At 42.5% G+C, this 126,502-nt stretch overlaps 1 protein-coding gene and 1 long non-coding RNA gene across 3 annotated transcripts; one reads left to right on the forward strand and one right to left on the reverse strand.

The window, feature by feature from the left end:
- Positions 1-56,640: 56,640 nt before the first annotated feature.
- On the reverse strand, positions 56,641-115,311 carry TMEM38B (transmembrane protein 38B). Of its 2 annotated transcripts, none has more exons than XM_066367517.1 (6): positions 114,868-115,311; positions 88,236-88,392; positions 76,930-77,126; positions 76,035-76,122; positions 69,710-69,827; positions 56,641-58,873 (listed from the first exon to the last, which is right to left on the reverse strand). In XM_066367517.1, the coding sequence occupies exons 1-6, from the start codon at positions 114,977-114,979 to the stop codon at positions 58,658-58,660; spliced, it is 888 nt and encodes a 295-aa protein (XP_066223614.1). In that variant the 5' UTR covers positions 114,980-115,311; the 3' UTR covers positions 56,641-58,657. The 2 variants fall into 2 exon arrangements, with proteins under 2 accessions (XP_066223614.1, XP_066223615.1); XM_066367518.1 differs by having other exon boundaries at positions 76,942-77,126; positions 114,868-115,307.
- On the forward strand, positions 114,390-118,719 carry LOC136394405 (uncharacterized). Its single transcript, XR_010749192.1, has 3 exons — positions 114,390-114,901; positions 118,325-118,470; positions 118,579-118,719. It is a non-coding gene; the product is annotated as an uncharacterized lncRNA (long non-coding RNA).
- Positions 118,720-126,502: the final 7,783 nt, after the last annotated feature.

Here is a 126,502-nt window from a genome sequence, read left to right on the forward strand (position 1 = left end):
GAGCTAAGATCAGAATGATGACAAAGAACTAGCCCAGCAAAGGCAAGAGCCCGAGACACAATAGGAGAAGAATAATGAATAATGAAGAAGGAGAAGAAAGATGAGATTGGAGAAAAGGTCAACAATATCGTTTAGGCTTTGAGCTTCAGCCTGCAGATGAAAAGTTTGGGAAGCCGCTAGGATATCCAGCAAGGGGGTTACCATTTTTCAAAGACCAGTCTGGCTGCTAGGTGAAGAAGGCATTGTGGGAAATTATAATGAAAGGATGGAGAGCACTTAGGGGGTGCTGGCCAGATGCACCCACAGCTCAGACTGGGTTGTTGTCAGAGAAGAGTGAGAAGTGTCCAGCTATGGGGCACATTCCAGAGGTGCAGCCTATAGGACTTGCCAGTAGATTGGACCTGGGGTCTGACAGCAAAGAAAACATCAAGGATGTCTCCACGCCCTGGGGCCTGAATAACTGGTGAGATATTGGTGTGATTTTCTAAGACAGAATAACCTGGGGGAAGAAAGTTTAACAGAGAAAGTCCGGAGTCCATTTTGGATTTCGGTTTAAATGTCCTATGAGACAGGCAAGTAGAGATAAAGTTGGAAATTAACATATGTATTTGCAAATGCACAGAGAAAAATCTGAGAGGTTATCCACCAAACTGATAAAAGGCTTCTCTCCAGGAAGTGGAGTTGGGGGTCGGGGGAGGGAATATGAAGAGGAAAGAAGCTACTTCGACATTTGATTTTATATACATTAATAAGGTTTGAAATTGTTACAATGAATATGTATGACCTTTGAAATTTAAATAAATGAATATAAATAAAAGAAGACTGAGTGATTTTCAAATTTTTCCACGGAGCTCTTTTTTCAAATAAAATCTTATCCAAAATACTCTTCCCACTGTCATCATTCAGGCCTCTACTCAGATGTCACCTCCTCAGAGAGGCCATCGTACCCACAGGGTCTCGAGTGGCTCCCGTTTCCCTCCCACAAGTCACCCTAGGGCATGACATGTTTTATGGTGTTTCTATCACTTATAACCCAAAACTGGCTTCTCTATTTATTTGTTTCGTGTCTTCCCTCCTAGAACATGATGGTCAAGAAAGCCAGAATGTTGTATGTCCTGTTCTCCAAGTGCCTTTAGAATCCACAACCATTAAGTAAGCACTCAATAATTATCCTGATTAAAAATAAACTGCAATTGTCCACAAGTTAAAAAGCTGTGCTGCTTCAATGGAATTGATGTCAGGGGTCCAGAGTCTTGCCCTACCTCCCTCCAGCCTCTCCCCACCTCCACAAGGTGCGCTGAGGTAGGTCCATGGGACCCCCATGGACCCTGCAGGAAACAGTATAAAAACTACAGGATTGCCTTTTGAATCAGGTATGTTTCAGTTCAGACAGTTTACAAAGATCTGACCTGATCCCTCCTTCTCAGGAACCCACCACCCTCGGGGTTCCACCACCACCAGAGCACGTCTGGTCCAGACCCGACTTTATGCTCCACCCACCCATCTCTTTCCACCTCCCCTCCACCGTCCCAACTGCCCTTACCCAGGCGCCCCTCCTACCAGGCACTCAGACCGTGCCCACTACCCCTATTTTGCTTCTGTTCGTGCAGTCACCAGCAACTGCCAGGCCTAGCTTCAGCCCTGCAGTGGGCATAGTGCATCCGGAGACAAGCAGACCAGGGCCCTGTTCTGCAGGAGCTGATCCACCCTGCATGCGGGAGACAACCCAGGCCAGGGCCAATTACAGCAGAGGCCCCAGCATTCCGGTGGTTCTCACGGGCATGTGGTCAAATCCAGCTGGGTCCCGGTGTCTTTCTCAGGCTTTCCTGATTATGTTGGGGCCATACACTTGGCATTGAATAAAGACTGCCTGTCTTTGTGCACTCGGTCACTGACTTTAGGAGATATGGATGATGGCACCCCACACCTCCAAGAAAGGGAAAGGCCGTCTGTCCAGTTTGCTTGGCCTCACTGCCACTTCAAGGAGGGGTTAGCAGCATCCCTGGACACTGTCTTCCGCCCCTTCTGTGGTCCAGAGGGAGCAGCCCTCACCTTCAGACTGCATTCTCCCCGGCCTTACACCAGGCTGGGGGCGTGCCTATGGGCACACTGCCCTCCTTGCTCCAGAGCCAGCATCTCTCTGCAAGACCCAGCACAGAGGCAGGAACATCACAGGGTTCAGCAACCCCACATAAAGCCCCTGCCACTCTCAGGACCTTGCCACAGGTCAGCATCATCGTGCGTATGCCCAGTGTTTCCCCTGGCCACTGGATGTGCCTCTGCGACTATGTGAGCTGAGGGTGGGCCTCAGGGTAGGCAGGAGCTCAGCGGGAAAGCCCGGAGAGACCAGAGCAGCGAGGAGGGCCCCTGCAGGCCTCGGGGCCCCTGCAGTCCTCGGGGCCCGGATTCTGAGGAGGGAGAGGGGTGAAAGAACACTGCTGGCCCCCTTCCCCAGAGCCCAGCAGATGGTGTTCAGGGGCCACCTGCTGGCAGCCAGGGGCATGTGTGACTCTGGGGGCGGGGCTGCTTAGACCCAGGGCTCCTGCAGGGACACACTCACTAGCATACAAACATACATCCCACATGCCCAAGCATGCATGTGTTTACGCAGAGAGCCATGCACACACACCCATGCACGTTCAGACATGAGCCCAAGCATGCAAACATCAGATGTGAATAATACAATCACACGTGTGCTAATAAGCATGCGCCTGTACATTCCCATGGGCGCACAGATACACACACACACACACAAGTGCGTGTACACGTGAGTGTGACCCCTGACTGAGCCCTTGCTCCCCCTGTGGGCCCTTTGCAGCTGCCTTCCTCCAGCCAGCACCTAGGGAAAGACAAGTCCGGGTGGCCCCTGTCCCTCTACTCTTCTGCTCTCAGGAGCCGGCAGTAGGCCCTCAACGACTCAGGTTACAGCAGCCCTCACAGGACCTCAGCTCCACCCTGGCACAGGGTTCGCCTGCCCGCACACAGCTTCTCACCTGCGACCTGTGTGTCTGGACAGCAAGTACACGGTGACAGTGACAGAGGTGTGCTTCAGGACAGAGGCTGGAGGGCTTCAGTTGACAGTGATCGCAATATGGAAAGCACTCTCTAGACCAGGGGTCCCCAAACTTTTTACACAGGGGGCCAGTTCACTGTCCCTCAGACCACTGGAGGGCCGGACTATAAAAAAACTATGAACAAATCCCTGTGCACACTGCACATATTTTATTTTAAAGTAAAAAAACAAAACGGGAACAAATACAATATTTAAAAAAAAGAACAAGTAAATTTAAATCAACAAATTGACCAGTATTTCAATGGGAACTATGCTCCTCTCACCAACCACCAATGAAAGAGGTGCCCCTTCCAGAAGTGCGGTGGGGGCCGGATAAATGGCCTCAGGGGGCCGCATGCGGCCTGTGGGCCGTAGTTTGGGGACCCCTGCTCTAGACTCACAAAAGCAGACAGAATAGAACTCCAAAGCCCACCCTGTCGAGGTTCATTTGCGTGCTCTCTGGGTTTTCATTCCGCAGGTACCCGCAGCTGGCAAGGGACCGAACCACTCCTTCAAAGAAGCGGCTAATAGTATAGACAGATGGAGGCTTGGGCTCTGCCTAACCAGCAGGCTGGTGCAACATTGAGCCCACCCACCTGGGAGGAGGAGAGGTCCCTGCCTCCGATGCCCAGCCCTGTCTCAGTGGGGATGGTGTGGGACAGGGACAGAGAGGTGAGCACCTGTAGAGTGACATCAGTACATCAGCCGGAAACTGACAAAGGGAAAATGACCCACCTGGAGAAACCTGGGTGGTCAGGGACTTCCTCGAGCACTGGAATTTTCTTTTTTTTTTCTTTTTTGTTTTTAATTTTATTTAGAAAATTAAATTTAATGGGGTGACATTGATCAATAAATGTACATAGGTACTACTGATTCTATGTACTATTGATTGCATTGTGTGCCCATCACCCAAAGTCAAATTATTTTCTGTCCCTGTATATCTGTCCCTCTTAACTCCCCTCCCACAACCCTCTTCCCCAAAACCCCCCTCCCCTGGGTAACCACTTCACTTTTATCTATGTCCATGAGTTTCAGTTTTATATCCCACCTCTGTGGGAAATCATATAGTCCTTAGCTTTTTCTGACTTCCTTATTTCACTCAGTATAATGTTCTCAAGTTCCATCCATGTTGTCATAAATGGCAATATTTCATCATTTCTTATGGCTGAGTAGTATTCCATTGTATATATGAACCACATCTTCTTTACCCAGTCCTCCATGGAAGGACACTTTGGTTGTTTCCATGTCTTTGCCACTGTGATGATATTTATAAACAACAGCTCCAATAATGGGTAAATATCCAAAATACATAAAGAACTCACTAAACTCAGCAACAAACAAGCAAACAATCCAATTAAAAAATGGGGAGAGGACTTGAACAGACACTTCTCCAAGAAGACATACAAATGGCCAACAGATATAGGAAAAGATGCTCATCTTCACTAGCTATTCAAGAAATGCAAATCAAAACTACAATGAGATACCACCTCACACCTGTTAGATTAGCTATTATCAACAAGACAGGTAATAACAAGTGTTGGAGAGGCTGTGGAGAAAAAGGAACCCTCATTCCCTGCTGGTGGGAATATAAACTGGTCCAGCCATTATGGAAAAAAGTAAGGTGGGTCCTTAAAAAAGTAAGAATAGTCTGCCGTATGACCCAGCAATCCTTCTATTGAGTATCTACCAAAAAACTTGAAAACATTTGTATATAAAGACACATGAACCCTCATGTTTATCATAGCATTATTCACAGTGGTCAAGCACTGGAATTTTAAAGTCCCAAAACCAAAAGCACACGGTGAGTTTGGAATGCCACCTCCTGACTCCCCTGGGCCTGCTGTTCTCTCATTAAAGGCCCCCTCTGGTCTCTAGTGTGTCCCCTTAGCAGGGAGCATGCATGAGAAAATCAAAGGTGAGAAAGGAGAAGATGGGGGGGGTAGCTGGCTGGGCACTGCTCATCACAGAGGAGAAACTCAATTTCTGTTCTTCCTCGAGTGTTTTCCTACCGAGGTATTATCTTTTCTAGAAACCTGTGATGGTTTCTAAACTGAAACGATGTCCAAATAACTAGAGGGCAAACAGGCAGACTTGTGTAAAAAAGATCATTGAATCTTGATCTTGGAAGAGCCATGGCCTCTCTGCACCTCAGTGTTCAGCTTTGAAGAATGGGTGTATAAGAATAAAAACTGGCCCTGGCCAGTGGCTCAGTGGATAGAGCATGGGCCTGGGGTATAGATGTCCTGGGTTTGATTCCCAGTCAGGGCACACAAGAAAAGCACCATCTGCTTCTCCACCCTCCTCCCTCTCCCCCTTCTCTCTCTCTTCCCCTCTCACAGCCAGTGGCTCCATTCCTGGCCCTGGGTACTAAGGACTGCTCCATAGGAGCACATTGGCCTCAGGCATTAAAAATAGCTCAGTACTCAAGCATCTGCCCCTGTTAGAGTTGCCAGGTGGATCCCAGGTTGAGGTATATGCAGAAGTCTGCTTCACTATCTCCCCTCCTCTCACCTAAAAATAATAATAATAATAAAAACCTAGCACACAGAGCTAATGTGAGGGTTGAAGAAGTTCATGATTCGATTCGCACATGTGTGTACATTAGTAAATACAGTTACATACACACTGAACCACAAGGTAGAGAAACCTGGGGGCCCACTCAGTCAGGCCCTATACCTCCCTCCCTGATGACTGAGTGTCCCCTGCAGTAAACCCATGAAGTTATCACCCCGAGTACCTGTCACCACGGACAAGGACTCCAACAAGAACAACAATGTCTGGCGTTTACAGAGCACTCACTGTACCTGGCGCTAGGCTAAGTGCTTCTCCTGCGTGGTGGCATTTCACCTTCCAAATCAGTCAGTGAGGTAATGACGGTTGTGCAAGTCTGTGAAAATTCTAAGAACCATGGAACTGTACGCTTTACAGAGGTGAACTGTGTGGTATGGGAATTACATCTTAATAAAGCTGTTATTAAAAGAAAATTGAAAAACTCAGTGGGAGGGGCACTGCTATGATCCCCATTTTACAGACGGGAGTGGCTAAGGCTGAGACAGGTGTGCGAACTTGCCAGCTTCACACAGTTCGCGGGGAGCAGGGCCAAGACACCCAACTCCCGGCCGAACGTGCACTCGCCGCGCCCTCCTCAGCGAGTGCGGCTCCCACGCACTTCGGCGGGGCTTGTTCGTGGGAGTCGTGGGAGCCGTGGGAGCCATGGGAGTCGTGGGAACCGTGGGAGCGGTGGGAGTGGCGAGCATCGTTGCGCAGAGCCGCACCGCACCGCACCGGCAGCCTGCTCCTGGGCGGGCGGGATAACGCGGGTGTGTGCGGGGCGAGGCACTGCTGAGCCACACCTGCCTGCATGGAGTGTCCGCCCGTGGTGCGGGCTCCGTGCCTGGAGCCCCGCACAGCGAGGATGCCCCTCACCCCTCAGGGTTCCCAAATCGGCCCGGGATTCCGGCCCAGCCGCCCCAGGGCCGCAGCTCGGACAATCCCAGTTCCCCGGAGAGCCCCACTCAGGGGCGCTGAGCCGCAGGGTGTAACCGGCTCACGCATCTCCTCCACGAAGCGCGGAGTCCTCGCTCTAAGCTTCTTTGCCACAAGCATTTTGCCACATTTTTGTCGCATAACTAATTTGGCCGGAAAACAATTTGGCTGCAAAAATGATAAAATCACCACAAATAAAAGAGAGACATTAAAAAGGACATAATGACACATGGAAAAAAATGAATAACAAAATTAAAAAGGCTTGATTTAAAATGTGGATAAGGTTCACGGCAGACTGCACAAATTTGATTTTGTTGATGGTACCTGATCACTTGTCTCCTTTCTACGGGAAACGAGGGTTCAGCTCTGCTGGGTCCAGGAGGGCCCTGGGCCTCTCCACTCCCGGGTAGTCTACTGCAATGGGGCTACGGTGCATGTACCTCACTTGTCTCCCTTCTATGGGAAACGAGGGTTCAGCTCTGCTGGGTCCAGGAGGGCCCTGGGCCTCTCCACTCCCGGGTAGTCTACTGCAATGGGGCTACGGTGCATGTACCCAGAAGCGAACCTCGCAGCCATAGCCTCGCCGGCTCAGCTCTAGACAACCCCACTGCAGAGTTGAGGATTCCCAGTCAAGTATCCGCCATGAGATCACAGGTGACAACGCCAAAGTCAAAGACAAAATATATCCTCCAGACCAGAAGAGCTGCTCCGATTCAGCAATTTGAATCCTAAAATCTGTTTTTTTAAATGCAATCAAAACAACGTAGGGCATTTTACAGCCATTGATTTTAAGGCTGATAACACCCAACTCTGATCAGGTTTCACTGCAGTGGGTTCACGGGCACATTGCTTGTAATAATATCAATAGATATAATACTTTGCGAACCAGTGCAGCACGATAACTCAAGTGCGTCGGCTGCGTCCTTTCCGGAGGGCCTACTTTCAGCCAGGCGCTGTGTCCGGTGTGGGAGATACAGGCATGAATGAGACTTGCTCACTGACTTCAATGGACTCACTACACACCGCACAAGGCAGAGAAATACACAGTCATTGCAATATGGAAGGTACTTGGTAAGCACTGGGTGTCACGAAACCATCTAAGAAGGTCCTCTTGGCCCTATTGGGAGATTCAGAAAAAGAACTAAAAAGGTTGGTTAACAATCGAGCTGAAGCTGGAAGGACTAGCAGGAGGTAACCAGGTGAAGAAGGCTGGGAAGAAGGCAGAGGAAACAGTCTGAGCAAATGCTTGGAAGCTTCAGGAAGCTCGCAGCCCGCTGGAGACCAGAGAGAAGCCAGGGCTGTGGGTGCTCACAGGCAGGTGTGTGCCCACCGCAGAGCCTCCAGGGCTCGGCTAGGCTATGACCTATAGGTTCTAAGGAGGTATTGAAGGGGATTTAGGCAAGAGAAAGACATGAGCACATGAGAGCTTTAGAATGGTCCCTCAGGCTGTGGTGTGGAGGAGGACAGGAGAGGGACCAGAGCAGACAGGGAAGCCAGTGAGGAGGATGCGGCCACGTCCAAGCAGGGAAGAGATGATGATGGCCTCACAGAGCAATGACGGGGGAGGAAAGGAAGAGACAGATGGGAGAGAAGGAAGGGCAGGCGCCCTTCAGCATATTCTAATTGCCCAGTCATCAGAATTTAGTAATTCTTCGTGGAGCTTTAAGGGGGAAAGAAAAGTTGAAAATAATCTCAGAGGAAAAGCTGGAAACTGACCTCGCCAGGGGTCAGTGGTACCCTGAGTGTAGCTCAAAGGAGGTGGCCCAAAGGAAGGAAAGACAGGCCACCTGCATCAACATCCCAGGCTGTGACCCAGGAAGAGGGGACTCCCACCTGCATCAACATCCCAGGCTGTGACCCAGGAAGAGGGGACTCCCACCTGCATCAACATCCCAGGCTGTGACCCAGGAAGAGGGGACTCCCACCTGCATCAACATCCCAGGCTGTGACCCAGGAAGAGGGGACTCCCACCTGCAGCAGCATCCCAGGCCGTGACCCAGGAAGAGGGGACTCCCACCTGCATCAACATCCCAGGCCATGACCCAGGAAGAGGGGACTCCCACCTACAGCAGCATCCCAGGCTGTGACCCAGGAAGAGGGGACTCCCACCTGCAGCAGCATCCCAGGCCGTGACCCAGGAAGAGGGGACTCCCACCTACAGCAGCATCCCAGGCCGTGACCCAGGAAGAGGGGACTCCCACCTGCATCAACACCCCAGGCTGTGACCCAGGAAGAGGGGACTCCCACCTGCATCAACATCCCAGGCCGTGACCCAGGAAGAGGGGACTCCCACCTGCAGCAGCATCCCAGGCCGTGACCCAGGAAGAGGGGACTCCCACCTGCAGCAGCATCCCAGGTCGTGACCCAGGAAGAGGGGACTCCCACCTGCAGCAGCATCCCAGGCCGTGACCCAGGAAGAGGGGACTCCCACCTACAGCAGCATCCCAGGCCGTGACCCAGGAAGAGGGGACTCCCACCTGCAGCAGCATCCCAGGCCGTGACCCAGGAAGAGGGGACTCCCACCTGCATCAACATCCCAGGCCGTGACTCAGGAAGAGGGGACTCCCACCTGCATCAACATCCCAGGCCGTGACCCAGGAGGAGGGGACTCCCACCTGCATCAACATCCCAGGCCATGACCCAGGAAGAGGGGCCTCCCACCTGCATCAACATCCCAGGCCGTGACCCAGGAAGAGGGGACTCCCACCTGCATCAACATCCCAGGCCGTGACCCAGGAAGAGGGGACTCCCACCTGCAGCAGCATCCCAGGTCGTGACCCAGGAAGAGGGGACTCCCACCTGCAGCAGCATCCCAGGCCGTGACCCAGGAAGAGGGGACTCCCACCTGCAGCAGCATCCCAGGCCGTGACCCAGGAAGAGGGGACTCCCACCTGCAGCAGCATCCCAGGTCGTGACCCAGGAAGAGGGGACTCCCGACCCAGGAAGAGGGGACTCCCACCTACAGCAGCATCCCAGGCCGTGACCCAGGAAGAGGGGACTCCCACCTGCATCAACATCCCAGGCCGTGACCCAGGAAGAGGGGACTCCCACCTGCATCAACATCCCAGGCCGTGACCCAGGAAGAGGGGCCTCCCACCTGCATCAACATCCCAGGCCGTGACCCAGGAAGAGGGGACTCCCACCTGCAGCAGCATCCCAGGCCGTGACCCAGGAAGAGGGGACTCCCACCTACAGCAGCATCCCAGGCCGTGACCCAGGAAGAGGGGACTCCCACCTGCATCAACATCCCAGGTCGTGACCCAGGAAGAGGGGACTCCCACCTACAGCAGCATCCCAGGCCATGACCCAGGAAGAGGGGACTCCCACCTGCATCAACATCCCAGGCCGTGACCCAGGAAGAGGGGACTCCCACCTACAGCAGCATCCCAGGCCGTGACCAAGGAAGAGGGGACTCCCACCTGCATCAACATCCCAGGCCATGACCCAGGAAGAGGGGACTCCCACCTGCATCAACATCCCAGGCCGTGACCCAGGAAGAGGGGACTCCCACCTGCAGCAGCATCCCAGGCCGTGACCCAGGAAGAGGGGACTCCCACCTGCAGCAGCATCCCAGGCCGTGACCCAGAAAGAGGGGACTCCCACCTACAGCAGCATCCCAGGCCGTGACCCAGGAAGAGGGGACTCCCACCTGCAGCAGCATCCCAGGCCGTGACCCAGAAAGAGGGGACTCCCACCTGCAGCAGCATCCCAGGCCGTGACCCAGGAAGAGGGGACTCCCACCTGCAGCAGCATCCCAGGCCGTGACCCAGGAAGAGGGGACTCCCACCTGCATCAACATCCCAGGCCGTGACCCAGGAAGAGGGGACTCCCACCTGCATCAACATCCCAGGCTGTGACTCAGGAAGAGGGGACTCCCACCTACAGCAGCATCCCAGGCTGTGACTCAGGAAGAGGGGACTCCCACCTACAGCAGCATCCCAGGCCGTGACCCAGGAAGAGGGGACTCCCACCTGCAGCAGCATCCCAGGCCGTGACCCAGGAAGAGGGGACTCCCACCTGCATCAACATCCCAGGACATGACCCAGGAAGAGGGGACTCCCACCTGCATCAACATCCCAGGCCGTGACCCAGGAAGAGGGGACTCCCACCTGCATCAACATCCCAGGTCGTGACTCAGGAAGAGGGGACTCCCACCTGCAGCAGCATCCCAGGCCGTGGGCTAGCTCCTGTTGGGAAAGTTCTAAGCAGTAGGGACTAAGAAGGTGACACAGGTTGGGTTTCCCAGGAAGATGACTCTAAGATAGAGATTAGCATAAAGAGAGGTTTCTTGGGTGTGTTCTTAGAATCAACACCTGGGGGGCGGGGGGCAAGCAGCAGTAGACAGAGGAGGAATCGGCTGTGACATAGCCCAGACGGATGCTGGGGTGGCCCTTCAGAGTCGCCCCAGGTAGCAGAGAGAGGGCTTGGCCTTTATATTGCTGCATCAGTCATGGGGTGGCCCAGGAAAGTGGTCATGGCCTTGGCGAGGCAGCTGTGTTCAATGGAGGCCCTCCCTGGAGGGCTGTGGCAGGTAATGCCCCAGGCAGCTAAGGAATACATCCTGCATGTAAAGAGGGATCTGGGTGGCCACCATAATGTCCACCCAGATACAGAGGGTGTCGGAGCTAACCGTGAGGGCAGGGTCCACCTCTCAATGAGAGAATTGGAAACCAGAACTAAAGCCCAGGCAGAAGGTGAAGACTTTAGGTGAGGGTTTTCTGAGCATGAAGTACCCGAGCCTTTCTCAAGCTCTGTGAGTACCAGTGCAAGGGTACCGGGACTCTTCTCAGACCCACTGGCGCGTTCAAGCTTCATAGACTACTGCCCTGAGACACGGCAGACCCAGTCCAAGCCAGGGCAATGGGGAGGGTTGGCATTCAGTTGCCCTAAATCCACAATAATCACCAATAACTTAGAACCTACCTATCCAACATTTGGGAATATATAATTAAATGATCAGGCTTCCACTCTAAGAACCATTAAAATAATTCAGGCAAATTTTTTAAATTAACTAAATTTATTGGGCTGACACTGGTTAACAAGATTATAGAGGTCTGAAGTATACATTTCCATGACACGTGATCTCTATATTGCACTGTTCGCCCACCACCCAAAGTCAAATCATCTTCCGTCACCATATATTTGGCTCCCTTTACAGGCAACTTTTATGCGATGTGACAAATAGAATTCATTCAGCAGAGAGAAGTACAACATGAAATATCCACCTTGTCAGTGTAACTATAAAAAAAAAAAAAAGCTGTGCATATGGACAGACGTTGGCAGCAAACACACAAAAAAATAAAACCATTGATTTTTATGACTGAGGGAGCAGGGAAAGTTTTTAATTCATGTTTTCATAGTTTGTAATCCATACATTTTCCAGCCCTGAGTCTCTCCCACCAGAGGAAGCTGTGGATGCGTGTATAGTGGCATGCGGTTGGCACACGCTATCTTCCGTGTCCCGTTCACAGGGACAGCTGTGCCCAGCCCACACTGTAGGCAGTCCTCCAAGCTGCTAAGAGATTGCTCAGGGGCAGCCATTAGCTATGTCTCTGAGCAAAGGGGGTTCAAATGTTAGCAATGAGTAAAATATTTTGGGGAGGGGAGAAAAGAGGGTTTGATGCCTCCCATCCCCAGCACCTAGTAGGATGTTAAAGGAAACAGAGTTTAGATAAATATTTAAGGAAAGTGCTTTTTATAACAATGGATGAGCTATTTCCAGCGTAGTGACCAATAGATGCAAGCAGATGCTAAAAGATCATTGCTCAAGAATGCTGTGTGCCTGACCTGTGGTGGCGCAGTGGATAAAGCGTCAACCTGGAAATGCTGAGGTTGCCGGTTTGAAACCCTGGGCTTGCCTGGTCAAGGCACATATGGGAGTTGATGTTTCCTGCTCCTCTCTCTCTCTCTCTCTCTCTCTCTCTCTCTCTCTCTGTCTTTCTCTCTTTCCTCTCTAAAATGAATAAATTAAAAAAATTAAAATTAAAAAAAAAAAGGATGCTGTGGTAGAGTTCAAGGCATCGACGACCCTACTTGATTTGTTGTATACATGGTGGTTAAAATACTTCAAAATTTAAGTCAAGGAAGGTTGGGTAGGGACCAGCCAGCTGAGCCAGATCTTCATGGGTTCCTGGAGGAACAAGTGAGGTGGCCCAGGAGGCCGTGGAGAAAGGGATTGAGAGCTGTCTCTGCGATCCTGCTCCCTCTTGCGGTGATCTGCTAATCTGCACCTGGGCAGCCAAACAAACCCGGCTTTCCAAGCTGAGTCACTCAAGAAGCCACAAACATTCCACATTCCTGTCTTCCTCAGGCTCAAAAGAGTTTCTACAAGAAAATTTAAAAAAAAACAACAGGATAACCAAGTAGCCCCTAGTCCAATCCTTTTCCCCTAAAAGTATTTTTTATTTTTACATCGAATTGAACATTGTAGCCAACGGCCCTTGTATCCAGGCTTGCAACAAACTTACATTACAAATTGCCGAGTAGCCCAAAACACCATTTAGCAGCACAGCAAGTGGGCTATGAGTCTGCACACATCCTCCAAGACGTTCCTTTGGACCTTTCCTGAAGCCATCAGCAAACATCTAGTACATTCACTGTGACCCAGAGATGAACTAGGTCAGGAGCCACAAAGTGAGAGAAGAGCTGAAAAGGAAGCGCAGAGCCTCACCCAGGGGATTCTCAATCCTTCCATACTGATCCCTTGGGGAGAGGTGCGATCACATCTGGCAAGGGAAAGTTTGCAGAATTTCTCTAGATGGGGAAATTGGCACAGGATGTGACAGAAGTTGATATTTGAAGGGAAAGACGAAAAGGGTGAGTTTTCCAACGTGGCAGTAGCTCAAGGTACAAAGAGTAGGTCACCTGGGGAGGTGAGAAGGGTTCCGAGCCTGAAAGATTTTGCCTGGCAAGCGTAGGAGTCTGGACTTTATCCTGAGAGTCCTGGGGAGTCATGGAGGTCCTCAAGCAAGGAGTCAGCAGAATTCATGGAGTCTTTATTATTATTATTATTATTATTATTATTATTTTAATCTTTCCGGGGCAGTGAAAGAATAGGCCAGAGAAAAGCAGAATAGGAAATGATAACTGTTATAACTTAATCTGTCTCATTTAATCCTGATAGTGTCGCCATGATTACGTGTCCTTCCCTGACAGGTAGTCCACAGTGATGTAGCCCTGATTCTGTACTGGAACGATCCCACGGGGCAGTTGGAAGAGCGCAAGGTCTGAAAATACGAGTTCAGGTTAGAATATGGCCCCTTTACTGACTAGCTGGCTAACCTTGGAAAGGCCACCACTTAATCTCTCTGATTCCTAGCTCTCTCAACTACAAAGAAAGAACAGCGGTCTCCCAGGGATGGCACGGAGATCCTGAGACTTGGATGTGAAAGCTCTTGGGAAATCACAGAGCTCTGTGAAAATGCAAATTGCATTGTCCTCTTGCTACGCTGGGACAAACAGGGGTTATCATTCTCTCCTCCCCCGTGCGAACTTGGCCATGAGGAGGTCCACCCAGATTTGGATTCCATTTTTGCACTGTATCATGAGTGTCTCAAGAATGTGTTTTCAGACAAAATTGTACTACATAAAAGAGAAAGTGCCCATCTTTCTGTACTGCGTTCCCAAACAATTGAATTTGTGCCAACCGCACTCTGCCACTGGAGGGAGCTCATCTTCAGCATCAAAATGTCATTGCAACTCAAACTCTCAAAATAAGTGTCATCCGTTAAGAGAGACAGAAAGTTGGGGAGGATTGGTTTGGTGGGGAGGGTGGCGGTGACGGCGGTGTGTGTGTGAGAGAGAAAGAGGGAGAAGATTCTCAGCATTATTCATCATAGTACAAGAGAAAAATCTCTACAGTTAGGCTAGAGTTCAATCCCAGTGCCGCTATTTCCTAGTATATGAACTTGGAGAAGTGACTTCACTTTTCTGCACCTAAGTTCCTGCATTGTGCCTACTGATGCTGATGGTTATCTAAGATATTAGACAGAGTGTCCAGCGAGTACTTAGTACAGAACAGAAACTCCATAAATCTTAGCGTCCTTAACCTACTTTGTTACAAAGAACAAACATGATTGAGAAATACATTCAAGTGAAATTAAAAGACAAACCGGAGAAAGCAGCGTGGAATGAGGCCCAAAGGGATGGTGAGCGGGTTGGTGTGAGGCGTGGGCACTCCTCACCCTCACATCTGCTGAGTGAAGGCATCCGTGGACTGTGTGGATACTGTTTTACGAGCCCCCTGGCTAGAACAGGCAGTCCCGAACAGATGGGCAGCCAGGAGTAACTGCAAAACGAAGCGGGCATATGGTGGCAAACTATGGCTCCCTCTCCTTCTGTGGGAGCCATTCCCCTCAATTTTGGAGTCATTACCCTGAGCTGGGAGGGGAAAATGTTATTTAATCGACTTCATGTCAGCCTATCCTATATTTCTAAAATCACCGTATCAATCCTGCCTTGCATTTCCGCAGAGCCTTCCTCTCTTAGTATTCTAGCAAGGGGCTCAGACTGAGGCTACACCAAAACCATGCCAACACAGCTATTGGGAAAAGAAGATTCGAGTCAAACAACCAGGTTCCCTTGACCAAATTCCAAATATCAGATGGGGTGATTTTTGCCTCTCTGAATTAACCCCCTTTTTTTCTTTTTTTCTTTTTTACTAAACCAACAGTCAGCTGGATCTTTTGATTTCTCTTAGACAAAGGGAAGAGGAAATTCACATTTGTTAAGTGCCCGTTGTGTAACAGGCTCTTTGCCAGGCACTCTACTAACACTCTCATGTAATAGGCACAACAGCATAGCGAGAGATGCTTGTCTCTACTTTACTCACCGTCAAGTGCCTGAGGCTCAGAGAGGTTGAGTAACTTGCCTGAGGTCAGACAGCAAAATGTGTGGGAACTCTTAGGTGCTAGACACCAAAGTCTGAGTTTTCTAAGTACACGCTAAACACAATAAAAGTCTCTCTGAAAGCTTCCTCATTAAAGTGTTCCTGTGTGACCTGCCCACCTCTGGGTTTTGTTTCGTTTGCTTGTTTTTGTTTTTGTTTTTGGGGAGGGGGTCTTAGCTATCTCAATTTCTAAGTCTTTCTTGAGTTTTCCTTGTTTTAAAACTGTTCCCATTTAATCAACCCTCAAAGAACCTTACCCTTTGTATTCATTGGATCAATGTCCCAAAAAATATAAAAACAACCTGTTTTACAAGCAAAGAAGCTGTGGCACTGGGAGTGACTTAACCATCTAAGGACACTCATTTGGCAAGTGAGGGTCCTGGACATAGAAGACGACTTTCTCTCACGCATAAACTGCCTTTGGACGGAGCTAGATGTGTTACACAGAACCCAGGAGTCCACCTGTCCTTAACTCTCATCTCAGTACTGGCTAAACACATCCTAAACTAGTCACCGCATCTCTGTCTCCGCTGCGGATGCTCCAGGTCGGGCATTCCCTGGTTCTAAGCTGGATTCCCACAAATATCAGTCATCTGCTGATCCAAGCTCCAGTCCTGCCTCATTAACCCAAGTCCTCACTGTCAACAGGGCTCTTTTCAAAAAAAATAATAATTCCATCAAATCACGTACCTAATGAAAATATTACTATAAATCCTTCTTCACCCAAAGGAAGCTCGAACCATTTAATCTGCAAAACACCCTCCTTTATTAGACCCAGGCTGACTGTCTAATTTCATCTGTCCCACCAAAGACCACCCCCTTCCTCACTCCATTACTTACTGAGACAAAATAGACTGTGTCTATAGCTCAGGCTAAGCCAGTCTCCACTTTTTCCTTATGGCAATGAAACCCTTCAGTTTTAGCTGAGCACAAGGACTCCCCTGCAGCTCAGTGGGACCTGGTGACTAGGATCTAGACAATGCGATGTCAGACAGAGTGATGCGTGCTACTTCTGGGTATGTCATTGAAAGGAAGCTTCTTGCTCTCCACTTCCTGTTCATTCTCAGGACTGAGAAAATGAACATGTTGGTAATAAGCCAGCCTTGACCACGACGCATGTGAGGACAGCACCTTGAAGGATGATACAGCAACAAGGTAAAGGAACTTGGGTCCCTGAGGGTTTGCAGAATACATCACTGTTGTGCTTGGTTTGGGTTTCCTTAGAGATAAGTAGTTGCGCATGTTTATCTTAGAGGTGATTCCAGGAAACACAGGTAGAGAGTGGGAAAGTGAAACAGAGAAGTGTAAACTATCAAGCTATTACCACCATGGGCAACTGGAGTTCAATCACAATGAGGGAGAGTGTAAACACAACCCAGAGTCATCCTTCCCAACCAGCAAGGGACCTGGGGGACTAATATTGATAAACAACACCTGCAGAAGTTGATACGGATTTTGGAGGGAGGGGCATTCATTCCCCGGCACCTTAAACCCCCTTCGCCCCAGGCAGAGAGCGTCCTAGGGGCAGAGAGAGCTAGGGACAGATAAGCTAGAAGGAGGATGGTCTGAGTGCATAAAAATGATGAGCATGGAGGGGGTTGGCCACATTACAGCAGTGGTCTCCAACTTTTTTGGGGCCACAGACTGGTTTAATTTCAGAAAATATTTTCACGGACCGGCCTTCAGGGTGGGACGGATAAATGTATCTTGTGACCAAGACAAGCGTCAAGAGTGAGTCTTAGACGGATGTAACAGGGAATCTGGTCATTTTTTTTAAAATAAAACATCGTTCAGACTTAAATATAAATAAAATAGAAATAATGTAAGTTATTTATTCTTTCTCTGCAGACTGGTACCAAGTGGCCCACAGACTGGTACCGGTCCACGGCCCGGGGGTTGGGGACCACTGCCTTACAGTACAGACGTGTCTGCTACACTCACCCACCTTTTCTTCACTTATTCTAGCTTGGAGGAAAATAAACCTTCCATTTTCTTAAGTCGCCATTACTTAGTCTCTGTGAATATTTCTGTTAACCAACAATCATATGAGGCTGCCTGCATGCAAAGCCCATTTCTACCACTTAGGACAGTGGTTCTCAAACTTTTTGAAGTCGGGGTGCATTTAAAATCCTACAAATAATTGTAAGCGCACTATATACAAATTTCTGAGAAATATATTATAATAATTAAGTCAAATATTAAAGAAAAATATAAAGTCTAAGCATGCTTTTATGGCAATTAAACAAAATAAATATGACAAAACTAAATTTATTCTGACATTAAAAAACATTTTTATGTTATAATTTTTGAGTTATGCTTTTTAGAATTTGTAAAAAAGAGGGCTTAAAAATTTTTTAAATGACAAAAAGTTATCTTTTTATATATATAGATACATTTTTAGTAAGATTAGTAAATTCGCCAGGTCCTGTCTCAAATGTGTTAAGTTTTTTCATTCTTGTGTTTATGAGAAACATGAGCCTGATGTGTCTTAGCGATTTCTTCAATGTTTGGGTGTATATTTGAAAGGCAAACTCTCATTTTCTTGTTGATATATTGAAGAATTCCTCTCTTTTACTCTTAATTGTGTTGAGTGCAGAAACCCCCACCATACATATTATCTTAACTTTACACCAAACAAAGGATAGAAGAAACTTACCTCCAGTCTTTCTGGGGAACATGGGGGGTAGTGTAAACAATCCAGCACCACAGCTTCACAGCCTTTTGCAACCTAATCAGGCAAGTGAGGTGGGGGTTGGGCAGACTGTCAGCTTACAGCCAATTCCCCACAACCTCTGTACCCCCAAAATCTAAACTCCAAAAACTCTGTTGGTTTTTTGGTCCCCAACAGGCACATATTTCTCTGGAATACCACAGGGCGCACCTGGAAATCTTCTAGGGCACACACTCTGAGAACCACTGACTTACTAGATCCTAGGAACTGAACCTCTTTGACCCTCAGTTTCTTTTTCTGGAAAATAGGTCTGCTTCCTTATAGGGCTCTTTTTTAAGGGCACCTGGGATGATACATGCAAAGCACCCAGCACATTGCCTGGCACAGAGCAAGCCATCTGCTCCTGTTTACCTTCTAGGAGTCCTTTTGAAAAGCTGCTCTTCAGGTTGGCTCGATAGGCCGTGTCACCTCCAGAGCTGGTCTCTACCCAGGCGGAACTCGACAGGCAGTCCCAGAGCAGGGGGGTTGTTAGCAAAGTCTCAGTCTGCAGAGGTGCTGCTACCCCAGAGTAAAAAAGAAACTAGGAACTGTAGCCAGGGCCAAAGATCAAAGCCAACCCTAAAAAGGAAATGACGGGAAATGAGAGCAGAGCAGAGGGAAGCCAGGAGAAGAGGGAGGAGACGCAGCGCCTCTAGAGCGTTCTGCATAGGTTCCCCAGGCCGCTGAGCTGCTCTGGTTCAGGCATCCGGCAGGCAGCGGGAGCCAGTGCCACATTACCTGTGAATGAGCAGGACGGTTGCCCTGGCTGGGGCCTGGCTCGGCTCGCAGCTCTGCCCAGTTAATAACGCAGGGGAACGCTCCACCCCCTACATGCACCCGGGATGTCTGCAGACAGTTCACCCTCACCCTCGCCATTTCTCCTCCCCATTCTCCCAGCAACCCTGGGGGCAGAGAGCATATACCTCCTGGGCCTGGGAGTGGCAACTCCCACCTTTCAAAGACTGGCCAGTAGGAACAGGAATCGTTAACAATCAAAGGGTTGCCCAAAAATATCTGTGGACCCCTAATGGGGTCAAGAGAGCAATGACTGAGAGCAAGCGTTCAGTCATTAAGATTCGTTGAAGCTGAACCCAGGGGGTTGGTATTTTAACTGTCGCTCTCCACGGTGCTATTGCACACGCAGAACTAGCCGTTAATAGTAATTATTCAGTCCGCTTCTGTAGATCACTTTCCTGAGCCAGGCTCTGGGTCAGCCCGGGATGTGAGTGACTAGGGGACAGGCTCCATGACTTTGGTTAAATCATGCCAAGCTCGGAGCCATGGAGCAACCACCTAACTTTCAGTACGTGATCAGCCGGTGATTTTTCAACATTGACTGATAGGAATTACCTGAACCTGTACGTTTGCAGCTTCCCTGGCCACAGGCCCAGCATCTTAACCCAGGCAGGATTCTTTTTTCTTTTTGGACTTCATTTTTTTTAGAGCAGTTTTACATTTACAGAAAAATTGAGAAAATAGTACAGAGAGTTCCCATATACCTTCTTACTCAGTTTACTCTATTAGTAATATCTTACATTTGCACAGTACATTTATTAAAATTTATGACCCAATATTTTCCACGTTTATTGAGGCATAATTGAAACCAATATCCATGAACATTAATAATGGGCTAATGCCTACCAAGGATTGATTTTTAAACGCATGGTCATGAAGGCCTCTCGGAAGAGATTGATTCTTGAGCAAAGTTTGGAATGAAATGGCAAATCTTCAGAAAACAGGGGAAACCATGTTCCAGCCCAGGAGAACAGCCAGTGCAAAGGTCTGGAAGCTGCGTGTGCCCGACATGCTGAAGATCAGCAAAGCTATCGGAGGGGCAGGATGGTGCACAGGTCAGAAGCCTCACTCGGAGGACATTTAATCTAGGTCTTAGAGGATGGATAGGAGTTTGTCAGACTTAAAGGGAGCCACTGTTCCAGACAGAAGTCCCAGCAGGCACAATGATGACACGGGAACAAGATGAGATTACATAGTCGGAAGTAGTTTATAAAGCATAAAGGGCTCCATCCACACTAGCTGTCGTTATGACCCAATAAAAGAGCATACAGGAGAGCGGGTAGAGATCCTAGAACAAACAGTGAAGGAAGTTGAAGAAGCTGGGAGGGAGCTTTGTTCAGATAAAAATAAACTTTGTGAGAGATTAAAGGAAGTCAGTGACAAAGCGTTGGCATTAAGAACAGGTGCAGCCTTCACCTGACAAGTCCTCTTGGTGTTCTGGGAGCACTAGGTAAAGTTGTAGAAACAGTAAGGACTTGATCGAAACCATTTTCTTTTTGCTTCTGCTGCCATCATTGTTGCTGCCACTTAGGAAAGCCACAAGAAAATGTGAAGAAAGTCATGATAGGAGCTTAAGCATCATACTAGCCTGATTAGGTATGTATTATTTGGGGTTCGCCAGAGACGTGGAACCAATAGGAGATCAGATGATAGGTAGGGGGGTAGGTAATGAGGAATTAGCTCATGTGATTATGGAAGCTGAGAAGTCCCACAGTCTGTCATCTGTAAGCTGGAGACCAACCCAGAAGAGCTGGTGCTGTGATTCCACTCTGAGGCCAAAGGTCTGAGAACCTGGAGCACCAATGGTACAAATCCCAGCCTGGGGGTAAAATACTGATGTCCCAGCTCAAACAGCCAGGCAAAGAGAGAGCATTTCCCCCTTTCCTCCACTTTTTCATTCCATCCAGGCCCTCGTGGATTGGATGGTGCCCATCCACACTGGGGAGAAGAGTCTGCTTTACCAGGTCCCCCGATTCTAATGCTAACAGCATCCAGAAACACTTGTATGGAAATTAATGGGCAATCTGGGCATCCCACAAGCCAGTCAAGTTAATGCATAAAATTAACTCTCAAAGAGGCCAGTTCCCAAAGAAAGACACACCCAAGGAGACCCATTCTTCAACACCCAAGTTGACAGTCCTGGGCTCGGGAAAACCAGAGAACCTATGTTGCCCCTCCCAGGACTCACCCTTTCAAATTTGGAAACACTGGCAAGTGGTTATCTTTATGGAGGTAATAGAATATGGTGCTTAAGAACATGCAGAAATGTTTCATGTCTTCTCTACCATTTACTATAGATGTATCCATAGACAATCACTTCCCTCTCTCAGTCTGCTTCCTCATCTATGAATTGAAAATGATAATAGTAATATCTTTCTCAAAAAGTTATGTTAAGAGTTCAAGAAGAAAATTCATGTAAAATACATAATGTTAGTTATTATGCGTACATTTAAATATTGTCATTGAGAATTCTATTACAGTTTGGAAAGGGTTGGTGGAAGCTTGAGAAGAACATGTATAATGACAGGGTTAAGTGGTAGATATTCAAATTGTGACCAAAGGGAGAAAAGGAGAATTCAACTATATGAAGCATCAGCCATGTGACAGACACTCTTAGACCCTTTAAATCCTTAGTCTCATTCACTCCTTACAGCTCTTTCCAAAGGGTGAATTGGGCATCATTCTCTTCATTTTTCAGACTAAGTTTCAAAACTTCAGTAATTTGCACAAGGTCACATAACTCCTAAGTGGTATTCTCCTTACTGACTGAAAAAACCTGTTCTGTTTCCATTACAGCAAAAATGTTCCTGCATGTTACCAAAATTCTTGCTGTTATTCTCAATGCTAAGGTTAATCATTAGTCTCTCAAAAAAGCACATCCAATATCAACTCTCCAGTCAACAGCAATCCATTTCAGCAATAAGGGTGATTCTTGTTAATGAGGTTTTCAAGAAAGTTCCGGCACTCACTAGCAATGTAACTTGGTGTGAATTCCCTCATTCTGAGCTTTTATTTGCTTCTCTACAAAATAGTCATCATAATACCTTGCAAAAATGCTATTTTTTTATGAAATGAGATTATACGTGGGAAAACACCTAGTGTAGTGTGTGATTTTTAATCTGAGTCTTCAAATCGGTCTTACTGAAAGTCCCCTACTGTCAGAAGCCATTGAAGAAATGATAATCTTTTTTTTCTTTTTTCTTTCTTTCTTTCTTTTTTTTTCTTTTTCTTTTCTTTTTTTTTTTTTCTTTTTTTTTTTTTTTTTTTTTTTTTTGAGAGAGAGGGGAGGTGGGGGAGAGGAAGGGAATGGGGAGGGAGGGGCATCAACTTGCTGTTCCACTTAGTGGTACCATTTATTCTCCTATGTGCCCTGACGGGGGCTCGAACCAGCAACCTCAGCACTCCGAGACAGTGCTCCATCCACTGCTGCACCAGCTAGGGCTAACGTAACCTCTAGTAGCCATGTTAGATGTAAAGAAATATTTAACAAAATTGTAGGCGCTATTGAAAAAGCAAGGAAGTTCATCTTTCTTTTTCTAGCTTAAGCATAAACAGGAAAACAGGAGAAATTGATAACTTCATAACCATATATGATAACTTTCTTACTTTTACCTACCAGGAAATATGCTTTACTTTCACAGTGTATGTGAGGTGATATGCAAAAAATGTATACACTGGGTTTGTTAAAATAACATGTATGTTGAGCTGTTCACTTTTAAAATTGACTGTTATTTGGGATTAATCCTAATCCAGGTATCAGGAATTTCTCCCAGAGGCTTAAGAGCAGTGCATTCCCAACCTGTCTGATGATAAGACTCTCCGGAGTGCTGATCCACTGGCCCTGGCGTGGGGGCAAGACTTCTGCACTCACACGAGCACTCCAAGTTCTCCTGAAGCCCAGGCTAATTAGGAAAATACTATTTGGCCTCAACCTGCACGTTTCAAGATGTTATGCCTCCCCATGAGTCTACTAATTTTGGCCTCAAGTATTTTTGGCCAACGCAACTACCAAATCATTAAACAATTCCCTAATGTGACTAACAATGAACATGAGTAATGTACTGCTATAATTAATTTCAGAAAAGAAAATGCAAAATGAAACGTGTCAGTCTGTCTGAATGGTGAAGAAAATATTCCAATTGCATTGGAAGGGAGAAAGCCATCCTGAGTAGAGAAGAGAAAGTGACCCAACCCACCAAGTCTCTTTGACCAAGTGATTTAAGACAGGTGTTACCTGTCATCCAGGTAGGTGTTTGGGGCATTAATAACTCCTGTCCTCAAGCATTTACCACAGAGCCAGAAAGGGGGCATCTCTCAAGAGCAGGGCAGAAGGAGATTTGTTGAAGGTGAAGAAATTGTTAATAACTGAACTAAGAGAAGTTAATAGACACGATGCCACTGGGTTTTCAGAGCCCTTTGACAAACTCCTTTTCACTGAACGTTTAGAACAACTCTGCTGCAGAGTGGCAATCTGAACTCAAGTAGGTCTGGCTCCAAACCTGTGCTTTGAACATTAATCTGTTTCATCCGAAGAACAGAGTTTCATCAGCTCTGCTTCTGTGACCAAAGGGTTCCCGCCTCCTTCCCTCCCTCCACCTAATTCCATCCCATCTACTCCATTCCAGGCACTACCTTCTCCAGCTCTGGAGACTGTAACGATGAAGTGGACATCAATCATCATTGCCGAATTTCCAGTCTACAGGGATCCATTAACCATGGTAACCACCCTAAAATCTCAAAGGTGCCTTGCGCAGGGCTCTCAGTCCCCTGCAGGTCTGGGAGGTTTCGCTCACACTGAGTCGGGGATCTGGGTTCTGCCATCACGTACTTCCACCCTGTCGGAGCCCGCCACCCCCAGTGGCTCAGACTCGGGAAGGCCAGCCAAGAACCCCGCAGGGGAATGGTCACGGCAGGCCTGGGTCCGGCAAACATCGTTACTCCCCTAGAATTCCCAGCACGTACAACCACAACCGGCCAGGATGTGCTAGAGAAGTAACCAGAAAACAGAGAAGGGGTCCTGACCCCACAGAGGTGAGTAAAGTGTGATGATACAAGGTGTGAGGAGGGCCGGTTCCCTCCAGCCCAGCTGTCCAGGAGAGGGCGTCGTGGCGTTCCTGTCCACGACGGTCAGTCCCTGCCTCCCGGAGCAGCGAAGTCAGTTCGCACCGCCCAGGGCAAAGGAAGGTAGACGAGCTTCCCCTGCGTCCAGCAGAAGCCGCCTGGCCCAGGGGCTCCCGCCCCGCATCCAGCCCCTCCCCCGGAGGCGGGAGCCCGCACGACGGCCGAAGAACTCCGGCCCCGCATCCAGCCCCTCCCCCAGAGGCGGGAGCCCGCACGACAGCTGAAAAACTTCGGCCCCGCATCCAGCCCCTCCCCCGGAGGCGGGAGCCCGCTCGACGGCCGAAGAACTCCGGCCCCGCATGCAGCCCCTCCCCCGGAGGCGGGAGCCCGCACGACGGCCTAAGAACTCCCGCCCCGCATCCAGCCCCTCCCCCGGAGGCGGGAGCCCGCACGACGGCCGAAGAACTCCCGCCCCGCATCCAGCCCCTCCCCCGGCGGCGGGAGCCCGCGCGACGGCCGAAGAACTCCCGCCCCGCATCCAGCCCCTCCCCCGGAGGCGGGAGCCCGCTCGACGGCCGAAGAACTCCGGCCCCGCATCCAGCCCCTCCCCCGGAGACGGGAGCCCGCGCGACGGCCGAAGAACTCCCGCCCCGCACTCAGCCCCTCCCCCGGAGGCGGGAGCCCGAGCGACGGCCGAAGAACTCCCGCCCCGCATCCAGCCCCTCCCCCGGAGGCGGGAGCCCGCGCGACGGCCGAAGAACTCCCGCCCCGCATCCAGCCCCTCCCCCGGCGGCGGGAGCCCGCGCGACGGCCGAAGGGGACGGCTGGCTCCGCGTGTCCTTCCTCGCCTGCACGCTTGCAGGGCCCTGGGCTTCCAACCGCCGGGGCAACTGCAGCGATGACGATCGGGGTTGTCGATCTTCATGGTGAGAACGACAGGGAGAAGGGCAGCCTTGGTGCCAGGGTCCCGACTCGGACCCACAGCCCGGACCGACGACACTAACTAGAACGCCTGAGACTTAAGGCTTTGCGCCCACCTTTCTTAACGTCCTGAATGCCTCTCTTTTCCAGATTCCCAGCTCCCGCGTACGACGCACCACCGCAGATCCGCGTCGTGTCTGTTCCTTCTCCCCACTCGCCCGAAGCAGCGGCGACCGCCAAGGAGCCGCAGAAGCTGGGACGCGAGGTCAAAGGACAGCCCACAACTCCGCTCTCCCGGGCTTGGGGCTGAGCGCAGTTCACCCTGAGCCGGCACTCGAGCACAGAGTTAGAATTGGGTAAAAGAGTAAAATTTTAATTTGAATCCAATTGAACTTTATAATACTCCAAAAATTAGTCTGTTCTGACACCTGAAATGGCCCGAAAAGCTACTATCTCTATTTGACATATTATCTAGGAATAGGAAACCGGTTCCCAGCAGAGCTGGTTTAAAGAGCAGTGGTTGGCAGAAACATAAATTATTTTTGGATGTCACCCTACCAAGTTCAGCCCATTCGACACATAGGTAAGTTAGACTTGTAATTCAGATAAGGTTAAGGCATGCGAGGATCTTGGGGGAGATGGGTGGGGTGATAAATGTGGATTCTGAGCTGGAGGGAGAAGCCAGAAGGTGGCGCCCCAGAGAGGGGGTCTGGGGAAGCTAACCTGGCCCAGGCGGAGGTTGCGAGGCCCTGTATGTGAGCCCTGGCCCAGCTCCCCAAGTTCTCCACACACCTGGGTTGGACGCTCCGACCCCTCAGGAACGTGATGCAGCCACGGGGGTCTACATCTCAGAGATCACTCAGGAGCCAAGAGAGGGCAGACCTGGGTCTGGGGGGTCTCAGACAGCGGACAGGGGACCAGGCATATTCCGTCACCAGGAGGAAAGGAATGTGCCAAAGGGAGTTAAGCAGGTACCTGGGTTCCAGCCAGAGTCACTGAAGTTCAGAGAGGGACTTCTAGCCAAAGGTGGGACTGAAGAGTCAGAAAGTACAGCTAGGAAAGTGCTTTACTGAAGGCAGACACCAGGCCCAGGGATGCAGTCAGGTGGGCTCATGTAGCAGAGGCGCAGTGCCGTGAGTTTGCTCCCCCACGGCCATCCTCCTCTCCGCCCAGCTCCCTGTGCGGTCAGATCCCCTCTTTGTTTGCCTAGTACTCTGTGCTTCCCTGTCATTTTAGTTCTTGTTGTACTGTGGTGTCATTGTCCCCTTACTGTTCCATCTCCTCATCAGGGCCCCGGGGAGAACCTATCTGAGAGTGGGATTCAGTCAGTGTTCCAGGAGTGAATGAGTGAAGGACAGGACGGAAGGAGGGGAAGAGGGAGGAAGAAAAGGGGAAGGAAGGAAGGGAGGGAGGGAGGGAGGAAGGGAGGAAGGAAGGAAGGAAGGAGGAGGAGGGGAGGGAGGGGGGAGGGGGGAGGGAGGGAGGGAGGAACTGGCTACACAGGTACCTTCAACTAGCTCCTGGTGGTTAGCAGCAAACAAACTTTAACATGTGGGGTGAGGGGTGGGTCAGAAGGAGTCCATGAGTGACGCTCGCTGGTGGAGCCTGGATCTGGGGTGGATACTGCACTCCTTTTGTTAAAGTACAGGAGCTTTCTCAGTCATAATGAGTTCAGGACTTGAGGAAGGAGATATCCTGTAGGTAGAAGATGTCAGCTTCCAGAGGGAAGTTGCTAAGGAAGGCAGAGCTCAGTCAGGGAAACGAGATGGCAGCTGACACTTTGGTCTGTCTACAGTGTTTCACAAGTGACCCTGGAGTGCCTGCAGCACAGAGGCCATAACAAAGCAAGAACGTCTTCTGCAGTGAATAACTCAAGGACACCATTCATCAGTAGTGCCGGCACTGTGGCACTACAACGTGTAGTAGGCAGAGAAATCACATCCAAGGGGCAATGATCCAGCTCCTACTGACTCTAGCTCCCACTGAATTACAGCTAAAGAATAATGTCCTCGGGGAACATATGCTAAGAACACCTTCCCAATATGATTCTTTAAATTAAGAGGCAGCGTTTAAATCAGAGCGAGCAGATCAATATCAATGAGGTGCAATTGATTCCGACTACCTGAGGGAACACATCAAACCCCAAAGTACTGTGCACGCCCACATTACCACAGAAAGCAATGCCAGACAGACAGGGGAGAATGGTCAGACATCACGCCCAACATAATTTCAGATCTCTGAGCCCCATGCCAAGATTCTGCCAAACCTTATGGCATCCAAGCGATGGGAGTTAGATAGGAAAAGCATATGGCTAGGGTGGGAGGGGGCTGGGGAGGAACTGTGCTAGAAACAGGCTTGCTTTTCCAGAGGAGGTCTGCTTCAGCATCAGACTGTTGAGACAAAAATATGCTGCTTGAAACAACAAAAAATATGTCCTTAGGATTGATTGCCTTGCTACACCAAGAACTGTGTCCCGGCCAGTGGGCTGCATCCAACCTACAGTGTGCACACACGTCCAGACCCATGGAGGGGTACCCACAGGGGACGTGATTCCCAGGAATCTAGGCCTCCTTGGGTGCTGTCAGAGGCATCTGGCAGAAGAAACTTGATTACTTGATGTAAGACCCAAGCTACATGTTTTGCAAGTCTAATTTTTTTTTTTATTATTTCTTAGAGGGTAAAAAAAAAAAAAGTACACACATAAAATTAAGTTTTGGCATATTTTTAGTGTTTTTGCCAACTGTTCCATGGGGGAGGGGTGTCAGCTTTAGTTGTTTTAAATTATGTATAAGAAAACAAGTGGTCATAAGTAATTTGAAAAGAAAGAAGGAAAAGAAAGCTATTACTACTGGGCAAGGAAGAGTCACTCTAGGAATTTCAGAGAACTAGGTCAAGCATGCCATTATCCAAGCATCAGGGTGTGCCTTCTGGATTGAACATGAGACGAGGCCATAAATGTAAAGAGAGTTGGACATTGTGCCCAAGGGCATTTCTTGGCTCAATAAAATATGTGACACTGAGCAAGTCTCTCTTGAAACTACTTAAGTTTTTGGAGGACCTACAATATGTCTGCGACTATGCTAAACTTCATAATCATGCACTTTTAAGAGGCTCATAACAACTTTGAGGACATAGGCATCATTATTCCCAACTTCCCAGTGAGGAAACTGGATGAAAGAAAAGCTATATCACCTTCCCGATGTCATCGGTGTCCTGGCACATCAGGAGGAGCCAGGCGACGGAGTGTCCGAGTCAGGAGAGTAGTGTGGAGCTAGGAGACCAGCAGAGGGGAGAGAGGAGCCAGGGCACATCAGCAGCGGGGACATGCAATGTTCTCCCCAACCTGGCTTTCTTTTCACTTCATCTGTCTGTAGGGATGACTTCCTCTGAAGGTACCCTGAATAGTCCAAAAGGCTTCCAACACTTAAGAAAGTTGATTCAGGATTCAAACCCAGTAGTGATGATGGTGGTGGTGGTGGTGGTGGTGGTGGTGGTGGTGGTAGTGGTGGTGGTGGTGATGGAAGGTAAGAGGAGGAGGAAGAAGAAGAATGATGATGGATGATGATGATTCCTGGTAAGTGTGATGAGATGAGAATGATCAATGATGAGGATGATGGTGATGATGAGGATAGATAAAGCAGTATCATCTTTTGAGCTCTTTCTATGTGCCAGGCATTTTTAGGCACTTGAAATCCTTCATGTCATCTTCCTCTCACTATAACCTTGTGAGGTAGAGATTATCATTGTTCTCTACATAACAGATCAAGATTCCGAAGCTCAGAGGGGAATGAGTTCCCCAAAGTAACATAGCTAGTAGGTGAAAAGCTGAAACCCAAACTCAGGTCTAGAGCCTCCACAGGTCACAGTCTTAACCAAGGTGTTTGATGGCCTTCCAACAGTGATTTAGCCACAAATCCAGCATGCGTCTAAAACCCCAGGAATTTGACTAAAGTAATTCTGAGGGTTACATGCAGATATGAACTGCTATGATCATGACTTTATCATGATTGTTGCAAATGCCTTCAAAATATGTTTGCCTGTTACATTTCAATTATTTTTGTGGTTGACAGAAGTTTTTCATTTTATGGGCCCAAACTTAGAACCCTTTCTCTTAAGATTATTTTCCTGTGACTTCAATGCATGGTAAGGTATTCTGCTATAGGGGAAAAAAATGATAGCAATTCTCTTCTGCTTGAGTCTTTTTTTCTGATTGTACATTCTTTTAACTGTTGAATCCATCTGGAATTCATTTTGATGTATGGTAGTAATCAGATTTTAGATCCACTGGTCTAGCTAACACTATTTCCAACAAAAGCCTTCTTATTGCCTCTTCCTGCAATTACTATCACCAGATAAGCCATTCTTCTCTCGAAACTGAAGTTTTCCAAATCTTCATTCAGGACATTTTATATAAACGGAATCATACAATAATTTGAATTCCTGCCAATACATCTAGGAGTCTCTATCTTCTTAAACTATGTATAGGTAATTCAACATTAAACTTTTTAGCAAAAAACTTCACCAGATAGGGGACTGGCTAAGATGGTGACTTAGAGCAAACATTTGATGTCTCCACTCCCAAATTTCCATGAAATACAGGTCAGAGTAAGAAGAGGAAATCTTAAAAATAAAATTAAAAAATGCTTGTATGAAATAGATTGACTCCAAGAAGGAGAAATTTTGAAGCATTTATGAATCATTTCCTCAGCAAAATTCAAGAATGTATTGCATCTATGAAACTAAAGCAAAGTGTCATGAAGAAATCATAAACTGAAATCAAGAGGGACGGGAGAAAGATAAAAAGCAAACTGTGGTATTAAAGCCATAATGAAGCAGATAGATACTGCAAAAAATCAAGTCACCAGCTGGAAGAAAAATGAGAAATTTAAAACTCCAAGAATAAAAATAAACATTTTTTAAAAAATTTTTATCTATTTATTTCATAGAGGGCAGAGAGAGAGAGAGAGAGAAGGGGGAGGAGCAGGAAGCATCAACTCCCATATGCGCCCCGACCAGGCAAGTGCAGGGTCCCTAACCGGCCACCTCAGCTTCCAGGTCGACATTCCAGCCACTGTACAACCACGTCAGGCCAAAAAATAAATGTTTTTTCAATGCAAGAAGACATAATGGATATATTGAGGAGATTCAGTCTATGTATGACCCCAATATCCTAGCCTTTATAATAGCTTTATTGAGATATGATTCACATACCATATAATTTATCCATTAAATTGTATAATTCAATGGTTTTTGGTCTGTGTACAGAGATCAAAATCAGCATAATCAACTTCAGAATATTTCCATCTTTAAAGAGAAACTCCGTCCCACACCGGCCACTAGTAGAGGTAACTACTAGTATGTTTTGTGTCTATGGATTTGCCTAATCTGAACATTTTATATAATAGGAAGCACACAATATGTGTGGTCTTTTGTGACTGGCTTCTTTCACATACCATAATATTTTTGAGATTTATTCATGTAGCATGTATAAACACGTCATTTCTTTTTAAGACAAAATGGACATTTGGGTTGTTTTCAACTTTTGGCTGTTACGAATAATGTTACTATGAACATTCATGTGCAAGTTTTGTCTTGTTGTTTTTGGTGTTGTTTGGCAGACCTGTTTTCGTTTCTCTTGGGTAGATACTTAGGAGTGGGATTGCTGGATCATATGGTAACTCTATGTTTAAATTTTTGAGGATTTGACTTCATTCTTCTGCATTTGGATACCCAGTTTCCCAGAACTACTTTGAGTTTTTTGAGTCTCTGTGTTCTTAATAGCCAAGAGAAGGAACTCAAAATCCAGCCCACAAAGCCGCAGGAAGTGTGGCATCATCAGGAATCCTTAAGGATTCCTGCGTGGAGAAATGTATCAAGCTCCATAAACCTTCCTGGGGAATGCTTGCTGCTGTTTTTTTGTGTTGTTTTTTTCTATCACAGATGTTGTATGGCTCAGAAAGCCGGTGCCCATGAATCACACACATTGCAAACGATGTCCAAAGAATGCCTTCTAGTCCACTTTTCTCCTGAGAAAAGGGATGCCAAGCAGGTCTTTCCCACAAGCACACCCTGGCTGGGGACATATGTGTCACAGATGTAACACTGCCACTCAGGCCATAGCCAATGGCACCAGTTTGCAAAGATATGAAGAAGACTAGGAACTTTTAAGATGGCTTGACACAGTCCCTAGTTAAGATACTACTTAGGGGGTACATTCCATGTCAGCGGGGGCAAAGTGACTCAATCAAATCCTCTATTTTGGGAAGTGTTTATGCTTCCACTAATGTTGAGACTCTAGTGAGAACTCTAGGTCACCATAATTGAGAACCACCAAGAATGATGTTGGCTTAGACAAATACTCTTACTAATGCTAAATTTTCTAGTAAATGGATGTAATATTTTAACTTGTTTAGGGATCTTACAGTGACTTTATAGATATGCTGTCTTATTGTAATAAACTACTAAAAGCCATCCTTTTTTCTTAATGAGATAAATCCTATTTGGTTCTGATTGGGCTCTGTTGTGTCATTTTTTTCATTCTTTTTTTTTTTTTTAAGGTGTAAGATTCTTAAGAATGTTCTATAGATTTTTTTCCCCCACTCATCTCTGTTTTGAATATTTAAATTAGGATACTTTTGGTCGGTCTCAAACTGCTCAGGAAGTCTGTGGGTGGGGCCCAGGCCTGTGTTTGTTAACAGATGCTCAGGTGGATGTGACGCCCCTTGCCATTAGAGAAGCACTAGTCTAGTTCAGAGATTCTAAAAAATACTGTACAATATAGTAAATATGATTCCAAAGGACTCACTGAATGATTACCATGACCACCCTGCTTTCTCATCTCTGTTTTCCTAACATACCTTTGCCTTTTATTTTATTGTTGAACACAGCAAACCACTGCATTTTATGGTCAAATTGGATTAAGTTTAACTTTTTAAAACAGATCATTTTACACTATTTACAGTTATTTTTATACCTGTTAGGTTTGGTCTTTTTATTTTTTAATTTTATTGTTTTTTTAATTTTTCCTTTGCTTTGAGAGAGAGAGGAAGGGAGAGAGAAAAGGAGAGAGAAAGAGGCATCACTTTGTTGCTCCACGTGGTGGTGTACTCATTGATCGCTCTCGACCCCGTGACCTTGGCACTCCAGGATGACACTAACCATGGAGCCACCCAGCCGGGTCCTATGCTTGGTTTATTTATAGCCATCTTAGTCTTTCTGTTTTTGGTTTCTTTGAAAATCCTTTTCTGTTCAAGATTTCTTTATAGGTTAAACTATAATTTACTCTTCTATAAATATTGGGTATTCTAGCAATAAATTGCATGTAAATCTTTCAAAAGTACTCTCAAATCTATATTTACTTAATCATATATAAAGACTGCAATTTTTCTTGTAATCTATTGAAACTATAAAAAATAGAACTTGCATTTTCTCTTGCCCTTTATTCTTTCCTTTCTGCTTTATTTTGAATTTGGATATTATTTTCTTTTAAATATATAATACATAGAATAGTTTTCATATATAGTCTTTCGCCTTCTGTGCAACCACTTATACCACTACTAAATTATATCTATATGTTTAATTGCTCGGTGCTCACTGCAGTGTAATTCATGTCTCAGTGATCTGGAACACCTTGGGACTAATTTGTGAAGCAATGTTACGTGGGCGGTAGCTTTCTCCGGAGACCAACATACCCAACCGCGCCTTCCTCTACCTTTCACAAAGGACCCACACCATTACATTGTTCTGGGCAAGTATTGTTGCTGAGCTTTCTCACACCGTCTGCTTTTGGCTCATTAGTCAGAAATGGGTTTTTACGCATGGTTATTTCTTTTTCTTTGACATCAAATCTTTATTCATTTTAGATATGGGGGGAGAGAGAGAGAGAGAGAGAGAGAGAGGGGGAGAGGGAGGGAGGGAGAGAAGCATTAACTCCCATATGTGCCTTGAACCGGTAAGCCCAGGGTTTTGAATCAGCATTCCAGGACAACACTTTATCCACTGTGTCAGGCAGAATTTTAAAAATTATTTTTAATCCAGAAGTCTTTTTTTTTTTTTTTAATTTTTTTTCCTTTATTGCCTCTACTCCATTTGTTTTGGATTCTTTTATCTTCTAGAATGCCTATTAATCATGAAGTGAGTTTCTGCTTTCTATTGCTTACACCTGCTGTCTTCTTGGATAGCGTTTTAATATCGCTGCCCCTTTCCTCTGCATTCTGAGAACATCTATAAAGTTTTGTCTTCTACCTCACATAATAGCTTTTTAAAATAGCATCCTGTCTCCACTTTCTTGATTTCTGTATGGACTTTATCTTAGCTACTATATATGTTTCCATTTCCATGTATCCTTTTATTTATTTTCTTCCTCCCCATAAGAACCTGGTCAGTTTCATAGAAGTACATATCCACCTGTATCCCATTAGAAATTGGTATTTTATTTTTTTATGTGTTTTCAGTTGCTGGTAAGATACATTTCAGAGGAAAGTGGGTTTGCTGAGTCACAGTACATATTACCATGTTCTGTGCTACAGAATTGTTCCATGAGCCTGACGGTGAGTCTCCTCTGTTCTCATCTTTATGAGAGAGATGTATACCCATCCAGATGGAATCATCACCCAGAAAGAATCGCTTCAGGACCAGGCGGACTTGGAGTGAGGGCAAAGGGAAAGAGGGTCCCTCCCAACTGCTCACATTCCCAGGTTCAGATCCAAAGGAGAAAATAGTTGCAGCAGGTGTGTATATATACATGAAGAGATTAAGAGACCTAGAGAAGGGAAGGACCATCTGTAGGAACCAAAGGGCCTTCTGCTGTGCCTTCGTTGAATACATTTCTGGCCCCACAATATTTTAGGGCCACAGGAAAACTAAGGCCCCAACAGGTCAAACCATCTCCCCAGTTGTGGCCTAACCTGCCTTGAACCCGGCGTCCTGACCTCCAAACTGCAGCCGCCACGTGCAGTCCCAGACGCTGCTCACCGCACCTTGCCCTCACAGAGCTGCGCACCCAGACTTGTGTGCTGTGGCGGCCTTGATGTAAGAATTACAATGTTAAATGTCGTGGAATCGTCTTTATTCCCTGATTGCCTCTTTGTCATCATATCCTCTTCTCGTTTTATGAGAACAGTATCATCTTGACTAATTCATGTCTTCAATAATCCCTTTAAAGTTTTCTTTTCCCTGACTTCTTTGTGTTTTCTCTGGGGTCAGTTCTGTTAGTTCATTCTCCTGTTTTGTTTCTTATCCTTCACGGGCCTGATGATGGCTAGTTATGTCTTCCCATTTTTGAAGAAAGGGCTAGGTTGATTAATGGAGAAATATGCGGTTGTGCTTACCCAGCCATTACCAGCATTCCCACTGTGCGGGAGGAGGGAGGATATTGACCAGAAAGCATCCCTTCAGGGTGTAAGAATGGGGGAGCAGGCAGGCGGCTCCACCCCAATGCCCACTGGCCCCAGGGCCTGTAGAAAGACTATATTCCAGTTTACAATAGTCCCCTTTATGGGGACAAGCCTCTTGCACACAGATTTCTTTAGAAAATCTCTCTCTCTCTCTCTCTCTCTCTCTCTCTCTCTCTCTCTCTCTCTTCAGCCTTGGGTGGAAAGTATACCCGTTTGATGAGTTAAACAAGGTAGCCACCCTGCAGACATTTGGTTTATTATCTCTTCATCACTCCTAGACCTTGCCACTCACCTCCTTCCCTTCTGCCGTACTCCACTGTTGACTTCGGAGAGGCGGATGGCTCCCTCCCTCCCAGTGAAAACCTGCCCCCCCCCCCCCCAACTGCTGCTTTCTGCGGAGCAAGACCAGGTCTTGGCCCTGTCCACTCTGGCTTGCCCACAAGTTTAAACCCAGGCTGCCAGTGTTCTTAAAAACATGCGATCCTCTAACGTGCAACACCGCAGTCTCACTTTTTAATTACTTGATTTATTTTAATGCTGCTTTACATGGAATTAACTCACTCAGGGTGATAGCTTCAAGGGTGAAAGAGGTTGAATGTTGTCTTCAGTCTGCCATCCTGAACTGAAGTTTCCGACAGTTAAGGAGTGGAGAGAGCCGCTGAGAATGTGGGAATATTCTCTTAAGGAACTTTTCTTAAGTGCCTTCAAATAATATATTTTTATTCTAAAAATCTAACAATGTATACTTATATATCCTATATTCTATGCAATCTAAAATATTGTGTTTATATATTCTATACATTTTGTAATACACATTTTTATATTTATACACCTTTTATATTTTTTATTAATATTTCATATAAACTTTAAAAGTCAATACTTTTAAAAGTAATAGATATTTTTTCAAAATAATAAAAGATTATTTTAAGACGGTGTTAGAAGAAGACAGTTTTCAGAAGAGTGGTTTGAAACTGTCCCGTGCAGACCCGGGGTTCAGCAGAGGTGGCTCAGAACGGAAGAGGAGGATGAGAGGAAAGACTCCCAGTGTCCCTGCCCTGCCTACTTCAGAGGGAGCACTGACACTTTTACCTCTTCTCTACAGCTGGGGTTTGGGCCAGACTTCATCTGGGAAAGGATCACCATTCCCTAATATAACTGTGTGAAACACATCATAGTAGAGTCTTTATACTAGGTTTATTTGGGGCTTCTGTGATTTATAAGTAAGCTTTGTTGTTTATTTAATAATCACTAAGGAGATGGTTGTTTTTAACAATCAGAATTTATTACTTTTAACTCCTGGAACTAACTCCCCCCCCCCTTCCTCCTTGATTGCATCACAGGTTTCTCCTGCCACCTGGTGGCAACATATGTCTATTGCAGGGGCAATTGCTAAATATAGCTGCTCTCGGTTGCAGTGGCAAACACAACAATGAAGGTTGGTGGAGGACTTTTTCCTTTTTTAAACATCCATTGCAAGTTACAAGGCATTTCTACAGTCAGTACCTCATTTTATCCTTCCACCATTTTTGGCAAGTGGGTATTCACGGTCCTTCCCTCTTCAGCAGAGGAAAAAGCAGAAAATTATGGAACTGGGACTCAACACCAAACTTATAACAGGTACAAGAGAGTAAGAGTTTTGTGATGATCTGAATGGTGTTAAATCTGGTCAACTATTTGGGCTAGAAGTACAGAGTCGATAGTCCTCAGAATAGAGGTAGTATTTACAGTTATAGGTTGATCAAAACTTGGAACCATGAGAAACGACACAACAAACCAACGAACAAACTGAGACAGCATGGCTTGATGATGACCAGTGACAGAAAGACAAGGACGCTCACACTGCTGGCCGTCTGAAGAACGGAAGTCTTTGTTTATTCTGTGAAAATACATAACAGTGAGAAGGAGGCAGAGACCTAACAACTTCACTCTATGCAGTCTAGATCAAACCCAAAACCCAGCCCCCTCTCTGTTAGGAGAAATACAGATGTGACAGAGACAAAATCATAAAGGGTGACAATCCACCGCCTCTTTCCCTCTCACTCCCATGAGGGCCTTTCTTTCCCAATTGTCCAAACGGACCCTAGACATTTGTGTGAATAGTGGGGTAAACACAGAGGCGGATTTAACGGCGGGCACACCAGGCATGCTCCCTAGGCCCCGACTTCTGAAGGGCCCTGCAAAACCCCAACTTTACACTTTTTTCTAATGACACCAAGTTCGGTTTCATATGTGCAATTTTAACATTAAGAGTACATAATATTTTTTATGTATTTAAAAATGTGGTTAACATGTATTTTTATTTTCCCTGTCTCTCTTTTTTTAAGGGGCCCAATATTTTCTTCTGCACCCAGGGCCTCAACTGACCTTAATCTGTCTCTGGGTAAACACAAGAGAGACAATAGAAGAAAGCAGGATTTTAAACAGAAAGGGAGAGAACCACAGGCAGGAGGAAAGAAATGATGCGGCGATGAAGAGAGACTTTATGCGCTGAGTGTAGAGTGTTTTGGAGCTTGCAGTGGGAGAGAAATGGGACTTTGGCATAGTTTGGCTTCGTACGGAAGACTGATGGAGAAAGAGAGCGTGGAAGTGGGCACTGCCTCAGGCAAGTTATTAGGCAGAGATAGGAAGTGTATGGAGCAAGTCATGAGTCCAGTCAGATGACAGGAAGTGCAGAAAGGGCCACTTCAAACTCCTGGGAAAACGAAAGACCACAGTGATTCTGAGGCAAAATCCGTGCCATCCATGATTTGCCAACAAGACAGAAACCAGGTCCTCAACATGGACGGGTCCTGGCCACTAGAGGCCAGAGAGAAAGGGCCGCACTGCTCACCCGCTGTGGCACACGGACGGAGCACTGCTCTGGAGGCCGAGGTCGCCGCACCTGCTGTGGCACAGCGGACGGAGCACTGCTCTGGAGGCCGAGGTCCTCGCACCTGCTGTGGCACAGCGGACGGAGCGCTGCTCTGGAGGCCGAGGTCGCCGCACCTGCTGTGGCACAGGGGACGGAGCACTGCTCTGGAGGCCGAGGTCCCCGCACCTGCTGTGGCACAGGGGACGGAGCACTGCTCTGGAGGCCGAGGTCCCCGCACCTGCTGTGGCACAGGGGACGGAGCACTGCTCTGGAGGCGGAGGTCCCCGCACCTGCTGTGGCACAGGGGACGGAGCGCTGCTCTGGAGGCGGAGGTCCCCGCACCTGCTGTGGCACAGGGGAGGGAGCGCTGCTCTGGAGGCCGAGGTCGCCGCACCTGCTGTGGCACAGGGGACGGAGCACTGCTCTGGAGGCCGAGGTCGCCGCACCTGCTGTGGCACAGGGGACGGAGCACTGCTCTGGAGGCGGAGGTCCCCGCACCTGCTGTGGCACAGGGGAGGGAGCGCTGCTCTGGAGGCCGAGGTCGCCGCACCTGCTGTGGCACAGCGGACGGAGCACTGCTCTGGAGGCCGAGGTCCCCGCACCTGCTGTGGCACAGGGGACGGAGCACTGCTCTGGAGGCCGAGGTCGCCGCACCTGCTGTGGCACAGTGGACGGAGCACTGCTCTGGAGGCCGAGGTCGCCGCACCTGCTGTGGCACAGGGGACGGAGCACTGCTCTGGAGGCCGAGGTCGCCGCACCTGCTGTGGCACAGCGGACGGAGCACTGCTCTGGAGGCCGAGGTCGCCGCAGGAAACCCAGCTTGCCCGTTAAGCACATACAGGAAGCAACTAGGAGTTGATGCTTCCCGCTCCTCCCGCATTTTTCTCCCTCTCTCTCTCTCTCTTCTCTAAAAATCATTCAATAAAAAATCTTTAAAAGGACCACATTCCACTAACTAAAGGAGAGAGCTGGGAGCTGGGGAAAACCTTCTGACCAGTTCAGGTGCAATAAAGAACTCTGCCCCGGCTTAAGAATCCTGCTCTGCCATTTCGACCTGGTGACCCTGGAGAATCCCTCCCCTGCCTGGGCCTCCATGCATCCTCTGGATAATGCGAGCATGTGGCCAGGTGATCTCTGAGGGGCCTCCAGCCCGACCCTCTGCCTCAGCGCCCCGGCAGCCCCGACCCTCTGCCTCAGTGCCCGGGCAACCCACCTGGCTGCGGGCACCTGAGCTGTCTCCTCCCCAGAGCAGCATGACTGAGAGAGCAGGTCCGCCCTTACTGCTGTGGCTGCTGCCAAGAGGAGGACGGCCCCCAAACTCCAGCCCAGCCCGCAGAATTCTCGTCCCCACGCCCTCCGCTATCGCCCCCGCCTGCCTGTGGGGCGGAGCCTCCAGCCCCTCTCACACTCTCACACCTCGCTCCAAAGCTGTCTGTTCCTCAGCATTCCCTCAGCTCAGTCCTGGGCCTCTGCTCTGCTCAGTCCTCAGTCCCCACAAAACAGGAATGTCACCTGCCAACCACTTCCTGATGCTCCTCAGGGGATTCTGTGACGGGAAGGAGCCCGTGCCTCCCTCCCCCAGCTATAGGCACTGGGTCCTCAGACTCCTAGCTTTCTGGAGATGGACAAGCTTTTTTTTTTTTTTTTTTTTTTTTCCCTAGAAAAATTGAATTGTTGATTGTGTTGTGTGCCCATCACCCAAAGTCAAGTGATCGTTAATTATTTCCCTTCCCTTTCAGATTGTCCTCTCTGTGAGGACTCAATAGATATTTATTAAGCTGTTTATTAAATGATTTCTTACATTAAATAATAAGTAAATGGTGTGTGATGCTAACAAATTCACACCTGTCCCATGGTGGCTCACTGCCACCATCTTTATTGATTATCTGGATTTTTGTAATCATTCTTACCTGTTCTCCTGATATCTGCCTCCCCTTCCATTTTTCAACCAGATGTACTTATCGCTCCTCCACTCAGATCTCCAGGTGAAGAGCCAAAGGCTTTAGGACGGCTTACAACCTCCTGTCTGATCAACTCCCCCACGCACTGGGTGCACCACCCCTCCGAGCGCGCTGGCCTCCTCCGTGCTACACAGACACATCCTACAAGAACCCTCCCGGGGGCTGCCTGGCTCTCCCCGCACAGCCAGCAGATCTTCACTCCCACCACACCTGCTCATGGAGCATTCCCCTGACCACCATATTCCAAATTGTCAGCATGTCCCGCCCTGCCCCTCCTTCCTTCTCCTGCTTTGTTTTTCCCATGGTGCTCACCCCTTGGCGATAGGTGACATCATTTACTTATTCACTTTCAATCTCTTCCAGCACACTCCACGAGAATAGGTTTGTGGTCCGTGTCGTCCACTGCCGTACCTCCAGTAGCTGGCACTCAATGTTCGTTGAATGGAATCCTTGGTTCTCAAGGAATTTGATTCTAGCATGGTGTCTCATTCAAGTTAACTACTCCAGCAGCCACAAACAATTTGAAACTCTAATCATAACCCCAAGCAAAACCTCTTAAAATTTTCCTTCCCACTCTCAATTTTGAGAGTCCGGAAGCTGCTTCCGCTAAAGTTTTCACTTCCACGCCTCTCCGGGGGACCTTCCCAGGTCCCTGTCCCTGTAGGTTCTTTGCTTTTTCTGCCTCACGGGCCATTCCCCGCACACCCTCACCAGAAGTCAGGACTTCTGTCCGCCATCGCAGAGCCACACAAGGGTGGCTGGGGACTCCTCTTGCAGGATGCAAGAGGGCCAAGCCATCTAAGAAGCGAGGTTCTCTTCCTCTGAGGGCTTTTCCCATGGTGACTGTCACAAAGACGTTTTCGGGTAATAGTTTTGTCTATTCTTACAAATGCAGCCTCACACAGCCAACAGGCCAGGGCTTTCTCAAGGAGGCAGCACCTGTGTTTGTTGACTTCCCTTCCCTCTAGTCTCTAGTTTGAGAAACTTGACCTTTCCGGAGAGACTGGAGGATGGGGGGACTCAAGCACTGTGGTCACTCTAGAAGGGAAGCTGGGTCAAGCCCTGACAGCCTCCCCCCCTCCTCAAGTGCACTGCTCCCCGAGAGATGGTCTGGCGGCTGGGAAGCACAAGCCAGGGAGCAGCCAGGCTGCAGAGCCTTGGTCATCTACGCTGGAGGCCAAGACTCTGGAGTTGGGAGAACAGGCATTTGTCTGGAGGAAAACCCAAGGATTATGGGACCCATCCTGATTCTGCCCTTGAATCAGGATGACCTGAGCCATCACCACAGGGGAGAACGAAGACAGGATCAGAGGTGAGCCAAGCACTCAGGAATCCCATTGAGGGTCTTTGCAGCAAAGGAAACTTTGGGAAGTAATGTAGTGTCAGCCCCTGGACTGTGGTGGGGTCATCTGGTCCCAAATCAGGCCTGAGGGTCCTGAATCTAAGCACATGAAGTACCTACAGTGAAGCTGCTGATAAAATTTCTCCCTTGGTCAAATGGGCACAAGATCTGGAGCAGAATTAAGCCCGTTAGTGGGGCCATCGGAAGGCAGAGAGCAGTCAGAAATCATTCATTCATTCATTCATTCATTCATTCAACAAATGCTTACTGAGCGCCTACTACTACCGCCAGGTACTCTTCCACTTGGACCTGCCATCCTAGTCAAATGACAAATCCCTATTTGGGACAAGTCACCCCCATGGAACATCCCAAACTCGTCCATATGCACTCGGTCCACACCTATGGTTAACTGCGAAAACAAGCTCAGGGGAATCTAGTCGGCTTGCACTGGATACATATTTTAACCCCCAAGAAAGTTGAACAGCCAAATGGAAATCATAGTGCCTTGAACAACAAAAGAATGTCCGTGGTTGATTTTATTATTGTTATTTCCTAGAACTCCTGGCAGCCAACTCAGGATTCCTGGACTCCACAGAGCACAATTTAAAATCCCTTGTCCTCCGTCAGGGCTGACCTTCCAAAAAAGAAGTGGGCACATTCTATCCCCCCAAGCAGCCATAGTGGCGAGATATATCAAGTAGAGTGCGCCAGGCATCATTACCAGAGCTCTGAGGCCCGCACTGGGCCTCCCAGAGGGTCCATGCGGACTTGTAAATAGATGCAGTAAAGGAGTAAATAATGAATCTGTGCGATTGGAGGGAAAGGCTCCAAAGCAGTTCTAGCGACGACGCAGAGATAACCATTTAAAAAAGAGAGAAAGAGAGAGAGAGAATGCCCGTGCCTGTGTCTCACCCAGCAAATGTAATGGCTTCATATACATTCATGAGCTTCGGTCTCCCAACTCTTCCTCGTTTTCAATCACAATCATAAAAGACAAAGGCAGAGAGGGGAGGGCAAGATAGATAAACTTTAAGGGTCCGAATTGCAAACACAACCCACAGTTTGTAAATTGCTTGGAGACCTTTCGAGGGAGAATCGAGGAAATGAAAAGCAGAACATACAGAAATATTGCTGTTCAGGGGGAAAGTCTCTGCTCCCGGCATAAAATCTTGTCAGGAGAAGGGCGGAGAGGCACGATACTGACTCAACAGGAGATTGCTTTGTATAAAGGACGTGCCTCGGTCTTTACTCTGCATTCTGCCCGTCTCCTGTGGCCACCGCCAAGGTCGTCTATTTGTGGAAGCGCCAAGGCTCTGTGGTTTTAGTTATAATAAAAACCAGGGGCCAGCAATCCCGGCTCCGTCGTTGGCCTCTGCTACCCCAGCCGTCCCAGTTAGACCCTCTGCCACAGAGGCAGGGGGTGTCAGAGCTCACGCCCAGGGGTCAGACTGCCCAAATTTCAATCCCAGCTCAGCCCCTTTTTTGTATAACCTGCACCTTGTTCCAGAAAGGATTTAGGATCATCTGTCTGCAATAGGGCTTTTTGCAATGTTGGGCATTTGTACATGTGTTGCCTAGTAATTAGGGTAGGGAGATTTATTGGTTTTAGAAATAAACAAACACACACAGAGTGACTGCCAGGAACTTGAGGTCAGGTTGGTGTTACATGCTGGGGTCTTGTGCCCTCAGAGGCAAGCACACGCTGCCAACTTCAGCTGGAAGGAAGGCCGCAGTGAGGCCGAACAGAGAGAGATCACAGGCCAGCTTCCGGTTGCACACCAGGCTATGTGTTTAGACCAAAGGCAGCCGAGAGCCAAGCAGCCAGCTCAGCTGGGTCACCGGGCCCCGCGGCCCTCTCCCTGCGAGTGAGACTGACCCCGGGCCCCCTCAAGCTGTTCGGGAGCTTGGGGCTGCTGGAGGAGCCGCTCTTCAGAAGGGATGTGAGACGAAGGTCGTACCCATTTGTGTTTAGCCGGGGCCTCGCCGCCGCTCTGAGAATCCCTGGCCCGGGGCCAGCTCGGATAATTACATTTCACCTGCCCAAACCCTCCCGTGGTTTCCCTTGAGAGAAGCATTCCTCTTCCACGGCTGCCGCGATCCACAATATAAATACTCTCTCAGAGCCAGTCGTCTACGCCTGGGCAGCTGAAGTTTGTTCCTTACAAGGAAATCCTCTTGTAACAATACACTTACTCTCATGCCTTCATTCCTTCAGCAAACACTTAATAGGCAACTGCATAATAAGTGCTATGCGCCATGCTGAGTGCTGGGGCTGCAATGATGAATAAGGCAGTGTATTTTTATTTTTTTATTTTTTGGCCCTTAAGCAGCTCATAGTCTTGTAGGAAAACCGGCGATGTAAGTATTAAATGCCATGAAATTGGGGCATGACTGGAGAACCACAAAGAAAGGTCCTAAACCTCCTTAGAAAAGTCAAGGGAGGTTCCCAGGGCCGGCGATGTTGCAGCTGAGCTGTAAGATAGAACCTCAATCTGCAGAAAACGAAGAACACGCAAGGGCCCCGGCCGGTTGGCTCAGTGCTAGAGCATCGGCCCGGCCTGTGGAAGTCCTGGGTTCAATTTTCGGCCAGGGCACACAGGAGAAGCACCCATCTGCTTCTCCACCCCTCCCCCTCTCCTTCCTCTCTGTCTCTCTCTTCCTCTCCTGCAGCCAAGGCTCCATTGGAGCAAAGTTGGCCTGGGTACTGAGGATGGCTCCATGGCCTCTGCCTCAGGCACTAGAATGACTCAGGCCCCAACGGAACAATGCCCCAGATAGGCAGAGCATCGCCCCCTGGTGGGCATGCTGGGTGGATCCCAGTAGGGTGCATGCAGGAGTCTGTCTGACTGCCTCCCTGCTTCTCACTTCAGAAACATACAAAAAAAAAAAAAGAAAAGAAAGAAAGAAAAAGAACACACAAGGAGGGGGAGACAGCTGTGCAGTCGAAGGGGGGTCTGAAAGAGCTTAGATTATGGACAGCATCAGAGTAGATCAGGGATCCCCAAACTACGGCCTGCGGCCCCCTAAGGCCATTTATCCGGCCCCCGCTGCACTTCCAGAAGGGGCACCTCTTTCATTGGTGGTCAGTGAGAGGAGCACATATCACTTGTTACGGCTAGCAGTGACAAATATGGAACCGGATATTGACCATCTCATTAGCCAAAAGCAGGCCCATAGTTCCCATTGAAATACTGGTCAGCTTGTTGATTTAAATTTACTTGTTCTTTATTTTAAATATTGTATTTGTTCCTTTTTTTTTTTTTTTTTTAACTTTAAAATAAGATATGTGCAGTGTGCATAGGGATTTGTTCATAGTTTTTTTTTATAGTCCGGCCCTTCAACGGTCTGAGGGACAGTGAACTGGCTCCCTGTGTAAAAAGTTTGGGGACCCCTGGAGTAGATGGTGGGAGTGTCTGGTGGGGGAGCAAGGGGCAGGAAGCAGGAAAGGCTGGAAATGCTGTCTCTGGTTAGGTTGTGAAGAGCCTGGAATTTCACAGTAAGGGATGGGTCTCCTATACGTTGGAAGATGTTTAGCAGTGGAACAACTGATCTAGCCAGGTCTTAGCAAAGTCACTCTACGGCGATGTGGAGAAAAGAGTGGGGAAGCCAAAGACAAAAAGGTCGGAAACAACAAAAACGTGGCACTCGCTGTCATGCTAAACCCAATGGGAGGCGATGGAGCCTGACTGGAGGCAGAGATGGCGGGAGAGAGGAGCAGAGAGATGAAAGCATTCGGGAAGGGAGATCAACAGGTTCCTAGCCCCTGGCTGGATAAAAAGCAAAAGGCAAGAATCCAGAGGAGCGGGCAACTGGGTGGATGGTGAGACTATTAACCAAGATGCCACAGGAGGAGGCAGAGTAGGGCACAAAGGGCTCAGGTGGAGATTACAGAGGAAGGCTGGAAATGTTGTTCTGGGCTTACTAACTTCCAGAGATGTTCTGCAATGACAGCAGGCTGCATTTTTAAGAACAAATTTATCTTTGGAGATTCTTCATCAGTAGTTCTCAAATCTGAGCTTAAGTATCACCTAAAGGGCTAGCCTGACCAGGTGGTGGCACAGTGTATAGAGCACTGGTCTGGGATGCCGAGGACCCAGGTTCAAAACCCGGAGGTTGCCGGCTTGAGCAAGGGCTCATCTAGCTTGAGCGTGGGGTCCCTGGCCTGAGTGTGGGATCATAGACAGGATCTCATGGTCACTGGTTTGAGCCTAAATGTCATTGGCTTCAAGCCAAAGATCACAGGCTTGAGCAAGGGGTCACTGGCTTGGCTGGAGACCCCCAAGTCAAGGCACAGATGAGAAGCAATCGAACAACTAAAATATGTAATTATGAGTTGATGTTTCTCATATCTCTCCCTTCCTCTATATATATATATATATGTATGTATCAAAAGCAAAACAAAACACCACCAAAAAAAAAAAAAAGAAAGAAAAGAAAAAGAATCACCTAGCTGCTGGGCCCCATACCCAGAGTTTCAGAGTTAGTAAGTCTGGGATACCCAGCCCAAGAATTTGTGTTTCTAGCAAGTTCCCTGTGATGCCAAGGCGAGTGGCCTGGAGCCCACACTGTGAGAATCTTGGTTCTAGACCAGTGGTTCTCAAAGTATGTGCCAGGGCACACTGGTGCTCCCTAGAAGAGTTCCAGGTGAGCCCTATGCTATTCCAGAGAAATACGTACCTGTTGGGAACCAAAAAATCAACAGGGTTTTTGGAGTTTAGATTTTGGGGGACAGAGGTGTGGGGAATTGGCTGCAAGCTGACAGTCTGCCCAACCCTCCATCTCACTTAACTGATTAGGTTGCAAAAGGCTGTTAAGCTGTGGTGCTGAATTGTTTATACTACCCCCCATGTTCCCTGGAAAGACTGGAGGCAAGTTTCTTCTATCCTTTGTTTGGTGTAAAGTTAAGATGATATGTATGGTGGGGGTTTCTGCACTCAACACAATTAAGAGTAAAAAGAGAAGAATTCTTTAATGTATTGACAAGAAAAGAGAGTTTGCCTTTTAAATATATGCCCAAACATTGAAGAAATCGCTAGGGCACATCAGGCTCATGTTTCTCATAAACACAAGAATGAAAAAACTTAACACATTCACACCAGGACCTGCTAAATTTACTAAATCTTACTAAGAATATATCTATATATAAAGATAACTTTTTTGTCTTTTTTATTTTTAAGCCCTCTTTTTTATGAATTCTAAAAAGCATAACTCAAAAAATGTAACATAAAAATGTTTTTTAATGTCAGAATAAATTTAATTTTATCATATTTATTTCATTTACCATAAAAGCATGCTTGAAATTTATATTTTTTCTTTAATATTTGACCTAATTATTATAACATATTTCTCAGAAATTTGCATATAGTGCGCCTACAATTATTTGTAGGATTTTAAATGCACCCCGACTTCAATAAGTTTGAGAACCATTGCAGTAGACCTTTCTTTGGGCTATTTCCACTACCTGACCGTAGATTTTCTCTGGGTGGGTAACTAGATGGGCTGACATGGGTGAAGATGAACGAAAATACTCCTTTTTGCCAGCAGAATTTCAGAGATCTTTTCTAACTATTAAGAACAAGTGTTTGGATTTGGTAGCCAATTAATCTTTCATTTTTTCTTACTCAAATGGGGTGTTGTTTTTCTTTTTTTAATCTTAGCTCATAATAATAAGTAATCTAATTTTGGAGGGCCTACTGTATGCCAGGCATCTTGCTAAGAACATTCTATGCATTGCTCATTTAGTTCTATCCATAACCCTATGGTCAAGAATATTATTATAATCCCATTACTCAGGTAAGGAAACTGAGGCACCGAAGTGGCTAAAATTAGCCCAAGGTCAAGTTGCCATTAGATGTCAGATCTATTACAGTCTGTGTTCAAGCACTAGAATATATTGCTTCCTTTCCCATCCCGTCCTTTGTTCTAGGAAACAGGCTGGCTTACTCCGAGACCAGAATCGTCCACATCCTATTATGTCATTAACCTATAGTGGTTTGCTGAACCTGTTTTCAAAAACCTGCCAGCACTTAGCTGGCAACCACAATGCGATGTAATAATCATCTTTCAGCTTCTTAATAACCCTTGTGCATTGAACAATCAAGAGAACAGAAGGGTCAAGTGGAAGGCAACGCCCTGTAGTGCTATGAATGTGTTTGAGGATTTTCTGCGCTAACACCTGGGGGATACACGGGCATTCTCAGCACATTAGAGTGTAAGAACCTCTCACAACAGCTGTTCCAATAACATCTCTAGACAGTACATGAACTATCATCCTTAGAAGACAATTTTCAGAAAGCCCTAAACAATTGTTAAGATTTTTTTTTTCTGGCCACCTCCAGCAATTCATGCTCCCGCTCTCTACGTAGAATCTGTTAGTTCTTTAGACTCTAGTAGTCATTTAACCCCAGGGTTATAGGCCTAAACTGTAAGGCCACAGGACATCAGAAATGCATGACCTGTGTCCTAGTGTTAGTTTAATGTACAGTCCTCAAAGCTGGGGAGGGTAAGTGTGGCTGCCTGGGAAAGCCACGGGTACCCAGCCTACACTTTCTGGAGGACATTAAGCTCTTTGATGGACATTAGTGAGTACCCCTCTGGAAAAGACAGTGCTAAAGAAAATCTCAGGAGGAGGGCCATCCCAGAACTATCCCAGGGCCAAGCCTGGCCCAAAGAATTCCAGATGCCCCCAACAGGGTTATCTGGAATTAAATCCTGCTGTCACAGGCAAAAAGAAATCTCCAAGGTAAGCCCTCACATGTAAGCCTTATGCCAAATCTCGGTCCATATCACTGGCCTTCAATTTTACCACTGGAGCCTGGACTTGTTGTGTCTTAGTTCTTGGACTTGTGTCTCAGTTCTGGACTTGTGGCTCAGGTCCCAGAACCTATCCTACTAGATTCTTGGAGCTCAGGGCCTGGGGAGTAGCATTTATAACATTGCCCACCAAAACCATCTTCACATCTGCAGCTAGCTAATGTCTTACTCCATAGTGGGCAGGACAGAATGCTGCCACCTGTCTGAATTTCAGTAAAACCTTGGCTTTAGCTCCTGCTGCCCTGCTCCAGACATCACATCACTGCCCCCTGGATATAGGTGCTATCCTACATTGCTAGTCCTCATTAATTCACTTCCTTTTCTTCTTGGGCTTATAGCCCGGTCTCTTTTGCAATTTGATGTGTTATATAATTCAGTTTTACCAAAACAAAGTGAGAAGTGGTCTTCCAGGTCTAGCCCATAAAAACTTGTACGTGCCTCTTTCCCCTGATGGTGGCTGGGTGTTGATTTCCAGGGCAATCCAGAAAGCCATTTATTAAAGATGGCAGAGCCTATTAGCTTGGGTCCCTGAATACCTATGCAGAGTAGAGTTTCCCAGGAACTGGAAACATCTTGGTCTGTTCATGTAAGTGAAAATAAACAGGAACGTATTTGAATCATTATACCAACTAGAGACTTTGGTTACTGGAACTGGCCTATCAAGCTAATACAAATAGATCAAGTCCCAATCCACTAATCCCCTTTAGAGAATCCTCCACAAGCACCCTCCTATTGATGAGTTCACCTCCTTGGCCCATATTGAGTCCTAGCTTGCTAATTTTTTCTGGCTTGCAAGGCTGAGATCCTAGCATCTTGTCTGCCAATCCCATCTAACCAAGCACGGCACCCTGTAGGCTCGGGGATGAGAAAAGCTCAATCTATGGCAGAGATGAGGAGTGTGCATGTGTACTGCCTGGAGCCCACTTCTCTCAGTCTGCTCGCCCAGAGGAGGCTCGACTGGCGTCCCTCGGGGAGGACAATGTCAGTCTATAACTTCAGTGTCACTCTGTGAAGAGATGAGAGGGTGCCAAAAAAAAGTCAATATATTAGTTGCTTCCCTTACTTTACTAGAGCAGATTTTTATAAATTGGTTGTGATAGGCGATGTGGAAATTGCCGCTATAGAAAACAGTGTGGCAAATCTTCAAATAAATTAGTAATAGAATTACTATATGATCCAGAAATTCCACTTTAAGCTGTATACCCAAAAAATTTGAAAGCAGAATTGCAAAGGGATATTTGTACACCCACATTTATAGAAGCATTGTTCACAATAGCGAAATGTGTAAGTAACCCAAATGTCCATTGACAGACGAATAAATAAGCAAAATGTGGTATGCATACACACAGTGGAATATTATTTAGCCTTAAAGAGGAAAATTCTGACATTTGCTTCAACGTAGATGAACCTTGATGACATCATGCTAGTAAAATAAGCCAGGCACAAAAAGACAAATACTGAATAATTCAACTTACATAAGGTTCTTAGAGTAGTCAAAATCATAGAGACAGAAAGTAGAAGGGTGGTGGCCAGGGGCTGGAGAATGGGGGGAATAGGGAGTTACTGTTTAATGGAGAGAGTTTCCATTTCACAAGATGAAAACAGTTATGGCAATGGATGGTGGTGATGGCTGCACAGCATTAGGGATGGATTTAATACCACAAATTACAATTACAAATTGGCGTATGTATTGTTTTTGACAATTAAAAAAAATGAGGGAGTTCCAATTTCCAGTTCCATATGTAAGAAGCTTGAAAATTTCCACTCTGTCCTAAAAGACTGAAAAATCAACTCCTCTTGGATCCATCAGAAAGGGGAGGACTTGGCGGACCACCCCCAGAGAGCCGAGACTCTGCATAGAGGGCGTGGCCACTTACAGAAGCAGAGACTCACCAGCAGGAACTGCCAATGAGAGCAGAGCCAGACGGGCCGGGACGGGAGCCTGCACTGTGACTGACAGACAGCTGAGGCTCGGTGTGGACCCCTCGAGAGGTAAACACCGCAGGGGACCATCCTGAGCAGGCCTCACCATACTGTGAGATTCACTTGCAGGAGGCAGATGCTCACACTACCTTCCAGAGAAAAATTCCTTGGGCTTCAAGCAGGGGGAGGGAAAAGGGAACCCTTTTGAAATACGGCAGAGTACTGTTTTTGTTTTGCTTTGTTTTTAATTTTTTAAATTATTTTAATTACTGTTCTTAACTAGGCCTGCCCTAAGGGGACTCTAACCACAGCTTCAACTGCCGGGGCAGTATCAGAGCCTAACTGACATGGGGAAGGGAAATCCCCAACATCAGTCCACTCTAGCCACCCTGTCTCAGCTAAGGTGTTAGAAAAAATAACTGAGAAACACTTGGGAAGTTCACAGTCCAGAGGCACAGAAAAACTGAGACCTAATCATTAGGCTATGAAATACATCCCCTCCTCCATCATTTTACCCAGTACAATGTCTAGGTATCAAGAAAAAATTAGAAGGCATATCAAAAGTCAAAAAACAAGAGACAGAGCAAGCATCAGAATCAGACACATGGCAGGGATGCTGGAATTATAAGACCAGGCATTTAAAGTAAGAAAGATTAATATGCTAAGGGCTATAGTGGATAAAGCAGACAACATGCAAGAACAGATGGGCAAACTGTGTAAGCAGAAAAATAAATCCTTAAGAAAGAACCATAAAAAAATATTACAGCTCAAAAACACTAACAGAAATGAAGAATGCCTTTGATGAGCTTATTTAGTACATGAGAATGGCTGAGGAAAGAAAATCTGAGCTAGAAAATATGTAAACAGAATCCTCAAGAAGCAAAGAGAGTAAAGAATGAAAAAAAGAAACAGAATATCCAAGGACTGTGGGAAAACCACAAAAAGTATAATGTGCATGGAAATACCAGAATAAAAAAAATGAGAGAGAAAGGAAACTAAGAACTGTTTGAGGTAAGAAAGGCGGAGACTTTCCCCAAACAATTGTCAGACACCAAACCACAGATCCAAGAAACTCAGATCACCAAGCTGCACAAAAGCCAATTATTTTGAAAAACTTTTGAAACTATTTACAAAAGCTGAATATGTTCATCCCCCCTCATTTCACTCCTAAGAATACACAAAATAAAAATATACAAAACAACACATGTGCACCAAAAGATATGCAAAAGAATATTTATAGCAGCAATATTTGCAATAGCCCATAATGAAAAACAATCTAAAATTTCCATCAACACAATGGATTGAATACACGAATTGAGGTGTAGTCACACAATGCAATGCTAGCAGTGAAAATGAGTGAATTACAAGCTACATAGAGTAACAAGGATGAATCTCACAAACGTAATATGCACAAAGTTAAGTCAGATATATCAGGATAAACACATGGGTGAATTCTCTTTGTGATCATTTAAGACAAACGCCACTTGTATACTTTTTGGAATGTTACACACATCAGTGAAAATTCTTCTATGTAAATCTGATGTTCTTTTGAAGAAATGTTACTGTTTCTAATAGAGGTAACTTGCCTTACCAGTTTCCTCACCTTCTTGCCCAACTGAACTTAACCTGTTTCCTTCAGGTAGTGGGGTGCCTTCTGAAGAAAGTGCCCTGTCAGAGTTTAAATACATATTTTAACTTCTTTTCTACAGTTATCAGCTGCGTTTTGAACAGTCAGACTAAAAATCACCTTGAAGCAGAGCTTTATTTTTCTGCAAAGAATCCCCCGAGTTCCTGTCCTCGGATAGAGGCTTATTAGAAAAAGCAACAGGATTTTGAATGGCTTTAATTATGATCCCTTGTGGAGGTAGTCACCGAGGAGGAAACAGGAATAAGGCTTCTTCTAGGTTTGTGTGCTGGAAGGCGGTGTTAAGTGAGAGAGTGGATTGCTAAGAGTTCTACTAGGGAATTGAAACATCCTCAGTGACATATAACTCAGAATGACTGTCCTTTGAACAACAGCTGTGAAGGAACTTCACCTTGGCAGCCTTGACGGCAACTGGAGCAGATTTGCCTCTGTCACCTTATTTCAGAACTAATATTTGGGGGTATGCCAGCACAGAACGCACTTGAACTCCCTGGATCCCTTCTTAGGCATCTCATCTCTTTCTAGGAAATTCTCAGCCTTGTCCCTGCGGCTACACCTTCTGCCCAGCATTTCTCCACTGCTCAGCCCAGCACCACCTATCGACTCAAACTTTTACCATCTCTAAGGAGTGACCATCAACTCAATCTGTGCCATTTCCACTGCCCCAGGGTGGCGGGGCATCCTGTGGATTTGGTTCAAAGAGAAAGTGGAAATTAAAGATCCTGGGCAGTTTGTCTTAAACATCTCCTTTACTGAGAGTGCATTAACAACACTGCTCCAGATAAGGAGGCAGGGCCAAACTTGAACACACAACCAAATTGGGGAGAAGCGAGGATGTCTTTTTTTTTTTTTTTTTTTTTTTTTTTTTAGTATTGTGTTCAAATGGATTTAGTTACCACAAATGGTTTTATAACATCTACTCTGCAATCCCAGGGAAGAATAATGGGAGCTTCTGAGGACATGTAGCCAAATGAGAACATGGAAGATCAGACACAGATTGTGAATGATAACGGCATAGTAGTGTGTGACAGAAATGAGATTTAATTGCATGAGTCAGAATGCCATACAGAGTGACTCAACTCCTCCTTAATAATACCATCACCTCATCACACCATCATAATAACAATAAAACACAGCAAGTGTAACGAGGAAAACGGACTTCTGAACTTGTCTTACTGGCCTGTGGGATTCAATCAAGCATTCTACGTGGGAAATGACTGGCACACATTATTTGTACTCCAAACTGCGCAGAACTCTGGTTTCACCCGTAAATTAACTGGACTCTTCTCTGTGAAACAAGGTTTTAAAAACAGTTTCACATACAATATTTTCAAAACAGTCCTTTAGGGTCAGCAGTCATGGCAAAGACTGCTGCTTGTCTTCCAACATGAATTATTCTCTCTTCTTCAGTCATATAACCCTCAAAATGTCACGCTGCTCAAAATAAGAACTATAACATGTTAATGTTCCATTAATTTTCATTATTCAACGTTTATTACAAAATGCATGCATATGTCCTTAGGCTTGAGCATTATATAATAGATCCCAGATGTATACTTATATTTTTAAGCTGAATCATTTTTCCAAGCATATTATTTATCTTTAATTTTTCCTGTCATCACAGGCTTTCATAACACCTAACATCCTTTAAAATTTAATCAAGATGCTATGTACTTCCTCTAACAGCTCATTAAGATGTCAACACAACAATGCTGCCCATCAGCCATTGTAGCAGTCCTTCTATTTCATTTTATTCTCAAGAAGTTTCAATCCACAGTCTATTTTTACTGAGATAGGGCTGAATTTTTAAGTCAAACTGCTTGATTACATGAAATAGTTATAAAAAAAACAAATATCCTCCCATCCTCTCCCCTCCACCAAATTATTGTTTGCTGATAATACCAACGTATGAATTGCTTAATTTTTCTTGATCCAGATAAAATCTTAGTTTAGAAGAAAGTAGTAGTTCTCTTCCATTATGTGTGCCACATAACTTTGTACTGTTGATTTATTGGATAGTCTGCCATTTAAATTAATCTAAGGTCTACTGATTTTCCTATCAGATCATTAGTCCACACTCTGTCACCACATATATACACTAATGGATTATGTATTTCAAGATGAACCACCACCTTCCCAAACAGTGCCATACCTACAATGAGCTTAGTTTTTTATTTCATTTTTTAAAAATGTTTTAAATATTACCATATCCTTATTCATCTCTTTTAAATATCAGTTATGATAAGCCAAGGTCAAGCCTACCTACAAAATGTCTATAAATAGATACATACAGAAAAGTCCTAAATTCCTTTAATGCATAGAATGTAGCACAAGCTCAGAAAAAGTTATCACATATATAAGGTGTGCAATAATTTTCAAAAAGCAAAATTAAAAAATTAGGGCTAAATGACTTGCTGAGCAACAGAATTATTAATTTACATAAAAGAAAAGTGTTTCTCTTTTCAGTGTTTCTCAGAGTAAAAGACAGGTGCTCCTGTAAGTCGGATTCCTCAGATGGGCAAACATCGTCATGAGTTGGAAGTAATCAAGTTTCTTAAGACATAGAAAACAATACAAAATACTGAGAAGTTAGATTTCTTCAAAATTAAAAACCCATGCTCATTAAAAGACATCATATAAAAAATGAATCTGTAAGCCACAGACCAGACAGAAAGTTCAAAATACTTGTTTGAAAAAAGACCAATATCCAAGATATATAAAGAACTCTTAAAGCTTAATAATAAAAACAAATCTAATAAAACATGGGTTAAAGATCTGAAAAGACTTTACAGAGGGAGATAAACACATGGCCAATAAGCCACACCAAAAAAAAAAAGTGCTCTATATCATTAATCATCAGGAAAATGCAAATGAAAACCAAAAAATCACAACCACTCACTGAAAATAGACAAAATTAAAATATTTGAAAACACTAATCTTTTGTAAGGATGTAGGACAACTGAAGTCTCACACATTGTTGTGAGCATAAAATGGCACAACCATTGAGGGGGAAATAACTAGCAGTTTTTAATAATTCTGAACGTAGTTCTACATCTAAGTATTTGCCCAAAAGAAGTAAAAATGTGTCTTCACCTAGATTTGTACAAAAATGTTCATAGTAGCTTATTCAAAACCTCCCAAACTAGAAAGAGCCCTGGTGTGCATCAGGATAAACAATCTGTGGCACATTCATATAGTAGAACGCTACCAAGCAATTAAAAAGGAATGAAGTACTGACAAAGGCAACAAGATGAATGAATTTCAAAACCCGTATGCTGAGCATGCAAAAGAGTACATATTGCGTGATTCTATTTATGTTTAGTTGAGGGAGGGATTAAGTGAAAAGGAACTTCCTGAGGCGCTGGCAATGCTCTGTATCTTGATAGGAGATTAGGCTATGCAGTTCTAGGCAGATGTCAAAACTCTTTTAGCGTATACTTACAATGGATGCATTTCATCATATGTAAATTTTACCTGAAGAGAAAAAACTGTGAAAACAAAAATAAATTCTATTCAAGAAATGTCTGTTAAAAATTACAAGAGTGGTCTAAAAAAACTTTAAAATTACAAGAGTGAAATTGTACTTAAGAAAAATTGCCTGACCAGGCAGTGGCGCAGTGGATAGAGCATCAGACTGGGATGTGGAGGACCCAGGTTCAAGACTCCGAAGTTGCCAGGTTGAGCGCGGGCTCATCTGGTTTGAGCAAAGCTCACCAGCTTGGACCCAAGGTCGCTGGCGTGAGCAAGGGGTTACATGGTCTGCTGAAGGCCCACAGTCAAGGCACATATGAGAAAGCAATCAATGAACAACTAAGGTTTCGCAACAAAAAACTGATTGATGCTTCTCATCTCTCTCCGTTCCTGTCTGTCTGTCCCTATCTGCCCCTTTCTCTGACTCTCTCTCTGTCCCTGTAAAAAATAAAATTAGCCCTGGCCGGTTGGCTCAGCGGTAGAGCGTCAGCCTAGCGTGCGGAGGACCCGGGTTCGATTCCCAGCCAGGGCACACAGGAGAAGCGCCCATTTGCTTCTCCACCCCTCCGCCGCGCCTTCCTCTCTGTCTCTCTCTTCCCCTCCCGCAGCCAAGGCTCCATTGGAGCAAAGATGGCCCGGGCGCTGGGGATGGCTCTGTGGCCTCTGCCTCAGGCGCTAGAGTGGCTCTGGTTGCAACATGGTGACGCCCAGGATGGGCAGAGCGTCGCCCCATGGTGGGCGTGCCGGGTGGATCCCGGTCGGGCGCATGCGGGAGTCTGTCTGACTGTCTCTCCCTGTTTCCAGCTTCAGAAAAATGCAAAAAAAAAAAAAAGAAAAAAAAGAAAAAGAAATTCAGTAATTTTTGAAAAAATATATATGGCCCTGGCCTGTTGGCTCAGTGGTAGTGTCAACCTGGCATGTGGATGTCCCGGGTTCGATTCCCAGTCAGGGTACACAGAAGTGGCCATCTGCTTCTCCACCCCTCCCCCTTCTCTCTCGCTCTCTCTTACTTTCCTACAGCCATGGCTCCATTGGTTCGAATACATCGCTCGGACACTGAGGATGGCTCGGTGGAGGCTCTGCCTCAGGTGCTAAAAATAGCTCAGTTATGAGCATGACCCCAGATGGACAGAGCATTGGCCCCATATGGGGGTTGCTGGGTGGATCCTGGTGAGGGCGCATGTGGGAGTCTATCTCCCCTCCTCTCAACTCAGAAAAGAAGAAAAAAAATTTTAAATTTAAAAAAAAAAAAAAATATATATATATATATATATATATATATATATATATATATATATATATATATATATATAATCTAACTGAAGGTTATGAAGAAACTGAATGATCCTTGCACTTACTCACATGTCTGCCTGGCTTGCTCCCTTCAAGTCTCATTAAATGCATTTTTAACAGAAAGGCCTTCTCTAGCAATCCTATTTAACAACCCCCTCATTTTCTATCCTTGTATTCCACTTACTATTTATTCATGATCTTCAGTATCACCACAAGAACTCATTTGTTAGATTATTCTGTCTCCCTACCAGTGGACTATAAACCCAGGGAACAGTGAGCAAGGAAGGCATTCTTGAACACATTCCATTGCCAACCTATTATTCAACTGTAATCAATTTGTGATTTGAAGATTTTAATGAAATGGAGTTGGGCCTTGAAGGAGTAAATAAAAAATACACTAAAGAGGAAATATCTCCCCTCTTCTCTCATTCTCTGCTTTTTTGGTCTCTGCCTATAGGAAAGTTGTAATTTCCACTCTAATACACCCATTCTGCGTATTTGGCCCTCTCCAGCCTTCCTCCTCAGCAAGAAAGAGTGATTAATCTAGTAAGTCAGAATTTGATATTCATTTGGCCGTATTTTATTAGAGTGAGAGATCACCAAGGTAAGCCAGACCATGTTCTTCTTATCCGCTTCTTCTCTCCCTTTAAGTAAGGAGATCTACAGATCTTGCCTTTCCCGGGGCTACCAATAACTGGCTGTTAAGCCAGGCAACAGCCTCCTCGTGCTACATGCTGGTTAAGGAGTCTAACAATCTGCTTTGCAAATTCAGCCAAGTCTCTAGGCAGCATGGGGTGATTCAGGGTGGGAGGTGACAGGCCCAAGCCTTGTTCTCCAGTACAGCTTTCTCCTAAGAACCTTGAATGGAAGGCTTTAGAAAGCTTGCGTAGATTTGAACGTTTGTATCAGTGTCCCATTTGGACAGTAATCATTTGGTATCTACTCTATCTGTCAAAATGCCAGATGAGTTCTGAATGCTGAACACAAGAAAAATACTTTTTAAAAATCATAAAAATAATGTCATACTCCATTGGTACTAAGTAACTTATTTTAATAAATTTGTCTTTAATACAAGTGTGAAACAAGATTCCTCCCATTTCAACTACAGTCAAGCCCAAACTTCAAAACTAAGTCAACAATTAGTAACATGTTAATTTTGAAAAGTTCTCAACCACAAGAGTATCAAATATAATAAAGAACTCTTTAAGTATTTATTGCTTTCAGTCACAGTATTAAAAATAAACTCCTTAGCATCCAAAAGCTATCAAAGGTCCTACCACCACCCCACAAGAAAAAAAATTTTTAGCAAGTAAAAGTACAGTCCCTGCTGGTGTTTGTATTTGATAAACATGTTTTAAATTTTGAAAAAGTGTTTTAAGATAAAAAAAAAAAGTTATAATTTGAATGTCATTTAAGTACTTAGCCATCCAAAAGTATCAGATACATACTAATTCTTGGCAGGTAGCAGGCTCATGGTCTGGATAGAAGAAATGTCAGTCACAGAGTTTTTAACTGGGCTTTTAAACTATAAAACATAGCAAGAGAATCTAGAAAAAAACAGATTTAATGTCATCATTCTTCATTCAACTGGACTACCATATGAGATTTTAGTTTCTGTTTCTTCTTGGTTAACTGAATTGGGTTACTGCCCAATGCCCAGGGGCAATTCTCATTAGAGCTAAGCATTTTCAGCTCTAATTATTTTTTATTTTAAATATTTTTAATTTTAATTTTTAATTTAAAATAAAATGAAATTAATAATACATGTACACACAGATTAAAATACAATATAAACAGCTGACCAGGCAGTGGTGCAGTGGATAAGAGTGTCGGACTGGAACACTGAGGGCCCAGGTTTGAAACCCCAAGGTTGCCAGCTTGAGCATGGGCTCATCAGGTTTGAGCAAGGCTCACCAGCTTGAGCCCAAGGTTGCTGGCTTAAGCAAGGGGTCACTCAGTCGGCTGTAGTTCCCCGGTCAAGGCACATATGAGAAAGCAATCAATGAACAACTAAGGTGCCGCAATGAAGAATTGATGCTTCTCATCTCTCTCCCTTCCTGTTTGTCCCTATCTGTCCCTCTCTCTGTCTCTGTCACAAAATAATAATAATAATAATAATAATAATAATAATAATAATATAAACATGTGTAAATAGTCAGAGACATTTCAACTAGAAAACTAAAGTTTCTATTAGAAGAGAGATAAAGGGAAAATTTTTAAATTGAAGTAACACTTTTTGTTGAGTCATTAAGACAATACTACCATCAATGTATTCAAACCAACTAAGATCAGAAAGAATATGTAAAATAAATGTGTTTTAAGGAGAAAACTATAAGCTTCTCAAATGAAAACAAAGCAAAACAGGATTAGTAATTTATTAAAAATTACAACCCTTTCTTTTGGGAAAAAAAAGTATAAACAAGGGCATGAAATAGACATCAATATTCATTCTATTACTATGTTCTCACTGAAACAAACTACTATAAAAAATTTAATAAGATTTTCATATATTTCCACTTAATGTGGACAAAATATACAATGTTATGTGTGAAATATAAACTAATAATTTATTTTCATTTGTAATATAAAGTGATTTAGGTAAAGTCACTCTTCCCAGTGTTCAAAATTAAACAGGAATTGTTTTCCATATCTAGAAATTATAATAGTAATGTGAAATAAAAGTTTATTCTGCTGAACTAAAGCTCAAATAGATTTTTTTAAAAACTAAATAAAACAAAAGGGCTTTCTGTAATTTTGCAATAGTAGGTTTACCTTCATTAAAAAATTACCTAACATTAAAAAAACCTAGCCTGATTTTATCAATATAAAACTATAAAATAACCACAATAGAATATTTTTACATAACTTAGAAAAACAATTTCACATGATATACTCGTAACACTCAGGAATTACAATCCAGGAAGGGATAGTTTCCTGACACAGAAAGAAGTTCTTTCTTTTTGTCACCTGCACTGTTTATATAAAATCTTTATTTCACATCATTTTACAATAGAAATATGTATCACAATATTCTACTTGGGTATTGTAAATTTACTCAGTCTTCTTAGTACGTTTCTTTTTAACTTTATCTGAAGTACCAGCTACAGCTTTTGAGGTCGATGAACCAGTATCACTGAAAGATGATTCTATTTTACTTTTCTCTTCACTTGGTAAGAACTGCTGCTGCCAGCCAAAAAATATCCGATTCAATGTATCCTCGAAAGAAGCAAAAGGCACAGTAGCAGTCTCTGAAGTCATCATGATTACCTGGAAAAAAAGTTCAATTTTGAATTTAAATACAAATTTTTTGCTTTCTTAAAACTGAGAGGGAAAAGTAATAACAGAAAAAATTCAAAATGTGTTCTTTTTTTATTGAGGTATAAATGACATATAACATGATGTTAGTTTCAGGTGTACAATACATGATTCCATATATGTATTTCTGTGAAATGATCACAATTAGTCTAGTTAACATCCATCACCATACATAATTACAAAAAAATATTTTTTCTTCAGATGAGAATTTTTAAGATCTATTCTCTTAGCAACTTTCAAATATACAATATAGTATTATTAACTATAGTCACCATGCTGGACATTACATGCCAATGTCTTAATTTATAACTGGAAATTTGTACCTTTTGACCCCCTTCACATCCATTTGGCCCACCATCACACCCTGCCTCTGGCAACCACCAATTTCTCTTCTCTATATCTATGAACTTCAGGTTTCTTTCTTTAATTTTTGAATTCCATATATAAGAGATCATACTGTATTTGTCTTTCTGTCTGACTTATTTCACTTAGCATAATGCCTTCAAAGTCCATACATTTTTTCACAAATGGCAAGATCTCATTCCTTTTTATGGCTGAATAATACTTCACTATACACATATCCACCACATAGTCTTCATTCATCCAGTGACACTTAAGTTGTTTCCGTATCTTGGCAACTGTAAATATACTGCAATTAAAATGAGGGTGGCATATATCTTTTTTTTAATTAATTTTAATGGGTGACATTGATAAATCAGGGTACATATGTTCAGAGAAAACATCTCTAGGTTATTTTGACATTTGATTATGCTGCATTCCCATCACCCAAAGTCAAATTGTCTTCCATCACCTTCTAACTGGTTTTCTTTGTGCCCCTCCCCTCCCCCAACCCCGAGGGTGGCATACATCTTTTTGACTTAGCACTTTCATTTTCTTCAAACACCCAGAAGTAGAATGTTAAATGATATGGTAGTTCTAATTTTAATTTTCTGAGGAACCTCCACACTGATTTCCATAGTAGTATGCCAATTTACATTCCCACCAACAATGAACAAGGGTTCCCTTTTCTCCATATCATCACCAAAACTTATTCTTTCTTGTCTTTTTGATACTAGTCATTTTAATAGGTGTTTGTTTTACAGTTCCCTGGTAACCAGTGATGTTGAGCATCTTTTCATGTACCTGTTGGCCATTTGTATGTTTTCTTTGTTAAGAAATGGTCTTTTTGGGTCCTTTGCCTCCACTTTTTTTTTTTTTTTTTTTGAGAGAGGGAGACAGGGTCAGACAGAAAGAAAGGGAGAAAGATGAGAAGCATCAACTCAGTTGCAGCATCATAATTGTACAATGATTGCTTGCTCGTATGTGCCTTGACCAGGGCGTCCAGCTGAGCCAGTGACCTTGGGCTCAAGCCAGCAACCATGGGGTCACGTCTCTGATCCCACACTCAAGCCGGCGACCCCAAGCTCAAGCTGGTGAGCCCATGCTCAAGCCAGATGAGCCCGCACTCAAGCTGGTGACCTTAGGGTCTCAAACCTGTGTCTTCAGTATACCAAGTTGACGCTCTATCCACTGCGCCACCACCTGGTCAGGCCATCGCCCACTTTTTAATTTTTTTTGTTTTTTGTTTTTTGCTGAGTTGTATGAATTCTTTATATTTTTTTACATATTACCCCTTCTCAAATATATGATGTGCATATATTTTCTCCCATTCAACAGGTTTTCTTTTCATTTTGTTAATGGCTTATTTTGCTGTGCAGAAGAAGCTTTTTGGTTTTAAATAGTTCCACTGGTTTATTTTTATGCTTTCACTACCTTTGATTTTGGTGTCAGATTTTAAAAAAATCATCACCAAGACCAAGTCAAGAAGTTTACTGTCTATGTTTTCTTCTAGAACTTTTATAGTTTCTGGTCTTCTGTTCAAGTCTGTAGTGTATTTTAAGTTGATTTTTGTGTATTATGTGAGATAGGGATTCGGTTTCATTCTTTTGTATGTGGCTGTCCAGTTTTTCCAACACTAATTATTAAAGAGCCTATCCTTTTTCCATTGCATGCTCTTAACTCCTTTGGCATAAATTAATTGACCATATGTGTGTGAGTTTATTTCTGGGCTCTCCATTCAGCCACTCTACATCTTTTGATTGGAGGGTTTAGTCCATTTATATTTAAAGTCATTAAGAACAGGCATGCACTTATTGTCATTTTGTTGATTGTTTTCTGGCTGTTTTGTAGTTTCTCTCTGTTCCTTTCTTCCTCTCTTACTCCTTTGCTTTCTGGTTCAGTGACTTTCTTTAGTGGTATGCTAATATTCCTTTCACATTATCTTTTGTATCCATTATGGGTCTGTGCTTACCATAAGGTTAACTTCTAACAATTTACAATTATAACAGTCTATTTTACATTGAAAATAACCTAAGTTTGAATATATTATAAAGCTCGACATTTTTACCCTACCCCGCCCCATGTTTTTAATGTCTGTTTTACACCTTTTTATATCATGTGTCCTTCAATCATTGTATTTATAGTTATTTTTGCTGTTGTCTTTTAACCTTCATACTAGCTTCATAAGTGATTAATCCACTATTTTTACCATATATTTGCCTTTATTAGTGACATATAAACTTTCATGTTTTCTTGTTACTAATAATCACTCTTTCTTTTCTGCTTAAAGAAGCCCTTTTAACATTTCTTATAAGATAAATCACGTAATGATGAGCTTTAGCATTTCCTTATCTGGAAAACTCTTCAATTCTTTTTGTTTTTTTAGATATATTTTTAAAATATTTTATTTATTGCCTGACCAGGCAGTGGCGCAGTGGATAGAGCATCGGACTGGGATGCAGAGGACCCAGGTTCAAGACCCCGAGGTCGCCAGCTTGAGCGCGGGCTCATCTGGCTTAAGCAAAAGGCTCACCAGCTTGGACCCAAGGTCGCTGGCTTGAGCAAGGGGTTACTAGGTCTGCTGAAGGCCCGCGGTCAAGGCACATATGAGAAAGCAATCAATGAACAACTAAGGCAGGGGTCCCCAAACTACAGCAGGTCCACATGCGGCCCCCTGAGGCCATTTATCCGGCCCCCGCCACACTTCCGGCAGGGGCACCTCTTTCACTGGCAGTCAATGAGAAGAGCATAGGATGCATCCACATCCTGTGCTCCTGGAGTACTGTATGTGGCAGCGCCGCAAAGCGCGGTGACACTGGACGCCTGCGGCATGGCTACAGAAGCGCATCATATCACTTGTTACGGCTAGCAGTGACAAATATGGAACCGGACATTGACCATCTCATTAGCCAAAAGCAGGCCCATAGTTCCCATTGAAATACTGGTCAGTTTGTTGATTTATTCAATAGATTTACTTGTTCTTTATTTTAAATATTGTATTTGTTCCCATTTTGTTTTTTTACTTTAAAATATGTGCAGTGTGCATAGGGATTTGTTCATAGTTTTTTTTATAGTCCGGCCCTCCAACGGTCTGAGGGACAGTGAACTGGCCCCCTGTGTAAAAAGTTTGGGGACCCCTGAACTAAGGTGTCGCAACAAAAAACTGATGATTAATGCTTCTCATCTCTCTCCGTTCCTGTCTGTCTGTCCCTATCTATCTCTCTCTCTGACTCTCTCTCTGTCCCTGTTTAAAAACATATATATTTTATTTATTGATATTTTAAATAGAGGGGAGAGTGAGAGAGAAAGAGGGTGGGGAGGCAGGAAGCATCAACTCGTAGTCGTTGCTTCTTGTATGTGCCTTGACAGGGCAAGTCCAGGATTTCAAAGCAGTGACCTCTCCTTCAATTCTGAGTAAGTTTACCGAGTAGTGTTCTTTTTTTTTGTATTTTTCTGAAGCTGGAAACGGGGAGAGAGAGTCAGACAGACTCCCGCATGCGCCCAACCGGGATCCACCCGCCATGCCCACCAGGGGGCGTCGCTCTGTCGCGACCAGAGCCACTCCAGCGCCTGGGGCAGAGGCCAAGGAGCCATCCCCAGCGCCCGGGCCATCTTTGCTCCAATGGAGCCTCAGCTGCGGGAGGGGAAGAGAGAGACAGAGAGGAAGAAGAGGGGGAGAGGTGGAGAAGCAGATGGGCGCCTCTCCTGTGTGCCCTGGCCAGGAATCGAACCCGGGACCTCTGCACGCCAGGCAGACGCTCTACCACTGAGCCAACCAGCCAGGGCCCCGAGTAGTGTTCTTGATTAAAAGGTTGTGTTTTGTTTGTTTGCTTGTTTGTTCATTTCAGCACTTTGAACATACTATGCCACAACCTTCTGGCCTGCAAAGTTTCTGTTGAAAAATCTCTAAGTCTTATGAGGGTTTCCTAATACATAACAAGTTGTTTTCTTCTTGCTTCTTTTAAAATTTTCTCCTTGTCTTTAACATTTGACATTTTAATTATAATGTGTCTTGGTATAGGTCTTTTTAGGTTCCTCTTATCTATAACTCTCTGGGCTTCTTTTATCTGTATGTCTCTTTCCTTCCCTAATTAGGAAAGTTTTAAGCCATTATTTTTTCAGATAAATTTTCTGCCCCTTCTCTCTCTCCTTTCCTTTTGTATTTTTCCCATTAAAGTTTGTTTTAATGGGTCTCAAAATTCTGTGATATTTTGGTCAACTTCTATTTAAAAGTTCTGATTTTAAAAACTAGTAACTTGCCTGACCAGACGGTGGCACAGTGGATAGAGCGTCGGACTGGGTTGCGGAAGACCCAGGTTCAAGACCCTGAGGTTACCAGCTTGAGCACGGGCTCATCTGGTTTGAGCAAAGCTCACCAGCTTGGACTCAAGGTCGCTGGCTTGAGTAAGGGGTTATTCGGTTTGCTGTAGCCCCCCAGTCAAGGCACATATGAGAACGCAATCAATAAACAACTAAGGTGTCACAATGAAAAACTAATGATTGATGCTTCTCATCTCTCTCCGTTCCTGTCTGTCCCTATCTATCCCTCTCTCAGACTTTCTCTCTGTCTCTGTAAAAAAAAACCCAAAAAACTAATAACTTAACCCTGACCAAGTAGCTCAACTGGTTAGAGCACCATACTGATACATTAAGGTTGTAGATTCAATTCCCATTTAGTGCACATACAGGAGTCAACCAATTAATGCATAAAAAAGTAAAACAACAAATCAATGTTTTTCTCTCTCTCCCTCTCCTGCCCTCTCTCTAAAATCAATATTAAATAAAAACTAGTAATAACTTAAAAATTGCCACACACAAAAACTGACACCTATAATGAAAATGTGAGTCTGCTTGATGTTGTCTCCTAAATCTCTTAAGCCATCATTAGTTTTTGTTTTAATTCTTTTTACGTTTTTGACTGGTGAGTTCTACTGCCCTGTTGTTGAGTTCACTGATCTTTTCTTCTGCTTCATCTAGTCTGATGCCGGGCTCCTCTTGTGCATTTTTCAGCTCAGTTATTGTATTCTTCAGCTCTATGACTTCTAATTTATACTTCCTTATATTTTCTATTTTCTTCATTGAAGTTCTCACTGTGTTCAAAATGTGTTCTTAATTTAATCTTCTGTAGAAGTAAACTTTAAGCTGGGGTCTGGAAAATCTCTGTTCTCTATAAATTTATATTTAATGAACAGAAAATAAAGCAACCCAAGGTATCATGTTTTTTGAATATAAAATAAACAGTATAACCACAAAAATACATTTAGTATTCAGAGGAAGTAAGAAGATAAAATATAATCTATAGTCTACCTATCATTACTATGCACTTAATTAACATGTCCCAGAACTGTGATAAGTACTTTATATTACCTTATTCTGTTTAAATTTAACCCAACAACCACTCTATTATTACTCACATTATATAGATACTGAACCAAGGCTCTGACAGTTTAAATAATTTTCCCAACGTCACAGAGCTAAATAAGTGGTAAAGCAGTTTGGAACATCCAGATTTTGAGTTTAATCACTAAAAATACTGCATTGTATCATATCTAATATCACAGACTTTCAGTGAATAGCAGAATATGGCCACTGGGAGGTACTATAGAAAGTTTCTAATCATTCAATTTCTTCATATATATATAACCAGACACTGAGAGGTATAATGGAGAGTGCTACCAATCCTTTATCTGATAGAATATGCTGTGCTCAGAGATATTTGTATTAGCTAAAGAAATTAGACTGGTGTCAAAATGGATCTGTGGAGAGAACTTTAGAGAACTGGGATGGTTCCAAAAAGCCCATGAATGTCCAGGGGTCTATTCCTCCAACAGATCTCAAATAATGAATCAAACTAGGAAAATTTTAGGCCTCACATAATCAACTTTCTTAAGGACAATGGAATCAAGAACAAATTCTTATTAACTGCAATATAGTGTAGGTAATGGGGAGCTGGAGATAAAGTGGTGTCCATCATTAGAGAAATGGGGAAAAGAAATGTGTACTGTACAATTATTAAAGGTAATAAGCAAAAAATATGAAAATATTCTTAAAGCAAAATGAGACAAAGTGAAAATGAAACAAAGAACAAGAGCTGTAATGTACGATTGTCATTATATAAATTAAAAATGCATGCATACACAACACTGAATGTACTATCACTGAATTTTATACTTTGAATACTTGATTTCACTATGTGAATTTGACCTCAATAAGCATAAAAAAATAAAACAGTACTTTTTAATGCATGCACGTGAACATCAGGCCCGCCACTGCTAAACCCCTTTCATCAGACTCAGTCTTTCATCAAAGTCAATATTAAAGGCAGACATACATAAAACCACCATTAAAAGGCACTGGAGAACCACCAATTCAGGCAGATCTTGATGGGGTGTGATCTCTAAGAGAAAGGAAGCTGAACAAGGTAAACTCCACATTCACCACTGGCTTTTTCTTTAAGGATATGTATACATTCACAGCATAAAGGAATAAAAAGCAGAAGTCCTAAATGGGCTAAGGCAGGGGTCCCCAAACTTTTTACACAGGGGGCCAGTTCAGTGCTCCTCTCATTGACCACCAATGAAAGAGGTGCCCCTTCCGGAAGTGCAGTGGGGGCTGGATAAATGGCCTGAGGGGGCCGCATGTGGCCCATGGGCCGTAGTTTGGGGACGCCTGGTAAGGAGTCTGAGGCTGGAGTCTAAGAAGGGCAAAGAGTCTAGGATTTGAGGGTAATACAGCTCAAAGAGAAGGGAATCACATGGAAGGAAGCCCAAAATTCCTTGAGGAGTAATCTCTTCTAGAGGAGTTTACCAACCCTAAAATGTAAGCATAGAAAGTGATTTTAAAACCTAGCAACAGTTGGGATGCCAAAGAGCTGCGCAGACACCTCAGGAGCCAGCTGCTTGGTGCTAGGAAGACAGGTTGAAGTTCAAGGCTAGGCAAGGCGGAACTGCCCAGAGATCCGCCTTAGGCTAAAATTGAGGCCCCAAAAGGGTCACCTTCTAGAAGACAAACCTTAAATAGAACACCACTAACAAAATCTAAAATCAACCATCAACAGGATTTACATAATCTGCTTGTGCATTACATCTGCCGCCAGAAAACGGTGGCTGCAGTCCCTGCGTCAAGGACCTCTTAGACTAGTCAGAGACAAGCAAGTAAGTCACTAATTACCAAACAAAGAAAAGAAAGTCAAGTGACTGAGGTCTGCCCTCAAACATTTAAGCATAGGATGTAGATCTGGAAGTTACTACCATGTAAGTAAACAGTAAAGGCATAAATATAGGTGTGGTCACCTGGAGAGAATATGGAGTGAGAAAAACCTAAATATAATGTTAACCTCTGAGTATGCCGTTATAGGCAAGATCTAAGAATAACTTCCTTATATTAAATTATCCTTTAGAATAAATTGTTACAGCAAGATGTACCAGCAAAATTATTGACTTCATGGACTGCCAATAAAAGATAAAAGAATTCAGATAAAAATAATGGCCTACTTTCAGAAAAATAGCATTTTTTAAACAAAATTCAAAAGAGAAGAGTGTCAGGATCTAACGTATTTCCTGAGAGCATGACTATAGTCAGTATTTCTCGAGCTGAGTGTTTTAAAAGCAGCCCCACTCCCAGCAGTCATCACTCAGCTGAGCAGTGCTGCTGCACCAGGAGTTATTGCTGAGACAGACTGAGGAAGTTCAAGGACGGACTTCTGTGCATTCAGCCTCTTATCAGGCCTTGGTTCAGCACGGTGATACAAATATAATGGAGACAAATGAAATGAACTCTTATTCTTTTACAAATAAAATATAAAACTGTCTTCTTATTTAACAAATTATTCAAAGAAAAACATATTACCTAAATTAAATAGCAGTTGACTTCATGATCTCTTGCTTAAAAAGGATGGAACAAAAAAAAAGGGGGGGGGGGGATGGAACAAAAGAAAGTAGAAGCCCTAAAAATAATCTGACATCTATAACATATCCTAAAATATAAATTAATTTAAGTAAAGAAACTGTTTAAAGCTCTGCCACATTCTTTTATATAATCTCAAGTTACATCATTTCAAAAATGCCCAGAAAAATGTGACATAAAATGTAAGTTCTTTAAGGATGCAAATAGTAATTAGGTACTTTTTAAATTCCCTATAGTGCCTAGCACTGAGAGTACAATGAATAAACATTACTTCTACCTCACATAAATAATTCAAAGACTATTATATCTATATTTTATATCTAGATAAGCAAAATTTATGTAATTAACCTATCTCTCCACCCAAAACATACTTCTTCCTATTTCCATCTGCCCAAATGCAAACAATCTTTTGCAATGCAACCCCAGTATCTATTAAGACTTCCTCCATGCCTTCTAATGAAAGTCACCTTGCTCTATAATAAAATTCTGACACCATATGGCATATACAATCATGTTTTCTGGTCATTCTTTGCTTTCTTCATTGGTGGTATCATTAATTCAGACATTAATAATCATTAATCAAAAGGACTACCAAATAAATTAAATCTTAAGATTTCCATTTTTATAAATGTTCTTTTCAATAAGCTGGGTAAATGAATGTTCATCTTGTAGTATAACCTTAGATAAGTAACTATGGTAGAATTAAATACAGACAGACCTGTTAAAAAGCATTTTGGTCATTTACTGGCCAGTCAACAAATATATTTTAAAAATCTATCATGTGTACCTGATACAATGCTAGAGATGCAATGATGAATAAAACAACACTAATGCCTAACCTCACAAAGTTTAAAAGTATAGTATGCATGTCTCATATGTTTTTTTTAGACAGTAAATCTTGAGGACAGAGTTTTAATCTAATCAAAGGACATATACCATGTATAATGATAAAGCCACCTTGGTTAATTCCTCAAAAGTTCCTCAAAAGGTTAAATACAGAATACTACTATCTGATCTAGTAATTACATTCCTATGTGATACAGCCAAGAGAAATTTAACACATGTTCACACAAAAACTTGAATATGAATGTCCATAGCTCATTTTCATATTAGCCAAACATCCATCAACTGATAAATAAAATATAGTATATTCATACAATGGAATATCATGTGGCAATATAAAGGAATGATGTATGATACATGCTACAACATAGGTGAACCTCAAAAACACCATGCTAAGTGAAAGAAACCAGTCACAAGACCACATACTGTATGATCCATTTACATAAAATGTAAGACTAGGCAAATATACAAACAGAAAATAGATTAGTGATTCCCTACAGCTGGGGTGATTAAAGGAAAATGTGAAGTGACTGCTAATGGGTATGAGGTTTCTTTTTGGGGTGAGGATTTTAATATTCACAATTAAAATATTGACTGTGGTGATGGTTGTACAACTCTGAACTATACTAAAAACTATCGAATTGTAAACTTTAAATGCATGAACTGTATATTATATAAAACGTATCTCCATAAAACTGTTATAAATACATACAGCCCAAAGTTTGAGGACTGGAAGAGGCAGACAGATGAAAAGATTTGGCCTCAGATATTTTCATTACCTAGGCTACCACCCAGGATCACCTCCACTGCAGAGACTACTGAAACAGAAATAAAAGATCCCTATAGTGACTGGGTTCTTTCTAAGACATAAATTTACATAATGTATACTGTTTCCTTTTAAGAATCCTATAGATAAGTTTTTAGCCAAAAATATCTAGGCTGAGACAGAGTTAGCTATAAAATTTCTCTAGGCCTAAATAATAATCTTATTTTTAAATTAATTTTGTCTAGCTGTGAATAGGGAACAATATTTAATAATGGTAAGAGCAACAAAATCAGAATTAGACTCATGATACAACTGCAAATAAAATCCCTAAAATGTATCAGACACAGTAATAGAATGACATAGGTCATCATAATCTTCTCAACAATTGTACAATAAAGATGAGGAAATTTGGATACAGAGACATTAAGTAACTTACTTCTTCAGGGATTAGAAAGCAAAGCTAGGTTTGAACCTAAGACAACTTGTCTCTAAAACCTGTGACTTTATATCATACTAGCTCTTATCCTCAAGAAGGAGTAAAGCTTTGAACCAGACAATAATAATAGAAAAGACTGACCACAAATACGAAATTTCAAAATTTTTAAGCTTAAAGGAACCTCAGAGAACATCTACCTAAGTACCTCAATTTACGAGAGAGAAGCCTGTCTTTGCAGTCTCTGCTCAGCCTCGGCTCTTCCCACTCCCCTTGGCCTCCAATATACTAGTAAGCTATCTGCAAGTCTTTCCCGGTGCCTTCAGCATAAATAAAACGAGGAATCATAGGAGAACGTTTCAGAAAGTCATAGATTCACTGAATAAACTCCCTAAAATTAATCTTTTTAGACTGTAGTAACAATAAAAAAAAATTCCTGTTATGCAGATTTCTGGTTACACAGAATTTGTAATACTGATTTATTGCTACTTTGAACTCTTACCTTTGCAACCACAAGAAATAAGGTATAGAGGAACATGAGATTATGCCTTGCTATCGCCAGATGCTCGGAGTGCTGTAATGTGAAGATAATTGACCCCAGCAGGGTTACCTTGGCAGGGCTGAAAATAAAACACACTCTAAGTCAGTAAGTAATAAACATGATCTATGTCTATAATTCTCAAAGAATACTCTACAAAATGCTAATTTAATGTTATTAATAGATGTAACACAAAAATTAGTTCTGTGAATATACTTATAAAATGTTAAAAATGCTAAGTTATATAAAATTAAATACCTTTCATCACAGAACTATCAGAGAGTTTAGAATGTTCATATATATTGTGACTGATTGCATACATCTCTATATGCAATATTTCTGAAACATATTTGACCATATAACACTTCCCCACAAAGGATCTGAAAGTTTAATGTCCCATAGCATAGTTTAGGAAAAGTATAGTAGATTAGTCCTGAAAAAGCTTACAATGATAAACAGGCTCCTTGGGTAAGACAGGGGAAGAAAAAGAAAGCCCTAATTTGTAGTATTTTCTCATATCCATTGTGTAAATATTTCCATCACAACCAACTTCAGGCTGCTGTGTAAAATAGAGAGGAGAAATACACAACTGGCTCTCATAATACTAACTCCAGCACATTACTAAGCTAACTCCAGCAAAGAATATTAGCATTAGTTAATATCTTGATAAATTAATGCTGAATGTTTAAAGTCAGTAAGATGTTGCCTGACCAGGTGGTGGCACAGTGGATAGAGCATCAGACTGGGACGCGGAAGACCCAGGTTCGGAGCTCCAAGCTCACTGCTTGAGCACAGCTCATCCGGCTTGAGCGTGGGCTCACCAGCTTGAGCGCAGGGTCATTGGTTTGAGCATGGAATCATGGACATGACCCCATGGTCGCTGGCTTGAGCCCAAAGATCGCTGGCTTGAAGCCCAAGGTCTCTGGCTAGAGCCCAAGGTTGCTGGCTTGAGCACTCTGCTGTAGTCTCCCAGTCAAGGCACATATGAGAGAGCAATCAATGAACAACTAAGGAGCCACAACGAAGAATTGATGCTTCTCATCTCTCCTTCCTGTCTGTCTGTCCCTATCTGTCCCTCTCTCTCTCTCATTGTCTCTGTCAAAAAAGAAAAGAAATATATACATATATATATAGTCTATAAGATTTTAATCTTCAAATAAGCACTACTTTCATATCATGTATTTGCCACATATATAAAGCATATGTCAGTAACAGATTATTACCTAGCTCTTTATTACAACTAGAAAAAGGTTAATAAGCTCTTAGAATGCTACACTGCAATATACGAGTTTTTTAAAAGTCCTTATAAACCATTCTATAAAAAATAAGTTATTAATTTAATTATGACAAGCTAAGGATTGAATTCAAAATAGAGTTAGGTTTGGGCAACAGGAGTTTGGACTTTGCTTAACAGTGATTGGGCAGCACCCCTGTTTTGGAAAAGTGGTCTCTTAACTTTTGACTGTGTATCCCTATTGGTAAAGGTATTTAAGACACTCCCTAATATATGTTTATCAATTAATTTGTACATTATACACATGTACAACTATAATATAAAATGTACACCAAATTGATATTTTAACAGGATAAGATAATTAGGTTTGTCTTAATGTCATTTTGCTATCTTAATATATAGTTTGATTTCTGTACTACAGTGCCTCACGACAACCATCCTCTTAGCATACACACATTCCATTCTGGACTGCATTCCCTAAGAGCATAAATCTAGAAGCAATAAATCTGAGGAACAAGAATCACAGACAATAAATTGGGGCAGGGAATTGGAAAAGGGCTGGGATTTAGGAAAAAGTCAGTGAGATTGGTTAGGAAGATCAGGAAGCATTTAGAAAATTCTGATACTGTAGTAGTTTTCTATGAAACTAGTAAATAAACTATCTGCTTCCAAAATACAGTGGTGGAATAGGCATAGAAGAGCAGTTATAGGCATTTCCATTCCAAAAGAGAAAAAGAGATGAAGAAAGTGGTCACTGGTCCTATACAATTTCAAAATCCAGCAAGACAAATTGCACAAGGTTCTGAGGCCTAGGAATAATCTCGATGGCTTGAGGCTTATGCCCTTTGACAATGCAGTTCCAATCTCTGCACTCATGGCTCTGGCCTTCACACCTGTGACTCCAGCCTGTGTGCCTGGCCTCAAGCCTCTGGGCCCACAACTCTAACCTTAGAGTCATTCTTTCTTTTCCTTGAAGGGTAGCAGGTTTGCAGCTGAGCAGTTTTATCAGCCTGTTTCCTGCCTGTAGAATTTTGGGAGTCTGAAGCCTTCTTTTATTTCATCTTATCTCTGTCCCTTTCAGTCCAACCAAGCTGGCACTATTTCTGCTGATCTAATATTTTCAAAGACCTTGTGGGTCTCCTGTGTATAACAGGGATTCATGCCATTAGTCAAAACAGTCCTTCACAGATCCTCCCTAGATAGTCCCATCTATAGTCTGGGTTCCACTGTGATAGCTGAATGGATCCATGTATCACATGCCTAGTCCCTTTTAACACTAGCAAAAATTGTCCAGCAATGCCCTTGAGTTTCTCCTGACAGCACAATTTCCTAAGAACAAGTCTCCTAATTTTATCACCTTTTGCAATCTGGATTGGCTGAGAATTTCCTAAATCATCAAGTCTTGGTTTCTTTATTTAGCAGTTATTCCCTCAATTTGAATCTTTCCTCTCACACTTTATTATAAGAAGCAAGGAGAAACCAGTCCAAACCTTCAACACTTTGCTTTTATATTGCTTCAGCTAAATATCCATGTTCACTGCTTACAAGTTATGCTTTCTACAATTCAGCTAAATTTTCTGCCACTGTGTAAGTGTATCATCTCTCCACTTTTTTTTTTTTTTAAGCAAGAGAGAAAGGGAGAGAGGGAGTGGGAGAAAGAAAGAGAGGGACAGACAGGAAGGGAGAGAGATGAGAAGCATCAACTCATAGTTAAAGCACCTTAGCTGTACACTGATTGCTTTCTCACACATGCCTTGACCAGGGGGCTCTAGCAGAGCCAGTGACCCCTTGCTCAAGCCAGAGACCTCAGGGCTCAAGCAGCCATGGGGTCATGTCTATGATTCCATGCTCCAGCTGGCGACCTCACACTCAAACTAGTGAGCCCACATTCAAGCCCATGAGCAGGCACTCAAAGTGGTGACCTCAGGGTTTCAAACCTGGGCCCTCAGCATCCCAGGCCAACGTTCTATGCACTGTGCCATCGCCTGGTCAGGCTCTCCAATTTCTAATACCATGTTCCTCATTTCCTCCCAGACCTCACCAGCACTTGTAACATTCATATTTCTACCACCATTACGTTTATGACAATATATGTATTCTCTAGGACCAAACAGGCTTTCTATATTTGGTAATATGTATATAGATGAAAAGTTATATATATACATGCATACACAAAATATCATTTAATTGTTTGACAAGGTATTTATCATTCAATTCATCTAATATTTATTGTCTACTATGTGGTAGGTGCTTAAGATACAAAAGCAATCAAAAACGACAAAAATCCCAGTCCTTGGATTCTTATATTCTTTGAAGCATGGGGGGTAGGGGGGCGAAGGGGAGAGGAAAGTAAACACAATGAACAAATAAGTTATAGAATATGATAAATGCTGTGAAACAACAAAAAATGAATAATAGAGGGAAATGTTCCAATTTTAGGCAGGGTAGTCCTCACTGAGAAGGCAAGATTTGAGAAAATACTTTAAGCAAAGTAGATAGGGAGGTAGCTACCTGATAAAAAAGATTCTAGGCAGCCTGACCAGGCGGTGGCACAGTGGATAGAGCATTGGACTGGGATGCGGAGGATACAGGTTCGGGACCCCGAGGTCACCAGCTTGAGCACGGGCTCATCTGGTTTGAGCAAAAGCTCACCAGCTTGAACTCAAGGTTGCTGGCTCGAGCAAGGGGTTACTCAGTCTGCTGAAGGCCCGAGGTCAAGGCACATATGAGAAAGCAATCAATGAACAACTAAGATGTTGCAATGCACAACGAAAAACTAATGATTGATGCTTCTCATTTCTCTGTTTCTGTCTGTCCCTGTCTGATTCTCTCTGTTAAAAAAAAAAAAAAGATTCTAGGCAAAGAGAAAAGCTAGTGTTAAACCAGATCACAACTGGCTTTTTCAAGAGTAAGAGTGTAGTGAACAAGGGAGAGAACAGTAAGAGATAAAGTCAGAGCAAAGTGACTGTGGGGAAGAGGCATATTTTGGAGGGTTTTATAGGCCATTTGGGGGAGTCACTGCGAAGTTTTTAACAGAAGAGGAATATAATTTGATTCTGCTTTAAAGCTCCAAGAAATGGCTTATAAAAGATGTTTCAAGGCATGCACTCAAAATGAGAAAAATTTCCCCTTAATTAGACTAATGACTTATTCATAACAGTATCAATCAAAGCCTCCCTTATTCTATTTCTAAACTACCTCATTCAAGCTTTTTAAATTTTTTAAAATTTTTTCTATTGATTGGAGAGAGAAGAAAGGAGAAAGGGAGGGAAGATAGAGAAAAGCATCAGCTTGTTCCACTTAGTTGCTCCATTTTAGTTGTGTACTCGCTGCTTCTCATATGTGCCCTGACCAGCAATGGAACTGTGACCTCGGGCACTGGAACGACACTCAACCCCTTGAACCGCCCGGCCAGGGCTCATGCAAGCATCAAGGAGTACTGTCCAAGTTAAATATCCTGGAATTTTGTGATTCTCAAACATTTCACCATCTATACAAATTTTCAACTTTCATTTTTAATTCCTTTTAATGAGCTTATTTTCACATCAATCTTTTTTAGCCTTGCTTATTACAGCCATTATTCCATAAGTCTTTTCCTTCTTGAATTGTGGGAACAGTAACTGTACTTCTCTGTTTCATTTTCAGGTACATCAAGGATACATTTGCGACATTTAATATTGGGTCAATGTCTTTAGAGAACATCTAACAATTAAATTTTCTTAGTGGACACAAAAGATAGTTTGCATCAAACAAGTATAGAGTGGGCTATTTCCTCTAATCTTTTTCTTATTGTTATATACAATTAAACCCAGCTTCCATTTTTTTTTTTTTTTTTTTTTTTATTTTTCTGAAGCTGGAAACGGGGAGAGACAGTCAGACAGACTCCCGCATGCGCCCGACCAGGATCCACCAGGGGCGAAGCTCTGCCCACCAGGGGGCGATGCTCTGCCCCTCCGGGGGGGGGGGGGTCGCTCTGCCTGACCAGAGCCACTCTAGCGCCTAGGGCAGAGGCCAAGGAGCCATCCCCAGCGCCCGGGCCACCTTTGCTCCAATGGAGCCTCAGCTGCGGGAGGGGAAGAGAGAGACAGAGAGGAAGGGGGGGGGGGGGGTGGAGAAGCAAATGGGCGCTTCTCCTATGTGCCCTGGCCGGGAATCAAACCCGGGTCCCCCGCACGCCAGGCTGACGCTCTACCGCTGAGCCAACCGGCCAGGGCCAAACCCAGCTTCCATTTTTAAAGCAGCTAACAACATATTGATTTGTTCTCATAAGACTAATATTTTACTAACGGAACTATGTAAATTTGAAATCTGAGTGATTTCATTAAATAAAATGCCAAGAGCCTGCAATTGATTCACTTCCATCCAGAGAAATCTGTGCCTTGTAATTCTCTCTCCATAAATTCATACTCTTCTCACAATTCTATAATAATCTAGAAGTTTTTGTTTAATTTTATTTCCCAAAGGGAAGAATTCACAGATAAATGAATACAATATATATTTTAAAAACCATATTTGAGAGAGCAGACTTTTTGAAAAAATAAAGTTTCCTGTTTTCTTCCCAATATCATTACTATTTTTTCCACCTATATTTCAGCCACATTTAGAATCTGTAAATGTTTTTAAAAAGAATTTTTGCGGTCCTGGCTAGTTGGCTCAGTGGTAGAGTGTCACCCCAGTGTGTGGATGTCCCAAGATTAATACCCAGTCTGGGCACACAAAAGAAGCGACCATCTGCTTCTCCACCCCTCCCTCTTCCCCTTCCCTCTCTTTCTCTCCCCCCTCCTGCAGCCACAACTCAATTGGTTTAAGGACATCAGCCCCAGGCACTGAGGATGGCTCCCTGGAGCCTCTGCCTCAGGTGCTAAAAACAGCTCGGTTGCAAGCATGGCCCCAGATGGGGGTTGCCAGGTGGATCCCAATCAGGGCATGGGGAAGTCTGCCTCTCTATTTCCCCTCCTCTCACTTAAAAAAGAAGAAGAAGAAGAAAAGAAAAAGAACTTTGGTAAGGTCTAAGAACAAAATGCCAAGTCTCTGATATAGTTTATGCCAACTCACTAGGACATCTTCAGCCATTCATCACCTTGAGGTTTCCAACTTCCTTTTACGAATTGCTCAAAATGTGTGATAATGCTACCACCTGCACCTAAAAATAAGAAAATAAAACAAAAATACTCAGCCAAATTTACTAGAGAAAATAATTGAAACAGAGCTATAACTTGATCTCCTAACTTAAAATCTCAAGAGGATCCCAAAAATATAATTCGGGGAAAGAAGAACAAAGTTGCCTTGTACATTTATGGTACTGACACTACTGCAATTCTTCCCTTTCACCATCATGGCAACTGTCTACTGCATGATTACAGTTAAAATGGAGTCTTCAGGCACAGAGTTGTGGCCAGAGGCTTGTTTCAGATCTGAAAAATAAGATCCTCTGCTTTATCATTTCCCTCCCTGATGTTAGTTTTAGGTGAAATACACTATAACAAGGATCAGAGAAATCTGTTCAATTCCTACATACAAAAGCACTCAACAGTAAAGGAATGCAAAGTAAACATGAACCCATAATCAACCATGTTTACTATTTTCAGTTATTGAAGATTAAAATAAACAGAGCAACTTTTTTACATGTACCAACCACATAATTTATGTAAACTTATTTATTATGGCACTATACCTTAATTAATTATGAATCCCTCTGGTTCTGGAGCTACTAATGAAACCAATCATAAAAATTTTATACTGTAAGACAGTCAGGCTTAAAATAATGGCTGATGACTAGTACATACTAGTGAAAAGTGCTAATTTTGAATTAACTTTACTAGCCAACAGAATCAAGGCTTCCATTCTCCAAAGGGACATTGTTATTCAAGTATGTGGTCCCCATTAATGCAACTAGAGAATTGTTCCGTAGTTGTGGTACACCAATAACAGAATATTTATGAACACGTACTGTTAATATTACCTCGGGCCCATCCAATAGCTATCATGACCATCCAGCCATTTTTGTAATAGCTATTAGCATGTTTGATTCCACCTACTATTTTCCAAGTTCTGGTCACTTCCTTCATTCCTGCAGCCAAGAGTTGAACAGGTAGGAAAGAGTAGCCCTGGGAAACTAGGTCATTTGGGCAAAAAAAAATAATATACCTGAAATTAAAATTTAAATATTTTAATATATAAATGGAATCAGAAGAACAGAAATAAAAATATCAGCAATAACAATTTGACAAAACATAACAAACATGTGACTTCCAAGAAGACCACAGATTGGGTAGAGTTGGCTTTTTAAAAATCACATGAGGCCCTGGCCGGTTGGCTCAGTGGTAGAGCGTTGGCCTGGCGTGCGGGAGTCCTGGGTTGAATTCCCGGCCAGGGCACACAGGAGAAGCGCCCATCTGCTCTCCACCCTTCCTCCTCTCCTTCCTCTCTGTCTCTCTCTTCCCCTCCCACAGCCAAGGCTCCATTGGAGCAGAGTTTGCCTGGGCACTGAGGATGGCTCCGTGGCCTCTGCCTCAGGTGCTAGAATGGCTCTGATTGCGGCAGAGCGATGCCCTAAAATGGGCAGAGCATCGCCCCCTGGTGGGCATGCCGAGTGGATCCTGGTCAGGTGCATGCAGGAGTCTGTCTGACTGCCTCCCCGTTTCCAGCTTCGGAAAAATACAAAAAAATAAATAAATAAAATCACATGAAACAAATATAATAATCTGCCTAAAAGTCATGACCAGAGGGGGAATTTCACCCTTTTTGGACTTCTGAATATTCTATATATGTAAAAAGTATTTACTGATTTTCTAATTTGTGACTATACTCTTCTAGAAGCTAAGTGCTGAAGCCACTAACAAAATAAAGCAAATGTATAATCATTTCTAGAGTAGGGACTTCTCTATCTAGAGTGCCTTATCTTTTCTTTTCTTTTCCCTTTCCCCCTCCCTTCTCTCTCCTTCCCTCCCTCCCTTCCTTCCTTTCTTTTTCTTTCTCTTTCTTTCCTTTTCTTTCTTTCCTTTTTTCTTTTCCTTCCTTCCTTCCCTCCCTCCCTCCCTCCCTCTCTCTCTCTCTCTCTCTTTCTTTCTTTCTTTCTTTCTTGAATTAAGTCAGAGGCAGGGAGGCAGAGACAGACTCCTACATGCACCCCGACCAGGGTCCACCCAGCAAGCCTTCTACCAGGCAATGTTCTGCCCATCTGGGGCCACTGCTCCATTGCTCAGCAACTGAACTATTTTAGCACCTTAGGGGAGGCCATGGAGCCATCCTCAGCATCCGGGGTCAACCGTGTGAGCCATGGCTGCAGGGAGGGACAGAGAGAGAGAAAGAGAGGAAAGAAACATAGAGAAAAGAGAGAGAGAGGTGGAGGGTGGAGGAGGAGTGGAGAAGCAGATGGTCACTTCTCCTGCATGCTGACTGGGAATCAAACTCAGGACTTCCACACACTGGGCCGATGCTCTACTGCTAAGTCAACCAGCCAGGGAGTGCCTTTTCCTCTGGGAAAAGGAATTAGAAAAAAGCCCTTGATAGCTGAGCAAGGGCCACATTTAAACTCCGTTAACATCTTCACCTGTGCCCTCTGTGCAGCACATAAACTGCAACCTATACCAATAAAGATCACGGCTCTCAAGCACAAAGATTTTATTAAGGAAAAACATATTTTCATACAGTTAAAAAAATATAAAGCTTGCTCTTCAATTCAGTTGAGTAAGATTTAAGTTTTACCAATTAAATTGTGATACTGGTTTAAGAATAATCCACTCCTTCTCAGGTGAATTCTTTTTTGAAGCTCATTTGTTCTAAACATCTGTTCAAACAGTTTAGCAAAAGTGTTAAATTGGAAAACACTACTTCTTTCCCCCCCAATTTCTAAAAATACTCTCTAATTGACAATTTTGTGCTTAAAGCAAAACGTATCTTATTTCTAATAGAGTGATATGGAATACACTGTATGAAAGAAGTATTATTTTTCTTCTAAAAGAAGTTGTTAATCTTATTGCAATTCATGATTCATGATGTAAGAATTCCCAAAAGTATTCATGGAATATAAAATTTATTTGCCAAAATACTACTTCAGAGACCACATAGGAGATGCAGTAGTTTGTCCAGCCTGAGGCAGTCTCTCCTTTATCCCCGCCTACCAGTTCCTTCTTATTCTTCACGGTCCCACTCATACTATTCCATATACATTGAGCCTGGGAGTTTGTTTATTTAATATCTCAGTTCAGACCGAATTCTAATGGCTCTATACAACTAAAACAATTGGTTCCTATTCCTAAACATAGATAGCTCTTAATATATTTTTCTTTACAATATATATAGGCTGCAGTGCTCATAATAAACTGCAATAGTCTTTAGATGGCAGGAATAACTCATCTTGATATCCTCTCACCTAAAACTCAGCATGATGAAAACTAGTCCTGAATTAAATCCTTTATTAACAGTTAATCTTGAGGCAAAATACAAAATATATTAATTTTAAAAATCATTTGATAATTAAAAAGTTTGAGAGAACGAGGCCCTGGCCGGTTGGCTCAGTGGTAGAGCGTCGGCCTGGCGTGCGGAAGTCCCAGGTTTGATTCCCGGCCAGGGCACACAGGAGAAGCGCCCATCTGCTTCTCCACCCTTCCCCTCCTTCCTCTCTGTCTCTCTCTTCCCCTCCCGCAGCCAAGGCTCCATTGGAGCAAAAGATGGCCCGGGCGCTGGGGATGGCTCCTTGGCCTCTGCCCCAGGCGCTAGAGTGGCTCTGGTCGCGACAGAGCGACGCCCCAGATGGGCGGAGCATCGCCCCTGGTGGGCGTGCCCGGTGGATCCCGGTGGGGTGCATGCGGAAGTCTGTCTGACTGCCTCCCCATTTCCAGCTTCAGAAAAATACAAAAAAAAAAAAAAAAACGTTTGAGAGAATGGAATAAATTACCTGAGATAAGTAAAAAAGCTTCTCGAAAATGACTTGATTTAAAATTTTTACATAATCATATATTTTGAAAGCCTCTACATAATTCTCTCTTTAAATATAGAACACATTTCCAGGAAGTCAGTCAGGCATTAGGGAAAAAATGAGTTACACTTAAATAAACAATTTTAAAATTTATTTTTAAATAAAATTAAAGTATTTTGGTATCCAATATAGATTAAGAAAGGGGGATTTGGTTTCAAAAGTAAGACAAATAACAAATGACCCCATTTTCATTTTCTACACTGTCTTCAACAAATTAAAAACCTATATACTATTACAAGAGCAATCCTGGACATTTTATCTTCAACTATGTAACATTATGACATATAATCTAAAATTTGTAATAATTGCTATTTCTAATAAATAAACCTTAGTTCCATTTAATCATATATCTCTAACACATACCTATAATAAGCTAACATTTAGAACAGAAACCATCTTGTTTCAAGTGTTAAATAGTCATGGGACAAAAGAACAATTGTTTATTGTACTCAGTACATTTATAAGTAAACCTATCAAACTAGTGGTGTCTTAACCACACAAGTTAGCTTTTTAAAATTTATTTAATGAATCACTCAACCAATACTCATTAAGAAATTATTATTAAGAAATAATCCCTCCTTCTGTAAAAATTATCATTTTAACTTTTACTAAAATTGTCACTATAAGGAACTTTTAATTTGTAGAGTTCCTAAAAAAAAAACATATCAGAAAAGAAGAAATGGAACATATTGAATGAGAAATTCAATGAGAAAGCATTTAATTTCTCATCCATTTTTAAGTCACTTAGGTTAATAAAGAGGAAAAATGGCCAAAAGTAGTGCTAAATAATAGAAGTCAGTCTAAAACAGGATAAAAACAGGATGCTAAGCCACTGACAAAAGAAAGCTAAACCAGCCTGACCAGGTGGTGGAGCAGTGGATAGAGCGTCGGACTGGGATGCGGAAGGACCCAAGTTCAAGACCCTTGAGGTCGCCAGCTTGAGTGCAGGCTCATCTGGCTTGAGCAAAAAGCTCACCAGCTTGGACCCAAGGTCGCTGGCTTGAGCAAGGGGTTACTCAGTCTGCTGAAGGCCCGCAGTCAAGGCACATATGAGAAAGCAATCAATGAACAACTAAGGTGTTGCAACAAAAAACTGATGATTGGTGCTTCTCATCTCTCTCCATTCCTGTCTGTCTGTCCCTATCTATCCCTCTCTATGACTCTTATCTCTGTCCCTGTATTTAAAAAAAAAAAAAGGCTAAATCAGTTTAAGTAGGAAAGATGAAAGTAGAAATTGGGTTACTACAAGAGATGACCCTAGAAACGCTTCCCGTGGTTCGTCATTGAGAACTCTGTTTTCACTCTACTATTAATTCCACTCCCTATCAAAGACAGTATTACTTAACTCAGCCAAAATAGAACTATGAACTACATACAGTCTATATAAGCCCAATATGACACCTTTGTTCTTGCTCTTATTACTCTAACAAAGTAATTATACGATTTGAAAAAGACTATTGCAGAATGACAGACCTTTAAAACTATACCTTTTCTTGTTTTTTCCTCATACAAATGCAGTCTCAGTTATGCAAGTGTGCAATACATAATAGATATTTGAAGTTTAAGGAAAACAAACAGAGATACAAGAATCAATACACAAAAATTACAAGATATTTATTTCCCACAGAAATTTTCAAAGAAAAATCCTAGGAAAGTGTACAGTCTTCTAACAGTTATTTCCCTTTGCCAGTAGATGGTGCTGATCTCCAGATGTGAGCACTATGAGCTATTGTACCAAATAAACATGACCTTTCCAGAAAGTACATTCACAGAATCCCTAGGTTTAGCTGCCTAGAGTTTAAAGTGTATTCCAAACATTATTTTGTCTCTCAGACTCAAATCAAATAAATATTATAAATATGTTCTCAACATTAAAACCTAAAAAATAGGAAAATATACAATGTCTTTAAGAAAGTATCATTTTTTATATTTAAGAATCTGTGAGGACAGAGAAAATCTTTGTATTTTCAGAATCCAAAGCAATCTACTACTACATAAGTGCAGAATGAAGGACTAGATACCCTAGGCTTAAATCCTGGCTCCAACAAATAGGTACGTCAGATACCCTGTGCAAGTTATTTAACCCCTCTTGCCTCAGCTACTTCAAATGTTAAATGAGAATAAAATAGTACCTACCTTGCAGGGTTCCTGTGCGGCTTAAGAGGATAATATATGTGAAGCCCTTAGAAAACTATCTGGGACACAGTAAATACTACATCAGTGGTTGCTATTGTTGCTGTTTGGTAATGACCAACAAAACTAGAACCATTAAAAATGCTCATCAGCAAAAGAATAAAATATATTAATATAATGAATTAATAGCAAAAAGAGGAAATAAACTACAGCTACATGCAAGAATACAGATGAATCTTAGTAACCTAATGTTCAGTAAAGAAAACAAGACCCAGAGAACTACAGTGAGTCCGTAAAGTCATGGTGCACTTTTGACCGGACACAGGAAAGCAACAAAAGATGATAGAAATGTGAAATCTGCACCAAATAAAAGGAATACTCTGGGCCTGACCTGTGGTGGCGCAGTGGATAAAGTGTCGACCTGGAAATGCTGAGGTCACCTGTTCGAAACCCTGGGCTTGCCTGGTCAAGGCACATATGGGAGTTGATGCTTCCAGCTCCTCCCCTCCCCTTCTCTCTCTCTGTCTCTCCTCTCTCTCTGTCTCTTCCTCTCCTCTCTAAAAAAAAATTAATTAATTAATTAAAAAAAAATTTTTTAAATAAATAAATAAAAGGAAAACTCTCCCAGTTTCATACCTATTCAGTGCAGTTCGATGAGGGCTCATGCACAGATTCTTTAGGGCTCCTTAGGTAGCTATCCCGTATAGCCTCTACAGATTCGTCACTGACTGATGGCCTACCAGAACGGGGTTTCTCCACCAAACTGCCGGTTTCCTTCAATTGCTTATGCCACCGAGTAATGTTATTCCTATGTGGTGGCACTTCGTTATAAACGCGCCGATATTCACGTTGCACTTTGGTCACATGCTGCCACATCATCCTACAGAAACTGGGAGGGTTTTCCTTTTATTTGGTGCAGATTTCACATTTCTATCGTCTTTTGTTGCTTTCCCGTGACCGGTCAAAACTGCACCATGACTTTACGGACACACTGTATATATGGTCATGTGTGACTTAACAGTGGGAATATGCTCTGAGAAATAAGTTGTTAGGGAATTCTGTCATGTGAACATCGTAAAGTGCCCTTACAGGGGACATCAAAATAAATGGCAAGGGTTCTGGGAAGACGGTAGCAGCAGTAGATGCATAGATTTTAATCTCTTCAAATCTCCATATAAAAACTGACAAGGCATGTAGCCAGCAAAACCAAAATCCCATCCACAACACCTACAACAAAACTGAGTGACAAGGTACCCCTTCAAATCCCAAAAGCAAAGACAATTCGCCAACACCAACAAGACCTACACTGCTTGACAGGAAAAAGAAAGCAACAAAGTGGCAACTAATGAACCTAATAACAACTCCAAAATAGCTAATAGGTATACACCAGGAAGAACAGCAGGCCAATTTGGAAAAAAAACAAAAACACTAGCTGAAACCAGGAGGGATTCTGGCACGTCCAATACTTTGTGAGACAAAAGATCCATGATAAGAAGGTCTGAAAAGAGGCTGGATCACTTTAGAAACCGTGAACATTCGAAACTGATCACCCAGGCTATCTTCTAGAATAAGCCCCATAATGAGAGGAAACTGGTGGTGTGGAATCAAAACCCAGGGTAGAATACCAGAAGAAAGAGAGATCCAGACTAAACGGGGGGGGGGGGGGGGGGGGGGGGGGGAAGACCCAGGAAATCTCAGAACGCAGGTCACCATCTTTAGAACACTATATAATAACAACAGAGGCAGAGCTCTACAATCAGAATACTTTTCTGAACTTCACCTTATGCCAAAAGTTAAAGAAACCTAATTCACCATAAAAATGACCAACAGGAAAGAATCAAAGTCAAATGTCATACAAATTTATTATAAAAAAAGAATAAATCCATAGAGACAATGAAATAACATAGGAAAATATGTCCATAGAACAGATCAAATCTGCAACCTACTATTTCAAAACAAGCTAAAGACATTCAGAAAGGGATAATAATACATAAAATCAGAATGAGAATAACTGAGAACTGAAGATAAAATACTCAGGAAAAAATTTAAAAAGTCATTTTACTAATGAAGACCAAACTGGAAGAAAAACAAAGAGAAATAAATGTAACAGTGCCTTCAAAAAAATACTGTGAAAGGAAAAACATTTTAAATTAATAAAACTAATAAAAGGTTTCACTGAAGAAAGGTAAAGAAGAGACAATATATCAATAATAGGTGTTCCTAAAGAAAGGGAAGAGCACAAATACTAAAATAACCTTGTCAATTAAAAAAAAATGTATAGCTACTATCCATGTACCTAAGAATACTGACCCAGAATAAACACCAAGATATATTTTCTTTAAATTATTAGGCTTTGAATAATGCACTCCTATGTTCACTGCAGTATTATTTTTTTCTTTTTTTTTCTTTTTAAATTAATTTTAATGGGGTGACATTGATAAATCAGGGTACATATGTTCAGAGAAAACATCTCTAGGTTATTTTCACATTTGATTATGCTGCATTCCCATCACCCAAAGTCCAATTGTCTTTCATCACCTTCTAACTGGTTTTCTTTGTGCCCCTCCCCTCCCCCAACCCCCTCCCTCTCCTCCCCCCACCCCATAACCCCCACACTCTTGTCCATGTCTCTGAGTCTCATTTTTATGTCCCACCTATGTATGGAATCATATAGTTCTTAGTTTTTTCTGATTTACTTATTTTGCTCAGTATAATGTTATCAAGGTCCATCCATGTTATTGTAAAAGATACAATGTCATCATTTCTTATGGCTGAGTAGTATTCCATAGTATATATGTACCAAAGCTTTTTAATCCACTCGTCCTCTGACGAACACTTGGGCTGTTTCCAGATATTCGCTATTGTGAACAATGCTGCCATAAACATGGGGGTGCATTTCTTCTTTTGAAATAGTGCTATGGTGTTCTTGGGGTATATTCCTAACAGTGGGATAGCTGGGTCAAAAGGCAGCTTGATTTTTAATTTCTTGAGGAGTCTCCATACTGTTTCCCACAGTGGCTGCACCAGTCTGCATTCCCACCAGCAGTGCAGGAGGGTTCCCTTTTCTCCACATCCTCGCCACATTTATTCTGTGTTGTTTTGTTGATGAGCGCCATTCTGACTGGTGTGAGGTGATATCTCATTGTGATTTTAATTTGCATTTCTCTAATGATTAGTGATGTTGAGCATTTTTTCATATGCCTATTGGCTATCTGTATGTCCTCTTTGGGGAAGTGTCTATTCATTTCTTTCACCCATTTTTTTATTGTATTGTTTGTCTTCCTGGTATTGAGTTTTACAAGTTCTTTATAAATTTTGGTTATTAACCCCTCATCAGACGTATTGTCAAATATATTCTCCCACTGTGTAGTTTGTCTTTTTATTCTGTTCTTATTGTCTTTAGCTGTGCAGAAGCACTGCAGTATTATTTACAATAGCCGAGGATGGGAAGCAGCCCAAGTGCCCATCAGTAGATGAGTAGGTAAAATAAAGCTGTGGTACGTTTACACAATGGTATATACTCCTCACTTAAAAAAAAGGAAATCTTACCTCTTATGATAGCATGGACGGACCTGGAGAGCATTATGCTAAATGAAATAAGCCAGTCAGAGAAAACAAATACCATATGTTGTCACTTATATGTGGAATCTGATGAACAAAATAAACTAACAAACAAAATAGAAGCAGACTCATAGGTACAGAGAATAGACTGACAGCTGTCAGAGGGGAGGGGGTCTGGGTGAGAAAGGTGAGAGAATCAAGTAAAAGGAAAGAAAGAAGGAATGGAAAGAAGGGAGGGAGGGAAGGAAGGAGGGAGGGAGGGAGGGAGGGAAGGGAGAGAGGGAGGGAGGGAGGGAAGGAAAAGAGGGGAGGGAGAGAGGGAGGGAAGGAGGGAGGGAAGGAGGGAGGGAGGGAGGAAGGAAGGAAGGAGGGAAGGAAACCACATAGAAAGACAACAATATGGTGATTACCAGACGGAAAGGGGGAAGGTGGAGAGGAGAAGGTAAAGGGGGATAAACGATGGTGAAAGGAGACTTGACTTGGGCTGGAGAATGCACAGTACAATATTCAGATGAAGTATTATAGAACTGTTAAAAGTCACTTTGTCTGCTATGTGAGGAACAGACTCAGGGGATAAAATGTCCATGCAAGAAACAATGGTGGTTAGCTTACAGGAGTACAAGTGGAAGTGATAGAAAGTGTCAGATTCTGGATATTCTAGTTTTATATAGTTTCAATATCTAAAACACATTTTAAAATTCTCTAAAATGGCCTGACCAGGTGGTGGCACAGTGGATAGAGCGTCGGACTGGGATGCGGAAGGACCCAGGTTCGAGACCCCAAGGTCACCAGCTTGAGCGCGGGCTCATCTGGCTTGAGCAAAAAGCTCACCAGCTTGGACCCAAGGTCGCTGGCTCCAGCAAGGGGTTACTCGGTCTGCTGAAGGCCCCCGGTCAAGGCACATATGAGAAAGCAATCAATGAACAACTAAGGTGTTGCAATACACAACGAAAAACTGATAATTGATGCTTCTCATCTCTCTCCATTCCAGTCTGTCTGTCCCTATCTATCCCTCTCTGACTCTCTCTCTCTCTCTGTCCCTATAAAAAAAAAAAAAAAATTCTCTAAAATGAGCCTGACCAGGCGGTGGCGCAGTGGACAGAGCGTCGGACTGGGATGCGGAGGACCCAGGTTTGAGACTCCAAGATCGCCAGCTTGAGCGCGGGCTCATCTGGTTTGAGCAAAGCTCACCAGCTAAGACCCAAGGTCACTGGCTTGAGCAAGGGGTTACTCAGTCAGCTGTAGCCCCCCGGTCAAGGCACATATGAGAAAGCAATCAATGAATAACTAAGGAGTCACAACAAAAAACTAATGATTGATGCTTCTCATCTCTCTGTGTTTGTCTGTTTATCCCTATCTATCCCTCTCTCTGACTCTCGCTCTGTCTCTGTAAAACAAAAAAACAAAAAAACCCCTCCAAAATGCTGTAGTAATATCTTTTTAAAATATTTCTATGAAAATAAAAGTCCTTGAGAAAGTCTTTTAAAACACATAGCAATGGAAGACTTTACTTTCAGTATATGGTTAGATTAATAATTAAATTAACTAATGGTTAAACAAATCTTAGTGCCTGCTAAGTGTCAGGGCTCTGAAGTCAAACTTCCTGGTTTTGATACTACTTAATCGCTTACTAAATATAAAAATTTCAGTAAAATTTCTCTATGCCTCAATTTTCTCACTTATCAAATGGAATATAGCTATCTTGCAGGACTCTTGTGACTAAATATAAAAAACAAAATAAAGAATTTAGCTGACATATGTTAACAACTCAATAAATGTTACCATAGTTATCAAATTTATTATTCTACTCCTACTAGTTTCCACTGCACAGGTTCCTACTATTACCTTTTCCCATTACCACTATTTATAATATTTCCTTTTAATGCTGATTACATAGTCATTTAAAATTTATCAAAGTAAAAATAGACTTTTAAGTGTTCCTGACATGCTATATATTTCATTGATATGGGATTTAGTCAAAAGTATAGTTGTTTGCTTTAGATATATAACAAAGCACTCTGATTGGTATTATACCATTATTTTTTAATTTGATGGATTAATCCTCTGAAGGATAACTGAATTTGATTTTCAAGAATTGAAAGCAATTTTTACTAACACTTTTCTTCACTTCAAAATTAAATTCAAAACAACCAAATGTTAAATCTCTTAAGGCTCTGAAAAAATCAACAGAGTATGACAAGAACAATAACTACATATGAATCATGATCACTTGGACTTTGATGTAGTTGGTTGCATTCTTGATTTTTATGCTGTTGTATATCTGTGTACATGGGTTAGGTTCATAAGATAAACTGTTTGGGGCCAAATAATTGATGCTCTTCATATCTGAAAAGCTCCCACTAAAGATACATGAAGACAATGGTAACAATGACTGCCTCTGGGAGAGGATAAGGGAGAAGAAAGGTGAGACACACTTTGTACCTTTGGGATTATTAGAGTTCCTTCCTTTACACGTGCATCAACTTTTCAAGACCATAAAATATTTGTTAAAAACTTCCACTTACTAATAATTTACAAAACAATTTTTAAATGTCTAATAGTTTAACATAATGGCAGCTTACCAGATTGAAGATGCCAGTAATATATTTGTGTTATTTGCAAGAAACTTCAATGGGGGTTCTGCAAGCAGCACACAGGATAAAATTCCTCCACCAAAACAGTGGAGCATCGCAGTGAACCAACTTGAAACAGGATTCTTCCATGCCACTGCCACTGATCCTGAAATGGTCAAGTAAAAATGTGATCTGAGGTCATTGTATATTAAACAAGTCACAAGGTACTGGTGGAACTAAAAATACCAACTTCTTAATTTCATTGTTTTCAAGAATTTGTCATTACTTATAGGTGTGACAATCACATCATCATAAAACATATTTTTTGTTCTTTTTTTTATATTTTTCCGAAGTGGTAGGGGGAGGCGAAAAGACTCCCGCATGCACCCGACCGGATCCACCCGGCATGCCCACCAGGGGGCGATACTTGGCCCCTCTGGGGCGTTGCTCTGCTGCAATCGGAACCATTCTAGCACCTGAGGCAGAGGCCATGGAGCCATCCTCAGTGTCCAGGCCAACTTTGCTCCAATGGAGACTTGTTGCAGGAGGGGAAGAGAGAGATAGAAGAAGGGGAAGAGTGCCTGGGCTAGGAATCAAACCCGGGACCTCCGCACGCCGGGATGGCGCTCTATCACTGAGCCAACCAGCCAGGGCCATATCTTTTGTTCTTTAAATTAAGACTAAAAACACTTTAACTTTAAGATGGGTGATACGGAGCAACTTTAAAATACTCTGTCCAGGCTCTTATGGCCAGTTTCCTAGTAGCAGATTATTATAGAGTCTAGCCACCTACTGTTTCCTTTCATTCCCACCTTACTATAAGTACTCCCTCATCATATGTCAAAAATATATATTAAGAAAAATTTACAATCTTGTCTGACCAGGCAATGGTGCAGTGGATAGAGTATCAGACTGGGACACAGAGGACCCAGGTTCGAAACCCTAAGGTCTCCAGCTTGAGCATGAGCTCATCTGGCTTGAGCACGGGCTCACCAGCTTGAGCGCAGGGTCACTGCCTTGAGCAAGGGGTCACTCACTCTGCTGTAGTCTGCGGGTCAAGGCACATAGGAGAAAACAATCAATGAACAACTAAGTAGCCACAACAGAATTGATGTTTCTCATCTCTCCCTTCCTGTCTGTCCCTATCTGTCTCTCTGACTTGTTCTCTATGTCAAAAAAAAGAAAGAAAAATTTATAATCTTAAGTACTTTAAAAAGATGAAAGCTGAAATAAACTAAGCTTTCCACACAACAGGCTAGAAATAAAATAAAGTAAACCAAAAGGAAAAAGTTGATGAGAAGCAGATATTTACATCATTACAAAATGTCTCCTAAGAAATTGCATATTAATTAGAGGGAAATAATAACTTTAGTGTGAAGAAGCCTTGCAGTTATCACTGTAAACAAACAACATCAGATGACTCCTGATATAATACACTAAGAATATATTATTACTTCTGTGGTATTTCTACCAAATATGTGTAACTTGAACTATTCTAATCAGATACAACTAAATCAAGAGCTATACTCATAAAGAAAAAGACATACTCAGTCTATACTTTAATAATGCCAAAGTCAAGAAACATACACAAAAAAGGCTGATGTTTCAGATTAAATGACATTGAAGGGACATCTAAATGCGATGTGTGTATTAAACTGTAGAGTGGAAAAAAATATTTTAAAAGGAACTTTTTGGACAACCGATGCAACATAAATATGAATTGTGGCTTAGATAATAGTATTGTGTCACTATTAACTTCCTGGTTTTGGTAACTGTACAGTGGTTCTTAAATTTAACATAATTAGAATTAACTGGGCAAAATGCCTCCAATTTACACTTAAGTGGTTCTGAAAAATTAATATGTATAAATAAAAACAGTCAGAGAGAATGCTAAAACTTTCAGTTGTAAGAAAAGTAAGTTCTGAGGATCTAATGTACAGCCTAGTGACTATAGTTAACAACAGTATTATATACTTGAAATTTTCTAAGAGTAGATCTTGTACTCACCACATACACACAAAAAGGTAACTATGTAAGGTGATGGATATGCTAATTACCTTGATTGTGGCAATCACTTCACAATGTATATGTCTATCAAATCTTCACATCGTACACTTTAAATTCATACAATTTTTTCAATTGTACCTCAATAGAGCAGTAAGAAAGTAAATAAATGGGCTAAATGTAAGGATGTTGACCCTTGAACATGGGAACATAATTATAAAGAATAAAATGGCAATAACTATGCACCTATTAATAATCTCTTCAAATGAAAATGGATTAAATGTTCCAATCAAAAGATATATAGTAGCTGAATGGATAAGAAAACAAGGCAAATAAACAGCTTGTCTACCAGAGATGCACCTCAGAATAAAATACACAAACTGAAAGTAAAGGGATGAAAAAAAATATTCCTCGTAAATGGAAATAAAAAAGGTTGAGTAGCAATACTTAAATAAAATAGGCTTTAAAACAAAGGCTGTTACAAAAGACAAAGAAGGATATTACATAATGGTAAAGAAATCAATCCAACAAGAGGCTATAACCCATGTCAATATTTATGTGCCCAATGTAGCAACACCTAAATACACAAAGAAAATCTTGATGGACATAAAGGGAAAGATGGACAGTAATACAGTCAGAGTAGAGACTTTAACACCCCATTGACATCTATGGATAGATCTTCCAGACAGAAAATCAACAAAGAAACATCAGCCTTAAATGACACACTAGACCAGATGATTTTAATTGGTATTTTCAGAGCATTTCACTCCAAAGCAGCAGAATATACATTCTTTTCAAGTGCACATAGAAGAACATTTTCCAGGATAGACCACAAGTTAGGACACAAAACAAGTCTCAAATTGAAGAAGAATGAATTTGTGTCAAGAATCTTCTACAATCTTAGCATAATATAAAACTAGAAATCAATTACAAGAAAAAAAAACCTGAAAACACACAAAGACATGGAGGCTAAATAACATGTTACTAAACAATAAATGGATTAACAATGAGTTCAAAGTAGACATCAAAAGATGCCGTGAGATAAATGAAAATGAAAACACAACAACCCCAAATCTATGAGGCACAGTGAAAGCTGTCTTAAGAGGGAAATTCATAGCAATACTAACCTACCTCAAGATAAGAAAAATCTCAAACTATTAATTCTTACACGTAAACGAACTAGAAGAGAAATGGCGCCATAAGGAGTGATACCGATAAATCTCCCCAAAATTCCAACAATATCTTCAACCAGAGACAGAAAAATCTATCCTTGGAGCCTCCAGAAGTCCCACACTGAGCGCGAAGTACTATCAACAAAACCACCCTCAGATGCCATTAAGGAAAAGGAAATTGAATATCATGGATACAAAAGACAGAGACGTAGCACAGATAGATGAGGAAAAATCTATGGAGAAAAAATTTAATATATTGGAAACCTTGGAGCTAAATGACAGAGAATTTAAAATAGAAATCCTAAAAATACTCAGAGATATACAAGAAAACACAGAAAGGCAATTTAGGGAACTCAGAAAACAACTCAACGAATACAAAGAATATATCAGGTCTACCGGAAAGTTCTGTCCGTTTCTATCAAAACAAGTTTGGACACGTAAGCACATGTTTATTTGGCGCCTATGTGCCTATTTTTATCACTTAATGTATACATACTGACATAGCAAATTAACTAAAACAAAGTTGATTCACGTTAGTCTTATGTGTGAAGCGATAGTGTACCCATGGCTACTGATAAATTTCATTTACGCCACTGTATTGTATACAAATTTCAACAAGAAAAACTGCAAGAGAAGCATGTAGAAATTTATTGAAAGTGTTTGGTGAAGGTACAGTTTCCGATAGGACATGCAGAAGATGGTTCAAAAAATTCAAAACAGGTGATTTCAACCTTTCTGATAAGCCACATTCTGGGCGACCATCTTTGATCGATGACGATGTTGTTAAGAGCATGTTGGAGGAAGATTCTTTTCTGACAACATCAGAGATCGCAGAAAGGCTTAATTCAGCTCAGCAAACCATTTCGGACCATATTCGGAAGATAGGATTGGTGTGGAAATATTCAAGATGGGTGCCACATGAATTAAGTCAGAAGAATTTGGATGATCGAGTCATCATATGCACATCTCTGCTTGCTAGGAACAAATTCGAACCCTTCTTGAACCGGATGATAACTGGAGATGAAAAGTGGGTTACCTACGAAAATATCGTAAGGAAAAGGGCATATTGTGAACCCGGAAAACCTAGCCCTTCCACCTCTAAACCAAATTTGACTCTGAATAAGAGAATGTTGTGTATATGGTGGGACATTCGAGGACCAATACATTATGAGCTTTTAAAACCGAACGAAAAGCTCAATTCGGAGAAGTATTGTCAGCAACTGGATAATTTAAAGACACCAGTCCAAGAAAAGAGGCCAGCGATGTTAAATAGAAAGAACATCATACTGCATCATGATAATGCCAGGCCATATGCTGCTTTGGGAACTCGTCAAAAAATTGCAGAACTAGGCTGGGAAATTCTGTCGCATCCACCATATTCCCCAGACTTAGCATTCTCTGACTATTTTGTAAGGATAAAAACCTCACTTGTTTTTGTCCTTACAAAATTTTTTGAAGGGCAAAAAATTCAAAAATAAAGAAGATATCAAACAAGCACTGGTTCATTTTTTGCATCAAAAGATAAAACATTTTTCAAAAATGGAAAATACAAATTTCCCTCACACTGGCAAGAAATCATTAATAATAATGGCAATTATATTATTCAATAAAGTTTATTGACGGTAAGAAAAATTTGTGTTTTATTCCAAAAATGGACAGAACTTTCTGGTAGACCAGATATTACCACGGAAATTGAAACTATAAAAACAAATCAAACAGAGATGAAAAACTCAATTCATGAGCTGAAAAACGAGGTAACAAGCTTAGCTAATAGAACAGGCCGGATAGAAGGTAGGATTAGTGAAATAGAAGACAAGCAACTTGACACACAACAGAGAGAAGAAGAAAGAGACTCAAAAATTTTAAAAAATGAAAAAGCCCTACAGGAATTGTCTGACTCCATCAAAAACACTAACATAAGAATAATAGGTATATCAGAGGGAGAAAAGAGAGAAAATGGAATGGAGAACATATTCAAACAAATAATAGATGAGAACTTCCCAAGCCTGTGGAAAGAACTAAAGCCTCAAATTCAAGAAGCAAACAGAACACCGAGTTTTCTTAACCCCAACAAACCTACTTCAAGGCACATCATAATAAAATTGGAACAAACCAACAACAAAGAAAAACTTCTCAAGGCAGCCAGGAAAAAGAAGAATACAACATATAAAGGAAGGCCTATTAGATTATCATTGGATTTCTCAGCAGAAACTCTACAAGCTAGAAGAGAGTGGACCCCAATATTTAAAGTCCTGAAAGAGAGGAACTTTCAGCCAAGAATACTATACCTATCAAAGCTATCCTTCAAATACGAAGTAGAAATAAAAACATTCACAGATACAGAAAAGATAAGGGAATTTATCATCAGAAAACTCTCACTCCAGGAATTACTAAAGGGGGTTTTCCAACCAGATACAAAGAACAAAACAAAACCACAAGTAAAAGCTCCACCAAGAACACAATAAAACCAAATTTAAACTGTGACAACAAAAAAAAAGGGGGGGGGGGAGAGGACGGAGATTAACAGTAGCAAAGGACAATGGAATGCAGAGGTACTCACAAGACAGTGTACTACAATGAACAGGGTAGAAACCCTTTTCATTACTTAATGGTAACCACCCATGAAAAAACCAATACAGAAGCACATGACTTAAAAAAGATAGCAACAGAGGAAAGAAGTATGGAATACAACCAAACAAAAACAAAGGATAGAAAAACAAAAGAGAAGAATCAAACAAGACACAAAACTAACAGAAAGCAATGTATAAAATGGCAGTAGGAAACCCACAAGTGTCAATAATTACACTAAATGTAAACGGGTTAAATTCACCAATAAAAAGGCACAGAGTAGCAGAATGGATTAAAAAAGAAAATCCAGGCCCTGGCCAGTTGGCTCAGCGGTAGAGCATCGGCCTGGCGTGCAGGAGTCCCAGGTTCGATTCCCGGCCAGGGCACACAGGAGAAGCGCCCATCTGCTTCTCTACCCCCCCCTTCCACTCTGTCTCTCTCTTCTCCTCCCGCAGCCGAGGCTCCATTGGAGCAAAGATGGCCCAGGCGTTGAGGATGGCTCTGTGACCTCTGCCTCAGGCACTAGAATGGCTCTAGATGCAACAGAGCAATGCCCCAGAGGGGCAGAGTATCGCCCCCTGGTGGGCATGCCAGGTGGATCCCGGTCAGGCGCATGCAGGAGTCTGTCTGACTACCTCCCCGTTTCCAGCTTTGGAAAAATGAAAAAAAAAATCCAACTGTATGCTGCCTACAAGAAACTCATCTAAGCAACAAGGATAAAAACAAATTCAAAGTGAAAGGCTGGAAAACAATACTCCAAGCAAATAATATCCAAAAAAAAGTAGGAGTAGCAATACTCATATCTGATAATGCTGACTACAAGACAGCAAAAGCACTCAGAGACAAAAATGGTCATTTCATAATGATTAAGGGGACACTGAATCAAGAAGACATAACAATTCTTAATATATATGTACCAAACCAAGGAGCACCAAAATATATAAGACAGCTACTTATTGACCTTAAAACAAAAACTGACAAAAAATACAATCATACTTGGAGACCACAATACACCGCTGACGGCTCTAGATCGGTCATCCAAACAGAGAATCAATAAAGATATATTGGCCTTAAACAAAACCTAGAGCACCTGAATATGATAGACATCTACAGGACATTTCATCCCAAAGTGACAGAGTATACATTTTTCTCAGTGTACATGGATCATTCTCAAGAATTGACCATATGTTGGGCCACAAAAATAATATCAGCAAATTCAGAAAAACTGAAGTTGTACCAAGCACATTTTCTGATCATAAAGCCTTGAAACTATAATTCGACTGAAAAAAGAGGAAAAAAACTCCACAAAAATGTGGAAACTAAACAACATACTTTTAAAAAATGAATGGGTCAAAGAAGAAATAAACACAGAGATCAAAAGAAATACAGAGACAAATGAAAATGACAATACAACATATCAGAATCTATGGGACGCAGCAAAAGCAGTGATAAGAGGGAAGTTCATATCACTACAGCCTATATGAACAAACAAGAGAGAGCCCAAGTGAACCACTTAACTTTACACCTTAAGGAACAAGGAAAAGAAGAACAAAGACAACCCAAAACCAGCCGAAGCAAGGAGATAATAAAAATCAGAGCAGAAATAAATGAAACAGAGAACAGAAAAACTATAGAAAAAATTAATAAAACAAGGAGCTGGTTCTTTGAAAAGATCAACAAAATTGACAAACCCTTGGCAAGACTTATCAAGGAAAAAAGAGAAAGAACTCATATAAACAAAATCCAAAATGAAAGAGGAGAAATCACCACAGATATCATAGATATACAAAGAATTATTGTAGAATACTATGAAAAACTATATGCCACTAAATTCAACAATATAGAAGAAATGGATAAATTCCTAGAACAATACAACCTTCCTAGACTGAGTCAAGAAGAAGCAGAAAGCCTAAACAGACCAATTAGTAAAAAAGAAATAGAAAAAACTATTAAAAACCTCCCCAAAAATAAAAGTCCAGGCCCAGACGGTTATACTAGTGAATTCTATCAAACATTCAAAGTAGACTTGGTTCCTATTCTACTCAAAAGTCTTCCAAAAAATTGAAGAAGAAGCAATACTTCCAAACACATTTTATGAGGCCAACGTAACCCTCATACCGAAACCAGGCAAGGACAACACAAAAAAATAAAACTACAGACCAATATCTCTAATGAATACAGATGCTAAAATACTAAACAAAATACTAGCAAATCGAATACAACAACATATTAAAAAAATAATACATCATGATCAAGTGGGATTCATCCCAGAATCTCAAGGATGGTTCAACATACGTAAAACGGTTAACGTAATACACCATATCAACAACACAAAGAACAAAAACCACATGATCTTATCAATAGATGCAGAAAAGGCTTTCGATAAAATACAACACAATTTTATGGTTAAGACTCTCAACAAAATGGGTATAGAAGGAAAATATCTCAACATGATAAAGGCCATATATGATAAACCATCAGCTAACATCATATTAAATGGCACAAAACTGAAGGCTTTCCCCCTTAAATCAGGAACAAGACAGGGTTGTCCACTCTCTCCACTCTTATTTAATGTGGTGCTAGAGGTTCTAGCCAGAGCAATCAGACAAGACAAAGAAATAAAAGGCATCCATATTGGAAAAGAAAAAGTAAAGGTATCACTTTTTGCAGATTATATGATCCTACACATTGAAAACCCCAAAGAATCTACAAAAAGACTACTAGAAACAATAAGCCAATACAGTAAGGTCGCAGGATACAAAATTAATATACAAAAGTCCATAGCCTTTCTATATGCCAACAATGAAACATTTGAGAACAAACTCAAAAAAATAATCCTCTTCATGATTGCAAAAAATAAATAAATAAAATACCTAGGAATAAACATAACAAAGAATGTAAAGGATCTATATAATGAAAACTACAAAGCATTGCTAAGGGAAATCGAAAAAGATACAATGAAATGGAAGAATATTCCTTGTTCTTGGATAGGAAGAATAAATATAATCAAAATGGCCATATTACCCAAATTATTATGCAAATTTAATGCAATTCCCATCAAAATTCCAATTTTTTAAAGAAATGGAACAAAAAATCATCAGATTTATATGGAACTATAAAAACTCCGAATAGCCAAAGCAATCCTAAAGAAAAAGAACGAAGCTGGGGGCATTACAATACCTGACTTCAAACTATATTATAGGGCCATGACAATCAAAACAGCATGGTATTGGCAGAAAAGTAGACACTCAGACCAATGGAACAGAATAGAAAGTCCAGAAATAAAACCACATATATAAGGTCAAATAATTTTTGATAAAGGAGCCAACAACACACAGTGGAGAAAAGAAAGCCTCTTCAACAAATGGTGCTGGGAAAACTGGAAAGCTACATGCAAAAGAATGAAACTCGACTACAGTTTGTCCCCTTGTACTAAAATTAATTCAAAATGGATCAAAGACCTAAATATAAGACCTGAAACAATAAAGTACATAGAAGAAGACATAGGTCCTAAACTCATGGACCTTGGTTTTAAAGAGCATTTTATGAATTTGACTCCAAAGGCAAGGGAAGTGAAGGCAAAAATAAATGAATGGGACTACATCAGACTAAGAAGTTTTTGCTCAGCAAGAGAAACTGATAACAAAATAAACAGACAGCCAACTAAATGGGAAATGATATTTTCAAACAACAGCTCAGATAAGGGCCTAATATCCAAAATATACAAAGAACTCATAAAACTCAACAACAACCAAACAAACAATCCAATAAAAAAATGGGAAGAGGACATGAACAGACACTCCTCCCAGGAAGAAATACAAGTGGCCAACAGATATATGAAAAGATGCTCATCTTCATTAGTTATTAGAGAAATGCAAATCAAAACTGCAATGAGATTCCACCTCACATCTGTTAGATTAGCTATTATTAACAAGACAGGTAATAGCAAATGTTGAAGAGGCTGTGGAGAAAAAGGTACCCTCATTCACTGTTGGTGGGAATGTAAAGTAGTACAACCATTATGGAAGAAAGTATGGTGGTTCCTCAAAAAACTGAAAATAGAACTCCCTTATGACCCAGCAATCCCTCTACTGGTTATATACCCCAAAAACTCAGAAACATTGATACGTAAAGACACATGCAGCCCCATGTTCATTGCAGCATTGTTCACAGTGGCCAAGACATGGAAACAACCAAAAAGCCCTTCAATAGAAGACTGGATAAAGAAGATGTGGCACATATACACTATGGAATACTACTCAGCCGTAAGAAATGATGACATCGGATCATTTACAACAAAATGGTGGGATTTTGATAACATTATACGGAGTGAAATAAGTAAATCAGAAAAAAACAAGAACTGCATTATTCCATACATAGGTGGGATATAAAAACGAGACTAAGAGACATGGACAAGAGTGTGGTGGTTGGGGGGGGGGGGGAGGGGAGGGGGAGGGGCACAAAGTAAACTAGATAGAAGGTGACGGAGGAAAATCTGACTTTGGGTGATGGGTATACAACATAATTGATTGACAAGATAACCTGGACGTTTTCTTTAAACATATGTGCCCTGATTTATTGATGTCACCCCAGTAAAATTAATTAAAAAAAAGGAACTAGAAAAACCTCAAAGTGAGTAGAAGGAAGAAAATAATAAAAATCAGAGAAGAAAAAACAAACTAAAGTCTAAAAAACCAACACAAAATATCTATGAAATCAAGAGCTGGTTCTTTGGAAAGATAAGCAAGATCGAAAAATTTTAACCAAACTCATCAAGAAAAAAGAAAGAGGAACCAAATAAATAAAATCAGAAATTAAAGAGAAGTAACAACTGACACCAAAGAAATACAAAGGAGTACAAGAAGATATTATGAACAACAATATGCCAACAAATTGTATAATCTGAAAGAAACAAATTTCTAGTTACATAAAATCTTCTAAAACTGAATCAAGAAGAAACAGAAAATCTGAACAGACTACAACTAATGAAATCAAAGCAGTGATCAAAAAAACTCCCAGCAAACAAAAGTCTTGTACCAAATGGCTTCACAAATGAATTTTAGCAAACATTAAAAAAAAAACAAACAAAACACCTATCCTTCTCCCTTCCTACAAGTTCAAGAAGAGGGAAGAATTCCAAGCTTATTTACAAGGCCAGGGCCAGCATTACTCTAATTCCAAAACCAAATCAAGTCTCTACAAAGAAAGAAAATATAATAAGCCTCTATCCCTGATAAACATAGATGTAAAAATCCTCAGCAAAATATTAGCAAATGAATCCAGCAATACATTAAAAAGGTCACACACCACAATCAAGTGGGATTTATTCTGGAGATGCAAAGTTGGTATAATATCCGCAAATCAATTAACGTGATATATCACATAAACAAAATTTAGGATAAAAATCATGATCATATCAATAGATGCGAACAAAGCATTTGACAAAAACCAGCACTATTTATGATAAAAATTCTCAGCAAAGTGGGAACAGAAGGAAAACACCTCAACATAATAAAGGCCATATATGACAAACCCAGATAACATTATACTCAATGGGGAAAACCTAAAAGCATTTCTCTTAAGGCCTGACCAGGCAGTGGCGCAGTGGATAGAGCAGGGGTACTCAACCTTTATATACCTACTGCCCACTTTTGTATCTGTTATTAGTAAAATTTTCTAACCACCCACCGGTTCCACAGTAATGGTGATTTATAAAGTAGGGAAGTAACTTTACTTTATAAAATTTATAAAGCAGAGTTACAGCAAGTTAAAGCATATAATAATAATTACTTATCAAGTACTTTATTTCGGATTTTCGCTAAGTTTGGCAGAATAAATCTTTATAACCCAAGTTACTATAGTTAAATCTATCTTTTTATTTATACTTGGGTTACTCCCCACCGCCCACCATGAAAGATGGAACACCCACTAGTGGGCGGTAGGGACCAGGTTGACTACCACTGGGATAAAGCATCGGACTGGGACGTGGAGGACCCAGGTTTGAGATCCCAAGGTTGCCAGCTTGAGCACAGGCTCATCTGGTCTGAGCAAAGCTCATCAGCTTCAGCCCAAGGTTGCTGGCTTGAGTAAGGGGTCACTTGGTCTGCTGTAGCCCCCCAGGTCAAGGCACATATGAGAAAGCAATCAATGAACAACTAAGATGCCACAACAAAGAATTGATGCTTCTCATCTCTCTCCCTTCCTGTCTGTCCCTATCTGTCCCTCTCTCCGTCTCTCTGTCTCTGTTACCAAAAAAAAAAAAAAATCAGCAAAAAGCACTTCCCTTAAGATCAGGAGCAAGACAGGATTATTTGCTATCACCACTCTTACTTCAATATAGCACTGGGAGTCCTAGCCACAGCAATCAGACAAACCAGAAAAGATAAAAGGCATCCAAATTGGAAAGGAAGAAGTAAAATTGTCATTATCTGCAGATGAAATGATAGTATACTGTTCACAAAAATTAAGGGATATTTTATTGCTTCATATTCATTTTTAAATATCCCCTAATTTTTGTGCACAGTATATATGTAGAGAACCCTAAAGATTCCACCAAAGAACTATTGGAGCTGATAAATGAAATCAATAAAGTAGAAGGATACAAAATTGATATCCAGAAATCTTTTTTGTGTTTATTTGTTTTTTGGTGACAGAGACAGAGAGAGGGACAGATAGGGGCAGACAGGCAGGGAGAGAGATGGCAAGCATCAATTCTTCGTTGTGGCTCCTTAGTTGTTCATTGATTGCTTTCTCATATGTGCCTTGACCAGAGGGCTACAGCACAGTGAGTGACCCCACGCTCAAGCCAGAGACCTTGGGGTCTCAACTCTGGGTCCTCCGCATCCCAGTCCAATGTTCTATCCACTGTGCCACCGCTTGGTCAGGCTGTTTCATTTTTATACACCAACACTGAACTATCAGAAATGAAAACTAAGAAAACAATCCCATTTATGATTAAAATTTTTAAATTAAAATTGACTCAAGTGTCCAAAGGCGTTTCATTCAAGAATATTAAAGCAGCCTGACCTGTGGTGGCGCAGTGGATAAAAGCATCGACCTGGAATATTGAGGTCGCTGGTTCGAAACCCTGGGCTTGCCCTGTCAAGGCACATATGGGAGTTGAAGCTTCCTGCTCCTCCCCTCCTCTCTCTCTCTCTCTCTTTCTCTCTCTCTCTCCCCCTCTCCCCCCCCCCCTCTAAAATGAATAAATAAAAATAATTTAAAAAAAAAAAAAAAAAAAAAAAAAAAAAAAAGAATATTAAAGCATTGTTTATAATGCTGTGAAAAAAATGGAAGAAATCTAAATGACCATTATCAGAGAAATAGTTAAATAAACCACAATCTCTCTTTTTGTGAAAGAGAAAGTCAGAGAGAGGGACACACAGACAGGAAGGGAGAGAGATAAGAAGCATCAATTCTTTGTTGCAGTACCTTAGTTGTTCATTGATTGTTTTCTCATACGTGCCTTGACCAGGAGCTACAGAAGAGTGACCCCTTGCTCAAGCCAGTTACCTTGGGCTCAAGCTGGTAAGCTGTCCTAAAACCAGATAAGCCCACGCTCAAGCTGGTGACCTCAGGGTCTCGAACCTGGGTCCTCCACATCCCAGTCCGACATTCTATATACTGCGCCACCACCTAATCAGGCAAACCACAATCTCTTGTACTATGGAATACTTTATACATGAGCAACTCAGGAGTGTGGTAGATCAAATTATCAGAGAAAGATCCCTAAAATATGCCATTGGTTAAAAACAAAGAACCAAATACAATCACAGTGAACAACAATATTTCAGCATGGAATCATTTATGTGTGAAAACCCAAACACTACGGTTCCCTAGGTACACACAGATATATGGGATGCCCAGAACAGGTGTGCAGCACACCATATGTTAACTCTTATCGTCTCTGGAAAAGTCTGGGATTAGGGAAGATGACTGAACAGGCTTTAAATTTATTCAATTATATAACTTAACTGTATTTGGATTCTTTTTTTTTTTCTTACAGAGACAGAGTCAGAGAGAGGGACAGACAGGGGCAGACAGACAGGAACGGAGATGAGAAGCATCGATCATCAGTTTTTCGTTGCGCGTTGCGACACCTTAATTGTTCATTGATTGCTTTCTCATATGTGCCTTGACCGCGGGCCTTCAGCAGACCAAGTAACCCCTTGCTCAAGCCAGCAACCTTGGGTCCAAGCTGGTGAGCTTTTGCTCAAACCAGATGAGCCCGCGCTCAAGCTGGTGACCTTGGGGTCTCGAACCTGGGTCCTTCCGCATTCCAGTCCAATGCTCTATCCCGGTGTTTCCCAACGTGGGGCCCATGCCCCACAGGGGGGCAATTCGATAGTTAAGGGGGGCAATTTGAAAATGGACACGACACGACTTTAACTCTTTTGCCCCGGGCCATTTAAACGCAATGCTAGATATCGGTGCCAAATTTAACAAAAAATGCAATTCTTAAATAATTGCGGTAAATAATTATTAAGTATAATTTCGTTTGACGAGACCAAAATATCAACTGGGTGATTGGCGTCGTCAAGTAAACTTCGTCCTGGGTTTACCGCGGACTGTGCCATCTGCCACAGGGAACACCGGACATTTTAAAAACTCGCTAAACACCGCAGTTATTCTCACCTAATTGGCCCATCGCAACTTCTGTAGTGTTTCACATCATTCAGTTGGTGTTAATTTGAAATAACTGTCAGTCAAAACTGTTGTAAAAGCTTGTTGATTTAATAAATATACATATATATAGTATAGATATAATTGGTAAGTATTTGATTTTATTTTTATCAATATTAAACTCTTTATTAAGTACTTCTTGCATCGGGGCTAGAAAGCACTAATATTTTATAAATATTATTGGGGCTATAATAGTGCATGCACGACAATTTTAATTTTAGAAGCATAACTTTCCAGAAAATTTTGTCAAGTGGAAAAAATATAGATACCTTTTGATTTGCGGTGGTAGTGTAGTAAATGTGTTATATACATTTAAATAAATATGAATTTTTAGTATACGTTTACTCTATGTCATATTGAATATATTTTAATACATATTTTAATATTAGTTTTTAATTTATCTCATTTTTATTTCTTATAGCCCATAGTAAAATGAGTGGTGCAAGCAAGAAAAAAACTCGTCAATATTCGGAAAAATATTTAAAATTTGGGTTCATACCCGCTGTTCACAATGAGCAGATTCCTTTTTGTCTTTTATGCCAGCAATGCTTGAACAACGAATCAATGAAATGAGGTCGTCTTGAGGCGCATTTGAAGGCGAAACATAGTGCTCATATTAATTCAGATTTGAGTTACTTTAAAACTTTAAAGAAAAATTTTGAAAAAAGAACAACATTAAAGTCTCTATTTACTGCTCATACTTCAACTAATAATCGTGTTCTTGAGGCTAGTTATCAAATTTCTTTATTCATCGCTAAAACTGGAGAAAATCACACTATAGGAGAGAATTTAATAAAACTGTCAATATCAGCATTTCTTAAAACGGTTCTTGAAAAAGATGACAAAGATGTAAAAGCTATGCCACTCAGTAACAATTCTGTTAGCAGAAGAATAGACGAAATGAGTGAGGATATTGAAAAACAACTTATTGAAAAGCTGAAAACAAGAAAATTCTCCTTGCAAATGGATGAATCAACTTTGAGAGACAGTGAGGCAGTATTGATAACTTACATAAGATACATTGATAAAGGACATTTTGCTGAAGAAATGTTGTTCTGTAAAAGATGAGAAAGCGGCCCTGGCCGGTTGGCTCAGCGGTAGAGCGTCGGCCTGGCGTGCGGGGGACCAGAGTTCGATTCCCAGCCAGGGCACATAGGAGAAGCGCCCATTTGCTTCTCCCCCCCCTCCTTCCTCTCTGTCTCTCTCTTCCCCTCCCACAGCCAAGGCTCCATTGGAGCAAAGATGGCCCGGGCACTGGAGATGGCTCCTTGGCCTCTGCCCCAGGCACTAGAGTGGCTCTGGTCGCCGCAGAGTGACGCCCCAGAGGAGCAGAGCATCGCCCCCTGGTGGGCAGAGCGTCGCCCCTGGTGGGTGTGCCGGGTGGATCCCAGTCGGGCGCATGCGGGAGTCTGTCTGACTGTCTCTCCCCATTTCCAGCTTCAGAAAAAAAAAAAATTAGAAAGCACCACGACTTCCAAAGATATATATAATAAGCTAAAAAACTACTTAGATGTCAATGATATACCAATGAAAAATATAACATCTTGTGCTGCAGATGGTGCTCCCAATACGATGGGCAAGAAAAATGGCTGCTTAAAATTGATGAAAGATGCTAATCCAGAAATGATACTTGTGCATTGTGTTATTCATAGGAAAAACTTGGTAGCTAAAAACATCTCGCCTGTTCTGAATGAAGTATTACATACAGTAATAAAGTGTGTTAATGCTATTAAAGCTAGTGCCAAATGTGAGCGTCTTTTCAAGCTATTTTGTGAAGAACAAAATGAAGACCATGTGAGACTTTTACTTCATACTGAAGTAAGATGGCTATCTAAAGGAAACTGTTTGAAAAGATTTATGGAACTGTTTGATACTCTTGGTGATTTTTTAAGCGACAAACCTGAAATGAAGTATCTATTAACAATAGATGGTAAAGCATTTGTGAGTTATTTAGCCAATATCTTTGAAAAACTAAATATATTAAATAAGCAACTTCAAGGAACAAATAAAACTCTTGTCGATGCAAAAGCAAAGATATTTGGTTTCATTACCAATATTGAGTTATGTCAGAAACATATTAACAACAAAAACTTTAAACAGTTTCATTGGCTCCAAAAATGTGAAGTAACTGATACTGCTTTACTTGTTATTGTAAATCATTTGAATATTGTATCGGCTGATTTAAAAGAAAGATTTTCTGATTTAAAACAAATTGATTTCCCAACATGGATGATGCAGCCAATGTTAGTGGATTTGTCTGATATATCAAATATGCAGTATCAAGAAGAACTCGCAGAACTGCAAAATGATGAGTCAGTTAAAGCTTTATTTAATATCAAAGGAGCGATGGCATGGCTTTGTGAGGAAACAGAAATCAAATACCCAAATTCAACCAAATGTGCAAGAAAACTATTGCTACCATTTCCATCTTCATTTTTAGCTGAATGTGGATTTTGTGCTGTAAATGACTTACTGGTAAAAAAAAGAAATTGGCTGGATATAACACAACGTGGAGACTTGAGACTAAAGCTAACCAAATTGGAACCTAATATAAAATCTCTGTGCAGCAAGCATCAAGCGCAAGGATCACACTAAATTAAAATAATAAATTAATATAGAAAAATCTGTATTAAAATTATTTGGAATTTAAATTTCTGTTTTTCATTATATGTTTTGAAATTTTACTTACTGTGTTTTGTTAACAATTTCATAGTGATTTCTTCCTAGAACCTATCATTTATGTTTATTAAGTGAACAAATCAATTTTTTTTTTATTTTTTTATTTTACAGCGACAGAGAGAGAGAGAGAGTCAGAGAGAGGGATAGACAGGCAGGAACGGAGAGATGAGAAGCATCAATCATTAGTTTTTCATTGCGCGTTGCAACACCTTAGTTGTTCATTGATTGCTTTCTCATATGTGCCTTGACCGCGGGCCTTCAGCAGACCGAGTAACCCCTTGCTTGAGCCAGCAACCTTGGGCTCAAGCTGGTGAGCTTTTTGCTCAAACCAGATGAGCCCGCGCTCAAGCCAGCGACCTCGGGGTCTCGAACCTGGGTCTTCCGCATCCCAGTCCGACGCTTTACCCACTGCGCCACTGCCTGGTCAGGCAACAAATCAATTTTTTAATGTTAAAAATTATGTATGTTACATAGGGGGGGGGCATAAAAATTTTAGAAAGGTTAAGGTGGGGCATGGCACAAAAAAGGTTGGGAAACACTGCTCTATCCTCTGCGCCACCACCTTGTCAGGCTGTATTTGGATTCTTTAAAATTAAATGTTCATCTGCCCTGGCCGAATAGCTCGGTTGGTTAGAGCATTGTCCCAAAGTTACCAGATCAATCCTGTGTCAGAGCACATACAGGAAGAGATTGATGTTTTTCTCTCTCTCTCTCTCTTTCCCTTCCTTTCTCTCTAAAATCAATTAACATTTTTAATGTTCATTTGTTAATTGTATATTTAGACCAACTTTTAACAAATTATGTCATATCCAATCTATGAAATGCAATGCACCTATTCAAAAGAATGTCACACTTTTACATGCACTGACATGACAAAAAGAAAACAATATATATATAAACAATATGTACAGTACAAAATCATTTACAGGAGAAAACCAAATATTTCTTCTATAGGTACATAAACATGCAAGTAATATATATCATTAGGTCTGCACAAATACACAACCAAATTGTCAACTGTTGTTACCTCCTAAGGAGAGGCCCATTTATGAGAAAACAAAAATCAAAAATATTTTATACTATGAAAATGTGTGAGTTCATCATCATACTTATATTAAGATAAGAAATCATCCATATGTGCTCATGAAAAGAAAAGATACACAAGTATTTAAATAGTGCAACCCACCACTCCAAACAACCTAATGTGCCTAGGAATGAATGTGAATTGATAGATGTGAATTTTCTGTGAACTTTCAAGTGAAGTGACACCAATCTGGTGACAACTCAAGAAATGGTGACCTGTTCCAATTTGGAAGAAAAATTAGTTATGAGAAACTTACTATAAGACAGGATGCCGATCTCCAGTGTAGCAATTTCTCCTAAATCTAAGAATTTTTTAGTTACTTTGATAATACACGGTCATGCTGTCTTTGGAGCCAATACCACTATGTCTTTAATACATTTATATTGTTACATATCTAATTCATGTATAGGTGCTATTCAGTATTGCCCCATATAGTGATGACTGATTACAACATCGGTCAGTCAGCACAGTAAATGAATATGATCTTCTCTTCTGGTCAATGACACTAGCTGTTTTACTGAGCGATCCTCATGTTGAAAGGCTAATATCAGTGCCTCAGAGTGGGCACTCTACAGCTTAACTGTCCAAGTACAAATCCTGGCTCCAGCACTTACTCTTCGTAGTGACCTCAACAACTTGTTTGCTTTCCCACATCTTTATGTTTATTTATATTTTTATATCTGTACATATATATACATATATATTATATTACAATTAATTTCCCTTAATATCACAATTGAGAACGCCTGTTACGATTGCATACCAATTTTGTGACCTTTTCTGTAGGACCTCTAACCTCTCTTGGCTTAAATTCAAATTTCATAAAATAGGAATAATACATAACATAAGGATTTCAGATAAGACAATATACATAAGAACATATACTATTTACTACCTAGTACATGGCAGACACTATTATTGATTTATCTGCTAAATAAATCATTGATCATTGAGATAAAAAAAAGATAGCAAAATGTAACCCTCGGGCTGTTTCTGACTCAGTTCTCTGAGCCCAAGTTATAATTCTTCTGTGTTCTTATAGCCAGGCTGGGAGGAGAAAGGCACATGATGACACTGAAAAATAACACCAAGTCTTAAATCACTGAAGCTAAGACTTTGTTAGGAATAGAAAAGAACAGCGTTGAAGGGAGGGTCTCCCCTGTATCAGTCCCAATTTTCAAAATTATATCACCAAGAAACATTTCTCTAACTCAAATAGCCCTTCTGTAATATTCTTCACAGTACAAACAATATGATAATGCATTTTACAGTATAAGAAATTCTTATGACAAAGTTCTTTGGGTGTAGAGCTCCCCAGTATATATCATACTGAAACCAGAATTAGTTTACTGTGAAGTTAATCTACAAAAACATAGAAAGTTAAACAGAAACAACTTGCATATCTTTAGAGCATACAAATGATATTTGGTAGGAAAAAAGAATGTATATATTTTTTATATCTTCTCATTTTTAAAACCAATTTGTATTCATTAGCTAAATAGCAAGTGTGTTAATCAGGACACATTATTTTATTTTTAACATAGTAACATTTAAAAGAAAAAATTATCTGTCCTCTCGGGAGTTAAGATGTTTGTGACACTATACCAGTAAAATTATTCTCCCCAAAACTCTCAGCAAAATTTGTCCTATTGAGACATGAATCTAATGCAAAGTATAAAATGTTTAAAGTCATATAGTCACCTGTGAACTTTAACATCCAAATATTTTCATTATGAGAGGCTTCCATCAAGATGGCAGCATAGGTAAATGCAGTACTCGCATCCTCCCACAAGCACATCAAAATTACAACTAAACTACAGAACAGCAATCATTCGGAACCACCTGAAATCTAGAAAGATCAGAAAGGAAGTCCTATACTAAGGATATAAAGAAGAAGCCACACTGAGACTGACAGGGGTGCAGAGACAGGAGTAAGTTGGTCCCATACCCACTTGTGGTAGGTAAAAATCAGGAGGATATCTCAGCTGCAGAGGTCCCCCTGAGGAGCAAGGGGTCCCAGCCCCACACCAGGCCCCCCAGTGACAGGAAGAGAAGTCCCCATAACTTCTGGTTGTAAAAACCAGTGGGGATTGTGGCTAAGTGAAATGAAGTTTCAGGAAATTCCTCTTACAGGCTCCACTCACGGACTTCCTTGGACTCACCCCTCTGACCTCCAGCTCTGGGGCAACAGCTTGAAAGGCACCAGGGACATCATAGGGGAGGAATTGAAGAGTCTGGCATCAAGGATGAGAAGGGCTGGCAGAGGCAAATGTTCTTTTTCTGAGGCCTTCACCCACAGGGCCGGCAGTGGGGTACCGTATCTGAGTCTCCCTCCACCCTGGTGATTCCCTGAGGCCCTGCCTAATCCAACTTGTGGGCCCACCCAAGCTGTTTCCAGTGGCTTTTTCATGCAAATGGTTTGTCTTGGCTCATGCTTCTGATTATCATAAAATCTTTCACAAAGCAGTATCTGGCTTTGGTACATCCCATAACTCTTGCTAGGTGACCCCAGGCCCAGTACTAGTGGCAGTGAGCCATGGTTTGAAGATTGGCCTCTCCCAGGCACCTCCAAGCCCAGCACAGGTAGCAGCCATCAGCAGATCACTTTGTAGCTCATTCCAGGTGGCCCCTGTCAGAACACAGGTGGTGGCTGACTTTGGCTTATATGTCCTGGGAGACCCCAGGGCCGGCATATCTTGTGGACAGCTTCAGACCACATCGAAGCACCACCCAACCACCTCCACAAGGGACACATTTGAGGAGCGGACTTAGCAGGCACCAGAGGACCACTGGAGTAAGTTCTGCGCCTAGAGCAGGCCCCTGCACAGCTGATCTTCCACAGTGGTTGCAGCCAATCTTCACAGCAGATCCTCCTGCGGATAAATCTCTCCCAGTGATGTGCCAACTGTAACCAAAGCTCAATTACAACAGGAGGGTGTACACAGCCCACCACAGAGGGGACGCACCTCAAATGCCCAGCTCAGGTGAATGGAAAAGCCTGTGCCACTGGACCCTACAGGACACCTGCTCCACTAGGCCACTGTACCAAGCCCAGGAGATGTAGCAGTTCAACCTGATACATAGAAACCAACAAAGGGAGGCTGCCAAAATGAAGAGACAAAGGAGCATGTCCCAAATCAAAGAACAAAATCAAACTCTACTGAAAAAACTAAACAAAATGGAGATAAGCAATCCCTTCACTGCAAAGTTCAAAACACTGGTTATAAGGATGCTCAATGAACTTAGGGGAAGAGTAGATGAACTTAGAACTTCACAGTATAAAAAAGGACATGGAAATCATAAAAAAGAACCAGTCAGAAATGAAGGTTACACTAACTAAATGAAGAATAATGTACAGGGAATAAACAGTAGAGTAGAGGAAGCCAAGAATCAAAACAGCAAGTTAGAATATAAGGAAGCAAAAAATATCCAATCAAAACAGCAGAATGAAAAACGAATCGAAAGAAAAGAGGATAGAGGAAGGAGCATTTGGTACAACTTCAAATATACCAACATTTGCATCATGGGGGTGCCAGAAGGAGAAGAAAGCTAGAAATTGAAAAAAAAAAAAAAAAAAAAGACAGAAAACTTCCCTAACCTAGTGAAGAAAACAGACATATAAGTCAAGGAAGCAGAGATTCCCAAATAAGATGAACCCAAAGAGTGCCACATAATTAAAATGCAAAAGTTTAAAGACAAAGAGAGAATCTTAAAAGCAGCAAGGGAAAAGTAGATACCTACATACAAGGGAGCTCCTATAAAGCTTTCAGCTGATTTCTCAAGACACTTTGCAGGCAAGGAGGACTGGTAAGAAATATACAATGTGATAAAAAGCAAAGACCTATAACCAAGATTATTCTGCCCAGCAGAGCTATCACTTAAAAAAGGACATATAAAGAGCTTCCCAGACAAGAAAATGCTAAAAGGAGTTCATCACCACCAAATCACCATTACAAGAAAAACATCAAAAATATAAAACAATAAAATGACAATAAATACTTATCAACAGTTAAATCTAAAAAACAAAATAACAAGCAGAACAGAAACAGACTCAGAGAACATTTTGATGGTTGCCAAATGGAAGGGGGGGTTGGAGCATTGAATAAGATGAAAGGATTAAGAAGTACAAATCCGTAGTAACAGAATAGTCATGGGGATATAAATGTAAAGTATAGCATGGAGAATATAGGCAATAATACTCTAATAACTGTGTTTGTTGTCAGATAGGTACAAGTTTTATTGTGACGATCACTTAGTTATACCATGCCTAAGCACTGGGGTATGCACCTGAAACTAATATAATATTGTATGTCAATTATAATTGAAAAATAAAAATGATTTTAAAATATATTTTCATTATGAAATGAAAGCTAAAAAAAAAACAAAGTCATTTAAAATCACAATAACCCCACACTCTGCCCAAAATAAATTATTAGACTATGTTTGAAAATGTTTCGGCCCTGGCCGATTGGCTCAGTGGTAGAGCATCATCAGCCCAGGGTATGGATGTCCCACATTCAATGCCCAGTCAGGGCAAACAGGAGAAGCAACCATCTGCTTCTCTACCCCTCCCCCTTCTCTCTCCTTTCTCTCTCTCTCTCTTCCCCTCCCGCAGCCATGGCTCTACTGGTTCAAGCAAGTTGGCCTCAGGTGCTGAGGATGGCTCTCTGCCCTCTGTCTCGGGCACTAAAAAAAAAAATTGGATCCATTGCTGAGCAGTGGAGCAACAACCCCAGATGGGCAGAGCATGCCACCCTAGTGGGCTTGCCAGATGGATACCGGTCGGGCACATGTGGGAGTCTATCTCTCTGCCTCCTCTCCTCTCACTAAAATAAAGAAAGAATAGAAAATGTTTCACTGAGTTATAACAAAACTTGGAAAGATTTTTTAATAGACTGCATATATGACTTCCTTATTTTATGTACTTGGCCAATTTTAGATCTACACTGAGTACCTATTTTTAAAAACCAGTTGCAATGCAGATATTTTAAAAACAGTTAACATTCAACTTGCTGGCGCTTGATGACTTCCAAAAAGAAGCAGGGTAATGTTCTAGCTTTCTTAAAGCCTCAACTCCAGATGTTAAGTACTTAAATTATATATTAGTGAACTGTTGCCCTATTCATTTCCCCTTACAGATTTATCATTTTAAAAAGAGAAAAATTAACAACATAAACTATCTGATATGCCTCAATTATGCATTTCATCAAAATTAGTTTTTTAAAAATAATTATGTAGGCAACAGAGGCTTAGAAATTACCTATGACACAATAGTGTCCAGGAGTTTTAGATCAGGTTTGAATCATAGTGGGCCATGTAAATCAGCAATCTGTAGCTATGTTCCTAGTTCCTTAATGTGTAACTAGAATACCCACATTTGGCAACTGGCACAATCCCCAAATTGATCATTGCGTCCAAGGATCATTATGGTAGAAATGGTCAAGTAGAAGCCCCTAGAGCAGCGGAAAATACATATTTATTATACAATACATTTTTAAATAAAATATGTATTTCCGATGGTTTTATGGCTTTAGGCGACCCCTGTGCTTTGGTCGTTCGACCCCCGCCGGAGTCGCGACCCACAGGTTGAGAATCGATGCCACAACCAAAGCATGAGAAATGAAAAGGTGGTTATAAGCTATCACGTGCCGTTTGACTTATCTGTTTGGTCTATACATAGGACAGATGAATTTGGAGAATGACTGTGATTATCATAAATGTAGACAGGTTGTGACTCCAATTGCAGTTGCTATTTCAGATGCAGTATTTTCACTAGAACCAACATACCCCTGTAACCTGGTAAGCAAATGGCTTTTTCTCTGTATTAATTTGCAAAGAATCAATGATGAAAACATTTTTTTTTTTTTGTATTTTTCTGAAGTTGGAAACAGGGAGGCAGTCAGACTCCCGCATGCGCCCGACCAGAATCCACCCGGCAGGCCCACCAGGGGGCGATCCTCTGCCCATCTGGGGCTTTGCTCTGTTGCAACCAGAGCTACTCCAGCGCCTGAGGCAGAGGCCATGGAGCCATCCCCAGCGCCCCCGGGGAAAGCTTGCTCCAGTGGAGCCTTGGCTGCCGGACTGGAAAGAGACAGAGAGGAAGGAGAGGGGGAGGGGTGGAGAAGCAGATGGGCGCTTCTTCTGTGTGCCCTGGCCGGGAATCGAACCTGGGACTCCTGCACACCAGGCCGATGCTCTACCGCTGTGCCAGCCGGCCAGGGCCTGATGAAAACATTTTTTTAAAAAAGCTTGACTTAAAAAAAATTCTCAGCCCTGGCCGGTTGGCTCAGCAGTAGAGCGTCAGCCCAGCATGTGGAAGTCTGGGGTTCGATTCTCAGGACACACAGGAAAAGCACACATCTGCTTCTCCACCCTTCCCCCTCTCCTTCCTCTCTGTCTCTCTCTTCCCCTCCAGCAGCCAAGGCTCCATTGGAGCAAAGTTGGCCAATGGAGGCCGGCTCCATGATCTCCACCTGAGGTTCTAGAATGGGTCTGACCACAAGGGAGCATCGCCCCCTGGTGGGCACGCCCGGTGGATCCCAGTCAGGCGCATGCGGGAGTCTGTCTGCCTCCCCACTTCTAACTTCGGAAAAATACAAACAAAAAAATAAAAATAAAAATAAAATAAAATAAAAAATTCTTGAAGACCTCAAAGACCTTTTGCTTATGTGGACTTCATGTATCAACATTTGGAATATTAGAAATTATAACAGAAAATTTTAAAATACTTCTTTATGTATTCATTTTAAAAATAAATGCATTGAATGCTAATATAAGTAATGTATTCTTCATGAAAAATAGCTATTTTCCAAAGCAAAAACCATTTAGAGAGAAAAGTCACACTGCTTTATATTTCAGCAAATCTCTTAAAGGACTAACTTCAAATAGAAAACATCTGGGCCTGACCTGTGGTGGCGCAGTGGATAAAGCATCAACCTGGAAACGCTGAGGTCGCGGTTCGAAACCCTGGGCTTGCCTGGTCAAGGCACATATGGGAGTTGATGCTTCCTGCTCCTCCCCCTTCTCTCTCTCTCTCTCTCTCTCTCTCTCTCTCTCTCCTCTCTATAATGAATAAATAAAATCTTAAAAAAAAACATCTTTAAAAAAAAAAAAAGAAAACATCTGGATTCTCATATCTGCTTCTGCCTTCAACCTATTAGCAGTTTCCCAAGTTATGCCGCCTCTGGAAAACTCCACTGACACACAGGGGAGGAAAATGAGTGTGGAAAAGACAAACATCTGCATGATATGAAAATAATTCTGACCTGTGTCAGGAATCCCAGGGGTTCCTGGACCACACTTTGAGAACCTCTGATTTAGCCGACACAAGAAAACATCAACTACTGAATACGACATAAGAAAATGCCTGACCAGGTGGTGGCGCAGTGGATAGAGCGTCGGACTGGGATGCGGAAGGACCCAGGCTCCAGACCCTGAGGTCACCAAAAAAAAAAGCTCACTTGGACCCAAGGTCCCTGGCTCCAGCAAGGGATTACTCGGTCTGCTGAGGGCCCCCGGTCAAGGCACATATGAGAAAGCAATGAATGAACAATTAAGAAGTCCCAACGCGAAACGAAAAACTAATGATTGATGCTTCTCATCTCTCTCTCCGTACCTGTCTATCTCTGCCTATGTAAGAAAAAGAAAATGTACTTCTTTTCAATATGTAGATTATCTGCCCTTGCTTAACACAATAATATTCCCCTTATCCAGGTCAAAACTTATACCAAACAATGATTTAGACTGGGCCACTAACTTCAGTGCAAATATGCAAGGGTTAAAAAACAAACAAACAAAACCCATAGGGGTACAGCCTCATCCCCAAGCCCTCGGTTCGGCCACCCCCGCGGGAAAGCAGGAAGCCAGCGGGCATCATTTGCTGGGGAGGGGGGCGGGGGCTGCCTTCGATTGGTTTGAAAAATGAACACGCCCCACCCGTGAAGCCCAGGAAAGCCAAGTGCCCTACAACGAGGTGTCCGGGGCTGGTGTGCCTCCCTGAGGCTCCGGGTTTAAGTGTTCGCACAACTCTCGTGTCTGGAGGGCGGTGCGCGACTCCTCACCCCCGCGCGCGACCAAGTCAGACTCGCCGATTCGGGGACTTTCTCCCAGGTGACTGGTAGAGACTTTCCGGGGAAGTGGCGGCAGCACCAGCGGCCCGCGCACATCGCACACCCCCGGGGCGCCGGCGGCACCTGTCCCGGAGCCCTTCCCGGGGCGCCGGCGTGGCGGGCCCCGGGGCGCGTCTCCCGTGACACGTGCCGGACGCCGCCCTCCCGGCCTCAGTTTACCCAACTGTCCTGGAGGGGTGGGGGTGGGTGGGGCCGGCCCTGGGCACCCCTCCGACGGGACTACGGAACTCTCGATAGAGGCAGTTCGGCCGCTCACCCGACTCTGGTCGTCCCCACCGTCTGGGGGACCCTGAGGGGACCGGTCCGCGGCGCCCCGCACTCACCCGGCTGACGCTTCAGCGCCATCACGGATACCAGGTAGTGGGCGACGTCAAAAAAGGGAAACATAGACATGTCAGAAAAGGCAAGGGTCAGCTTATCCCACGGAGAGGCCATAACGACGACCTACCACGGCGACCAAAGCACTCGGGGCGACGGGTTACAGCCTCCTGCGGCCAGAGCTGGGGGAGGGGCGGCCGCCGGAGCGCCCTTCGGCGCGGCCGCGAGAAGCCCCGCGCGTGCGCCCTGGTACCCGTGCCCGTGCGCGGAGGGGCGGGGCCGCGCGCCGGGGAGCTACTGGCGCGCGCGCGGGCCGTCGGCGGCTGGGCGGGGTGAGGGAGCTTCGCTGTTTCCCCAGGGCTTGACCTTGTTCTCCTATAGAGGGTCCAGGATCTTCTCCGTGCTGGAGGCTGTGCCAGGCCAAGAGAGTGGGCAGATGAACAGGACATAAATAATAAATAAAAACACATTGTTAACGTTAACATTTAGTGCATTTATTATTTTTTAAATGAATGAACTATTCTTAAATTTTCTGTTATAATTTCTAATATGCTAAATATCCATACATGTTACCCACATAAAAAAAAGATTTGTGGAGTCCTCAAGAATTTTTTTAAGTCAGCTTTTTAAAAGATTTAATTTACGTACATTATATGCTCCCAGATTTCGTATATAGTTCTATGATTTTGGACAAACATACTTAAAGGATTTATTTCTGTAAATTGATGTCATTCATCTATATTTCTCAAGCAACTACGGTGTTCAAGTCACACCATGACTTATTGGAGATATAAAAAACGAATACAATTAATATCCTGCCCTCAAGAAACTTGTGTTCTCCTAAATGAAATTTTAAGAATTTTAAAAGGACGCACGTAATTTGTACAAAACAGGTAATGAGTATAGGAGCCATGCTTGGGCAGTTCCCTGGGGAGGAAGATTATTTCAGGAAAGTGGTAAGATGAACTGGCCTTTAGAAGCTAAGTTGCAGGTGAAGGGAGGTATTTTGGCTAGACTACCAAGTGAGAAATAGGGTTGGAAAAGAGGCCCTTGAAAGGCAGACCGTAAATCAGGAGGTCTGGCTCCAGAGTCTGAGTGCTTGATAACAACAGTACAAACCAGAGCCAGAATCCAGACAATGAACCATTATGGTAAACTGGGTGTTTCTTTTTTCTTGCAGGGGCATAAGGGTGGTGGTGGTAAGGAAGAGGGGTGCAATCAGGTAACAAAATTAGGAATAGATTGGTAAGAGAAAGGGAAACTCAAGGGTATTCTAAGGCCCAGACAAAAGGTAGTAGAGGTTGAGGACAGTAGGAGCAGAGACCCATATAGGGAAAATCAGTAGAAACAGAATAGGCTGGATATCAACTCAACTTATCAAAGAAGGACGTAGGGAATGAGTGAGTAGAAGGTATGTGGTTGCATGCAGAGAACTGGAAACAAGAAGGAGGAAGGGATTTTTTGTTTGTTTTTGTTGTTGTGTGTTTGTTGTATTCTTCTGAAGTGAGAAGCAGGGAGGCAGAGAGACAGACCCCCACATGCGCCTGACCAGGATCCACCCGCAAGCCCACTATGGGGCGATGCTCTGCCCATCTGGAACATTGCTCAGTTGCAACCGGAGCCATTCTAGTGCCTCCGGCGGACGCCATGGAGCCATCCTCAGTGCCCAGGCCAACTTTGCTCCACAGCCTTAGCTGTGGGAGAGGAAGAGAGAGACAGAGAAAAAGGAGAAGGGGAAAGGTGGAGAAGCAGATGGGCACTTCTCCTGTCTGCCCTGGCCAGGAATCAAACCCGGGTGCTGAGCCAACCGGCCAGGGCCAAGAAGGAGCAGGTTTGAGTAGGAAAACACAAATTTAGTTAGGTGCATTTTTTTATTTGGTATATCAACAGATTGTTCTGGCACCAAGAAATTGGAAATGCATAACGAACTGCTAGATAATAAGTGCTGCACAGGATTGTGCACTGCAAGGGAGACTTGTTGAATTTTTTACCTGAATGTTTACCGATTCGTTTTAATCCATTTAATGTTTTGGGGGGATATTTTTGTTTTCCTTTTTTGATGGTTTTTTTGCAACAAAGAGAGAGGGACAGAGAGACAGGAAGGGAGAGAGATGAGAAGCATCAATTCTTCATTGCAGCACCTTCATTGTTCATTGATAGGTTTCTCATATGTACCTTTACTGGGGGGCTATAGCAGAGCGAGTGATCCCTTACTCAAGCCAGCAACCTTGGGCTCAAGCCAGTGACCTTGGGCTTCAAGCCAGTGACCTTTGGGCTCAAGCCAGCGACCATGGGGTCATGTCTATGATCCCACACTCAAGCCAGCAACCCCGCGTTCAAGCTGGTGAGCCCGCACTCAAGCCAGATGAGCTGTGCTCAAGCCGGCAACCTTGGGGTTTCGAACCTGGGTCCTCTGCGTACCAGTCTGATGCTCTATCCACTGCACTACCACCTGGTCAGGCTATTTTGTTTTTTGCTTTTCTGCATTCATGCTAGGTACTAGGCATTTTGCTGGATGTCAGAGGCTTTGCCCTAAACAGTAAGTGTTGAAAAGGTGGGAAAATGGTAGTAAATCTCTACATTTCCTTACTTCCCAAGAAAAGATAGACTAGGCAAAATGCTTTTCATATGTCGTTTTCCAAGTAAGCACTTCCTATAAAGGTTTTTAGATCTCTAGCAAAACTAAGGGGAAAAAACCCAACACCTATGATTATACTTCTGATATTTTAGTTGGGTCTTTCTATATTTTTTATACATTCCTTTATCTTTGTGATAAATGAGGAAATTATTTGGGGGGCAGTATGTGCCTCTATTTGTACAAACATTATGGCCATGCCACTAATATCAATAAAGTTAATTCTAGAACAACTCACATAACCCTTAGTTTCAGCTTGCTTATCATCCCCAAGTCAATTTGGCAACATTCCAAAACCCAGTATCCCAAATATAATGCTAGCCATTCTCTGTCAAACTGCTTTCTATCCACCAAGTGGCATGCCCTTCACATTGGGGACTTTTTAAAGAACTGTAAAGAGCCCATGAGCCTGGCCTGTGGTCTTCCTTAGCTCCCAGCTAAGAGCCTATGTCAGATCTCCTCTAACCATCCTCTAACATTTTCTCAGCATATCCCATAGCTTCCTTGTCATTTAAGATACTAAAACATTAAATTAAAATAAAAAATTAACAGTCCAGTCCTGTTAAAATGTCAATCTTGCATCAAATTCAGAGCTTCTCTTATTCCATCAGCTGAGGTCTGCCTGGCCCTCAGAGATTTGCAACAGGGGGAAGGGCATGATGTGATCTTTCAACCTTTCCTTCTCTTCTGGCCTTTCCACCATGCTTCCCAGGGTCCAGGTAGAAGGTAAGGAAATTACAGAAATGAAACAAAGGGTCTCCTAGTTATCAAGTGTTGGTTAGAGGTTTTGTCTATGTTTTGGCTATTGTTATTCTTCTTTCTGGCAGGCTCCCAGTGCTGACTCATTCATGGAGTACATTTGTGGTTCCCACAATGATGCCATGGAGCTCTACATAGCAAGGTTTCCCAACACCTACACTTACAACAGACACCAGCAGATGGCAAACCCAATGGGCATAGCCAACTCTGCAGGGTGAGTTAAAACATTGAATACGGGTTTTCCAGCTTCTCAGCAAGGGATGGCTAAGTGTTAGAATAGTGGCAAATGAAACTGAACAGAAAGTCTGTTGTCATGTTTCAGAAACAAAGGAAAGAAGAACAAAGCTTGAAGACTGACACTTCTTGACCTCAAGACTTACTGTACAACTACAGGAATCGAGACAATGTGCTATTGGTAAAACAACAGACAGATACATCAATGAAAACAATGTGGATTCTTTTATTAAAGGTGGTCCTTGAGATGGGTTCTTCTCCTTTTTCTGGCACTGAGGTGGGGCAGCCACCTTGTGTGCATGGTGGGAAGGTCAAGAAAACAGAAGATAACTGAAGGGATCGGTTAGTGCTCTCAGACTTACTGTTACATGAGAAAAATAATCCTTTATCTGTTTAAGTAGAATCTAAATTGGCTTGGAGGAGGGAAGCACTCCTTTCCTCACAGAGACTGGAGAGGGGGAAAGCAAAAGCACTCTCTGAGTTTTTTTCTATGAATTTCCTTTCAAATGTATGACCTCTTGGATAGTTGGAAGTAAAGCTCTGAGGACCAGCTGTTATCTTTAATTAAGTCCACTTATACAGTCTAGTTCCTCTCTTTAGAATGTGGAGGTAATACCTTTTGTCTTACGATCTCTAGTTGAAACTTTATTTTTATTTTTTCCCATTGATTTGAGAGAGAGAAGAGAAGACAGAGAGAGAGAAAGAAAGATAGAGAAACATCAACTCACCATTCCACTTAGTTGTTCCATTTAGTTTTGCACTCACTCATTGATTGCTTCTCCTACATGCCCTGACTGGGATCAAACCTGTGACCTCGGTGCACCAGGTAAACCTTTCATCCATTGACCCACCTGGCCAGGGCCTCTGGCTGGAATTTTAAGATAACAAGTCCCAGTTAACACCCTGTTACACCAGAAGTCAGGCAAAAGAGAGAAATTAGAAAACGAGGTCAATGAATGAAGTTTGAAAGCAAATGCACATAACTGAGGCTAGGAACTCACAAAGTTGTCAGTGATCTGTGTACATGGGTTGACTAAACCAAAACATTAGTGACAAGAACACAATGTGCACCTGATATCTGAACAAACAAAAATAATCCTACCTAGACATTCATCACTGTGTCCAAAGAACAGAAAGGTCCAGAAATACAAACAGAGGGCAAATGCAATTGCAAGTGCATTCTGACCTGTAACACTCACAAAGGCAAATCATTTCAGCGTGAAGCTGTCCTTAGATGACCATCGACAATAAATACATATTCTGTTGCAGCCCAAAGCTGTCTTATCTTTCATACAGAATTCATATGTCTACATTACATAGCTCTCAGGCCTATTTTCAAAGTCCATTTTCAATTAGTGGAATTGTGTGTGAATGGATGGATAGTATTTATATTCCAGAGATGGCTCCAATCACTGCATGTTCTTTAAATATCTGTAAATCTGGCCTGACCTTTGGTGACGCAGTGGATAAAATGTCAACCACAAATGCTGAGGTTGCCGGGTTGAAACTCTGGGCTTGCCCGGTCAAGGCAAATACAGGAAGCAACTACTATGAGTTGGTGCTCCCTGCTTCTCCCTCTCTCTCTCTCTCTCTCTCTCTCTTTCCTCTCTTTTTTTCATTTTTCTGAAGCTGGAAACAGGGAGAGACAGTCAGACTCCCGCATGCACCCGACCGGGATCCACCCGGCACGCCCACCAGGGGCAACGCTCTGCCCACCAGGGGGCGATGCTCTGCCCATCCTGGGCGTCGCCATGTTGCGACCAGAGCCACTCTAGCGCCTGGGGCAGAGGCCACAGAGCCATCCCCAGCGCCCGGGCCATCTTTGCTCCGATGGAGCCTTGGCTGCGGGAGGGGAAGAGAGAGACAGAGAGGAAAGCGCAGTGGAGGGGTGGAGAAGCAAATGGGCGCTTCTCCTGTGTGCCCTGGCCGGGAATCGAACCCGGGTCCTCCGCACGCTCTCTTTCTTCTCTTTAAATAATAAACCAATAAATAAATATCTGTAAATCTGTATCTCATGTAAGATGGACAATCTGTAAAATGTAAAAATCTATTATAATTTATTATCCATGAAGCTGGATATTCTTACTGTTTTGCATACAAAAATTAGTTATCAATTTCCATAGTCTGGGAAAAAACCTAAAAAGAATATTTTTAATAACAGCACCATTCCTTATAGGCATTATGATTATCTAAGAAGTAGATAATTTCCCCAAGTGATTTAAACATGGAATTCTATTTTCCCCCTCTAAACAGTTCATGAAACTAGATATCCAGCATGGAGAACCCTATCTTCACCATAGTCAGCTGGACAATCAGTTTATTTTTAAATACAGATCTCATCTTTCAAATGGGGCCCATCAGATCATAATAGCAAAGTCTTTCCTGCCACCTCTTCAGCTATCTCTCTGTCCTCCAGGACTCATGAAAAAGTCCCACAGGACTCATGGCATATCTTTAAGAGAACCAATACACACATGGTAGAAGTCTCAGAAGGAAAAAAAAAAGCAGAAAGCTTATTTAAAGAATGATGGCTGAAAACTTCCCATTCATCAAGAGATAAATGGATAAAGAAGATGGGATACACACACACACACACACACACACACAATGGAATATATATGTGTGTGTGTATATATGTATATATATATAAATCCTGGCTTAGAGAGCCAGTAGCAGCATATCAAATTGTATTTTTGACTGTATACCTAGGCGTCCACTTGGGGACCTTTCTCATCTTGGGAGACAGTACAGCACAGTGGTAAAATAGAATACACAGTTTCTAGAGTCAGACATTCTAGTTATTGTGTAACCTTATAGAAAGCAGTTGCTAAATCTCGATAGCATGTATCTTCATCTTTAACACAGCACTAACAGTTTTTACTTCAGTGTTGTTTTCGAAATTAAGAGAGCATGCAGGCCCTGGCCGGTTGGCTCAGTGGTAGAGTGTCGGCCTGGTGTGCAGGACTTCCGGGTTCGATTCCTGACCAGGGCACACAGGAGAAGCACCCATCTGCTTCTCCACCCCTCCCCCTCTCCTTCCTCTCTGTCTCTCTCTTCTCCTCCCGCAGCCAAGGTTCCATTGGAACAAAGTGGGCCCGGGCACTGAGGATGGGTCTATGGCCTCTGCCTCAGGCGCTAGAATGGCTCTGGTTGCAACAAAGCAACGCCCCAGATGGGCAGAGCATCGCCCCTGGTGGGCATGCTGGGTGGATCCCGGTCGGGCGCATGTGGAAGTCTGTCTGACTGCCTCCCCATTTCCAACTTCAGAAAAATACAAAAAAAAAAAAAAAAAAAAAAAGAGCATGAATATAAATTGCTTACTCTAGTAACTGATACATAGTACCTGCTTGATAAACCTTAGGGATACTCCTCTCCTGTGATAGATCTCTTAGAAGGAATTTAGATGTCTCTTTCCTACTGCTTTCTTAATTACTAATGTTATATAGATTATATTAATTTTAGAGGCATAGTGGTTCAGAGCGCAGGCGCTGAAGCCAGAGGCTTGGGTCAAATCCTGGCTCTGCCCCTTGCCAGCTGAATCACCTTGGGCAAGTTTCTCTGTGCCTCAGCTGCCTCATTTCTAAAATGATGAAAATAATACTCTGCAGCTCATGGGGTTTCGTGAGGAATAAATATGTTAATATTTGTAAAGAACAGTGCCTAGCACAGAGAAAACCCTAAATAAATGTCATTTATTATTATTTAGAATTTATGCAACATTATGAGGACTTTAATAATTTTCTCATGATAAAAAAAAAATTCAATTTATACCTAATTTCATAGAAATTACCTACCACATAAAATGTGTGGTAACAAATTATTAAGGTAACACTCAAATTTGTGCTCTAGTATACTGACCTAAATAATGAAAAGAATAACCATTGTGTAATGAAGAAGGATGTTTAGGTCACAGACTTTTGTAAGTTCTGTAAAATTGTCTTTAGCATTTCAAGAAAAGGTCTAGGCATTTCTCCTTTATTTCTCTACCAGAGAAAGATTAGGACAACTGAGCCAAAAGCTGTTGCAAATCTATAACCCAGAGAGAGGGAGAGTCTGAGGATAAATTATATTTAGGGATGTTGAGACTAGCTAATTAGAGTGGGTCACAGGCAAGTCTGGTCAGTCAGATTGTACCTGGAGACTGAAGAATTCCAACCCAGCAATTCCATGCCTAAGAGGACATACGCTCACCAAAAGGTATGTACTCAAATGTTCATAGCAACATCATTTACAAGAGCCCCAAACTGAAAGTAACCCAAACGTTCGTCAAAAGTAATAGGAATGAACTGCAGTATACACTTGCAATATATGTACGATGTTCTACACAGCAATGAAAATAAATACTGCTATCTGCATCAACATCAGTGAATCATAAACATAATGTTAAGAGAGAAAAAAAAACAGAGACCTTTTTTTTAAAGTACATTCTACATGATTCCATTTATATGGAGTTCAAAACTGGGCAAAACTAATCTATGGAGTTAGAAGTCAGGATAGTGGTTGCTCCTGGAGGTAGGAGGACGGGGCCTCAGGAGCTGTGGTTCTGTTTTATGATGTTAGTGTGTTCACTCCGTCAAAATTCATGGAGTTGGGCTTATAAGACCTGGGCACTTCTGATGTGCATTTTGTACTTTGAGAATATTTTAACTACAGAGGGAGAATGCCATTTGCTAACAAATGTACAGGCAGCTTGGGCCTCGGTAGATGGTCTGGCCCCGGCTGAGTTGCATGTCTCTCCAGAACAAGCCCCGTCTCTGCGGGAGCAGCACAGTAAGCCAAAGTATAAGAGCCTCCCTGACTTCATGCTAAGATTTTGGTCCAGTCAAAGGCATTGTTGTGTCAGCAGCTCAGTGGGAGATGTCTTCTGGAACCCTGAGAAACTATAGCTAAGATGCATACAATTTCCTTAGTTTCATATTCATATGCTAAAGGATTCCATTCCCTCCAGAGCAGATGAAGTTAATAATCATCCTGGAGTTAAGGTTTAGATGCCAGTCACCTCCAGCCTTAAGAGTGATTGGCTATAGCCCTGGCCGGTTGGCTCAGTGGTAGAGCGTCGGCCTGGCGTGTGGGGGACCCGGGTTCGATTCCCGGCCAGGGCACATAGGAGAAGCGCCCATTTGCTTCTCCACCACCACCCCCCTCCTTCCTCTCTGTCTCTCTCTTCCCCTCCCGCAGCCAAGGCTCCATTGGAGCAAAGTTGGCCCGGGCGCTGGGGATGGCTCCTTGGCCTCTGCCCCAGGCGCTAGAATGGCTCTGGTCGCGGCAGAGCGACGCCCCAGAGGGGCAGAGCATCGCCCCCTGGTGGGCAGAGCATCGCCCCTGGTGGCCGTGCCGGGTGGATCCCGGTCGGGCGCATGCGGGAGTCTGTCTGACTGTCTCTCCCCGTTTCCAGCTTCAGGAAAAAAAAAAAAAAAAAGGGTGATTGGCTGTTTGCATCATTTACTTTTTTTTTTTTTTTAACTATTCAGGGGCAGAGCTGCTTAAAAAGTGGGGGTGGAGATCAGATGCCTAGTACACTGTGAGGCCCCTCAATTATATGCCTCTGCATGTTGCAGGGGCTCTGTTCTTCCTAAAAGGGAGGTAATTTCAGCTAAGCAGGAGTAAGATTCTTGTCTCGTGTTGTGGCTTGAACAAACATATAATTCGGGCTCCAGACATGCAAATTTTAGTGGGCACTTTGATCTCAAAAGCTGGATGGCAAATGCTCCTGAAGTCAGGCTCAAAATTCATTAAGCAGCTATTCTCCAACAGGCTTCTGGATCGTAAGAGCCAGTCAGGGTGGAGGTGAGGACACGTCACCTCCCCTAATGATAGGCATCAGATGCAGTATGGTGGAGCTGGTTCATGCATCTAATCAGTTTTATGTGTAGATGGAGAATACCTCCAGGCTCTCAGGAGCTTTGGTCTAGTAGCACACAGAAAAATGAACAAAGATTGTATATCAATAGTATGGTAAGTGCTACAACAGCAAGAAGCACAAGGTACTAAGAGAGCTTTGAAAGAGGAGCCCCTAACCCAAACTCAGAAGGTTAGGAATGTCTGGGAAATAGCTGTTTAGTAAATGCCCTAGAATCATAATCCCATCTGCACACCACAGTGTTTTGCCTGCCTTCCCTGGCTCTGAAGCTGAGGATCTCTTTCTGGAGGCTACTAGCCAGTCACACGGCAGCAAGTTGGACCCTGGAATAGTGGGCATTCTCCCAGATCTTAATTCACAGTGTGTCTAGGTTCCAACTAAAAGAAGAGACTTGGATCTTGACCAGGTCTCTGGTCTAGAAGTCTAGAATTTGTAACAGCTGTTTCCTACAAGCCCAAGTTCAAGTCCAGGAACGGATCGAACAATTTCTGTGTAAACTATGGGGAAAGACAGCTGTCCTGCAGGTGAGTCAGCCACTATTTAATGAACTATTTCGTACAGCAACCTACTCCTCATGTTTGTGTTTATATATCCTACTACAGAAGCATGAGCCAAGTATCCCCTGCATGACTCACTCCCAGCATCATGTTAAGAGCTCTCTAAAGCTCACTGCTATGCCTATTGGTACCTCATGTGCCCTTGTTCCGTGACATATTCATCTACCAAAGACTAGGCTCAGGAAACAGATCATCTTTTATGTCCTTCAGAATGGCAGAGTTCAAAAAGCCCCACTGTGCCAGGGTCATTGCCACGTTTAGCTAATGGTCATTGGAAGTTGGGAAGGTGGACAAAGAGTGAAACTGAAAACTTGCTGCCAACTTCTGCAATACCTCAACTATAGGGCATCCTTCCACTACTCCCTTCCCAGAAAGTCCAAATGAGCCTCTACCTGGCTGGAGGACTGGCGTAGAGTTAGTTGCAGGAAAGAACACCATAGTGGGAAGTTAGTGTCACATGGCAATCCAGAGAGTTGGATCTTCATGAATAAAGAAAGAAAGACAATAAAGGACTCCATATCTTTATAAGAAACCCCAATACACCAAACCACGAAATCTGATAACTACTGGATCTCTCTTATTTTTTTTTAAAAAAACCACTTTATTGAGGTATGATTGACAAACAAGAAGCTGTACGTTTTTAATGCATATCACTTGATAAGTTTAGGGATAAGTATACACCCATGAAACTATCACCACTAACTATGCCACAAACATACCCATCACCTCTAAAAATTTCTCTTATTCTCTTTATTATTATTATTTATTTGTGTGTGTAATAAGAGGCCTTAATGCAGGGGTCTCAAACTCACGGCCCGTGGGCCGCGAGTTTGAGACCCCTGCCTTAATGGAAGATCTACCTTTTTAGCAAAATTTTAAGTATGAAATACAATATTGTTAAGTATAAGCTCTAAGCTGTGGAGTATATCTCTAGGACTTACTTATCTTTTATAAGTAAAACTTTGTACACTTTGATACTTTCTGTTTCCCCCAGTATCCCCCGCCCCCAGCAGTCCCTGGCAACCACCATTCTACTCTCTGCTTCCATGAGTGACTAGTTTAGATGCCTTAAATTAGCGATATCAATTGTCCTCTGTGCCTGGTTTATTTCTTTTTTAGCATAATGACCTCAAGGCTCATCCATGATGTCGCACATAACAGGATTTATATATATACACACACACATATATATTCCATTGTGTGTGTGTGTGTGTGTGTGTGTGTGTGTGTGTGTGGATATCCCATCTTCTTTATCCATTCATCTCTTGATGGATGGGAAGTTTTCAGCCATCATTCTTTAAATAAGCTTTCTGCTCTTTTCTTTTTTTTTTCCTTCTGAGACTTCTACCATGTGTGTATTGGTTCTCTTAAAGATATGCCATGAGTCCTGTAGGACTTTTTCACTCTTTTCCATTCTTTTTATTTTTATTCATTTCTTTATTTATTTAATTTATTTTTGTATTTTTCTGAAGCTGGAAACAGGGAGAGACAGTCAGACAGACTCCCGCATGCGCCCGACCGGGATCCACCCGGCATGCCCACCAGGGGCGACGCTCTGCCCACCAGGGAGTGATGCTCTGCACCTCAGGGGCGTC

This window comes from Saccopteryx leptura, chromosome 2, assembly GCF_036850995.1.
Source record: "Saccopteryx leptura isolate mSacLep1 chromosome 2, mSacLep1_pri_phased_curated, whole genome shotgun sequence".
Taxonomy (NCBI): domain Eukaryota; kingdom Metazoa; phylum Chordata; class Mammalia; order Chiroptera; family Emballonuridae; genus Saccopteryx; species Saccopteryx leptura.

Excerpts from the sequence above, each read along its gene's own strand:
- TMEM38B (XM_066367517.1), bottom strand. The coding sequence starts at position 114,979 with ATGGCCTCTCCGTGGGATAAGCTGACCCTTGCCTTTTCTGACATGTCT. Across the intron at positions 77,127-88,235 it reads TTACTGGCATCTTCAATCTG|GTATATTATTTTTTTTTGCC; the intron begins GTAAGCTGCCAT and ends TTTTAATTTCAG. Across the intron at positions 76,123-76,929 it reads GGCCCGAGGTAATATTAACA|GTGCAGGTGGTAGCATTATC; the intron begins GTACGTGTTCAT and ends TCTTATTTTTAG.